Source organism: Anabrus simplex, chromosome 10 (genome assembly GCF_040414725.1).
Source record: "Anabrus simplex isolate iqAnaSimp1 chromosome 10, ASM4041472v1, whole genome shotgun sequence".
In the NCBI taxonomy this organism is placed as follows: domain Eukaryota; kingdom Metazoa; phylum Arthropoda; class Insecta; order Orthoptera; family Tettigoniidae; genus Anabrus; species Anabrus simplex.
The window spans coordinates 97,962,627-98,106,805 of NC_090274.1; the positions used below are offsets into that span (position 1 = coordinate 97,962,627).

Genomic DNA, 144,179 nt, shown 5'->3' on the forward strand with positions numbered 1-144,179 from the left:
TTGTTCAACTGCTAAGGACTTAAATATAGGCAGTGTATTTCTTATAGCACTAGCGTTATGTTTAATTTTACTTTCCCCTAAGGTACATGCTTGTAACCCATGCCAACAGATTGAAGCAATATGTTTCCGAACCGATATTGCATGTTACATGTTTATGCGATAACTTGTTCAACTGCTAAGGTCTTAAATATAAGCAGTGTATTTCTTATAGCACTAGCGTTATGTTTAATTTCACTTTCCATGTTTGCGATAAGGGAACAGGATTTGAATCTGTTTTTTGTATTGCAACTAAATCAGAGTTCGAAATCTATACCGATTTTTTCTGTTGCATGTGTTCGAATCCCGCAAAAAAAATCCTTAGGACAAAGGTATCTCCTGCAAAGTGGTAAAATAATTTTATCTGTAGTGAATAAGAAGAGGTATGTCGGGTGGAGATATACAACATTTGCAATTCTATGTGCGCGCGCTGATTGCATAAGAGTGCGATTGTATCAACAGAGAGATTAATATTGTAATGCTTTACGTTATAAGTTTTTCTGTTCTGAACACTGATAACCAACATGTTTCGTCTTGTTCTATAATCAATGCTAGTGTGTGCTAATCGTAACTTGTCTTGACAAATAGGAACATAGTACAGTAGCGATAAAAGTTTTCTGTTTAATAGTCAACATGTTTTGTCTTGTCGGATAAAGACATACAGCATGCCAGTTCTATATTTTTACAATTGCATTCTGTAACTAGATTGAACCTGTTTTGTCTTGTCGGATACAGTATTTGCTTATCCTACAATATTTTTGCATTCTGAAGAAAGTATTACCTTCTCCTTACCGGCTCCTCCTCCTACCGCTTTCTCCTCAAACGTAAAACTCATGCGACAAGGATAACGCTACATAACGTAAATATATTTGTTTGTAATAAAACGTTTAATTGAGGAAAGCATCTGTTTGTGAGAGGATGGATAGAGCTAACCCCAGTAGCTGTAAGGAGGAGTCCTTTTGCCAGGAGGAGGTGCAGCTTATTTGCCCTTTTGCTAGGAGGAGGGTCCCTTTTGCCCTTTTGTTACGAAGAGTAGCCCTTTTGCCCATTTGCCCTTTTTTTAGGTGAAGGCGCCCTTTTTCCAGGAGGACGAGAAGGAGGAGGTCATAACAGCCTATGGATAACCGCCATCGTATACAGTAGCCTCTAAGCTTGCTTTCTTCATAAGCACGTGGCTTTAAAGAGCACGTGGAATTTTAAATTGCCCGCCACCACGTCCCTAAGGTGGCATCAATGAGGATTTAGCCCCGTCACGTTGGCAGGAGTGTGCTCCCTTGTTTAAGCTTGTGCGAGGCTAAGACCCGCGAAGATCATTTTAAATTCTGTGCTATAAAGTTTACCTCCGTCAAGATAGTAGTAAGCCATGCGTATGTAGTTAATTGCCATTTTTGTAGGTTAAGGCGCCCTTTTTCCAGGAGGACGAGGAGGAGGAGGTCATAACAACCTATGGATAACCGCCATCGTATACAGTAGCCTCTAAGCTTGCTTTTTTCATAAGCACGTGGCTTTAAAGAGCACGTGGAATTTCAAATTGCCCGCCACCACGTCCCTAAGGTGGCATCAATGAGGATTTAGCCCCGTCACGTAGGCAGGAGTGTGCTCCCTTGTTTAAGCTTGTGGCGAGGCTAAGACCCGCGAAGATCATTTTAAATTCTGTGCTACAAAGTTTACCTCCGTCAAGATAGTAGTAAGCCATGCGTATGTAGTTAAAGATAGCGGCTGACAGCTGTCAAAAAGCACGTGGAATTTTTCAAATTGCCCGCCACTACATGCCTCAGGTTGCAGGCATGTGGATTTAGCGCCTGCCAGCACAGAAGTTTTGTTGTTTAAAGATGGTCGCTGACAGCTGTCAAAAAGCACGAGGAACTTCCAGTTGCCTGCCACCACGTGTCTTTCGTTGTAGCCGTGAGGTTGAGTGTCCTCAAGATGGCAGCACGGTGCACTATTTATTAAAGATGGCTGCTGTCAACTTATCAGATATCAAAAAGCACGTGGCTTTGTTTACGAACAAGAGCACGTGGAATTTCAAATTGCCCGCCACCACATGCCAAAGGTAGTAGCCGTCAGGTTTAGTGTTGTTAGAGATTGCAGCACGGTGCTCTGTTGATTAAGAATGGCTGCTGTTTGCTTGTCAGCTGTCAAAAAACATATGGCTTTGTTTACAAACAAGAGCACGTGGCATTTCAAATTGCCCGCCACCACATGCCAAAGGTAGTAGCCGTTAAGTTTAGTGCTGTGAAGATGGCAGCACGATTCTCTGAGCCTACGTACGGCAAACATCTTGTGCAATTAGATAGCCGCCATCTGGTGCAAGCGCCCTTAAGCCGTCTCATAAGGACCTTTGTATAGCCCCATCTTGTGGATTTAGATAGCCGCCATCTTGCGCAAGCGCCCCTAGGGAGTCTCCTAAGAGCAGCAGCCATCTTGCGCAAGCGCCCTTAAGCTGTCTCATAAGGAGCTGTGTATAGCCGCCATCTTGTGCAAATGGCGTCGGGAAGGCCACCCTGCCTAAAACTGAGGTTTGGCACCTCTCTCACGCGTAAAAAGTAAGGTTAAGCTTCTCCAAGATAGCGTCTGTGAGGTTAAGCTCGCTCTCTTAGTCGTCAGGAATGGCATCATGTCGTAAAACTGAGGTTAGGCCCCTCCATGAGGTTAGACTTGCTCTTTTACGCGTAAAAAAGTAAGGTTAAGCCCCTCCAAGATGGCGGATGTGAGGTTACGCATGCAGTCTTAGCCAGCGCGGTAATTGTGGAGGCGGCCTCTGCGGAGGGCCTGTGGAGGTCGAGGCGGCCTGACCCAAGGCGGTGAATGTGCAGGAGGCCTCTGCGGAGGTGGAGGCCGCCGAATCATCCATTTATACTACTCTGTACCTTAATTAAAGCCGCGGCCGCTTCCTTCCAAACCCTAACCTTCCCTATCCCATCGTCGCCATAAAACCTGTGTATTTGCGACGTAAGGCCACTAGCAAAGAAAGAAGATATCCCTTGTTTACCCCACAGTATGAATAAAAGATCAATCTCTTTGCTTAATGTGTTTATGTTTATTTAATATTATAAACTTCATATTTGGTCCTTATTGAAAGACACTAACATACAGTAAAGGAGAGTACAAGTAATCCACCTTATATTAATACAAAATATGTTGCTAATACAAGAACACTACATTGTTATTAGCGACCGGTTTCCATATGTTTGGACACCATCATCAGGCATAATAGGTCAAATGAACAAAGATATATATTATAACACAAAATATAAACCATTAGTAATAAAATGACAGTAAATGGATGAAATACACAAGGTGATGGTGCATAAAAGTCATTCTTACAAAATTTACAAGTTAGGGACTTGATGGTCGAGTGATAAGATAGAAGTGAAGAAATATTAACAAATGGTTTAAAAAGTCTTTGTCACTCTGTAATGCCTTAATAAACACTGAGTGAATGTTGACATCTAAAAGCTGTTCCTCTTGTAGTGGCCTGTATCATCAGTTTTCATAAGGTAAACAATAGATGTAGATCGTGTTAACGGCATTGACAGAAGTATTGTTGTGAAACCAGAAAGTTCTCGATCCAGTGCGTGACCTGAATTGTGAGAAAGAAAAAATTTGAATTAAAAAAGTTGATGGAAAAGACGGCATTAAATTAAAAATTTGATGGACCTGTTTGTACGGAGAAGTGAGAGGAACTGAAGGCTAGAGCTTACTGGGAGCATAGCACAGTGTTAAGGGAGCGTGAGGAGTGGATCAGGATTGAGGGAGAGGGGAGCGATGGAAGAGGCGGAGTCAGGCGGACGTGGTTGTGAAGGATAGCGCGATAATATGTTATGTAAAATCTGAAAGAACAATTTCTTTTGGGAAGTTTGACACTATTAAAGACTAAATGAGGACATAAAATAAGATTCTGGGCTTTACGGAAATATCCTTCAGGGTCATATTCGGGTTGAAATATTCATCCAAATGTGTATAGCAGAACTGCGTAGTGTCTAGCAAGGGCCCTGTGCTCAATGTATCCAATATTGTTAAGTCCTGATGTATCCCGTTGAATGTGTGTTTACAATCATGAATGTGCTGACCTACTGCGGAAAACCTGTTGTATTTGATAACATAAAGATGTTCTGCATATCTAATCTTAAAATTCCTACCAGTTTGTCTGACATGAGAGCTGCGGCAGTCATTGCACCTAAACCTGTAAACACCTGACTTCGTGAAAGGGATAGATTTGCTACTTAATTTGGAATTGTGAAGAACATGCATGTTACTGTTGCCAGTGCGGAAGGCAATATTAACGTTACGTTTCTTGAATATGTTGGTGACACTGTAAATGTTGTGATTAAAGGTGAAAGCCGAAAATAATTTAGGTTTGTGTTTATCTTTTAATTAAATTGGAATTTGAGCGATGCCACAATTTATTAATAATACGTTCGATGAAAGTTTCATTATAACCGTTAAACCTAGCTATCGCACGCATGATGTTGAGCTCTTTATTCAATTCTGCTTTCCATATTGGGACGTTGAACGCGCGATCAACTAAGCTATTGCAAGTAGCACACTTGTGGGGTTAGGGATGTATTGTACCTTGTTTTGATGTTGATGTTGTTGGGTGGGACTCCTGTAAATTTTGTATTTAAATGAAGAAGGGAGCCTAGTGATCGTTAAATCTAAGAAAGTTTATGGAACCGTTAATTTCGGATTCTACTGTGAATTTGATATGAGGGTCTACGTTGTTGATGTTTACAAGAGTGTTCGGTGTGTCAATAGAACGTTCGTCGATGATAACAAAACTATCGTCTACGAATCTGGCCCAGAACTTGATGTTGTTAAACTTTTCATTATTGTCAACAGCATTATGTTCTAGCAAATCTAAATATATTTCTACCAAGATACCAGAGGCCGGTGACCCCATAGCCAAGCCATTTTGTTTATAAACTACAATGTCAAATGTAAAATAATCATTATCTACAGTATTAACAGTTTCAAAACAGACATAAAATCAGAGATACCAAGTTTGCTCAAATGACTATTGGAATTTACATTATTTTCAATAAGAGAAAAAAGCTTGCTCGTTTTTATGCTCGGTTACATGTTAATAATATCGAAAGAGTGCAACGTATGGTATGGTTGCAGATCAAATCCGTCTAGTTTCTTGATTAGTTCAGAGGTATTCTTAATGGATTTATTAGAAACAAAAGTGAAATATGGTTTGAGGAATTGTTCAATAAACTGAGCAAGTTTGTACAAAGGGCCTGGCCTATAGTTTATTATAGGACTATGGGGACACCGACCTTATGATCTTTGGTAGTGCTTTCGCAGTTGGTAAGCTAGGGTTAATATTAATGAGTCTCGACTATTCCTTTTCGGTTAAAAGCAAATACGCTTTCTAAATTAAGGGTTTGTTTGAGTTTCTGCCGAATTAGTTGAGTTGGTTCCTTGTTGACGACCAAAAAACAGCTGTCTTTAATTTTTTTGTTTTTCGATATAATCTGTTCTTTCCGTAATGACTGTAGCGTTCTTCTTATCTGCCTTAGTGATAATAAGTTGATTATCCTTGATTTTTCTTTAGTTCAATGATGTTCGTTTTTTCTGGAAAATCTGTATTAGTTTTATTGAAACCAGGAGAGGTGAATTTAGGTGTCTCTTAACATCCAGTCTTAGTTCATCTTACGAATCATTCGGCATTTTATTAATAGCAACCTGTATCTTAATAACTAGTTTTGAAGCGATACTAGGTCTGTTGACTTTCGGCCAATTATGCTTCGGACTTTTGGAATAGTTGTACTTTCTATCTCATTTGCTACTGTATTCGATAAATTCACAAGCAGAGAGTGAAACTGTGAAATTAAATTCTCGGGATTACTGGCTTTATTAATATATTTTGAGAAAAAGTTAAGTGATTTTGATTTGCTCAAGAGCGCTTCAAAGTTATTCTCTAAGGTCGTCTCGTCTGCTTTCGAGATAACGCATTTAAAAGCCTATTATAAACTTGGTCTTGAAAAATGTTCCATTGGGCATTTGTGAGTCTATGAGAGACCTCAAGGTGAGTCCCGTACAAATGGTTATTTTAAAAGGCCTTTTCCTTGTGAAGAACTTTTAATTCGTTCTGTAACCACATCTTATTAATTTTCAATTGAACGTCCTGTCGGTGAGGAAAGGCGCGACGATTGTTAGCGCCTTTAAGGAAATTAAGGGGTTAAATTATGCGTGATACATTTTTAAATAAAATCTATATCTTTGCCCAATTTTCCTACTTTAATTTTTAAGCCCATGTATTGTTGCCCGGTGGACCGAATCATTTAATATTAAAAACTCCATATTTGGTCCGTACTGAAAGGAGACCAAAATACAATAAAGGACAGTACAAATGATCCACCTTATATCAATAGAAGATGGTGTCGGGAAGGGCAGCAAGCCTTGAAACTATAATCTTTTGAGGTTAGGTCCCCTTTAAGGTAATGTCGGGGAAGGGGGATGTCGCGAAGGGCACTTGTTCAAAATTTGCACCGAACAAATACACGTGTCATCTCGACAGCACTTTATATTACGCGCCCCACATAGTTAACATGGCAACAATGAGGTTAGGACCTGTCAAGAAGGCAGTAATGAGGTTAGCGACGTTCTCTTGCCCAAAATGTGGGGTTAGGGTCTGTCAAGATGATAGCTATCAAAAGCACCTGCCTTTGTTCACAAACAAGGCCACGTGCTCGTAAAGTCACGGTCACGTGATCATGACGTCAGAGGTTCAATGACCTCGGGTGGTGACCCATCAGAAAAAAATGCTGAGGCCATTGATTTATAACATACATTGGCCTACTACTACTGCATTCGTCAAGTGAAAGATGGTGATATTAATGATGCCATCACATCACTGGTCGCAGCACTGGACACGAATTGAGAAGTGTCACAAAAATGTAAGACAGAGGCTTCCGATAATCAACTGTGCGATACCGCTACCTATGGTTTGTAAGTCTGTTATCAGATGGAAGGAAGATAAGGTTCTTCAAAGAAATAAGTCTTTCAAAGACCATCAATTATAATATCGATTAGATATAGACTTTTGGGGTTATGCGGTTTCAAGAAAATAAGGCATAAGGCCAAAAGCCTATTTCATAACTATAAGTACGGGCCGTGAAAGCAACAATGGCAAAATCATAATATCAGTCATAATATACAATGTTGCAAAGTTTGGGCTGTGAAGAGTTGGGAGAAAGGAGACGACCTGCTCGATTATGTGGTATGTTCCGAGTTGTCAGCGGAGAAGTCGCGTGGAATGACATTAGTAGACGAATAACTTTGAGTGGTGTCTTTTAAAGTATGAAAGATAAAGTTGGAATTCAAGAGGACAAATGGGGGCAAATATTTGTTTATAGAAGGCGGAGTTAGGGATTGGAATAACTTGGAATAAATTTGTAATTTCTTCACAATCATTTAAGAAATGGCTAGGAAAGCAACAGGTAGGTAATCTGCCACGTGGACGACTGCCCTAACTGCAGGTCAGTAGTAATTGATTGATTAGCTGATTGACATCTACATATCGAAACTGCAAACACAAGTTTGACAACAATAAGTTAGTGTAACGGCCAACTTGTATTCTAGACAGCTAATGAGCATTAAGATTGTGTACGCTAGTGATGGGAATATCGAATGTTTTAAACTATCGGTAGACTACCGATTGTGAAGCGTGATTATCGAATGAAAACTTTCGATAGTTTTCATTCGGTTTGCAATTGGTTAGAAATTAGTAACTAGCAATAGTAACATTAACGTATGTTTTGTTCTGCTGTGCTTGACTGCTAGTAACTAGCAAGAAGTCATTTACTAGTAAATGCAAAGACCGAATGATGATATGTAGTTTACTTGTATGATATAATTATTCGTGATATAAGCGGAACTATAGAGATACAAACGTTACACAATGTTCGAGTGAAGTGATTGGAAACTGAAATACGTTGGTCGATACAAAAAGATGAAAAGTCGCGATTAAAGTAATTGTGGTCATTATGTTTCATTTTAAATAAACGGCATTTTCGTGTCACTTACCCCAAACTAATGAATGTATGATCGTCTGTTCATAAAATAAAACATATTAGGTTATTTCAGAGGAAAGTTAGGATTACACCTTTGTAATGACATCCCATATTACAATAATATGAATACAACAAACTAAACTAAATGAAAATACATTTTCCTAGGACCAAATGAGTAGTCCAGTTACAAACATGGCCACCTCCATTTCTTAAAATTTTTCAGGAGAGGCAAAAAACTGTTTAATACATTTCCTACTTACCTTCTGAGTTAATTTTTTTCATGCGGATTCTCAGCAACATCAGAATCATATTTACATAAATATTTTCATATGATATTCCATAGTTAAGTAGAAAATTACTGTTTAAATATGGAGTTGGCCATTTTTGTAAGTAAACAATGGAGCTGGCCACCTTTGTAACTGAACTCCACGCCTAATGCACTGATTTGACATAGTAAAATGGTCAGTAATTCTAAAATTTATGACAGATGCATTCAACAAACATGTAATATGTAAAATTGTCAATTTTAATTAAGAAAATGCGATTATTTTATAAATGAGACAAATATAAGAAAGTTGATCTTTCATACATTCTATGATAGTTTTCAGTTTTTTGAAACTACACAATCACTTCAACAACTTCAAAATCATCCTCAGTATTCTGAATGAGACATTCACAACAATCAGCCTCTGCAGGTACCTCTGGCTTGGTGTCATTTTCGTCAATAATCTTTTGAAACCATTTCAGTTTCTCATGTTTGTTCCACTCCTCTCCATAGTGTTTCTGGAGCAAATTTCTCACATCTTGTATCTTCAATGGCTTTACTCTGATGCCAGGAACTAGTTCTGTAGGATTTATATCTTTCGGTCGTTTACCTTTTTTCGTAACCGACAAAGACTGCGCAATCTCAAAATTATAGTTGAGTTCCCCACTAACAGTAATCGAGTTTGACTTCCTTGTAAGCACAAGTCTTTTAATTTGTGAAATTTTAAAGTGAAGTGCTCCAGGATCTTTCACACATGTTTTAGCTTCAGCTTTCCAATCAAGATTATTCCAGTGGGTTTTCAGGAGCTTTACCATTCCATGTTTCCTAAAAACATCGTGGTAGTCTTCTAGTTGAACAATTGTCTCCACTTTCTTTAAATCTCTTTCAATAGTCCCAAAAACTCTATCGCTCGGCATGTAAGAATGGCCAGTGACAGGAAAAACAATTTCCATCTTCCGAATGTTTGGCAAGGTACGGGATAACCATGAAAGGCACATTGTCAAAATTGTAGTGTTTTTATTTTGTCCCGGGCAGCCATCCGCGACAAGACGGACAGTGTGTACGTCATTATTGAAAGTACCCGAATCTGCTTTACTCTGTAGTTCATTATACACTGCGGAAGCCACTTCATTAGATGACTTTCTCATTTCGTGCTCCGCCCACGAGTATATCGCAACATTCTCTTTACTTAACGCCCATTTTCCAGTAGAATGTCCAGAAACAACAGTCAAATTGTAACAGTATAACTGTCGGGAATAGTATGCAATTTGATCAGGCAACTTTGGTATGGGTAAATTCTTCTGCATGTCGAATGATATGATGTACACGCCAGGGGTTTCCTGTTTTAGAAGCTTGAAAAATCCTTTAGCCTGCATTGTGTGTAACGTCAAATCAGTCTGTAGTTTTTTCAATACTGCCTCATCTTTTTCATGCTTTATTTTTTCGGTTAGTTGTAGGCAAGTAGAACAAACATCTGTAGATGGTGCTTTAAAACTGACGTTAAAATTGGTAACAAAAATTTTTCGGAACAACGATTGTTTAACTTTTAAATCATCGGAGACTGTTTCTTGGTACATTTTCCACATTCTAGCTATGCTCAGATTAGAGTCCAAATAAATACGGGCACTTCTTGACCTACAGTAATGCGATTCATTTCCTTTAAACTGTTTAATGAAACTTTTCACTGATAGAATTTTGCTATTGTAAACGGCAGTCTTTCTGTAACCTCCACGGGTTTCAATAGGTATAAGGCATCCTTCTTTCTTAAAACGTTTGAAAACCCCTTCAACCCTATGTTTTGTAATGCCAAGTACTCCTAAAAAGGTTTTCCTGCAAACTTGAATTCTATTTCCTGCCATGTTTTCAATGGAATATTCAAAAGTGTAGCCTTTATCACCACGTTCCCCACTATCTGGTCGGTGTCTAGCTGGAGAATTTGACGAACAATACTTCGTTATGAACGCATCTTGACTCTGCTTTGTCACTACAGCATAAAATGCTCTGTGGAATTGCTTTATGTCAATCATTCTCAGGAGACTGCAGTTCTTCTTTCCTCTATGACCACAGCTTGGAAATACTGGTAATTTCTTTGGTCCATACCTACACAAAAACAATTAAATTAAACAGTAACACAAACTCGTGTTTCTACTAAACTATTACCATAATAAAAGTTAGGTGGAGCATTATTAATTTTCAAAGAAATGAAACTACTAACCTCACTTTCTTCTCTTTTGCACGTTTCCATTCTTCTGGTCTGGCGACTTTCTTCCTGCTTTTATCAGGAGGAGTCTCTTCTATATATTTCTCCATATCACAAAGTAAACTTTAGATGTATAATTACCTAATTCCTTTTACGGTACAATAAAACTATTAACAACAGCTAAAAGTTTCTAGTACAGCAATCGTTCATATCACACAATATCAACAACCACTGTTTATTCCCAGTTCCCACAAACATCTGTGCCAGTCACGTGATTAAATTGAAACTTATGATTGGTTGACGTGGAATTGGTCGATTTTGTTACCAATGCCTTAAGGAGTTGGACGTTTATGTAACTTAGGTTGATTTTATAATACTAATTTAACACGGTTATGGCCGATTTTGATACTAACTAATCTCGTAATTAGATTCCCCATATTCTTTACTGTATGAATCGGCAATAACCCCGATTTTAAAAAAAATGGAGTTGGCCATGTTTGCAACTAGGCTACTCAAATAATACTGCATATATTAATTTAAAACTCATTCCATTCAGATGAGGTTAATGTTCAATTAGTGGTACACAGAATGTATTTAACAAACTTTAACTTGATTATTCAGAAAGTGCACAATAATAAAATTTCATTGATCATTGTACAAATTTGATTGAGATATCTATTCATTGATAATAAATGAACCAACTTAACTAACAATTTATTGATGGGAATAAGGTGCCTAGTATTTTCAAGGAAGTTTATTTTATCTAAGACATTATTTTTAATCCATAACTGGAACACACATTCTTTGTCACACACTTGAAACTTCCAATATTCTGTATTGATAATTTAACATTTAAACTAAACCATTCTGTACAAAACAGTCTACAGCCATACCGCATGATGAATTTCAGTCATAAGAGATACATGAAAGAAGGAAAATATGAAAAGCCCATTTATATAATTAATCAAAACTAAATATCTGCATGTTTCTACCGTGTTCTTCAGGAAAATTATCTCCCTATTACCGAGACATGATTTAATCTTTCCTTATAACAGTTATAATTTTAAAGTTAGACATTAATTTCTGCAAGAGTTCATGCGGTGGAGAATTCATATATCGGGGTTTAAGTATACATAATTGCAGCCAAACAAAGAGTTATAGCAAACCGTCAATGGTTTCATTTGACCTACCACTGAGTCGTAGTTCATAAGAGAGTAGTAGAGTGGGCAACTGCTGCAGAGTAAATACCAAATAAATGAATCAGTGGGTCCTGTGGAACCAAGTGTTCGAGTTCCATGTTAATTGTGCACAATAATAAAATGGAGTAATACTTCAAAAGTACAGCAATTTAAACCCATTCCTTACAGGATATTTGTACTAGCCTAAATTATTCCTTATTACAACACATTTACATTAGAAACAAACAAGTAATGTAATGAAAAAATAGATGTCTAGATGATACATAAAAATACAACCTAACCTAATGCACACTAATAATCTTTCACTTGAAATCTGTTATAACCTGCATCCAAATAATCTATTGGTAATGTGTACAAAAATACAAGTTCATTGGGCATTATACACCTTTCAGTCTAATAGCAATTAATTTAAAAGAACTGAGTCAACTAAACTCAGAATTTAAAATGATGAAGTACAGTAATCAGCTTAACTTGGGCTAAGTTAATTGGTTAGTTTTAAGTAGGGCCTAGTTCAGTAATCACGATAAGTGAATAAATGCCGCCCCATTAACAGAAACAAAACAAATATGTAGGCCTATATTAATACTGACATACGGTATATACACAGACTCAGCATAGTCACAATCAATCAATCAACCAATCAATCAATCACCACTGATTTGCATGTAGGGCAGTCATCCAAGTGGCAGATTCACTATCTGCTGTTTACCTAGTTATTTCTTAAATCATCGCAAACAATTTGGAAATTTATTGAACATCTCCCTTAGTAAATTATTCCAATCCCTAACTCCTTTTCCTATAAACTAATATTTGCCCCAATTTGTCATCTTGAATTCTAACTTTGTGAACATAATTACTTTTGAAAACACCACTTAAACTTATTAGGCTACTAATGTCATACCACGCCAACTCTCCACTGACAGCTCGGAACATACCAATTATAACATACATACATACATACATTATCATTATAGACTCTTATGCCTTTCAACGTTCAGTCTGCAAGCCTCTCAGAATTTACTAAACGTCTCCACAATCCTCGATTTGCAACTAGTGTTGTGGCCTCAGTTAGTTCTATACCTCTTATCTTTAAATCGTTAGAAACCGAGTCTAACCATCGTCGTCTTGGTCTCCCTCTACTTCTCTTACCCTCCATAACAGAGTCCATCCTCCTCCATTCGCCTCACATGACCCCACCATCGAAGCCGGTTTATGCGTACAGCTTCATCCATCGAGTTCATTCCTAAATTAGCCTTTATCTCCTCATTCCGAGTACCATCCTGCCATTGTTCCCACCTGTTTGTACCAGCAATCATTCTTGCTACTTTCATGTCTGTTACTTCTAACTTATGAATAAGATATCCTGAGTCCACCCAGCTTTCGCTCCCGTAAAGCAAAGTTGGTCTGAAAACAGACCGATGTAAAGATAGTTTTGTCTGGGAGCTGACTTCCTTCTTACAGAATACTGCTGATCGCAACTGCGAGCTCACTGCATTAGCTTTACTACACCTTGATTCAATCTCACTTACTATATTACCATCCTGGGAGAACACACAACCTAAATACTTGAAATTATCGACCTGTTCTAGCTTTGTATCACCAATCTGACATTCAATTTTGTTGAATTTCTTACCTACTGACATCAATTTAGTCTTCGAGAGGCTAATTTTCATACCATACTCATTGCACCTATTTTCAAGTTCCAAGATATTAGACTGCAGGCATTCGGCACAGTCTGCCATTAAGACCAAGTCGTCAGCATAGGCCAAACTGCTTACTACATTTCCACCTAACTGAATCCCTCCCTGCCATTTTATACCTTTCAGCAGATGATCCATGCAAACTACGAACAGCAAAGGTGAGTGATTACAGCCTTGTCTAACTCCTGTAAGTACCCTGAACCAAGAACTCATTCTACCATCAATTCTCACTGAAGCCCAATTGTCAACATAAATGCCTTTGATTGATTTTAATAATCTACCTTTAATTCCATAGTCCCCCAGTATGGCGAACATCTTTTCCCTCGGTACCCTGTCATATGCTTTCTCTAGATCTACGAAACATAAACACAACTGCCTATTCCTCTCGTAGCATTTTTCAATTACCTGGCGCATACTGAAAATCTGATCCTGACAGCCTCTCTGTGGTCTGAAACCACACTGGTTTTCATCCAACTTCCTCTCAACGACTGATCGCACCCTCCCTTCCAAGATGCCAGTGAATACTTTGCCTGGTATGCTAATCAATGAGATACCTCGATAGTTGTTGCAATCCTTCCTGTTCCCTTGCTTATAGATAGGTGCAATTACTGCTTTTGTCCAATCTGAAGGTACCTTACCAACACTCCACGCTAATTTTACTAATCTATGAAGCCATTTCATCCCTGCCTTCCCACTATACTTCACCATTTCAGGTCTAATTTCATCTATTCCTGCTGCCTTATGACAATGGAGTTTATTTACTATCCTTTCCACTTCCTCAAGCATAATTTCACCAACATCATTTTCCTCCTCCCCATGAGCTTGGCTGTTTGCAACACCACCATGATGATTTTCTTTTACATTGAGAAGATTTTCAAAATATTCCCTCCACCTTTCCAGTGATTCCCTGGGATCTATTATGAGTTCACCTGAATTACTCAAAACACTGTTCATTTCCTTTTTCCCTCCCTTCCTAAGATTCTTTATTACTGTCCAGAAAGGTTTCCCTGCTGCTTGACCTAGCCTTTCCAGGTTATTACCAAAATCTTCCCTCGACTTCTTTTTGGATTCAACAACTATTTGTTTCGCTCTGTTTCTTTCATCTATGCACAAATCCCTGTCTGCCTCGGCCCTTGTTTGGAGCCATTTCTGATAAGCCTTCTTTTTACGTTTACAGGCTGCTCTCACTTCATCATTCCACCAAGATGTTCGCCTTTTCTCATCTTTACACACAGTTGTTCCTAGGCATTTCCTTGCTGTTTCTACTACAGCATCCCTGTATGCCACCCATTCACTTTCTATATCCTGAACCTGCTTACTGTCTACTGTTCGAAACTTCTCACTAATCATATCCATGTACTTCTCTCTAATTTCCTCGTCCTGGAGATTTTCTACCCTTATTCGTTTGCAGACAGATTTCACTTTCTCTACCCTAGGCCTAGAGATACTTAGTTCACTACAGATCAGATAGTGGTCTGTATCATCGAAAAATCCGCGCAAAACTCGTACATTCCTAACAGATTTCCTGAATTCAAAGTCTGTTAAGATATAGTCTATTATGGATCTGGTACCCCTAGCCTCCCATGTGTAGCGGTGAATAGCCTTATGCTTGAAGAATGTATTCGTAACAGCTAAACCCATACTAGCACAGAAGTCCAGCAAACGCTTCCCATTCCCATTAGCTTCCATATCTTCCCCACATTTACCAATCACCCATTCGTATCCTTCAGTTCTATTCCAAACTCTCGCATTGAAATCGCCCATTAGCACTATTCTATCCTTGCTGTTGACCCTGACCACGATGTCACTCAATGCTTCATAAAACTTGTCAACTTCATCCTCATCTGCACCCTCACATGGTGAATACACAGACACAATTCTTGTCCTAATTCCTCCCACTGACAAATCTACCCACATCATTCGCTCATTTACGTGCCTAACAGAAACTATGTTGCGTGCAATGGTATTCCTGATAAAGAGCCCTACCCCAGACTCTGCCCTTCCCTTTCTAACACCAGTCAAGTACACTTTATAATCTCCTATCTCTTCCTCATTATCTCCCCTTACCCGAATATCACTTACTCCTAGCACATCCAGATGCATCCTCTTTGCTGACCTGGCCAGTTCTACCTTCTTTCTTCCATAAGCCCTATTAATATTGATAGCTCCCCATCGAATTCCATTTCGTTCGCCAAGTTGTTTCCAAGGAGTCCCTCGCCTGTCAAATGGGAGTGGGACTCCATTACTCCCATAGGTCCGAGGCTTGCTTAAAGTGTTCTGAGCTCGGTAAATTCATGAAGCAGGATGCTGCCCTACTTGCACACAGTCCAAGTGAGGATCTCTCCTCTAACGGTTATGGACCACCGGTGAATTGTATAGTCCTAGCCGCCTGAGCACAAGGAGGGCCACGACTCATAATATGTCCGAGATGCCCACTCCCATTCCATAGCAACTGGTATCCCGACTCTCAGGACCACTTACTAGGCCACACAGCCGTTGCCCATGGTTCACGAACTAGGACGTGTCTACAGTAACTCACATGCATGAACAATTATTAGGACATTATAAATTTTCCAGCTAACTCATTTCTGGTTGCCAGCGTTTCGCCCCAGTGTGCTAAGTTGGGCTCATCAGTTGGTAAATAGGGCACCCTCCAAAATGCATGGCTAGTGCATACCGTGGAGGCCACTGTGTAGGCTACTTGGAGCAAGCAGCAGTGCCAATGCATTATGAGAGACTTAGTCTCATTACCAAAATTGATGCCTGCTTGGCCATCGGGTGATAAAGATGTTGATTCTCATAGGGATCCTGAAATATTTGTCCCGAACGAGTAAATTTATTATACCAATATAAATGGTCCGTTACTGGACATTATACATTTTCAAGCAAACACGCTCCTGGTTGCCAGCATTTTGCCCCAGTGTGCTAAGTTGGGCTCATTTGGTAAATAGCACACCCACCAGGACGCATGGCTAGTGCATACCGTGGAGGCCACTGCGTAGGTTTCATGGAGCCACCGGCAGTGCCAATGCACGTTATTTACATCAGAAATGTATAAACAATTGGAAAACTATACTAGCACATTTATCATACATTAAACAGGTTTTGTAAATGGCATTGTGATAACATAGGCCTGCTGAGGTGTTATTTTATATCCTGTTAGTATCAGGTTAAGTTAGGCTAAGTTTATTGGTCATTTTTAATTAATTTGGCAATCAGGATAAGTGAATTGCCATCCCTACCTTAAAGAGAAAAAATACAAGAAATATGGAGGCCTATATTAAAACTTATACATATGTACACACACTCAGCACTGTGTCACAAACAACTGGAAAACAATAGAGTTATTAGCACATTCTTCATACCGTACATTAAACAATTTAGATAAATGGTATTGTGGTACCTAGGCCTGGTGTAGTATAAACAATTTTACACTCTGTTAAAGTTTGTGTTTAAGAAAATTAACATATCAACATTTTTTGGTTTGATTCGGTTCCTTCTTTCAGTCATGATTAGTTCCCCTTTAGAAAATATTCTCTCCGCAAGAATTGATGCTGCAGGAACACAAAGATACTTTTGTGAAAGGCTGTACAACAGCTCCATACTTGATTTATGCTTCATCCAAAAGTGGGCTGGGTTCTCTCTCAATTTTATGAAACGCTGGTCAAGGTATTGCCTTAAAACAATATTTGCATTACTTAGGGGTTTTCTGTGCACTTGTAATGAGCCACCTTCTCATCTAAAACCCCCCAAATATTGTCACTGGTGGATGTAGGTGATTTGGTACTGGTAGAAGGGAGAGGAATTTCCTTTTCAGCAGTCTACTTTTGGTACAGTTCTGCAAGCTCAACATTAAGGAGTTTTTAAGGATTTTCTGCATTTTCAGCTCTCCCAAAGCCTGCTTTTTTGAACCGTGGGTCCAGAATTGTGGCTGATGCAGGAATGTATATTTTCTCCACCTGTCCAAATCTTCTGTCTATTTCTTGGATAAGATTATCTCTTAGACTGATTCCCAGCACAGTCTTTTAAACCTTGTTTCGGAGGGTGATCTGAACTCCTCTAATGAGAGGAACTGCTGTGGAGATTGTAGGGTACAACTCGGCAGATAATTCAGTTGTTAGAAGCTCTAGTGGTTTCAACACTGCCGCACAGTCTTTGATGGTTGTCCACTGATCGGCAGTAAGTGGTGACGGACTGTTCGGCAGTGATGTCAAGGCTGCTGAGAGAGCTTCTTTTACTTGTAGTAACCTTGGTTCTAACATGTAGTAAGTGGAATTCCACCGCGTCACCACATCTTTCTTCAATTTACATTGAACGATATTTAGCTGTGCCTGGATACTGCACAACTTGTCAGCTGCAACAACGCTGGACTTGAAGTATGTTACTTGAGTTCTGCAGTTAGGGAGTATTTTATCAATATTCTTGGTATTACTTAACCCACTCTGCACAGCTAAGTTCAGCATTTTGGCCAAGCAAGGTAGGTGACTGATAGAAAGGGTCCACACAGCAGCTTTAATGTTGGCTCCACCACCAGTTATAACAGCCACATACTTTTCCTTGATGCGCTATTCTTCTAGGGTTCTTCGTCTTAAGGGCATTGGATTTTAGGACAAATTCACTGTTGAAAAAGTGTGCAGCTACTGTAATAAATGAGGTTGTGTGAGAATTAGACCATATATCTGTTGTAATAGCTACATGAGATGTTGAATGTGGGTTCCTTTGTACTGCTGCCTTCGTTGTCAGGTAAAGTCCTGGTAATATAATGTCGGTGAGTAGGCGACGGCTAGGCAGTGTATACCTTGGTTCTAGCTCCTTTATGAGGTTTGTAAATACTCTATTCTCGACGCGCGATAGAAGCTGTAGGTCATCTGCCACCGTTTCAGCTACCGAACTAGAGTATCAAGTTTCCTTCCTTTTTCTTGAGGTCCCTGACCAAATTTGTAGCTGTTTCCCAGGGTGAGCTGATAAGATCGTTTAACTGCGTTTGAAGTTCAGGCTACAGATGGAGAAGTTGACGCAGAGAGAGACGTGATGGTTAGAGACATACAACTGGATGCAGCTGGAAGAATGGACACAGATGTCGGTGGCTGCTGATTGTCAGAAGGATCATCATTATCTTGCATCACTCCAGTATTGGCACTGGAGACACTGTAAACTGCTTCCGTTTCAAATGATCACTTAAATTAGAAGTGTTGTTTTTGCACTTGAATTCATTTTTATATATTAAACATTTAGCTGAAAATTCGTAAGTTTTTTCAAAATGCTCCGAAACCAAAGATCTATTCCTTCTATCCATTTTAAAATTAAGAAATGCACGCAAAATAGAATGTCCATGACACAAGCAATACTCAATACACAAGTCCCGATGGCGACAGCGAGAGAAAACACCCGCCAGACTAGATATAGTAATAGCATGGTTGACAATATTTTGAAATTAAGACAATATTTATTGCAGGGCGGCCACACGTTAAAATCGCTTGTTACACATTACTTTTATTCATTTCTTTTCGAAAAATTTGCGCAAGCTTGCAAGTTTTTTCACTTCAGCGAAGGTGGGGGGGTGCGGGATGAACCCGAACATATTATTAGTTTATGTTTACATCATAATTAGCGCCGGTCATGGGATTCATGCCAATGAGTATAGAGTCTAGTATCAACTCTGACTTTACTCCATGGCGAAAAAGGAGACTGATTTCAGCGCCGACAAGTGGAAACAATTGGAATTTGCGATCCGAATGAAAAATCACGGCCGACTTGATGCGTCGCTCTAGCTAGCTCCTCACCGGCCTTGACAATCAGGTCCACGCACTGTAATCGGAGTAGTTACACAGCTCGACACGTGGCGCTGGCGGCCGACTTATTTGCGGTAGAAATGCATACATCTTTATGGAAAATATACTGACTTGGATTGCAGATTCATCGCAATATAGAGTTATGGAGAATGTTACATAGGTCAATACTGTTAAAATGATTAATCCTAAAGGTTACTTTCGTTGATATTTGCCAAAATGATGTGAAATGAACTGCGGGGAGATGACTTAGTCCAGCTGACTTTCAGATATTGGGTGGTGTGAATAAAAATGTGTCTGAGCGAGTGAGCGTGTGCTCGCTGAGTGCCTGAGTGTCTTCCTGCCGATGAGCTTCCACTCAGACATTGCGGTGAATAAAAATGTAGGGCGGAAGCACAGTATACACTCGAGTGTCTGGAGCAGCAACTCAGTGTCACTGATCAAGGTCGTGCACGTGACATGTATATAACACTTCGATGACTTCCAGGTAGTTCAGTGCTTAACATGGCCGACGACAGTATGGAATTCCAGTCCGCTTTTATCTCCTTTTTAAAGATACATACAATCACGTTATTTTTTCTAGTGGCTTTACGTCTCATCGATACAGTTAGATCATATGGTGACGATGGAACAGGAAAGGGCTAGGACTGGGAAGGAAACGGCCGTGGCCTTAATTAAGGTACAGCTCCAGCATTTGCCTGGTGTGAAAATGGGAAACCACGGAAAACCATTTTCAGGGCCACCGACAGTGGGGTTCGAACCCACTACCTCTCGAATACTGGATACTGGCTGCACTTAAGCGACTGCAGCTATCGAGTCACAGTTACCGGATAAGAAGCACAAGAAAACAAGTGCAATAAATGAAGTTCAGTGTGAACTGCTTGGTAAATATAACTTAAATATGTCCGTCCAACAACTATCTGACTGGCTGAATGGTTAGCATCGAGGCCTTCGGTTCAGAGGGTCCTGGTAGGAAGGGGATTTTAATCGCCTCTGATTAATTCTTCTGGCCCGGGGACTGGGTGTTTGTGTTTGTCCCAACACTTTCCTCTTCATATTCACACAACACACTGCACTGCCAACCACCACAGAAACACGCTATAGTGCTTACATTCCTCCATGTACGGTTGGCGTCAGGAAGGGCATCCGGACGTTAAACAGGGCTAAATCCACATATGTGTCGCACAATTCTCAGCCACGATCCCAAAGAGGTGGGTAAAGCGGTAGAAGAAGAATTTCCGACCAACAACTATTCGTAAAAATCACAAAACATGAAAACAAGACTGAAATATAAAGTAGAATAAAAGCGTACGGGAAACAAATGCATATCGTTAAAATGATGGGAGAAGCGGCTGATGATTCTGATGGAGGGGGAGAATAACAATATCATCGGCCGTCTGAAAGGTAGGATATCATAGCCTGAATATTACGACATTAATAAATTGAGGAAAATGGTCTAACGTAAACAACAAAAATTAATTATGATGAAAATAATATATATTAACAATTGAATATAATTTTTAAGCAGCCAGATATGCAGGACCGGACGAGTTGACCGTGCGGTTAAGGGCGCGCAGCAGTGAGCTTGCATCAGGAAGATAATGGGTTCGATCCCCACTGTCGGCAGCCCTGAAGATGTTTCTCCGTGGTTTCCCCATTTGAACACTAGGCAAATGCTGGGCTTGTACCTTAATTAAGGCCGCGGCCGCTCCCTTCCTACTCCTACGCCATTCCTATCCCATCGTCGCCATAAGATCTATCTGTGTCGGTGCGACGTAAAGCAAGTTGTAGGATCTGCAGAAGTTGTCATCTCTTCGACTTCCAACAGAGGCGTCATAACTCTGCAAACATTGGAGTTCCTCCAAATTCTGGAGTCATAGACAGAGTCAGGCCGTGGTACATCGACACTGGTTGAATTCTTCCTTTCCATTGCAAGTGGCCTGTCCATTAATGCTAGGGACACCTTTTCTGTAAATGTAGTCATTCCCATAACATGTGGCTTGTAAATTTGTACGTGAGTACAGTCCACAGTTCCGACAGCTTAAGGGAAGCTAAAACGTTCTTGCCACTTAGCCTGTGCTTTTTGCATCTGAGCAACATTTGTTAGAATGTTATTTAATAATCTGCTTTCATTTCTGTTCATGTCAAAACCTGCGAAAATGTTTTTGACATAGTGCTCCGAGATGTCTTCAACTCCACTCTGAATCCCAGAGTCACCAACACAACGCAAGAAGATTTACATGTTTTCTTCATTTGTTAGTGTACAACCTCTTGTTTCTTTGGAGTTCACAAGGAAATGCTCCGCTAACCATTCCTTGAAAATCCACAACCTTTTTCCGGTCATCTGACCGGGTCACGAATGGAACTAATGAAGGATAGGAATCGTGCCGGCTGCCGAAGCCTGTCGCACTTCTTTGGCGTAGTGAGTAATGACTGACAGATGAAATGAAATGATATTGGAGTGTGTTGCTGGAATGAAAAATGACAGCAAAAACCGGAGTACGCGGAGAAAAACCTGTCCCGCCTCCGCTTTGTCCTGCATAAAGCTCACAGAGTGACCGAGATTTGAACCACGGAACCAAAGCTGAAAGGCCGGCGCGCTGCCGCTTGAGCCACGGAGGCTCTTCATCATGCTACTTACTGGACCTAAATAACTCTCCGTAATCATGTTGAGATTATTCTCTCTGAAGTTTACATAATTTTCTTTTCCATTGGCATTGATAAAGTTCGTGCACGTGCCATTTATATCACAGATTGGTGACTTCCGGATGTTTGAAACACAGTTCAGCGCTCACGATGGCAGAGGACAGTGTGGAATTCCAGTCCGCTTTTATCTCCATTTTAAAGGAATATCCAGTTCTGTTTTCTAAGTCTCAGTTACCGGATACGAAGCACAAGAAAGCAAGTGCAATAAATGCAGTTCAGTGTGAACTACTTGCTAAATGTAACTTAAAATTTTCGGCGCAACAGCTTTATAAAAAGCTGCAAAACATGAAGACAGGACTGAAATTTATAGTAGATTTCAAGCGCACAAACCCATATATTTAAAAGAATGGGAAAAAGCAGCTGATGAATCTGATGCAGGGGGAGGATAACCCAACCATCGGCCGCCTGAAAGGTAATAAATCATAACCTGAAACTTACAGCATTAATAAATTGAGAAAAATGGTATTATGTAAATAACGAATGTTCGTTAATATATTAACAATAGAATGTATCTTTTAAGGAGCAAGATCTGCAGGAGTTGTCATCACTTTGACTTCCAACAGAGCCGACGGTGAAAATCTCAATGGTAAGGAAATATGTAAATTACAACGCTAATAAATTGAGGAAGATAGATTTTATTTAAAATATAATGCAATGTGGTTTTAAATTGTGTACTAATTTTTACATAACTTATAATTTTTAAGGTGGAGCGGTCACCAATCCCATTACGGATGATTATGAAGAGATTTCATCACAGGAAGTTGCTGCAGGGCCTAGTACGGAAAACACACGAAGCATACCACCTTCAATGGCACCAATAGTCTGCGCATCACCAAGACCAACAGCGAGCGCAGCTAACAGAGACATGCTGGATGAAACCGAACAAACGAAACACTTAAGTAATAGTGAACTGCAAAGGTTGGTACTTTTGAAACAATTGAATGTTTTGGAACAGAAACGTAAAGTTTTGGTATTACAAGAAAAACAGCTAAAGGAGAAAGAAAGAGATAAGGAAAGAAAAAGGGAATGGGAAAGAGGGAAGGATAATAACCAGTAACGCAGTGTGAAGGTACTGATTATTGCCAGTTGTAAACATACAGTACTGTGTTATTTAAAATGGTAGCTCTTTATTTTTAATTAATTTATTATTAAAATAAAGTTAAGAACTAATACTGCTGTATTACATTGATATAACTAAACCTTGAAATTGTTCCTCCCTCTCTGTAGACTATAGGAAAATTATTGTTGTTCCGGCCTAGCTATGGCTAGACCACCTAGTTGCTCGCTACCACTTCCTAGGACAGATAGCAGCACCCTTCAGCACCCAGCCGGAAGTGGTGTGGATGGAAGGGGATGAGAGACTGTTATGCTTGGGTGCCTCGTGCGAGAGGAGACGAGAACATGTGACTGACTGTTATCGAGGGCATCTGCCCATCAATACTCAGTATTATGTATTTATAATGTGTTATATAAGTGTCTTAAATGTAATAAATGTTATTATTTAATCAAGTGAGTGAGTTACGTACAAAACATGGTCCAATTAACGGGCCGGATTATCTACACCACGAGGACCTCGTGAAAGCAGCGTGGCGTGTAGCATGGACGACTACTTTCTACAGTAACATGGAAATACTTGGAAGTTCACTTCAATGACATCATCTGGCAGTCCCAGGTTCGATGTTCCAGCACCAGAGGTAAACTAAACTGAAGGCAGGTCAATACTATTCATTTAAGGCTCTCCTTTTCTCCTTGTTATTGTCTTACTCCCTCCATCATGGAATCTTCAACAAGGCAAAAGCTTCTTAAGCAGAGGTCGCGATTTAAAGCGCAACTTACCCGCTCGGAAACATTCGTTGAAAATTTCATCGCTCAACAGCATTCGAATTCGCATGAAATTAAACTGCGATACGAAGACATGAGTGCATTAATGTCGAAGTTTGATGACGTGCAGTCAGAATTAGAATTAGGAGACGTTGAAAACGAGCAAGCTCATGATCAGGCGCGTGCCGAATTCGAAACCAAGTACTACAAGGTAAAGGGCGAAATGAGTAAAATAATAGCGAACCTTGAAGAGGCATCACGCGACACGGTAGATTCAGGAAGAACTCAGGTCAGCAGTGTCGCGAGTTTAAAGTTGCCTGCTATTAACATTCCACATTTCGATGGAAAATACGAAAACTGGCTCTCATTCGCAGACAGTTTTCAAGTTATGATTCATAACAACAATAATCTGCCAGGTGTCCAGAAATTTCACTACTTAGCATCTGTTCTCAAGGGCCCAGCCAGCCAATTAATTCAAAATTTACCCATCACAGAGGCAAATTATGAGGTAGCGTGGAAAATGTTGAAGGACAGATTTGAGAAGAAGAAATTAATAGCAGCTACTCATGTTAAGGCACTCTTAACTTTAAAATCAGTCTCCAGTGAAACAGCCACAGAACTGTTAAGGTACTCTAACACTTTTAATAGTAATTTGAATGCACTCAAGGCCCTAGAACTTAACATTCCATTGCATGAAGTTATTTTGATTCAACTGTATGCTCAAGGACTTGATGCTTGTACTAGACGAGACTGGGAATCACTTGATGACTTGCTGTCATTTGTTGAGCATAAACGGCAAGCTCTGGAGAACTTCCCTAGCTCACAGCACACTGCACCATCGCACAGACAACAAGCTGACAGAAATAAGCCTAAACCTCAAGGGGATACTCAACCACGTTACACTTACACTACTACCAGTCTCATAAAGTGTCCCTGCTGTCATGGTAATCTCCCGATATTTAAATGTGAAGAGTTTGCAGCTCTGAGTGTGGAAGATAGACAAAGAAGGGTTAAAGAAATGGACTTATGTTTTAACTGTTTGCGTACACAGCATTCTGCCAAACAGTGCAAATCACGTGGTTGTAAATTATGTAGTAGGAAGCATCACACCTCATTACATAATCCATCAGGTAGAGAGGGAGGTACAGCCCATCAAACTGCATCCAACTCCTCTCACACATACTGCAATACAAAAGACCCTGTAGGGGTTCTGCTGTCCACTTCCATGGTCAAGGTACTAGATTCTAGGGGGCAAATGCAGGTCTGCCGGGCACTTCTTGACAGTGGCAGCCAGGTTAATCTTTGCACTGAAAGTCTAGCACAGCGATTAGGCCTTAAGAAAGTGAAGAATCCCATACCAATCAGCGGCATAAATGATTCCATTTCTCAATCAAGGTACAGTGTTCAGTTAGAATTGCAATCCACTGTAAGTAACTTCACTGTGAGTATGACTTGCTCTGTCTTTCCACGTATCACAGGTAACATGCCCAGTAGTTATATTCAGCATGAGCATTGGAACTTGCCCACTGATTTGAAGCTCGCTGACCCCAAGTTCTTCCAGCCAGGTGACATTGAATTGTTAATAGGCGCAGAACATTTCTTTTCATTACTGAAACCTGGGCGCAGAACTCGATCACCAGATTATCCTATCCTTCAAGACACTGAACTAGGATGGATTATTGCTGGACACTACCATCGTAGGGAAGAGAAAAATCCTACTCTAACTACATGTTTCTTGAAGTCAGAGGACAGGTTAGACACCCAACTACAATGGTTCTGGGAAATAGAAGAGCTTACGTCACGAGTCATGACAAGAGAAGAGAGAGCTACTGAAAAACACTTTACAGAGAATACTACTAGGGATGCTACAGGTAGATTCATAGTTCGCTTACCCCTCAAGCAGAAACCTGAGGTTCTGGGAAACTCCTTCAATCATGCCATGTCAAGACTAACTCAATTAGAACGGCGTTTCAGCAGGCAGCCCTCACTTAAGCACGAGTACACTAACTTTCTTCACGAGTATGAGGCGATGGGGCATATGGTTAAGGTGGATACATCTACTCAGTCAGGGAATGAAGGTGGAAGCTATTATCTACCCCATCATCCAGTTTTTAAGCTTAGTAGCTCGACTACCAAAACTAGGGTAGTATTTGATGCATCTTCTAAAACTTCTAACAACATTTCATTGAATGACATATTAATGGTTGGAACGACAATACAACAGGATCTTTACTCTATCATTCTAAGATTCAGAATGCATACCTTTGCCTTCACCGCAGATATTGCTAAAATGTATCGGCAAGTCATGGTTCATGCAGATGATAGGAAACTTCAGCGGATTATCTGGAGGGAATCACCTAGGGACCCACCCTCTCACTATGAACTGACAACTGTAACATATGGTACAGCATCAGCACCCTTCCTAGCTACCAGATGCCTGCAGCAACTTGCTGAAGATGAAGAATTGAGGTTCCCCAGAGCAGCACAAGTAGTTCGCAGAGATTTTTATGTTGACGATTTATTAAGCGGCTGTGACGATATCCAGGATGCTCTTCAGTTGCAGTCTGAAATTATTAATTTACTAGAGAGTGGAGGATTTCACCTCAGGAAATGGTGTTCAAACCACCCAGCATTACTAGAAGCAGTTTCAGAAGAGGACAGGGAAACCCAGCTGCCTTTAAGTCTTGATGAAGGCACTAGCGTGAAATCTTTAGGCCTGTTATGGCATCCAGTTACTGATCATTTTCTCATTTGTGGCAATCTGTATTCAGACAGTCCCTATCATGCTGACTCTCATGTAACTAAACGAAAGGTCTTATCTGTTATTGCATCAATATTTGATCCACTTGGGTTGGTCAGCCCTTTGGTAATTTCTTACAAGGTTTTTATGCAGAAACTTTGGCTAGTCAATCTGAACTGGGATGACAGACTACCATCTCAACTAGCCAGAGAATGGGAAGAACTTCACTTTAAGCCACAGGCAGTAAGAGAATTTTATATTGAGCGGTTAGTCACATGTAAGGGACCCCCGGTTGATATACAAATTCATGGTTTTTCTGATGCTTCAGATCAAGCTTATGGAGCTTGTCTTTATGTACGGTCTGTCGACAAAGGGGGACAGACCTGTGTCAGGTTATTATGTTCTAAATCCAGAGTAGCACCGGTGAAGAAACTGACACTACCAAGACTTGAACTGTGTGGAGCGCTACTACTTGCCCGACTACTCCACAAGACCCTTCCAGCCTTGTCTCTGCCACTCAGCAAGCTGTACCTGTGGACAGACTCCACCATTGTATTAGCCTGGATCGCATCTCCTGCTACTCGCTGGAAAACATTTGTGGCCAACCGAGTCTCTTCAATTCAAGAATACACTCACAAGGCTGAATGGAGACATGTTCCTACCAGTTGTAATCCAGCAGATTTAATATCCAGAGGTGTTGCTCCAGAACAACTACGAGGTATGAACCTGTGGTGGCACGGACCATCCCGGTTAACTGAGCCCACTGAATCATGGCCAGACACAAGCTCAGCCCATGTAGAAGAGGAACTACCTGAGTCACGAAGCACACTTCCTGTAGTTATGTTGATAGGTACAAACTGGGATGAACTTATGCTGAAGTACTCGTCACTGTCCCGACTGACTCGAGTTACTGCATATTGTTGGCGATTTATTCACAATAGTGCCAATCCTCAAGACAAGAGGTTAGGGATATTAAGTACACAAGAGCTGCAGATGGCCTTGCACTCCTGTATCAAAATTGCACAGCAAGTGTGTTACGGTCAAGAGATAGCCAGTCTCAACTCTAAGTGTTGCATTTTAAGGAAAAGTAAAATTGCAGATTTATATCCTTTCTTAGATGATAAGGGAATACTAAGGGTAGGAGGAAGACTAGTAAATTCAAAACTACCTTATGACAATAAGCACCAGCTTATCCTTCCTCCCCAGCATGCTCTCACAAACCTTGTTGTGATGGCAGAACACATTAGGCCTTTACATGCAGGTGCTCAATTAGTAATTGCATCATTAAGAGAAAGATTCTGGATTCCCACGGCTAGGGCAGTTGTTCGAAGAGTCATCCACAAGTGCCTGACCTGTTTTAGATTCAAGGCGTCAACAGCTGAACAGCTGATGGGACAGCTCCCTGTTACCAGAGTGCAACAGAGTCGCCCATTTCTTAATGTAGGAACTGATTATGCTGGTCCTATCTTCGTCAAGAGGGGAAATGTGAGAAGCAAACAGACAACGAAGAGCTACATTGCATTGTTCATCTGTCTGGCTACCAAGGCTCTTCACCTGGAGGTGGTGAGTGACCTCTCTACTGATGCCTTTATGGCAGCCCTGAGGAGATTCATAGCTCGACGTGGGAAATGCTCCATCATCTATAGTGATAATGGGACTAACTTCATTGGTGCCAATAGAAGAATGCAGGATCTCCAAAAACTATTCCTTTCAACCAGCTTTTGTGAAGAGATAAGGAATTCATTAGCGATGGAAGGCATCACATGGCACTTTATACCTCCCAGCTCTCCACACTTTGGCGGACTGTGGGAAGCAGCTGTCAAGTCCATGAAGTACCACTTGAGAAGAGTTGCGGGTAATGCGCTACTGACATTTGAGGAGCTATGTACGCTTACTGCACAGATAGAAGCCTGTCTTAATTCTCGCCCCCTATCTGCATTATCTAATGACCCCAGTGACCTTAATTATTTATCACCTGCTCACTTCCTAATTGGTGCCCCCCTTACAACCATCCCTGAGCCTGACATTACTGACCTGCCCATCAACAGATTGTCTCGATGGCAGCGTATCCAGTCAATGCAGCAGCAGTTGTGGAAGAGGTGGTCTGCCGATTACCTGAACTCACTGCAGCAGAGGAAAAAATGGACCTGTCCCAAGGAGAACCTAGCTACTGGAACAGTTGTTCTTCTGAAGGAGGACAATCTTCCTCCTCTCTGTTGGAAGTTGGCTGTGGTGGAGACTGTTCACCCTGGGAAGGATGGACTTGCACGAGTGGCTACCATCAGAACAACCAGTGGTCTTTTTAACGACCTGTTAACAAGTTAATTCCATTACCTATTGAGAACTAAACAGTATTTTTGTGGCTAAAACATAATGTGTTTCATGTGAATATTTTTTCTTGTTCATTTCAGAGTGTAATTATGGTGTTGTGTGTGTGATTTGAACTGAGAACTTATAGTGTGCTTAATTCATACTGCATAATAATGGATGAGGACACAGTCAACCTACTTAGTACCTTCTGTTAACAGTGTGTAAATATTTTGTTGCTTGTGTTTCTGTTTTGCCTATGTTTATATGTATATTTTGTTGAATGATCAACTCATTTTGGTTACTTTACATGAACTCTGTATGTCAGTGCGTGTGTGATATTTGAACTGAACTCTCATGAGGGCATATCAAGCAATTTAATTCGGTTGAATCATGGTGATTCAACGGTGGGGAGCATGTTCCGGCCTAGCTATGGCTAGACCACCTAGTTGCTCGCTACCACTTCCTAGGACAGATAGCAGCACCCTTCAGCTACCAGCTGGAAGTGGTGTGGATGGAAGGGGATGAGAGACTGTTATGCTTGGGTGCCTCGTGCGAGAGGAGACGAGAACATGTGACTGACTGTTATCGAGGGCATCTGCCCATCAATAATCAGTATTATGTATTTATAATGTGTTATATAAGTGTCTTAAATGTAATAAATGTTATTATTTAATCAAGTGAGTGAGTTACGTACAAAACAATTGTATATGGAAAGTCATGGATAAATGAATCCTCTAGATTCAAAACACCCTAAAGACCATTTTTATAAAAATTGAGATAAGCATAGCAGTAGATTCCCAAGGATGAATTCGATCAGTTGGTGAACCTCTGAGTCTCAAAACTCGGTAAGTTACATAGAACGAGCTACTTGAAAATCACTGTTAAATTCAAAATCCTCTATATCCACCACCAGTTACGTTCAAAAGCCTCTATGTGTATCAACCAATGAGAAATTTCAGATATATTGAGGAATACGAATGACGTCACTTGTTTAGCAGTGCAGCCAACTCTTGCGATCTTCTCTTAACTAAAGATTTTCGTATACTAATGAACCCGAATGAAGAAAAAACAGTGTGATTGTCAGAGGATAATTTGAACGTATTCACAGGGATTTTGATTAAAGTAAAAGGCTTAATCACTGGAGAAAGGACAAGTTGTCCGTTCTTTCTTCCTCGGACAGGAGAATTCTAAAGCTGTATGTTGGCAATATGCGTTACTTTGATAGTAGGTGACTTCCTAGTGCATTAAGGAGAAAGCGATTTGTTGTCCGTTTTCTTGGCATCATTTATTGAAAAACGAGGGACGAAACTTTTCTTGTTGCTAAAGCAACTCCAGGAAGAGGGCGAAAAAGATTGCGGCAGGTGGACACTTGGAAAAGTTCTAGGGAAAAGCTAGAAAGGTGAATAATATTTAGCGATTAAAGTATTATTGAAGTGCTTATAATTACATTCTTGACTGTGATTTAGAAGTTTGTATTCATGATTAATAGGCCAAGAATGCAAAACAGTTGTATAAAATGTGATTCAGTGATCTTATATTGTTTAACATCATTTTCGTGACAAGAGCTGAATAAAGTGAGTTAGTTTCAAAGTGCTCCATATCCAGTAGTATTCATGATTATGAGTTTCAAAATCCCCTATGTTAGTATTTGAGATTCAAACCCCTCTACGTTCATATTTAACATTGATTTTACCGCGTGTTAATATCTCTTAATATATTATATATAACTTATAACTGCTTCTGGATCCTCTTTGCATGTTTAGATAACACAAATTGTTCAATACCATTTCAAGAATAACCTGTCAAAGAAAAATTCACTTCCTGAAAAATTTATAGAAGTGGATATAGAGGATTTTGAATCTAGAGGATTCAAATGTAATTTATAGAATAATTATTGCATGATAATACACTGAACACTCAAAGTCTCATGATTAATGAACAGAAGGTATGAAGTCGATTGATAGAAATTGCCACTTTTATTTTACTCACCTAATGTTGTAAGCCATGTATGTCTGCAGTCCCCGCTCTCTGTTACGAACACCATCATGTTCAACCGGCACATTATCGTCTTCTTCGTCATTAAAGTCTCTGATTTCAAAATCTTCATCTTGGATATGATTCGCGACGTTGTGGAGAATGAAACAGCATAAAATGACTGCTGGAACTTTCTCTGTAGCTAACCTAATTTTGCTCTGCAGAATACGAAAGCGCTGTTTTACCTGACCAAAGCATGTTTCTATCACGACTCGCTCTCTTGTAATGCCCTCAGTTCAGGAGTGTCAGTGTTTTGAAACGGTGTCATAAGCCATGGAGAGATTCCATAACCTACGTCACCAAGCAGGAGTGCATTTCCATGACGTCTGGTCATAACTCTGCAAACATCGGAGTTTCTCCAAATTCGCGAGTCGTGGACTGAGCCAGGCCACGATACATCTACCCTGGTGAACTCTTCTTTTCCATTGCAAGTGGCCTGTACATTAATGCTAGGGACGCCCCTTCTGTTAATGTACTCATCCCCATGAACATGTGGCTTTTTAATTTGTACATTAGTACAGTCCACAGCTCCGATAGCACAAGGAAACGAAAAACATTCTTGCCACTTAGCCTGTGCTTCCTGCATCTCAGCAACATTTGTTGGAAATTTTATCCAATAATCTGCTTTCATTTCCATTGAAGTCAAAACCTGCGAAAATATTTTTGACACGGTGCTCCGACTTACACCGACGTCTTCACCAACTCCACTCTGAAATCCTGGGTCACCAACATAACGCAAGAAGATTCTAATTTTTTCTTCGCTTGTTAGTGCACCACCTCTTGTTTCTTCGGAATGCCCAAGGAAATGCTCCGCTAACCATTTAACATGTTCCTTACTGGACCTATATAACACTTTGTAATCAAGTTGAGATGATTCTCTGCGAAGTTTATATAATTTCCTTTTCCGATTAACCACTGTCATAAACTCTGCCATGGTACTGAACTTGACACTATCGCTTTGAGTCACCTACTGAACTAGCTCAAGGAAACACGAGCAGGCGCTAACGGAAATGAGTTCCTGCTTTATCTTTATTCACCAGAAATCTAAAGCGCCCGCTTTGCTACTCGAGCGACTGGAGTGTGTGCTCAAGGTCGTAGGTCTGCTGTGAGTGATGGCTTCCGACAGGCGGTTTTTATTCACCTCATTGCGAGTGCCTGCTCTAAATTCGCGAGTAAAGAGTGCGTGCTCATTTTTATTCACACCACCCATTGACTGATTGCCGATGTATCTCAATTTAGGGAATAAAATAGTATGTTACATTGACTAATATTGTTAAAATGGTTAATCCTAAAGGCTACTTTCATTGATATGTGCCAAAATAACGTCGTGAAATGAAACTGCGGAGGATGGAGTAGTCCAACTGACGTTCCGTTCCTTAATTGTGAGGAATAAGAGTAATCGTTGTTATTATCATGGCATTTAGATACAAAGCAGAACTTACCACAATACTTTTGTCTTCTGATGTTAATATTGAGATTAAGAGTCATTGTTCAATTAGAGTTTTAAAATTATTCAAGCGCTGCTCTCAGGAAGGGGGCTGGACAGAATATAAAAGTCTTACTTTTTCCATATTCGTTGTATACATTTTGACTCAAACATGTTTAAATTTTAATTTCATTATATATAGTTCCAGATTACCGGTACCATTTCATACATACCCTACACTAGAATATTAAACACCGGGTAAGTTGGCTGTGCTAAATTCAGACAATAAATTTTACTTGAAATGCAGTAGGGTGGAACAAGTTGGCCGCGCGGCGTGCAGCTGTGAGCTTGCATCCGAGAGATAGTGGGTTCGAACCCCACTGCCGGCAGCCCTGGAGATGGTTTTCCGTGGTTTCCCATTTTCACATCAGGCTGTTCCTTAATTAAGGCCACGCCAGGTTCCTTCCCACTGCTAGCCCTCTTTCCTATTCCACCGGCATCATAAGACCAATCTGTGTCGGTGCGGCGTGAAACAAATAGCGAGAAAAGAAGAAGAATTTAAATAAAAATTCCGCGAGAGAAAAGTATTTTGAGTAAATAAATTGTAAAGTGTTCTCTGCTCGATGATGATGATGCTTGTTGTCTAAAGGGGCCTAACATCTAGGTCATCGGCCCCATTGTTCAGGTGATTCTTACTTGTCAATGTTTAAATGTTAAAGTTCAGATTATCTTGGATATAAATGTGTTGTGTTGCTGTCATATGGCAAATACGACACTGCCTAAAGGATTATTCTATGAAAGAAAATTAATGGGTAAAATACCTTATTAGCGTGAATAGCTGCCACTCCAGGAGGCCCGGGTTCGATTCCTGGCCCTGGCACGAAATTTCAAAAGTGGTACGAAGGCTGGAAGGGGTCCACTCAGCCTTGGGAGGTCAACTGTGTAGAGAGGGGTATCGATTCTCACCTCAGACATCCTCGAAGGGATTTTCCATAGTTTCTAACTTCCATAGTTTCTCACTTCTCCTCCAAGCAAATGTCGGGATGGTAACTATCTTAAAGCCACGGCTGCTTCCTTCCGTCTTCCTTGTCTATGCCTTCCAATCTTCCCATCCCCAACACAAGGCCCCTGTTCAGCATAGAAGTTGCGGCTGCCTGGGCGAGGTACTGGTCATCCTTCCCTGTTGTATCCCAGACCCACAGTCTCACGCTCCAGGACACTACCCTTGAGGTGGTAGAGGTGGGATCCCTCACTGAGTCCGAGAGAAAAGCCAACCCTGGAGGGGTAAACAGAGTAAGAAAGGAGGAAAGAAAGATAGAAAGAAAGAAAGCAGGTAAATACCCGAAATAGAAACGGAAAAGTAAGATGAGAGTGCTACCTGCTTTTAGCCACTCCGTAGTTTTGTCCTCGTCTACAGAGAATTCATGAAATGATAGTGCCCCTTTGCCTTTTTTTCCTGTTCGGAATACAAAAAAGGCACACAGCAATATATATTCGAAAATTTCCTAACACAGTTAAAGAAAAGCAAATCACCACAACATTAAAAACGAATTAGCGCATAAATTAAAATCCTTGCTCAGGACAAAGTTACAGCGAGAAATCACTTTGTTCTTGTTTCCATAAAATTTCTGCTCGAAGTACGAAAAGGTACACAAGAATATCACAAATTCCAAGATTTGTAAATACAATTTAAAAAATATTATCACCACACTATACAATAAAAAATTAACTCACTAGCGCATATATCAGATCCCAATACCAAGCCAACAAGCACCTCATTGCGAACACATTGCCAACGTTTACGACAGCAATACCATATAAATAAAACTGGAAATGCGGCAATTTGCGGTATACAGCTTCCTGTTAATGTGTAGTAGGCCAGCGCTCCAGCGGCATTACTTTCGAATTACAGGTTTATGCTGGGCTTCACAAGCGATTGTCAAGGCCGGTATAAGGAGCGCAGCGAGGGATCCAGTTGACCGTGGAAAAACCGAATGCAAACGGAAACAATCGGTTGTAACGGTACTTGGCGACTATCGAACAATACGGTAGTTTTCATTCGATAGTCCCGTCACTGAAAGTCAAGTCAAGAGCTTAGGAAAAGTATCCTTCCGCATGTGAGCACGTCACCTGTTCCCCCTTCCGTCACCGTTTTCCATCTCCGCCATAACCAGCTAATTATTTACGTCGTGCGTCTATCTGACAAGTACCGTGCTTCATTCTCAAATAGTGAAGCACCAAAAGAAATAACTTCCTTTCACATAGCTCTACTCTGATTACGTACCATACCTATTTATTCCTTTATTGACCATGTAAAAACCTACAGATTACTGACGATTACCGAGGCAAGAGAAGCAAGGTTTATTTTTATTTCATAAAGCAATTTGTGTGAGGCACATGGGGACTTACAACATAAGTGTACGATTGCGCTCTCGTGCTACGACTGTCAGTGGCAGTTCAACAAGCTGAAAAACCCACCTGTGAGTGGGATTGCAAAATACAATGTTTTCAGGAATGTTATTAATATTGTAGTCTCGTCATTCGGAAGGTAAAAACGAACTCATGATCCCCTCATGACATTTTTGCAGGTAGAGGGCGGTTACGAATAAAAAGTAAAGTACAAATTATTATTATTTTTATGATTATTATTATTATCGAATACGCCAAGGATCCTATTCCCATACCGTCTTAAGGCCCTTCCTGTTTTATTTACGGCGAGTGCATAATTCGAACTGAGCTGACGCATAGGCCTACTGACGAACAACCAAACGAGCAAACGTTTTTTTTATCACATAAATGTGGCATGCAGCTTAGTTGAGTGACATTTTCTTTATCACCTTGATTGCTTGTTTACATAATGAGACACTTTCTTAAAACTAAATATTCAGCGACTTTACAGAAACGTGTCATCACAAAGACTCACGACATATACAGACAGCCACAGGAGAGCATACGATATAGTACCACAAGAAAACATAAGAATTCCCTTTCGACCTTTCGCTGGAGACTTGTATTTTCCGTGGAGTTTAAATTCCACGCGAGCGGCGTAAGCACTGTACACATAAACGCCGGTCAGCTGCGCGGTCTTTTTCAAGTCTTCCACAGTCCACAGCAGATTCTAATCTCGTAGGCTACTGTAAACGTTTAAAACAATTTGGTTTAGATTTCCTAGGCTACTTAATTTTTCTCCACTTTTGTTAACTTTAAAGTATTTCACAGGGGACTCGAGCGTCACAGCATCACGCACGTGTTGCTCACAGCTGGCAGCCATTATGAATACTGAACATGCAGCCAGTATTGCCAATAGTTTTCTTGGATCCATCTTCAACGTCGCACATATTATGCGAACTTATCAGCAATGGAATGAACTCGAACAAAGCTTACTAAGTACACAGTGCAATAAGATATCAATCTCATATTAAATAATTATTTCTTTGCTACATGCAACACTGAGAACAATAACTATCCATAGCCATCTACGTATGAAATATAAGAGTTGGTAACGAACCCGCATAACATACAACCTGTGATATCTTTTCCATATTTATACAGGGCAAAATTTTTTAATTCGTCAAGTCAGTTCACGAGAATATCTAACCAAACGGAAGGAATCTCCTGACTTCAGGAACAAGTAACAAACCTAGGGAACTATTTAGCGCTGCGGAAGCCTTTTCACCGACCAGAAGTCTGACTAACATCAAAGGGACCACTAAGGTCTTGAGTTAACTCTCAGTATAGTGCGTATAGTGTACGCTTCTCGTCTCCCGTCTCTTGAAGAAGAAAATCCAAAGTAGAAGAAGAAGTCTCCCGTCTCTCGGTAGGTTCACACGCCATGTATATTCTGTCTTGTGGTCTGAGTGTAATGGTTGGTCTTTGTTATCCCAGATGACTTTTGACTTGTATCCATGTGTAGTAGTTAGCTGCAGATAAGTGAATTATACAGGGTGTGTATGCATATGGTCGAGGATCGACACACTGGTTATAAATTTGTGAGGAGCCATATTCACTATTTCCGGTTTACTTTCCAAGTGGTTGACTTGTTGTTATTTAATGTTCCAATTAATTTGTTTTGTGCTGTGGATTGTGCTGTTTCACTTAAGATTTTCTGATACAGGTAATTGCAGTTTCTTACGTTTTACACCGCGTCCAAAGGAGTCTCAGGCTTGTGCATCTCCATAAGGAACTCCAAATACGAACTTGACGTGATAGGAAGTATGGTACGTTGTATTGTTAAGTTCCATTCAAACTTTTCCCAACATGGTACCGAATTGATTCTCAATAGCCTGCTCATGCGCATTGCCACCAAAAAGTTTGGCACACCTACCATTATATACAAATTCCACACTAATAAAAGTGATTGAAATGTACAGAAGTAAATATAAGGTTCTTCGTGTATAATTGGTTTCTCACTCCAAAAATAAATGTTTACAAAACATAATTAGTTGCTCTACACATCGAACAAATATTGGTACACCTGTACACAAATGAAATTAAAGTCTCTGTAATTCACGCAACTCAAGTCTAGTAGCCTGTGTGCATACCGTTGGCACTGATGACAGTTTCTAGACATCTTGGCATGGAGGGCACCCTGTTGCGAGTTATCTCTCCTGAGATCTTCGACCATTCCAACTACACCACCATCTGAAGCTTGCGCTTCCCTGTAGAACGATATTTTCAAACTTTTGTCTCCATGTGATTTCAAAGATGCTCTATTGGGTATAAGATCAGGGCTCTCTGTGGAGTTAAAACTCTTCTTGGTGCATTATATAGTAACCACTCCCGCTTTCGCAGAGCCGTATGTTGCAGGTCATTGTCTTGTTCAAAGTAAAAGATGCCATCAAGACCCAGTTTCTGTACACTGCTACATAATTGGCCTTGCAACACATCGGTATATTTATGATAATCCATGACACCTTCAATAATTGCCATGTCACCAACACCAGTAGTTCCCATGCATTCCTAAACCACTATGCTTCCTCCCCCATGTTTTTCTGTAGGTAGGGCATGTTGTGATTAGAGCTCTGTATTTGGTTTGCACCACACTTTTACATTTCCATCAGATCCAAACAAGTTAAACTTGCATTCGTCAGAAAATACCACTCACTGAATTCCAAAATTCAATTGATTTATTGTCATAATCTTTGGTGAACTGGAAGTGTTTTCTTCAGTTAATTTCCAAAATAGATGTGTTTTTTTCTGAGAGATCACCCATGAATATCAGCTGCATTCCAAACATTCCTAATACTTTGAGGACTGACCGGTTTGTTGGACGTTGACTGAATGTCCGTTACAATCGACCCTGCGTTTTTACGAACTCCTTTAGTGCAAGACCAACTATGCTTCAACGCTCCCTACATGTAAGAAGACTTGGACGTCCAGATCTGTGTTTATTGTCTGTTGTACCAGTCTCTTGAAACTTCTGGATGATTGCCCGCACTGTTGAATAAGTAACAGAAAGTTCTTTACCAATTTCACGGTAACTTTTACCCTGCACATGCAAGAAAACCACCTAGGTGCGGAAGGACACGGAATGCCCCTTTACCTTCAGATTCATCATAACAAGTCAATGACCCATACACTGGCAACAGGCAAGTGACTAAACTGTTTGTCAACTCCGATTGCACAAATCTGTAAAGCACAATAACAAATGATGTACAGTGTGCCAATACTTGTTTGAGCTGGAGGAAACCGTAATTGAATAGAATACTGTGTTTAAGTTGTGTTTAGAAAATATTTTAATCTACAAATTATTTCCTTTGTTGAATAAGGGTTAATGGTATACATATAATGTTCATAGTATTTATACAGTTGTGTTATATGCGAATAGGTGTCTGTGCCAATACTTTTTGGTGCCAGTGTACATGCTGTTCCAACAGAAATTCAGAACTGCTTCTGAACTGTGAGTTCTGAATTCAAGCTGTTCTGACTTCGTTTAGAACCATTTCAGAGCCACTGTCAATAGCGCATTCAATAGCAGGGACTGCATGTTGTACACATGCACATTTGATTCAACCAGTGAGTGGTGTGACTACATGCAGTACTTCTCATTCAAATGGCGAGGTCTTCCATCATCCATTGTTAAATGTTTTGTGACAATTCATAAATGGCGTTGATACAGTTCAGAAATGCCGTTTACTAATTCCAACAAACAATTATTACCAATCAGTTCTGGAAGCATTCCGATTCATGTATGCTCATTAAAATAATTTTGAAGGAGTTCATAGCCAGTTCGGAACTGTTTGTTGTAACAGAGTGGTTTATAGCCAGTTCAGAACTGTTTGTTGTAACAAATTAGTGTATAGCCAGTTCGGAACTGTTATAACGAGGAGTTCATAACCAGTTTGGAACTGTTTGTTGTAACAAAGGAGTTCATAGCCAGTTCAGAACTGTTTGTTGTAATGGATATACAGGATACATTGTAGCATAATCAATAATTGTTGCAACTTTTTGGATAAAGTTGCCAATGAGTATCTGGCTATCCTCTTTCAAATAATTAGTTTGATCAGTATAGAATCTTGCTAAACTGCTACTGAATTCAACATATTATATATTAGCTTTTAAAGAGGCTGCTAGCCCAGGTGAGTACTGTGCATCAAGAGAACTATGGCTATATCTGTGTAAGAAACTGGCTTATTAAAATACATAAGGCACAGGGCTTCCCCGCAATTGTCAGTAACATCCAGGATGACTTACATAACTTGCAAGTGTTATGAATAAGACTGGGCTCACCACTTACTATCCGAAGGTTTGTGGATTCAAAACAAAACTGAATGTACTATATCAGAACATTCCTACTAGTGACTTTCTAATTAACTTATATATTGTATCTGAAACATTGCTGGTCTCTAGTGGAAAGAGTGTTTATATTGAGCAGTACAAAATGTACACGACCAGTAGGGCTAGCGGATGGACAGGGCATGGGTATTGTGTCTTCACAGTGACTAAAAGTGGATCATTTGCCCTCCAAGTTGGACAAGAAATTAATAGTTTTGAAGGCTTCATTGTAGAATTTCTTTTTTTTTTTCTCATTACAATTGGCTTTACATTGCACTGACACAGATAGGGATGGGATGGGTTAGGGAAAGGTTAGGAGTGGGAAGGAAGTCACAGACCTAGAGACAGTTTTCTGTATTTTCCCCATTTTCACACCAAAGAAATGCTGAGACTCTACCTTACTCAAGGCCAGAGTCACTTGCTTCCCACTTCTAGCCATAATGTCATAAGTTCTATTTGTGTCAGTGTGATGTAAACAAATTGTAAAAATAAAAGAGGTACGTAAACCTGTCATTACACCCCCAGTGTAGTGGGCGATATGAAAGTTGCATAGTCTTAGGCTTTTCACATGGGGTGTGCAAATTAATCCCATTCAGTTGGTGTGGGATGTTCTTTCATTGAAAATGTTTATCCCTGAGGTTCAGTTTCCAGGTAAAACTGGAGGTCCTGTGGCTATGGGCACAATATCAACAGTCGCCTAAAACTACAGACTTGACTACAAAACAGCAGTAATAGTGTTTGTTGTTCATGTTTCAGTGCAAGGTCTCTGGAAGTAATCTACATCCCAGAATCGTCTATAACTTCACATGCTATTTAAAATGGACTTAGAAGTAAAGATCAAAGAGGAACCAATCTGCTATGAGGAAACATCAAATACTCCATGCGTAAGTATAATTCCAGGTAACTTTATAGTGATTACAATTAAACCCATAGCAGTCATCTGATTTTTACTGGTTACATAACTCTACATTTATCTGATGTTCAGAAGATATATGAGTATCTTGCTGTCTATTCTTAAGGGACGTGAATATTTGTATACTAATCTGAAATTGACTAAGTATATTTTTTATGATTACACAAATGTCGAATTTACTGGCAGGCACCTCTTATTTGGCACAGCATGTCTGAAAGCTGAAGAATTATTGGGTTTCTTTTTATCTCTCTTTGCTTTGTAGCTCTTGTCAGGAAAAATGGCAGTGTGCGTAGCTCAGGTTGTGGAGGGCTTGCCATCTGGTTTCAAGTTGACATATTAAATCCTTTATCACCCTGATGGTATTAAAGGTGCTGAAATACATTAACCACTTGCGAAAACGATTTCCGTCATCTTAGTATTTCAAAACCTTTAAACCTAGTTTGCACGACATGGAATCAATAAGTGTTAGGCTGGTGAGCGGGTAGTCTTGCTCCGCTTCGATAATTTACAATAAGAAGAGCAAATAATAACCATGAATTCAAGGACATGACGGGAGCTTCAAAATTCCTGCCCAACACCAACATAGAAATATTCCATCTGACATGGTATAATGAATTGCATGTTTAGATCTTAAGGAGTCAAATAATTCAGTGGTCAAGTAGTTCATTCTAGAAAGTGTTCTAAGGATAACAAGGCAAAAATGTTAACTTTTGTAGTATGAGAGTTAATTTTTTAATAGGCCTATGCTTAAGTGGCTACAACAGAACAAACAGTACCAAGAAACATTTTATCACTGATCAGTTTTTCTAAGGAAACAATCTGATGTTTTAATACATGTTTTAAAGTGTTACTTAACATAGGAACAACTTTTCCATTACAACAAACATTATCAAGAAATGGTCATTATGTGTAATAATTGTGATGTCTTATGCATAGATGAATACAGTAAAACCTTGTTAATTCGAAGTCGTTGGGACTCAAAAATCAGACTTCGAATTACGTGATTTCGAATTAACCGCCAATTCGCAATTCAGAAGTACCAACCCTTGCCGCGTTACAAAATATTCTAAGGCTCGTTACTGCATGCATTTAATCTTGATTCACAGTTAATACCTTTCAAAAGCCATGAAAAAAGAACTATTTCCAAAATGTATCCAAGAAAGTGCATTTACAGTATTCAAATAATGCAATCGGATATCTCACTGGTAAACATAACCTCACCGAACGAAAGAAAGAAAAAAAAAGCACGATTCAAAGACGAGGAGAAATCTATGCTCGCTCCCATGTGCAAGTGCTTTATTAATTGGATTACTATACTGTATGCATTTTAGATGCCTTATATTTACACAGAAAGTACCCGATGCCCTTAAAATCAAACTTTCCTATGACCCTGTCCATGTACGATTTCCCGTTGTGACACCTGTCTCGTACTTGAGAAATGTAAACACTTGCCGCGTCACGAAGTATTCTAACACCCATTAATACATGCAATCACCTCGATTCACAGTTTAAACCTTTCAAATGCCATGGAAAAAACTATTTCCAAAATGTATCCAACAAGGTGCATTTACAGTGTTCAAATAATTCACTTGGATAAATCACTGATAAACATAACCTCACGCAACGAAAGAAAAAAATCGCACAATTCAAAGACAAGGAAAATTATGCTGGTTCCCCTGTGCAAATGCATTATTTTTTGGATTTCTTTACTGTTTGCATTTTCATTATAGATGCTTTGTACTGGCATGGAAAGTGCCCGAAGCTCATAAAACATTGTGGCTTATCGAAGTTTCCTATGACGAGGGGATAAAGTGTCTCGCTTCCATGTGCATTGCAACGCACTACTATGACCCCCATCCCTCACACTGTAGCCAATGGCCATAGCCGTGTTGAAACACCGGATCCCGTGAGATCTCCGAAGTTAAGCAACATTGGGCGTGGTCAGGAGTTGGATGGGTTGCCACGTGCTGTTGGTGTGGGGCAAGGGAATGGGGGAGCGGAAAGGAACTGGCCATGCTACCGCATGTAAACTCCGGCTCAGGAACACCTCTGCGGAAGTTCGGACCTGCCTTCGGGCAGAATAAACCCTTACCTTACCTCACACTGTACGATTTCCCGGCTGGCAATTCCTCCTTTAAAACCATAAGACTGTTTGGGCTCGCATTAAAATAAAGCAATGCAGTTTCACCGGCAATGTCAATATTTTTCGGTGCCTATGAATTTATTATGTTTGCCTCTTTTTTTGTCAACTGTCAGCATCGCCAGTGTTCGCAGATTCTGTTTTCCCGCACGCTGCATGTTGCGTGATATTACGGCATTCCTTAAAAGGTTGAGCACAAAAGAATTCCGATTTCATTCAACTTGCAATCATGAAGCGCACTGTAGACCCACCGAAGTGGAAGTGCGGAAAGCTACCCCTCTACGTTCCAGAACGTGTGTTCTGTGATGCGGAGCAGGTAAATTTCGAGTTGAAATTACTCTGTAACATACTATTGTTTTAAAATGTAAAGGCAGTTTCAAATTAAAAGTCTGAATTTCGGTAATGGGGCCGACATTGTACTTCGAATTACAAATTATCCGTATTTCGAATTCAACAATTGAAATAACATGCAAAACTGTATCTCATGTTTCTGGGAACGAGAGCTTCTTCGAATTAGGCGGGATTTTGAATTAACCGATTTCGAATTACCGAGGTTCTACTGTAGTATTAGACCTTATCGTATGGGGAATATTGATGTATGATGTATACATCACTGATGAAGTGAGTTGGAACTCCCAAAACATGTACGAGTGAAATAATTTTTGAAAATTAGAAACTGATATATATTTACAGGGCTGACCAAAGCAACACCCGTAGTATATAATTTGCTGAATGTCATTCATTGTTAATGGAAATAGTGGATAGTTGTTGGCAATGGAACCTTGTATTCATTATTTTTCCCCATGGATAGTTGCATGGTGGTTACATAACACTAATTGTTTTCAGTGTGAATTAAACTGAGCAGGCCCTATTCTTTAAAGAATGAGCACCTTTATCTTATCTATAAGGCCCCAGTAATATTTCCAGTGAATTTTAGATATCAGTACCTGAAACTTAGTGCTGATTCTATCAGTGCTATGGACTTCTTTCATTAGGTAAAACTACTGCAGTGTTATTATGGTCACTGTTCATGATAAAAATACTGATTGTGACTGGTAGCTTCCTTTTTGTATAAAATCGTGAGGGGATTGAGTCCATTAATGCAGTATTGATAATTCTATACTATTCTCTTTGGCACAAACAGATTTAAATTAACGTTTATATGGAGAGCTTGCTCATTATTGATTTTTACTCATCTTTTCTTCTGATTGAAATGGTTTTATAACATTGATGGTCATCTTTGACAATTGGATCATCCACTGTCACAATACTCTTAAAGGCTTCCTAAAGTGTTGCTTTTGAGTCTGCACAGAGGGATAAATCTAGGAGTACTACACTTATTCACTATTAGGGTGAAGAATTTATAGGGTCATATGGATAATGAGATGGTTAAGTACCCCAGTGAAATGAAAAGTCATCTTATACATTATTTAAAAACCAGTTAATGGCAAAATAGTTGATCATCTCTTTTTCCACCATGATATTACAGCACTGGTATCACCTGACCTGATTGTGTGGCTGTAGGCACTGCCTCAGCTTTATTTTTTTTATGATGTTTGTTTCGGGGCATCGAGTTATAGAGATCTTTTGCCCCTACTTGCACCATGTAATATGAACGTGCGTGTAATTGTAATGGAGGAATTGTAGAGTGTTGAATGTCAGGAAATGAAAATTAAGGATGACACAAACACCCAGTCCCCAGGCCAGGGACATTAATAATTTACAATTAAAAACATCTGACCCAGCCGGGAATCGAACCCGGGGATGCTAGGTGACAGGAGTGCCCCCTACACCATGGGGCCAGTTTTATTAATGTTCTATGAAATCAACCACAACTGAAGGAAGGTTATAACAACCTTATTATTGTTATCTTTTTTAAACAAATTCCTATAGGATTTCACTAATTTAGTTCAGGAGCAAGCCTGGAGGTTTAGAGTGATAGGGCAGGCCATGATGTTAATGCGACGAAAGAATTGTGGTAAATATTAGCTTCCACACTTGTGGACAACTAGCACAACAGTTCCAATCGGGAAGGGAAAAGAAGATGTGAGTGATTGCTCGACCTACTGCCCTATACGACTCCTCTGTCATACTTTCAAGATCTTTGAACGTGTACTTGACAGCAGACTCAGATGTATTGTCTCTGTAACACCAAACCAGTGTGGATTTGTTAAGGGATGCAGTACCATCGATGCTATCCATGCCACACGCCTCTTGATGGAAAAGCACAGAGAGAGACAGAAGAGTGTACACATGGCATTTCTAGACCTAGAAAAGGCATTTGACCATATCCCACACGAACTTATTTGGCGAGCTCTTCGCTGTCATGGCGTCCCTGAAGAGTATGTAAGATGGGTGCAACTTCTGTATCGCAATTCCACTAGTGTCATCCGGAGTCCTGCTGGAATCTCTCCGCCTTTCAATATCACTGTGGGTGTTAATCAAGGTTCTGCCCTTTCACCATTGCTATTCATCCTCTGAATGGATACGGCAACAGCTGACATACAGACTTCACATCCCTGGACCCTTCTTTATGCTGATGATGTGGTACTTGCACAAGAAACCCGTCCTGAACTCCAGCATCAGGTTCAAACGTGGAAAGACAGACTGGCTGAAAATGGACTGCACCTCAATATCCAGAAGACAGAATACCTGGAATGTGGCCCCCAAACCAGAGGTATCATAAGTATCAGCGAAGAAGACCTGCAGAAGACCATGCAGTTTTAGTACTTGGGATCCGTCGTCACCTCAAACTGTGACACCACTCCTGATACTCGGATGAGGGTAAATGCAGCTTGGCTCAGGTCACTGGAGTCCTCTGTGATAAAAAGATGCCTCAATATCTAAAGGCAAAAGTTTATAAGAGTGTGGTACGGCCAGCAGCGATCTATGGGACTGCATGTCGCCCCATGACGAAACAACAGGAGCAAATGTTGACAACCATGGAGATGAAGATGCTTCGATGGTCCATGGGTCTGACCCGATGAGACCACATAAGGAACACGGACGTCCGGCAAAGGTTTGGTGTCGCGCCCATCATAGACAAAGTGAGGGAAGCCCGTCTCTGCTGGTACGGCCACGTCATGAGAAAACAGGACGACTCAGTTGCCAAAACAGCGCTCCACATCAACCCAGAGGGAACAAGACCACGAGGAAGACCGGCAAAGAGATGGACTGACAACATCAGGGCAGACATGCACAGTGTCGGCTTAGTCAACGACAGACTGAAATGGAGGAGATGTAGCAAAGCAGCAGACCCTGCAAGTTGGGATTAATGCTAAGAAAGAGAGATTAGTTCAACTACAGTGCTATCCCTAAGATCCCTTTAATGGGTGAAGTGCCTTGCCATGGTTACAGACCGCCCAGCTAACATAACCTAGATATGTGCTAATTACATACTGTAAAACTGTTTAGTTAAATCATTATTTTCAACATAATTATATCAGAGTTTAAATGTTTAGCAGATTTCAATGATGTCACAAACCCGTGTGGCACTCCACAGCATGAATGATTATGAATGAGCAATAGAACACTAGAAGTTAAAAATTCTCTGTTTTGTTCTGAGTAAAGATACTAAAATAGTTCACTTTTGCAGTTACTGTTACCCATCTGTTAATACAAATGCCATGAGGGGAATAAATTAAATTTCTTCATATCCGTTTTAGTACGTAGTATTCCCCACCCATACACTCAATCCTGATACTCTGCTAACAAAATTTATGGGGAAAACACTGCACTAGTTACAGAAGAAGCTGGTAGGACAGGATAATTTGACATGGAAAGCTACATCATTCTAGTCCATGGACTGGTAAGACATGCATATTTGTAATGAATGTATTCTATATTAAAAACATTGTAACAACTGTGTATCTATATATTGATTATCTTGGCAGCATTTTGTTATAATTACCCATTTCAGGTGTAATAATGATACCTACATATTTTTTAGCTTATTGGTCTTTCCTTTCTTTTCGTTGTTGTTTGAGTTCTTGTAACTGAAAAACTACTGGATGTATTTGAACCCACATTTAGAATCATCTTATGCATGGATAGTTTTTAGGTTCAAGTAATATTTCAACGTCCATGAATTGACTGGGGATTTATGTGGGGACTGAAACAGTGATTTTACTCTCCCAAAAAACATATACATAGCCAACCTTATTTAAAACCTACGAACCTTACTGGAAATCTATTTGTAAAACTTTCTGCTCATGTGTACCATTGTGATAGGAGGATTAATGAGGGAGATATCTTTTCAGAATGCCTTACAATCTTAATTCCTAAAGCACATAGCCTGTGAGAAACTTTCTTTCTTCCTGAAAGGAACTTCCACATTTATTGTAAATCACGTAGATTTAATCAGTTTTTATATTCACATGAAGCTGTAGACGTGCTGTCATAATACCACTTTGAAGAGTGACGAGGCAGACTGTTCATGAGAGTGAAGCTACTGGGACAGTCGTCAGCATCCTCCTTCGCAGTCTCATACGTTGCTGATGTGGACTATTCACCTCACCTGACAATGTTTTCAACCTTACAAATCTTCCAAATCTTTCCCACGATACACTTCCAGCACCCGTGTTAATGGCCATTTGATCCAGATCTTCCCATCAGCTGCAACCAACACCGCATCCCCTTCTCCAGTGTTTATAGACATCTTATTATGCTTCTGGATCAACTGACTTAGGTACTCTTCTCAAACCCAGTTGCATTTGCAGTAGAAATCAAAGTCTCCTTGATAAGTTCACAGAATCCAGTTGATCTAAATCTAGTATTCACATGCAGACATCGTCTTGCAATATGCTTGAAGGTGAAAGTTGGTTGAGATCTGCAGGCTTCTCAGGCAAGTAGGTAAGAGGACGGGAATTAACAACAGCTTCATACTCACACAGTAGCGTCGTCATCTCTTCGCAACACAGTGAAGCTCTGTCGAGGATGCATCTCAAAATTTCTCTTTACTATCTGAATCAGACTTTGCCACCAACAACCCCACCTGCCTGCTGTGGGAGGGTTAATCCTCTACTCTATTCGCTGCATTGTGGACTCTCTTTCTGTGTAGTTTTAGTTGACAGTTCAAAACAAATTATCTGTACCAGTGAAATTTGTTCCATTGTTGTTGTAGACACTTTTGGTCTTTCTCATCAAGTGATGAACCGTTGAAAACTCAGTAAAAATCTATTCGTTATAAAATTGCTGACCAGTTCCAAGTGCACTGCCCTATACACAGCAGATGTAAAGAGCATATACCACTCCCTCCTTTTTACCTTCATTATCAAGAGTCCAGCAAAGTCTGCACCTGTCACCTCAAATACCACAGCATCTTTAATTCTGTTTTCCGATAGAGTTCCAGAATCAGCATCCGCCTTCTTAGCTTTGTGCCGTTTTTCATCTCACACATCTTGACAGCATGGTCTACCTTTCCCTTCGTCCTTGTATAGCTGAAAATCTTTCATGCAAGTGCAACAGTAACATGTGAGTGCCAACGTGTAATATTCTAACACTCACTGGCCTCTCTCTAAACCTGAACAGAGCAGAGGGAATAAGTTCAATTAAGTTTGGATTTTTGTCATACAGTCATTCAGTGACAACTCCCTCTTCCTTTTACTGGATGTGTCGAATATTGGCCTAATTCACATCATTGCACTGTCCTTAAATACACCCCGCCGATGAGGTAGAATGTAACCTTTACCTCTATCCCCTTTGTAATATTTCTCTTCAGCAATACCATCTTTAGTCCATTCTTGCAGTATAGCATCATACTTATCAAATTAATTCTCACGTGTAATTTTCTCAGTCAAGGATCACAGTCTTTTTTCTGCAACATTGCTGTGTCTTGTATTACATGCAGTCCCTATTGCTTCTCAACTCTTGTGACAAGAGGGCAATGATGTTCGTGAAATTATTCTTAAGGTTTGGAAAGGATGGTAGATGAACTCCATTGTCATTAAGCAGCAGGAATAAATGAAATTAGGCCTGAAATGGTGAAGTGTATTGGGAAGGAAGGGTTGAAATGGCTTCACAAAATAGGATTATCAAGGAGTGTTAGTAAGTTACCTTCAGGTTGGATGAAATCTGTGTTTGCACCTACTTATAAGCAAGCAAAGAGGAAGGATTGCAAAATTATCAAGGTATCTTAATAATCAGTATACCAGGCAAGATGTTCACTGGCATCGTGGAAGCTAGGTGAGGCAGTGATTCAGAGGTAGTAGAATGTAAGGCAGTTTGGTTTCAGACCATAAAGGGATTGTCAGGATTGGATTTTCTGTATTCGCCAGAATTTTGAAACACCTTTGTTGTTTGTAGTTTATATAGGTCATCTGCTAAAAGGTATAAAGTGACTGGAAGGAATTCAGTAATGTGAAAGCAATCTGGCACATTCTGACAACTTTATCTTAACAGCAGATTTTGCCTAAAGCCTGCAGTCTACTTGAAAGTATGTACAATGAATATGGCATGAAAATAGTCTTTCTAAGACTAAATTGTTGTCAGTGGGTAAGACATCCAAGATAAATGAATGTCAGATTGGTGATACGAAGTTGGAAAAGGTAGATAATTTCAAATGTTTAGGATGTGTGCACTCCCGGGCAGTAAGTGAACTTGAATCAAGCTCATGCAGTCTCTTCACAGTTGCAGTCAACAGTATTCCGGAAGAATGAAGTCAGCTCATGGACGAAACTATCTTTACATAGGTGTGTTTTCAGACCAACTTTGCTATACAGGAGTGAAAGCTCGGTGGGCACAGGATAACTTACTCCCAACTCAGAAGTAACAGATGTGAAAGTAACAAGAATGATTGATGGTAAAACACGTGGGAACAATGGCAGGAGCATACTTGTTATGAAGACATAAAGACTAAGTTAGGATTGAACTCAATGGATGGAGCTGCAGTAATGAAAGGAATCATGGTGGGGTCATGTGAGGCGAACGGAGCAGGATAGGTTACCTAGGAGAATGATGGAGTTGGTCATTGAGGGTATGAGGAATACAGGGGAGACCAAGGCGACGATGATTAGATTTAGTTGCTAATGATTTAAAGATAAGAGTAATAGAACTAGCTAGAAATAGAGGAATGTTGTGGTGATTAGTGCATTCACAGAGGCTTTCAGACTGAACACCAAAAGGAATAACAGTCTATAATAAATATGTATGTATGTATCTATTCCTTTAACAGGACATTTCATAATGTGCTCATGGATAACATTTGCATTAGCACAGTGTACGTATTTGCCACTATTGCCAATATGGTCTGAAATTACCTGGCAGATTCCTCTGTTCCTTATGCAGTACAAAATACTAAATGCATTCTTACATAAAATCATCAGTTTATTGCCTTATTACATGATATACAAAAATGCTACCTGATTTGAGTGTTGGTTCACTTTTAGTTCACCACCTTGATGGTGATTTTTGATCAGTCAGCCCCATTAAGGAAGAGTCTTGCTATCAGAATAAGAATGGAAATAAATTTTCAAGGAATGGTCTTTCTTATCTTAATGTAGCCATTCAGGATATGGATGGTAATAATAATAATAATAATAATAATAATAATAATTGTGGCCTGTTGCAGATTTTTTGAACTGACACCTATAGAAAAACATGAATGTCTAAGCACTGAGGCAAAGAACAATAAATGTGTCATATCTTCCATACTGTGCATCTCAACCATGATGATAAGAAAAGGATGTGTTTCATGTAGACTCATTACACTGCACCAATCCACATGTGTCAGTGCTTGTGCACTACAAAGGAATTATACCTTTATAGGTCTCTATTGGATCCTCAAATTCAGCACAAGATATGAATCGCATTAGTGCAGTGTCAGTGTTTTCACCTATTGGTTGCATGACCTGAAGTTATCAGTGAGGTTCCATGGAAGTTTGTGTTGATTAAGAGGATATAATAAAGTCTTGTAGGTGTATAATTCAGTACTGCCAGTACAGATATGAGGCTGATATTATGTAACATTGCAAAAGACACAAATACTGTACACTAGCGAATGTACCCGTGCTTCGCTACGGTATTCTACATTATATTCGAATATCGAAGTAAATAGTGTGCATGCAGTAAATAAGATTGTTTGAAAATTGCATTGCGTTATCCGAGAAAGAGCATGGGGAGGTCCCCGTACGTTGTTTCCAATGTAAAGTGTTTGTTATGGATTTGTGATATAACGGCACGCTCACTTGCCTACTGCCATTCACAATCGAGTTGGGGAGTTCACATTACAATTGCAGGCCCCATTGCCTACTATGCGGACAGAATCGATTTGGGGAGTTTTCGTTAAAATGGCAGCCCCCCTTTCCTACTTCCAGACAGATTACAGTTGAGGAGTTTCTATTATAATGGCAGGCAATTACCCTACTATCACTCGAAATTGAGTTGTGCAGTTATCATTATAATGCCAGGCCCATTTTCCTACTTCCAGCCAGCTTACTGCCAGTCGCACCAAGTTGGTGAGTTTCCATCAAAATAGCAGGCCACTATGCCTAATGCCAGTCACATTTTAGATGACGACATTTCTTTATAATGGCGGGCACCCTTGCCTACTGCCAAACACAATCGGGTAGGGGAGTTTTAAACAAAACTGCATGCTCACTTGCCTTCTGCAAGTCAAATCGAGAAGTGAACTATTCATTACAATTGTAGACCTTCCTTACTAATGACAGTTACACAGGAGTTGGAGAAGGAACCCTTTCATACTGCCAGTCAAAGTCGGTGTGGGGAGTACTGATTACAATAGCAGACCCACCCTTTCTCGATCACTACAAATCGACATCAGTGAATATATATAGATCGACATACGAAAGTATATACGTGTTTACAATATTGAAGACCTTCATTTACAGATTAACTGCTACTAAACGTACGTCATATCGACAAAGGATTATACCATAAGACACGCCGGATTTAGTGGCCTAAATGGCTGGTCCTATGATATGTCATCTATTCTTTGGTCAGATTGAGTTAGAAACGTGGAACAGGGTAACGTTCTTGTAAGATTATCTCACATTACATTACTTTTCGGATAATTATGTGACAGCTACATACATAGCATTTGGCTCATATATGGCTACTGGGTGGGCCAATTTTCGTGAAGAGTTTGATGATTCTGTATTTCATATAAGTAATCGAAGGTGTGAATTATGCATGTGAAAAATCAAAATTGACTTAACATCCATTAATAGAGAAAAATCAAACGTAAAAGGGATACAGATACGGCAAAAAGTCATAAGACCCAGGTTGTAGATCATTCCAAATTGAACGGAGATTGTGCATTCTGTTATGTGATAGGAATTTCCGAAGGGCTGCACCATCATTAAAATTGCCTGCATATTTCGATATTGTTCGGGGATAAAAAGTGAAAAATGTAATGATCTTGGATGTTTTCCGTTCGTTACAGGCTAAAACGTATAATTTTGTCAAATTTCAATTATCTTCTTTTTCTTCTGGCAGATTATGCCGAAATCTGGATTTTGGGCGAGGCGGGTAAAAATTAGGACTTTCAGGAAACTAAAGCAAAAATTATGCAGATGGTCATTATTACCCCTTAAACGGAAAGCTGTACGAAAACTTCGCCAAAATAGTCAGTGTAGAGGCACACAGTCGTTACGATTTGATTTATATAGATAAGGAATCTGCTCCATGTAAAACACCTTTTGGGCTATGTCCGCTGGACTTAACCTGCAAAACTGACCATTCATGATATCTCCCTTAGTAATCCTCCTGACGAAAGAATGCACATGAAAAAAAAAAAAGGTTTAGAGGTGGAATTCCATCACGTTTGGTCGATTTCCAGTCAGGTTGGTCTTGTTCTGTATATATTGTGGAAGAGTAAAATCACCATTTCGGTTCCCTATAAACCGCCAGTCCATTCCGGGACATGAAATGTTATTTACGTTTAAAACCTACCTTTGGACAGGTGGATGCTAAATATGAATTTTGGTTCGAATGTCTTCAGTAGTTTTCAAGTTGTAAGGAATACGCTTTACACGCACCCGCTCGTGAGTTAAGTCCGATGGGACTTGTACAAAAAAACGGTCCGTTAATGATATCTCCCTTATTAAGCCTCGTATCGAAATGATGCACATGAGAAAAAAGGTTTAGAAATTAATTTCTACCAAGGCAGGTACATTTAAATTAACGTTGGTTGTGTATATTTTGTGGAAGCGCAAAATCACTGTTTCGGTTTCGTATAAACCCCCAGTCAGTTCAGGGATTTAGAAACAATATTTGCCCTAATACCTATCAAGGACAGGTGTATTCTAAATATGAGTATTGGTGGAAATACATCCAGTAGTTTGTAGCACTCGCGTACATACGGCGTAATTAAGGAAGAAAATAATACAGTTAAGAGAGTTGAAAGTAATAGAAAATGGATTATAACTGAGGACAGCCGGATAACGACAAATATGTAAATGCCAAGTTAATGTATTGGAAAATCAAATGCCCCTCAATAAATTATGCTAGTGTGAGTTATGGATATAATAAAGCGGTAACAGAGGAGAAATTTAGGTCTATTGATTCCTAGGTAAACAAATAATAAGAAGATGACTAATGGTGTTATTACTTAATCTATTCGAAGGCGGTTATAACATCCAACGAAATTCCGCCAATATCCCGCAGATAGGCCGATTGACGCCTCTCTTGCCTTCTACCTAAGGAACAACCACGAATTTAAAAGCATGATGAGGAAAATGGCAATACGTTACTTCCCTGCTGGCATGCAGTCAGAGACGTTGCCATGGTAACCTGTAGGTTCGTTGTCGGTCTGTCGGTCACTCAATGCAGAGCATGGTACCAGCAGAAAATTGTAAATTTCTCCGTCATGTAAAGAGTAAGGTATATTATGAACATAACGAAAGTTGTTTATGATGAAGAGACGTTTCACGTACGGTAAACGAAGCTTACAGAAAATCAATAGTATAAGAGAAAATGGAGGAAAACCATTCTGGTTTTCCTATAAACCCCCCGTCTGTTCAAAGATTTTAAAATGATATGCATATTGAAACCTTCCCCGGGATGAGTACAGTCTAAATATGAAATTTGGTTGAGATCTATCGAGCCGTTTCGACGTGATGGTGGAAAAACCATTCTGGTTTTCCTATAAACCCCGTCTATTCAAATATTTTAAAATGCTATGCATATCGACACCTTCCCCGGGATGAGTACAGTCTAAATATGAAATTTGGTTGAGATCTATCCAGCCGTTTCGACGTGATGGTGGAAAAACCATTCTAGTTTTCCTATAAACCCCCCGTGTATTCAAAGATTTTAAAATGATATGCATATCGAAACCTTCCCCGGGATGAGTATACTCTAAATATGAAATTTGGTTGAGATCTATCCAGCCGTTTCGACGTGATGGTGGAAAAACCATTCTGGTTTTTTATAAACCCCCGTGTATTCAAAGATTTTAAAATGATATGCATATCGAAACCTTCCCCGGGATGAGTATACTCTAAATATGAAATTTGGTTGAGATCTATCCAGCCGTTTCGACGTGATGGTGGAAAAACCATTCTGGTTTTCCTATAAACTCCCCGTGTATTCAAAGATTTTAAAATGATATGCATATCGAAATCTTCCCTGGAAGGAGTATACTCTAAATATGAAGTTTAGTTGAGATCTATCGAGCCGTTTCGACGTGATGGTGGAAAAACCATTCTGGTTTTCCCATAAACCCCCGTCTAATCAAAGATTTTAAAATGATATGCATATCGAAACCTTCCACGGGATGAGTATACTCTAAATATGAAATTTGGTTGAGATCTTTACAGCCGTTTCGACGTGATGGTGGAAAAACCATTCTGGTTTTCCTATAAACCCCCGTGTATTCAAAGATTTTAAAATGATATGCATATCGAAACCTTCCCCGGGAGGAGTATACTCTAAATATGAAGTTTGGTTGAGATCTATCCAGCCGTTTCGACGTGATGGTGGAAAAACCATTCTGGTTTTCCTATAAACCCCCCGTGTATTCAAAGATTTTAAAATGATATGCATATCGAAACCATCCCCGGGAGGAGTATACTCTAAATATGAAGTTTGGTTGAGATCTATCCAGCCGTTTCGACGTGATGGTGGAAAAACCATTCTGGTTTTCCTATAAACCCCCCGTGTATTCAAAGATTCTAAAATGATATGCATATCGAAACCTTCCCCTTGAGGAGTATACTCTAAATATGAAGTTTGGTTGAGATCTATCCAGCCGTTTCGACGTGATGGTGGAACAGACAAACAGACAGACAAACAGAAACAATTTTATTTATATAGGTATATCATTGATTTAGAGGTATATTTTACACACTGTTAAGTTAAAAGAAGATGTATGATGGTTCAAACTTTCAGTACTAGTTACATAAGAATTGTATTTTTTTACATTCCTACTTAATCATAATTGGTACCGGTTTCGACCGTTATTCTTGGTTGTCGTCAGCCAATCACAAATAAGTATAAAAGACAATGCACAGTTAAGTAAAATTTGAAGTTAAAATAATTCCGTCAGTTGCTGTTTGTGAACCACTAAAACACTTTAGGTAGCACTGTTTGTTGAAATTTCAGCCAATCGCAAATAAGTGTAAAAGGCAATGCACAGGTAAACAACATGTGATGCTGTCTAAGAAGCACTATTACACTTCAGGGAACACTGTGTGTTGGAAATTCAATGATATGATCCGCACATGTCTCGGTACTCTTCAAGGACTTGCTCCGTACTACATTCACATATTTGATCAACGACTTCTTCATGATTCTGGAACTATCAGCACTCAGTGCTGATCCCTAAAATTATATAGTTCCTCACGAACTACAACTAAAAATACATATTGAGCCTAAGACTTCTTCATAACATTGAATTTCCAACACACAGTGCTCCCTAAAGTGTTTAGTGCTTCAGAAACAGCAACTGAATAAATTATTTAAATTTCACATTTTATTTACTTGTGCATTGTCTTCTATACTTATTTGTGATCAGCTGTTGATGAGCAAGAATAATGGTTGAAACCGGTACCAATCATAATTGAGTAGGAATGTAAAATTTACGTTTCTTATTTTAATAGTATTGAAATGTTAAACCATCCTATACCTTCTTTGAACTTAATAGTGAACCCACCTCAATACAGAACACTATGAAATTCTTAGCTCTTAATATTTTACACACTGCTTGCAGTATATTCAACATATTCACTATATAAAGAAACGACTACATAATTGGTTACTTAATCTGGATCAAGTCTCAGAAAATCAATTTCTTGTTGAATTTTCTGTACTGGACCAGGGTTCAGTAAAACAGTGCCTTTTAAAAACACTATTAGAGTTACCTCCTGGGCCTATCTGACCTGTAAAAAAATGAAATGGCATATGGCTTTTAGTGATGGGAGTGTTCGAGGAGATGTTCTGCTCGCCAGATGCAGGTCTTTTGATTTGACACCCGTAGGCAATCTGCGCATCTTGATAGGGTTGAAATGATGATGAAGACGACACATACACCCAGCCCCTGTGTCAGTGAAATTAGCCCGTTATGACCAAAGTTCCTGACCCTTCTGGGAATTGAACCCATGGCCCCTGTGACCAAAGGCCAGCATGCTAACCATTTAGCCACGGAGCCAGACAATCTGATCATTGAGACACTTCCTGTATGCAGCTTAGAGTTGTCCAGAATTTTATATCCATCTCTGTTCCTCACATGAGAGGATGAATTCCAGGTGATCCTGGATTAAACTCCATGTGTGGAGGTATCTTAGTACAGAATCCTCTCTCCAGACGTATGTTTCTGCAAGACCTTGCACACTTAACAAATCAGAAATGATACCATCCATTGCAGTTATTTTCTTAAAGTTACAGAGGATCGAACCATCAGTTAACATAATATTATTAGGATACCTTATGCGTTTTTCAATATCAGTACTGATTTTGCACCGACAGAATATCTGTTTGCAGCCTTGGTTTGCTTACACGTAAGATGGCATGAATTTATTAAATCAAATGCAAGATTTAGGAACATTGCAAACTGAATGGTACTTTCTTAACCAGTAAACACTTCATGAACTAGATCACTTCAAAATTTAATTGTATTAGCCACTGAATTACTGAAAGTTCATGCACCAAAGGAAATATTTATCTTCTGTCTCACCCACTCTAAATTCTTTCTCCATAATCTATAACCAGTGTGCAAGCCTTTTACTTCCTGTAATAGTACCAAGTTCTTCCAGGTATTTCACTTCAGTAATATTTTCTTGGTCTGGAGCACTACCATCTATAAGAACCTGCTTTTCTGCTAGGGAATTCATTGCAAGTTTTATATTGTGGGTAGCATCAAGGATAGTTAATGCCTTTTGCTCAAACTGTGCTGGATGTGGAAAAGAACACAGGGAGTCAGTCCAACAGACTTCATTCTTAAGGCTATTAGTCGCAATCCCATCACAGCTGCTGACTATATGATATTTTCGTATGTGCCCTCCACTCATTGGTATTTTTGAGCTCCTATTGAGTGCTGCCACCATAAAGTCTAATGCTTCCATGGCCACTTCATACTCGCGAGTTCCTAAATATCCCCGACCTAAGTCATCATAGACACAAAATGTGTTATTGTCCTGCACCAAGTTCTTCTTAACATGTAACTTCCGAGGATTGATTGTGAAATAGCCCTAACTTTTTCTTTCAAAAACTCTCCTCTGTAAAACCTGGACTGCCATCAATAGATGTTCCGCAGTGACAAAGATTTTGAAGATGTGGTGGTGTAAATATTTCCTGAGGTACCGGTAAGAATAGGGATACAATGCATGGTTGGGTAGGCCTGAAGCCAGACAAGGTCTTGGATCATCTCTTGGAAATAGCTACCCAGAACATTGAGACCTGAACCATTATGTTTCTTGTGAAGAACTTCAATGATTTCTTGCTGATGGAAGACTTTCCTCCTGTTCCTCTTTGTTTGCTTTGCTATGATTTCAGTTATTTATTTTCTTGGTAGCCTGCACCAATTGCTGCTTTAATTTCTTAGGGATGGGACAAAAGCTGCAGTTTTGGTAATATATAAAATAAAATTAAAACAATGTCACCCCGATCACTACAGTTTTAAATTGCATAAAAAATTAGAGCAGCAAATGGTTACGGAAATATAATTTAAAACTATTTAATAGTCCCCACTTTATATAGAGTAATTGTAACAGGTTGCCTCTCGTGTGTTTTCTTGGTTATATTTTACTGGCAGTGAGCACTCCGTTTTCTTTGTTTGTAAATGTGAGGGAAATTAAAATGCTTAGAACCACGTCATATTTGGCAGTAACAGCCACTGGTCATTTGATACATGTACTTAACTTCAAAGTGTGCAGAGCATAAATTACTGTATTGGGTGAGATACAATTTGTCTCTTTTCATCCTCACAACCCATTGTTGAGTTAATTCCTTGGTCTTTAAAAAGAAAATCAGAAACATGATCAAATTAATAATAACTCTGTCCCACAGTACTTCCTCTGTTTAAACATCAAAATGGCTTTACTATCAAACAGGAATTGCAAAAACAATGTCAGTTATAATTCAGTAACACTTAGTTAAAACTAAATGTATCCTTGGATTAGTTACACTGATTACTGCAGCCAAATGCTGAACATAGGGCTGGCATTCTTGAGACAATGATCTGACCTTTTGCTTCTCAATACGTATGAAGTCCTGTCACAATGCACAATAAATCTATATTGAGCAAGTGGCCATGCAGTTCGGGTCATACAGCTGTGAGCATGTATTCAGGAAATAGTGGGTTGAACCCACTGTTGGCAGCACTGAATATGGTTTTCCAGGGTTTCCTGTTTTCATGCCAGGCAAATGCTGGGGTTGTACCTTAATTAGTGCCAGGGTCACTTCCTTTCTACTCCTTGCCCTTTCCTATCCCGTCATCGCTGAAAGACCTGTCTGTGTCGGCGCAACGTAAGCAAGTTTCAGTATCCCAGTCAGCTGACCATATGGAGCACTGATGTCAGGCATATGATATTGTAGATAACCTATAGGTCATGGTTCATGTTGTTGTTTAGGACTTGTGACTTCCTGCCCTAATCCATCTCTTGTGAGCTACTGTGTGCTCAAAGCCTGTTGTCTTCTGGATTGGCTCAGACCAAGTTTGTCACTTGTATTTTGGGTCTCAGTCTCATCCTTGGCTCTTACGATATGAAAGTGACTGAGATATGAGCAGTATGGGTAACAGCATTCCTAATACAGCCAAATCCTATAAGAAAATTGGTGAAATAGCTGGTATGTGTATACGGTAGAGTGAGCATGAGAGACTGGTATGTAACAGCACTGTCTGGCTGGAAGAGGAAAGCAATGAAAAACTATCTTACTCTTCATTTCCTTAGTTTGCCTCCTCAGTGACACCTAGCTCTGTATGGTAGCTGATGGTAGAACTGTTGAGGATCCTCCCTGCCTTCAGGCTGAGCACTTCATATACAAGATAAAATGTGGAAGATACATTTTTCTGCTGAGATGTGTTTGTTGGTACAGGGTCAGAGATAATAGTGATAAATTTTGAAGTTCTTAATATTTCAGAATTGGTTTGTTTATAAATAGCAGATTATTTGTAAGTATGTCTGTACATTTTCTTTATCATTTGGTGTTATTTTGGAAGGTTAAATGTTATATAATTGTTCTATTCTTCAAAAATAATTCTATGCATTCAAACAGGACATTCCTCCACTCCTAAAGGTCTCTTAGTTGTCATGCTTTTATGGATACTCAACATGGAGATTTTCTGACAAATAGTAATGACGATTTGAAACTGTCTCATTTAATAGGAAATGATGAATTGTTAACCCCACTTGTATATAAATACATTTCCAGATGTCTGAAAAATTTGTCTAATATATTTACTTTCCCACAGGACAATTACAAAATTATGTCAGAAGAGATGCATTTGAAAGAAGAACCAAAATCAGAGTTGGCAGTGCCAAAAGAAACACAGGTGAACACATTTGAAGTACGGTAATCCAATACTTTGATGACATTTTGCTGATAATGGACATTGTAACAAACTGCTGAATAGACTTTACTGAGCATCTTCTCATTTTAATTCAGACATTTTTAAGATCCTTACATAGATATATAGTTAGATTTCCAACATTTTGAAGCAATTTTCTTCATGTAGTTTGAAATTTTGTGCTAGGTAATATATAGCAGTTATTATTGATCGAAGTCTCTTATATGCTTGGCATACGGTGGCTTGTTTCTTCACTGTTACTGCTAACTTATCCTAACCAGATTTAGGCTACGATCATGGCTATCTTCCTTTTGTCATTTGCCAAAGAGCTCCAACCCATTTCTTCAAAATATTGATCAGAGATGTCCGGCTTCTTCTAAGTCCTCTTTTGCCTAAATTTTTTCCTAACAGTATTACTTGTGACAGACTGTCCTTTTTAGGAGTCCTCATTATGTGATACATGTATTTCAGTCACATGAGTTAAATTGTCTTGACAAACTGAGCTTGACAGCTCATTGTGTGGGTTACCCCACTGTCGGCAACCCTGAAGCTCGTTTTTATGGTTTCCCATTTTCATATCATTAATATGGTGGGGCTGTACCTTAATTAAGGCTACAGCTGCTTCCTTTCTACTCCTTTCCTATCCTTTTGTTGGCATAAGACCTATTTCCTTTGGTGCGACATGAAAATAACCCACAGGAATTGCACAGTTGAAATTTTAATTCTCTTTTTCGTGGGTAATAAAATATATAGGGCTCTACAGTATTTAGTAGGGTGGAGAGGACACAGCACTTTGTTATTCTCTTTTCGAGTTTTATTCTGAGATCGTTTCAGAATAGGAGTTGCCACATGCTAATGAAAATGGACTCTGCTGTCTCTGTCCAGCATTCAATTTCAGCAAAATTATCCAGTCTGTACCATAATTTTTTACCCTGTCTGCCTGTATGTTGTACACCAGAAATATTTCTGACAGTGTAGGTTTCTTTTTTACATTGCTTCTGTTGTGTTGAGGACAAAGTCACTATCTTTTTGTACAGCTTTTGCAAATTGTGGAGAACACACTTTTTAGTGCAAAACAGGAAGTGCGCTGTAGTGGAAGGTGACAAGGACTAGTTTCGAGCATACATAGGAGAGTATAAGTGAGGATATTGTACAGTGCATGCCTTGTGATACATACAGTCTCACCCTAAATTATAGCGTTCCTGTTAAGAAGCCTTTCACAAATACTTACAATAATTACACACATATAACTGCACATTACACATAACTCAATATGGTAATCACTTGGTAGAAGACTGTCACTATATCTAGGCATACTAAATCTCCTCACACTGTTTCATCATACTCTGTATCCATGCCTATTCCACTTCTGCTGGTGATGTCTGTGGTTTCATTACCACTTTCTCTTGTGTTTCAGTATTGCTTCCATTACTGTCACTATTTCTGTCCATTTCACTTCCCATGTGGTGGTCCAGTAAACCTTCACATGAAATTACTGATTTTCAAATTTATTTACGTGCTCACAAGTTTTACTTCCAGTTCTCATTTGCAATTGTAGCAATTTGTTCACCATAAATTATAGTAATGCTTCTATTCCGAACATTACATTTTGTCAAAAATGCCTTTCTTGACACTTGCACATATCAGTTTAATGGAATTCAATTCTGGGTGATCTGGAGAAAGGTGTAATACAGTATGACTATGTTTGGCTTAATACAGTCTATTTAATTAGTGCTTGCTCATCTTGCTTAATGAATGTAACCGGGTTCTCAGCATGTCCTCTTGGAAACAAATTGCAGTCTCTGTTAAACAGGACACAATATCTTACTTGTTATTGTTTTAGAGTCATCAGTCCAAATACTGGTTTGATGCAGCTCTTCATGTGCCCTTATCATGTGGTATCCTTTTCATCTCTAGATAACTACTACATCCTTCATCTGCTCTGATCAGCTTGTCATATTCATATCTTGTTCTACCCCTACTGTTCTTACTGACCGCACCTCCTCAAAAACGAACTGAACAAGTCCTGGGTGTCTTAAGATATGTCCTATCATTCTATCTGTTCTTGTCAAATTTATCCAAATCTATCTCTCACCAATTTAATTCCGTATTTCTCTGTTCGTGATTCGATCTAACCAACTCATCTTCAGCATTCATCCTTAACACTATATTTCAGGAGCTTCTACCCTTTTTTTTTCCTGAGCTAGTTATCGTCCATGTTTTTCTTCCATACAGCACCATGCTCCAGACAAATGTGTTCAAGAACATCTAAGTAATCCATTTATCACTGTTTGAGAGGTGAAAATTTGTTTTCTAAGAAGGCTTTCCTTGCTTGCGCTAGCCTGCAGTCTGCATTTTATGTCCTCATTACTTCTGCTCTCCTTAGTTTATTTACTACCCAAGTAACTATATTCATCTACTACCTTTAGAAGTTCATTTCCTAATGTAATTTTTCCTGTGTCAGCTGACTTCGTTCTACTGCACTCCATTACTTTCATTTTGGATTTATTTATTTTGTTCTTGTACTCCTTCCCCAAGACTCTGTCTGTACCATTCAATAATTTCTCCAGATCTTCTGCAGACTGGGATAAAATAACAATATCATGAGCAAGCTTCATAGATTCGATTTCCCCTTCTTCTATTGTGATACCCTCTCCAAATTCCTCTTTGATTTTATTTACTGCCTCTTTCTTGTATGTGGACATTGTAAAGGAGGGGGAACCTCCAGTCCTGCCACACTCCCGTATGGAATACTGCTGCTTTCTCAAAGTCTTCGATTCTTATCACAGCAGACTGATTTGTAAATTATTTTTCTTTCTCGGTATCTGATAATGAATGCCTTTTTTGTTCTACGGACACTATGTATGAGTGTTTGTCCTCCTTAATTCAGTCCTCTAAGATTAGATGTAAAGTCAGGATTGCTTCATGTGTTCTTACGTTTCTTCTGTAGCTAAATTGATGTCCTCCAACTCACTGTCAAATTGTCTTTCCAAACTAAACTAATGGTGTGATAGTTTTCACACTTGTCAGCACCGGCTTCCATGGTAATAGATATGACATAATTCGTCCAAAAATCATATGGCAATTCTCCTTTTCCATGCATCTTGCTCACTAAGGGGAATAAACTCACCATGCTTGTTTCTCTTAAGGCAGTCAGTAATTCTGAGGGTATGTCGTCAATTTCTGGTGCCTTGTTTATACTTAGGTCTTTCAGAACTTCTTGAATTCTGACCTCAAATTTGGGACTCCGATTTCATCAGCGACAACAGCCTGTTATTTTTCCAGAATCCTATCGTCTACCTTTTTACCTTGATACTGGTGTTGGATATATTCCTGCCATATTTTTTCTTTGTCTTTTTCACTAGAAGTTTCTTCCATTTGAGCTCTTGTTGAGGGGATTTGTTTGGATGCAGTGGGAAAGTTGCACATATGAAATGAGCCCAATGGTTGGACTGCAGTTTCATAGGATTATCAGCAAACTGTTGACTATGTTCCTCCATATCCAATCCATTGGCACTGTTGTATCACGCATCACTACTCTGTCTCACCTAGTTTCCCTTCCTCCAAAGGCTTCCTTTATTTTCCTGCATGCAGCCTTTACCTTTCCTAGGACCATAAAACCTTGAACGTCCTTGCACTTCTCTTTCAGCCATTCTTCCAAAGAGGGTTTCCTGTTATTTCCCATTTTTAAACCAGGCAAATTCTGAAACTATGCTTTAAATAACCCATAGGAACCTCACTAATAGTCTAACCAGCGGGGACAGAAAATTATTTTCGAAAATTATGTTTTAATTTTGTATATTGAGGATTAATCAAAAAGTGGCATATTTTTCAAAGCCACATACATCACAGATCAATGTCTAACAGTTCATTAACTCTTTTATGACCCTTGCATACTTTTCAGGGCCTAGAAGGAAGTTTCTTCCTTTCTGTTGGAGGAATAGGCCTTGGAAAATTTCCCCAAATATTTGCCTGAAGCCGCAGTTGGCTGTGTTGACTGGACGTTCTTCGTTTTGTTGTCCTAGGCAGGAGAGCAACACTCTGCAACAATTCCCTGGCTAACACTGTGAGAAATTCTGTATCATGCAGCCACCTCCCAGTAACCTTCATGAACACAATGTATGAATTGAAGATAGCCATATCCAATAGATACAGCATTATCTTTTTATAACCCTTCATAGTCCATCGCATTATGGGGAAACATGCAAGGCCTTGGTCTTGATGATATACTGCGTTCATTATCCGGTTGTATCTTCCAATACCCTTGGGGTTTTTCACTACTTCTCCTCCAACTCATTTTCTTTGAATTTCAGATCAAATTCCAAGTCCGTATCAACATTTGAAAGTAAAAAAACATCCTTTCAGTCTTTCCACTTTATGGCCTCATCTTTCATCACTTTTACTGTGTGGAACTCTGGAGGCACATTCTTCCTGTTACAGCATACGGTACCCCCAGCATGAGTTCCATTGTCCAACAAGGTGTGAAAAAGTTCAGGAGAAACATACTAGTTATCAAGATATAATGCATGACCTTGGTTCAAGTTTGCTTCCATTAGTTCCAACACTGCTGCTTTTGTTGCTGGATTAACACCCTGTTTGCCTTGTCTGGTATAAATTTTGAACTGGGAACAGTGTCCAGAAGCACTTTCTCAGAGTTTATAAATTTTAATAACAAACCTGGCTTTTTTTTGAAAGAATTGTATTGCACAAATGGGAGTCTACCTAGAAATTTCATGACACTGTAATCAATACCTATATCTCTGTCAAGATTGTAGAATTTCTCAAATTTTGTTTGCAAATATGGTCTGATTTTTCTTAGATGGTCATTTGGATCTGAAAACTTGTCATCAGAGAAGCGCGAAATCGTGAAATATGACAGAATAGTTCAAATGTCATAGTTTCTGAAAACATTTTACTTTCTGAACCTTCCTGTTAGACCGGCACAACTTGAGTTTAGGTTTTCTTACCCGACTCTTGAGAATCATTAGCAAAATATACACTTTTATCTCATCAACCATGCAAGGATACCATTTACTGTCACATGTCAGATTTTTTTGTCATCAAATTATAGCTTAGTCATTGGTTCCTATTGCAATCATTTCCCAGAACTCTTCCCCAAGAAATTCTGAATGCACAACAAATACAGTCTTCTCAAAACCATAGCACTGCGACCAGAAACACTTGTTTTTGGTGTATTGGAAATGTTTGACGAATTCCATGTGGAAGATCCACCTCGTAAAGCAGTCTCACCACCTCGGTCTTCGTTTACATCGTCCATGCTGTTTCCATCACTAGAATCATTTTCTGTAACACTATCATTATTAGTGTATGTAATAGCACAGTCTTCGGGAGAAAATTCATTCTCGTTATCATTTTGTAACCACTTGAAGGTATCTACAGAGTCATCAGCCATGTTTGTTTACTAACAAGCACAAGCAGATAGCATTTTGTTTCTTATACAGTATTCTGTGGTCTGGGAAGGGTAGATTCCATTTACACTAGTGTCCAAAAGTGTAGCGTAAGTTACGAGTAAACAGGGCAACAGGAAATAGGCCTCAAATCACATGACATATGCACCTATTCAAAGATGTAAACTTCATTTTTGTTTCCGTATTGAACTGGGATCACAGAGATAAAGTTTTTAAGGTTCAACCTTTTCAATATGAATTACGAGTTGTATAAGGTATTATTTACAACATTTGTTTAATAATGGTACCGGTTTCAACATTGAAATGCATTAATCATACAATTGAAAAAGGACTTGGTAATTAAAATTGATGTTATATACATAGTTTTTTAACAGTAAAAGAATATAAAGTGTTGACATTTTATCGGCGAATAAAAGTCTTTTGAAATGCTTATTTACACTGTGCGCTGAATAAAATAGTACGAAACTTATAGCAATCAATTGATACAGTTTTTGTTGATTTGTTTATGTGCTAATACTCAAATCATCACGTCATATTTACGGTTGCATTTGAATCTTTGGCGATAATATGTCCATCTTTTAAGACACTTGTTATTCAAATGTTGTCAAAGTGAAAACATAATTTTAGTTGATAACACCTTGTTCATGTTAAGAACTGGTAGAAATATGCGTTGGTATATCTCATTACACCTGTCTCAAAAGGTTTGTTGTGTTCGTTAAATATATACAATGATGTACAGTAAAACCTCGTTAATTCGAAGTTGTTGGGACTCAAAAATCAGACTTTGAATTACGTGATTTCGAATTAACCGCCAATTCGCAATTCAGAAGTACCAATCCTTGCCGCATTACAAAATATTCTAAGGCCCGTTAAAGCATGCAGTTAACCGTGATTCACAGTTTATACCTTTCAAATGCCATGAAAAAAGAACTATTTCCTAAATGTATCCAAGAAGGTGCAATTACAGTATTCAAATAATGCACTCGGATATCTCACTGGTAAACATAACCTCACGCATCGAAAGAAAAAAAACTATTCAAAGAGGAGAAATTTATGCTGGCTCCCCTGTGCAAGTGCTTTATTAATTGGATTACTATACTGTATGCATTTTAGATGCCTTGTATTTACACAGAAAGTAACCGATGCCATTAAAATCGAACTTTCCTATGACCCTATCCATGTACGATTCCCCTCATGACACTTGTCTCGTACTTCAGAAATGTAAACACTTGCCGTGTCACAAAGTATTCTAACACCCATTAATACATGCAATCACCTCGATTCACAGTTTAAACCTTTCAAATGCCATGGAAAAAACTATTTCTGAAATGTATCCAACAAGGTGCATTTACAGTATTCAAATAATTCACTGGGATAAATCACTGACAAACATAACCTCACGCAACGAAAGAAAAAAAATCGCACAATTCAAAGACGAGGATAAATTATGCCGGTTCCTATGTGCAAATGCATTATTTTTCGGATTTCTTTACTGTTTGCATTTTTATTATACATGCTTTGTACTGGCATGGAAAGTGCCGGACACTCTTAAAACATTGTGTCTTACCGAAGTTTCCTATGACGAGGGGATAAAGTACCTCACTTCCATGTGCATTGCAACGCACTACTATGACCCCCATCCCTCACACTGTACGATTTCCAGGCTGGCAATTTCTCCTTTAAAACCATAAGACCATTTGGGCTCGCATTAAAATAAAGCAATGCAGTTTCACCGGCATGTCAGTGTTGTTCGGTGCCTATGAATTTATTATATTTGCCACGTTTTTTCGTCAACTGTCGGCATCGCCAGTGTTCGCGGATTCTGTTTTCCCGCACACTGCCTGTTGCGTGATATTACGGCGTTCCTTAAAAGGTTGAATACAAAAGAATTCCGATTTCATTCAATTTAGCAGTCATGAAGCGCACTGTAGACCCACCGAAGTGAGTGTAAATGCGGAAAGCTACCCCTCCACGTTCCGGTACGCGCGTTCTATTATGACGTGCAGCGGATAAATTTTGAGTTGAAATTACTCTGTAACGTACTATTGTTTTAAAATGTAAAGGCAGTTTCGAATTAAAAGTCTGAATGTCGGTATTGGGGCCGACATTGTACTTCGAATTACGAATTATCCCTATTTCGAATTAAACAATTGAAATAACATGCAAAATTGTATCTCATGTTTCCGGGAACGAGAGCTTCTTCGAATTAGGCGGGATTTTGAATTAACCGATTTTGAATTATCGAGGTTCTACTGTATTAATAAAATTATAAAGTAAGAAACGGTTAATGGTTGGTAATTGGTTGTCCTTCCATCTACTCTTCTATTGTAATAGAGGTGAACTAAAATATCTCAATTTACTCAAAAGGATTTGGATCAGCCTGAAGCGAAATCAAGACAAATGAGTTTTAAGTATTAAAATATAATGGGTCTGGACAAGCTAAGTGTGTGTAATATATGGTATATGTGGCTCACCTTGGTCAGCATGTTGACAAGCTACAGTTTGTGAAAAAGTACAGGCTAATACTGGTAAGTAGACTGTAATGAGGTAGGATTATATCTGGAGAGGGAGGGGGAGGAGCAGGTTGGAAGAGGACAGGATAGGAGGAGGGGTTTTAGGCAGGTCATGTGAACAGTGTGGTAGGGGTTTGTAACGTGATAGGGTATTGTGTGTCGTGTTAGATCTTGGGCGTTCATTTGGAAGATCAACACATCTAAAGACTTTAATAAAAAAATCAGAGAGAATGTTATTTCTTTCTGACATTTCATTCAGGTTCGAAATGGAGTTAAAGAACTGATCCATGTGAATGAGGCATTCCTCAGTGACGTCAAGAACAGCGTTTTTGTCTATGTTGATAAGAACCACTGAATCCTGTTTTATGGTACTGAAGTTATGCTTGAAATCTTGAATATGTTGTGAAACTACAGAGCATCTACTATGTTTCATGGCATTTACATGCTCCATGTATCTGATTTTTAAGCTCTTCCCAGTCTGTCTGATATACAAGGACTCAAAGTTTTGACATTGAAATCTGTAGACACCTGTTTTTTGATAAATGTCGGTTTTATTATTTGAGCTGTTGTTATATATTGTGTCCATATTTCTATTATCAGTTCAATATGCGATTTTAGTGTTATGTTTCTTCAAAATATTTGTAATGCTATGAATATCTTCATTGAAAGTAGGTAGGTAAGGGTTATTCTGCCCGAAGGCAGGTCCGAACCTCTGCAGAGGTGTGCCTGAGCCGGAGTTTACGTGCGGTAGGGTGGCCAGTTCCTTTCCGCTCCTCCATTCCGTTACCCTGACCAACAGCGCATGGCAACCCATCCAACTACTGACCACGCCCAATGTTGCTTAACTTCGGAGATCTCACGGGATGCGGTGTTTCAACACGGCTACGGCCGTTGGCTCATTGAAAGTAAAGGTTGAATAATGATCAGGTTTAGTTTTCTCTATACTTAAAGTTGAATTTATGCGATATCTGCGTTTATTGATAATGCACTCTATGAATGCATTATCATACCCATTATATTTAGCTACGGAGCAAATTGTTTTTAATTCTTTGTTTAAATTTTCTTTATTTAGCGGTATACTCTTTGTCCGGTCTACCATACTGCTGTAGGTAGCATATTTGTGTGCTTTGGGATGGAAAGAATCTTTCTGGATGGTAGTAGCTGTCTGTGTCACTTTGCTGTAGGCTAAATATTGTATTCTGGAGAAGAAGGAAGTCTGTTTAATGTGAGCTCTAGAAAATTTGTGCTTTTATTTGACTCAGATTCCAGATTTAACTTTATCTGTGGATCATTATTTTTTAAATTGTTAAGGGTGGAGCCTGCATCACTAATTCCTTCGGCAAGGATAACGAGAGTGTCATCTATAAACCTGGCCCAAAATGTTATGTTCACAAAGTCACTACTATTGTTATTAATTGCTGTATGCTCTAAATAGTCAATGTATATATCCGCTAATATCCCTGAGGTCGGCAACCCCCTAGCCAAACCATCCTTGCTGATATATGCAATTATTTAAGTGGAAGAAATTATTTTTAACTACTAGTTTCAAAATTTCCATGAAATCTTGGATCTCGAATTTACTGAGGTTATTATATGTATTTAAATGATTCTCGATAATAGGAAAAATTCCTTAGTATTGATACTCGGATATATATTTGTTATGTTGAAAGAATGCAATGAGTGGAAGGGCTGTTTTTCAAAGCTATCCAGTTTTTTATGGTATTTTTCACAGATTTATTTGACAGAAAATTACAATTCTTTCTTAGAAATTTCTGGATAAATTGTGTTAATTTTTACAATGGGTTTGGCCTATAATTGATGATGTGGTGTATGGGGACGCCAGACTTATGGATCGTAGGCAAAGCATTTGCTGTGGTAGTTTGGGGTTCATAGTTACTAGGTTTTTCTTCTCTTGTTCTGTAAATAAAAATGACGTATTTTTTAGTGTTAATTTTAGGAGATGTTGTATCTGTAGGGTTGGATCTTTTTTAGTCACCGTAAAAGAGCTCTTCTTGGAAAATTCTTAGTTTCTTTTGGTGTAATCTGTTTTTTCCATTATTGTTGTAATGTTCCCTTTATCTGCCCTAGTGATGATGGGGTTATTATCTTCTAATTTTCTTTTTGATTTTGATAACCTGTTCCCATTCTACAAAATGTTCTTGGTTTCTACTTTTACAGTAGGTAATATTCTTTTTTTGATGGATGGAGTTTGTTCAGTTTTATCCAAATATTGAATCTGACCTCATCTTGTATTTCCGGGGGCATTTTATCAACAGCTACCGAGCTCGATAGCTGCAGTCGCTTAAGTGCGGCCAGTGTCCAGTCTTCGGGAGATAGTAGGTTCGAATCCCACTGTGGGCAGTCCTGAAGATGGTTTTCCGTGGCTTCCCATTTTCACACTAGGCAAATGCTGGGGCTGTACCTTAATTAAGGCCACGGCCGCTTCCTTCCCAGTCCTAGTCCTTCCCTGTCCCATCGTCACCATAAGACATATCTGTGTCGGTGCGACGTAAAGCCAATAGCAAAGAAAAAAAATATTAACAGCTACTTCCGACTCTGTAATATTAGCCCCAAAACAGCTGATATTAGACAAAGTGCTTAATACAGTTATGGCTATGCGACAAAAAACAGGAGTACAAAAAGGGAAACAGAAAATCATAACATTTAATCTACTTGATTGGGAAATTTCACCCTGCCATTATAAATTTGTGGAAATAAAATGAAATGGCATTTGGCTTTCAGTGCCAGGAGTGTCCGGGGACATGTTTGACTTGCCAGGTGCAGGACTTTTCTTTGACTCCCGTAGGCGACCTGCACGTCGTGATAATGAAATGATGAAGGCGACACATACACCCAGCCCCAGTAACAGCGATACCAATGATGGTTAAAATTCCCGACACCACCGGGAATCAAACCCAGGATCCTTGTGACCAAAGGTCAGCATGCTAACCATTTAGCTATGGAGCTGGACATTAATTTGTCAAAAACACTACTAACTGATCAGGAAAGCAAGATACTAGAAAGAGGTCCTATACACAATTGGCCAAACACGAATGTAATCAATGCCACTACCAAAATGATTATAGAGTCGGTGGTAGCTGTTAATAAAATGCCCCCAGAAATTAAAGATTTGATATTAGGAGGAAACTGAACAAAATCCATGTGTCAAAAGGAAGAATGTTACATACTAGAACCAATAGTAACCAAGAACATTTTGTAGAACGGGAACAGGTAATAAACCTCAAAAAGAAAGTTACAGATGAGAAGCTCATTTTCACTAGGGCAGATAAAGGGAACACGACAGTTACAATGGAATAAACAGATTACACCAAAAAAAGATTTTTTTTTTTAAGAAGTGCTCTTTTACTGTGAATAAAGAAGATCCGACCCAACAGATACAACGTCCCCTAAAATTAACCCTAAAAGATACGTCATTTTTGTTTACAGAACAAGAGAAGACAAAACTAATACTTATGAAGCCCAGACTGCCAGTAGCTAAAGCTTTACCTAAGATCCATAAGGTCGGCGTCCCCATAAGCTTCATCATAAATTACATGGTGAGTTCGCTGTGCGGTTAGGAGTGCGCAGCTGTGAACTCACATCCGGGAGATAGTAGGTTTGAACCCCACTGTCGGCAGCCCTGAAGATGATTTTCCATTTTTACCCATTTTCGCACCAGGCAAGTGCTGGGGCTGACCCTTAATTAAAGCCACAGCTGCTTCCTTCCCATTCCTAGGCCTTTCCTTTCCCATCATCGCGATAAGACCTATCTGTGTCAGTGCGACGTAAAACAAATGGCCATCATCATATATAGGCCAAGGCCATTGTACAAATTAACACAATTTATCCAGAAATTTCTAAGAAAGAACTATAATTTTCTGTCAAATAAGTCTGTGAAAAATACCATTGAGTTTATTAAAAAAATAGATAGCTTTGAAATACAGCCTTTCCACTCACTGCATTCTTTCGACATAAGAAATATGTATCCGAGTATCAACACTAAGGAACTTTTTCCTGTTATCCAAAGTAAAACAAATGGCCATCATCAATTATAGGCCAAGGTCATTGTACAAATTAACACAATTTATCCAGAAATTTCTAAGAAAGAATTATAATTTTCGAATAAGTCTGTTAAGGATTCCTTGGACAGCTCATCGCACAAACGCATCAATCCTGTACCATCTTCAGATAAAAATTCATCTGTCATGTAAGGTCTCTCAGCAGATTGTACGCTACTTTGGACATATAATGCGCCAAGATGGTAGTCTTCAGAAGCTAATCGTTGAGGGCAAAGTCCAGGGAACCAGACAAAGAGGACAAGTACCAACGTGATCGATTGACATGGTGAATGGCCCCTACAGAGTTCTCTCAGAGCAACCACATTGAAAGCTTTAGATAGGGAAGAATGGCGGAGTATGGTTCATCGGCTAGAGGGCTGAATATTAAGATAGTCACGACACCTCAGTCATGAGGCAAAATGAAGAAGAAAAGTAATTTAACAAGTTTAGTGCCATACGACCCCATATGGGTACGTGAGAGTAGCCAAGTTTTTGAACTTCACGTCCCCATATGGGGTCGTACGTTTGTTCTAAATCGAGAAATGTGCGAACCCATTTGGGTGCGCAGTAAGTATGTGTTTCGAAGACGGATAAAGTCTCTTCCTGCCATCTGCTGGTCGTCTATTTAAAGTATGTGCATAGTCCACTTTCCATTTCTCAATTCCTGTTTTGGCGCGACCCCATATGGGTACGTCAAGAGTGCTTTGTAGGTTGACAAAGTCATTGTCTATCTCACGCACGGGTTGTTTATGTAAGTGTGCAGTGCTGTGAGTTTCCTTTTGTTTTTTAAGTCGTTACGAGTAAATCGAGCAGTAAAAGACTTAGTGCAGACTGTCTGGACGATATATTGAACAAGTCGGACAACGATGATGTAGACGAAGTATACAGTTACATTGATTTTGAACCCAGTATACAGCAAATATCGATCTCGCACGTTCAACCACATTCATGAATTACAGTCTTCAGCACACACTTCCCCACTGTACTCCAGGTTTCCAAGCCAGCTGTTGCAACAATTATGACCGTCTTCAACGATATAGTCACTGGTTTCCCATGTGTACAACCAGCGCTGCCAGCTTCTCTTACTCAAATTGAATGTTATACAAAAAAATTGTATACTTATTCAATATTCCATAACTACTAATTCTTCTTATAATATTATTCTGTTACATCCTAATTTACCAAATGCACACAATTTTCACTACTTTATATAACTATATTCTATACGAAAATTTCCTAACCTAAAATCGGAAGATCATCATTTACAAACATTTCCTGACCTTAAATCGGAGATCGTACATTTTAACGGCTCCAGTATGAACAAGATAACATATCTATCATAATCAACAGCATATAACGCGTCCCCGCAAAGGAAAATGTAAGTATGACTGAGCGTTGGGACAGTAACTACTGTGTAAGTACGACCCCATATGGGGTCACGTGTACGTGTACAGTTCGTAATGACCAACACGACCCCATATGGGGTCGCAATATTTTACCTAATATACATAATAAGTTAACCTAATATATCATAAATACATCCTCATATCAGCGATCATTTGCTTGGTTAAGCCTGTGAATGTTTTGGCACCAGGGAGTAACTCGATGTTATTAGCTCACGGCACTAGACGACAAGCCTATGAAAATCGGTCTGGCACTCAACGTGTTAAATAAATATAGTAACCTCAGTAATTCCTGATACAAGTTTTCATGGAAGCTTTGAAAATAGTAGTTAAAAATAATTTCTTCCAATTTAATAATTGTATGTATCGGAAGGATGGTTTGGCTATGGGGTCGCCGACCTCAGGGATATTAGCGGAAATATACATAGACTAGAGCATATGGCAATTAATAACAATAGTGACTTTGCAAACATAAAGTTTTGTGGCAGGTTTATAGGGTACATTCTCGTTATCCTTGACAAAAGAATTACAGATGCAGGCTCCACCCTTAACAGTTTAAAAAATATCAATCCGCAGATAAATTTCACTCTGGAATCTGAGTCAAATGGAAGCACAAATTTTCTAGATCTCACATTAAGCAGACTTCCATCTTCTATATAATACAATGTTTAGCATACAGTAAACTGACAGAGACAGCTACTACCATCTAGAAAGATTCTTTCCATCCCAAAGCACACAAATGTGCTACCTACACCAGTATGGTAGACCGAGCAAACAGTATACCACCAAATAAAGAAAATTTAAACAAAGAATTAAATACAGCTTGCTCCATACCTAAATATAACGGGTATGATAATGCATTTATAGACTGCATTATGAATAAACGCAGATATCGCTTAAATTCAACTTTAACTATAGAGACACTAAACCTGATCATTATTCAACCTTTACTTTCAATGTAGATATTTGCAGCATTACCAATATTTTGAAGAAACATAACACAAAAATCGCATATTGAACTGATAATAAAATTATGGACATCATATATAATACCAGCTCAATTAATAAAACTGACATTTTTCAAAAATCAGATGTCTACAGATTCCAATGTCAAAACTGTGAGTCCTTGTATATCGGACAGACCGGGATGAGCTTCAAAATCAGACACATGGAGCATGTAATTGCCATAAAACATAATAGATACTCGGCAGTCGGACAACAGATTCAAGATTTCAAGCATAACTTCAGTAACATAAATCAGGATTTAGAGGTTCTTATGAATGTAAACAAGGGCCCTGTTCTCAACGTCACAGCGGAGTGCTTCATTCACATGGATCAGTTCTTTAACTCCAATTCGACCTGAATGAAATCTCAGAAAAAATTAACATTCTGTTTTATTTTTTATTGAAGGTTTTTAGATGTGTCGATCTTCCAAATGGACGGTCTTATATTTAGCATAATACACAATACCCTATCACGTTGCAAACCCCTACCACACTGTTCGCAGGACCCGCCTTAAGCCTTCCTCCTATCCTCTCCTCAGCCAACCGGCTCCTTCCCCTCTCCCCACCATATATAACCTACCTCACTACCCTCCACCACCCATCAGCATTAGTCCGTACCTTCTCACAAGCTGTAGCTTCTCAACACACTGTCCAAGGTGAGCCACATATACCATATATTACGCACACTTTATTAAGTCCATGCCCATTATATTTTAATACTTATAATTCCTTGTTTTGATTTCGCTTCAGGCTAATGCAAATCCTTCGGATTGAACTGGAAAATTATAGTTCACCTGTATTACATCAGTAGAGAAGATAGGACAACCAATTACCAATAACCGTTTCTTACTTCATAATTTTATTAATACATCATTGTATAATTTCAACGAACACAACAAGCCTTTTGAGACAACGATTGTAATGAGGTATACTACCACATATTTCTAGAAGTTCCTTACATGAACAAGGTGTTATCAACTAAAGTTACATTTTCACTCTGACAACATTTGAATAACAATTGTCTTAAAGGATGGACAAATTATCACCAAAGATTCAAATGCAACCGAAAATATGACGTGATGATTTGATTATTAGCTCATAAACAGATCAACAAAAACAGTGTATAAAGTGATTGCTATAAGTTTTTTAATATTTCACTCAGCTCACAGTGTAAAAAACCATTTCAAAAGACTTATACGTCGATGACATGTCAAAACTTCTTAATCATTTATTGTTAAAAAGCTATGTATATATTTATGTATCATAACATCAATTTTATTTATCATGTCCATTCTCAGTTGTGTGATTAATGTCTTTTATGGCTGATAATGACATTTCAATGTCAAAACCGGTACCATTATTAAATAAATGTTGTAAATAATATTTTACACAATTCATAACTTGTATTGAAGAGATTGAACCTTAAAAAAACTTATCTCTGTGTTATGCACCCATCAACCTTGCGTGTTTGCTCTGTATAGGTAAGGAGTGCTCCCAGCTTTGCTTAGCGGCGTAAATGCAAGGTAAGCACAGCTGGTGCCTGCGCCCCATATTTCCTGTCGTGTTTGCCCTGTTATAGTCTGTGGAGTGTAGCCTCATTGTGAACGTGACAACATAATGGCACAGCAACACCATTTGTACCCTGTTTTGCAGGATAGAATACTCGGCCGCCTGAAAGCAGGCCAGACACAGACTGAAGTTGCCGTATCCTTGAATGTGCCACCAAGTGTAATTTCCAGGCTTTGGAGACATTTTTGAGACACAGGAGATGTTAGCCGTAGGCCAGTGCCAGGTCAACCAAGGATAACCACTCCATAGCAGAACCAAAATCTGGCCTTTACTGCCTGACTAAATCGGAATGCATCTGCAAGACAATTGTCAGCGTAGCTTTCAGCTGTCTCAGGAGTTGCCGTTTCCTGGTAAACTGTGTACTGGAGCCTCAGAACAGCAGGACTGTTTGCCCAACATCCAACGGTGTGCGTCCCGCTCATTCCAGCACAGGGACGTGCCCGTTTACTGTGGAGCTGTCAACATTGAAACTGGGCCATAAATGAATGGAGGCATTGTGCTCTTCACAGATGAATCCCACTTCAGTTTGTAGAATGATTCCCATCACACATTAATCTGGAGGGAACCGGGTAGCCGAAACAACCACAGGAACATCGTGGAACACGACCAGTATGGTGGTGGTGGCGTTATGGTGTGGGGCGGCGTCATGTTAAATGGCCGTATGGACCTGCACATCTTCCAGGGTTGTCCGAGGAATACTGTTAATGCTCGGAGAGATAGGGATGAGATACTGGGACCACGTGCGACTCTTCAGAGGTGTGGTTGGTTCAGACTTCCTCTTAATTGACGATAATGCCAGACCCCACCGCGCTGCTCTGGTGGATGAATTTCTTGCTGGGAAAGTCATTCATCACATGGAATGGCCAGTGAGGTCTGTGGATCTGAATGCCTGGTGGGATGCATTGGGTAGGTGAATTGTGATCTGTAAGCCTCCAACAAGGACCCTCCAAGACCCTTGCATGTGCCCTTTCGGAGGAATGGGATCGACTTCCACAAGAGCTCTTGGGCCTTCTGATAGAGGGCATGCTTCGTCGCTGTGAAGTATGTGTGGCTGTCATGGGTAACCATACACCCTATTAACAGCATGTTTTGTTGTAGTAGACATTGGCAAGTTTTGTTAGTTGTTGGCAAATGTGTACCTTAGCTATCAGAACCATTCTGAATCTGTTTTCTGGACAAGTTGTTTGACATATAGTGTTTGATTCAGCTTCTGTTTGTTCAGCAATCCATCTGACATTCCTTATAGGCAGTATGGCCTAGTTTCGTGATTATGCTTAACTTTTGGACACTAGTGGAGTAATCTACATGTGGCGCAACTTGCTCGTAACTAAAACTACAAACGTTTATAGGTTGGTACGGAACAGTTCCGTATGTCGGTGTTCAGTCCAAAATGGCGGTGTAAGGAACGGTTCAATGCCAAGGCTGCTTCCTTCCCACTCCTAGCCCTTTCCTATCCCATCATTGCCACAAGACCTATCTGTGACCATGAAGCAAGTTTGAAAATAGAAACTTATTGGACACATACGAGGGTTGGAACTTTAATAGTAGCAAATATTCAATTACAACTCATACAGAAGGTTTGAATGTTATACCATATTTTACTGTCCTTCAGAGTAGTCACCAGCATTGTGTACATCCTGCTACCAACGATGTGGACATCATAGGATATGTACTGCAGCACCTGTTATTTTGATAGTTCAAATGGAGCAGTTTACTGCCTGAACAATCTCTTAAACAGTTCTGGAGCAAAGGCCCCGAAGTGGTTCCTTCATCTTTTGAATCAAATCAAAGTCAAAATGGCTTAAATCTGCGGATTGTAGTATATGGTATAGCAATTCCCAGCCCCATCAACCGAACAAATCAGCCACGTTTTGCACTGTATGCATTGTAGTGGAAAATTATGGCTAATACACATTGACGGCATGCTGTGGAGGAACATAGTGCATTAGGATAAAACCATCACAGTCATGCATGAGTATAACAATAACTTTCACGTGGCTGGGGTTCTCACGAACTCTCAATCTTTGTGGTTTCCCGTAACGATGCCATTATTTCGATCAGCATTTCAACTGTGGCTCATACAATTTAGCCCATGTCTCATCCAGCATAACGATATTGCATAAGAAAGCCCCTTCTTCATAATCACGGTACTCCAAATAGTTACAAGCGGCATCGTATTTTATTTCTGCATTTCCGTTGATTCATGTTGAACCCATTTATATGAAAGTTTTCTCATGCCCAGGTGTTCCTTCTAATATGAAGCACAGTCATATTCCCTAACCCGGTGTCTCACATATCATATGACATCGACCCGTGTCCATTAACACAGGAAGAGAATGCACATCTCCTTCACTGACACTACGATGACCTGGCTGACACGCGTCTGCCACTTATTGGCGTTCCTCATTAAAGGCTTTTACCCACCGTGCCACTGTCCTTTAAGGCTATGCAGTTTCACTGCAAGCTTCTTGAAGACCTTGAGGACACTGTCGTGCTGTACGACCTCTGGCACAATCAATTCCATTGTTCCTGTTTCAAAAACATCGTGACAGTACTGACTTAGATTGCCAGCTAATCCGAGGCTGTGTTCATTAAGCCAGTTTGCATGCTTGTGATGTGAGAAGGTATGCTGTAAGGTAAGGCAGGTATACAAGTAACGTGTGTTGTCAGTGACATTATTAGATTCCGTTGCATGGCGTTTCATTAGCAGTGTTGTCACTCTTAAAGTTCCAATCACCTTATCTCCTGTACTTCAATTTGCCTTCATTTTCTACAGCTAATTAAATATCATTTCTGTTTTCATCCACCTGTGGCCTATTTAATCTTTATATGACCAGTCCATTGAAAATATTTTATGGGTATATCTGGAGAATTGCCTGTTTCAAGCATGTTTCTTCTCATGGAGTTAATATAGATTGTTGTTTCACATGTGCTTTGGATCCTTGATTGTTTATTTTTTTTTGCAGCATTTGCTACACAGGACAATGGGAGTTTTTTTTATCTTTTGCTGGTTGTTAGTTTTTTAAAATATACAACATTAGTTATGATCCTTCAACTGTCATTACTAAGGTTTAGATTGATGAATTCATTTGAATATTGCACTATTGATAAAATAATCAATGTCATTTTACTAAATTGAATCCTTTCAACTTTGTTAGAACAGTGGAAGGTTCACTTGTGTGGAAGCAAAGTGTAAGGCTTCTCTCTTTCAAAAAAACCCTAGAGATAACATTAATCTAACGTTGCATACAAAGTCAAGTGTAGACTTCTTCAGTTGAATGATAATTTGTTAATAATGTTAGGCTGTTCTGGTCTTGTATAGGAAACATACTAGGTAGGTAAATCTCTCTCAACAGAGTCCTTTTAAGACCAAACCCAAACGTGTGGCTCTAGAGCTCTGATAAGCATTACCCTGTCAAGCGACCCCTGCTCAACCTGATGGCCTGCAGTTTAAAAGTCATGTGTGGTGAATGAAACAAATTTTCTGGGCCATTAGTCTTGGCTTTTTAGAATATGGACTCTACCTCTCTAGCAGTTAACAACTACTTTTTCCATATACAGCCTGAGTGGACCAGCATCTAGCCGTCAGAGTCTGATAATAATCTTGAACTTGTCCGAGAATCAATTTTGGGAATGCGGTGTACTTACTGTGCATAGAGAACACAGCCAGCATTGTCCTTTAAAATCTGAATGGAAATGTTGCAAATCTATATTAATAAAGCCTTCAGATTGCCTAGAGGCAATGAAAAGTCCAACAACTGACTATTTGTTTTACGAACTTGAACATGGTAGGCAAGAGTTTGACCTTTCTCAGGTTAAGATCCAATTTATATCTGTCTGACAATCAGAGTCATCTGTGGGAACACAAGAAACAAACAAGTGTCCAGTGATTTAAGAACACATAATAGGATGAATACGATGACAGGAAGTTGTAGGAAGAGAAGAAAATATTGCAGAGATTATTGTTGTCCTTCAAGTTTTTCTTCTTCTTTTGCTCACTCTTCCAGTGCTGTCCTCTTGATCTTGTCATGAGTTCCTTTTCATGTTCCTGTTCTTCATATAATTTTGACTTGACACTTGTCTACTTGTTTCCTTTTTTACATTGCAAGAATAAATTGATATATTTATTCTGCAACTATGTAGTTTATTTTGTCATCTATGTCATGTCTATTTTTGTAAACTTTTACTCTATTTATCTGTTTACTCTACATTTCTTACTTTGTTTTGCATATTTGTTCCTTACAGCCTTCCAGCGATATTAAGAATGAAATAAGTGTAGATGAACACACAGTAGGTCAGTTGGTCGCTTCTTTCAAAGAAGAAGAGGAGTAAGTACCATTTATTTTACTTAGATTTTACACCCTAACCCTCGATAATATGGAATTTGCTATTTAAAGTTGAGTAGTTCCCTCTGCAGACAAGAGGTCGAGTGAAGTCCTTGATATCCCAATATCTTGGGTTCAAGGTGAGCACAGGTCCATCCAGATCATTTTCAAATTCTGTCTCCTATACTTCACTCATTGTCCGAACTTGATGGTTTGATCATTACTCATGAGAAATTTCCACAAAATTGAAATAAGTCAGCCTGTAGTATCTAGTGATTAGCAGGCCGTCTAGTTGGCACCACTCAGTATCCGAGCCAGTACAATGATTATTAATATTACCATACCAGTTCTTTTCTCCATTTTGTAATAGGTGTTCTTGTGGTATCTGGTTGACCATGAGTTTGCTGTTGGCCATTCATGCAAAATGACCCGTTCAGAGAATCAATCTGCTGTGTATTAGGCATATGATTCTGTCTTCTTTCATACCTCTGTACATCTTTATGATTCTTATTTCAAAACCCCTATTTCTTTCATTAGTGAAACTTTGCAAATACCTTCTTTCTGTGATATTGATATTTTTACGGTGGCCATCAGTGGCTTGTTAAGTTTCAAAGCCATTAAATATAATGGCTCTTATGATGGCATAGTAGATTCTTATCTTGGTGTTATTAGGTACATATTTTTTAATGTTGTTTCTGGTGGAAGAATATCATCAAAAACCTGTCTGGAATCTTTCTTATATTTCCAGGCCTGATTATTTGCAGTTGGATGACCATGTTCTGATGTACTCAATTTACTTTCCATACTCAGAATTTATTCTGACCTTTGAAAATTTGATCTTGGGATCCAGTGGCTAAAAATCCAGCAATGATCCAAGGTGGCTGGTGTGTTATATTCCATCTGTATTTTGTTTATTCTTCTTCACCTCTATCACCTCATTATAAACACTGCTCCATGCAGTTTGGAGATATGTATGTGTCTAAATGTCAATTCTTTATTGTTCTCCAACATATAACTTGGCCTCCTGTTGCTCTTTCACAATCTTTGTTCTTACATCTGACTGTGTAAGTAGTAGCTGATTTCTGCACAATCACAGGCAATGTATGGTAGAAATGCAAAACACAACTCACTCACTCATCACAATATTCCAAGAACTATCAAATCAATAAAACTGAAATATGGTCATGAGTAACAGGCAAGCAACCTATTTGAGAAATGCATCCTGGTACAGTTAAATTAAGTGAGTAAACAAAAGAAAAAGTGGGGTTGATTCAGTGCGAGATGATGGCCTCTGCATCCTCATTGTTCAGGCAGGTGGAAAGTGTATTCTGCCACCTGTCTGGCTGTGTTGGATGAAAGTGAAGGATTCGAATGTTTAGTTTTGCAAGAATGCTATTCTTGAATATTTAAATCTGCAGCTCATCACAACAAAATAACCAGAAAATAGTTCAAAAAGGTGGCAGGTAACTTCGTAGTGATACGAGTTCTCCGAGTTTGTGTCATATTTTTAATGGTATAAAGTATAATAACATATGCAAAAGTAGAATCAAAATACTCCTTGACAAACAGAGAATTGTATACAGATTTAGAAATTAATAACCGCTTATTAGTAGTACCTAAATGTGAGATTAATTCTTGGACATGGTGTAGACATGAAGGTCTACAGTCCACCTTAGAAATGGGTATCGGACGTCTTGGGTTTTGGAGGGTTGCCAGAGGAAACAAAGTTGCCAAACACTCCGTATTATTTCCCCACATTGTGATGTGTTCAATTGCTCTTAGTGGACATGTGGAATTGATCCCAAGACCAAACTCAGAAGTCTCATTCAAATGCCTGTGTAACATGTGTAATTCTAAACGTAATGTGAATCAGCTATTTGTGACATGTACATTTTTTTACTCACCAGTTCAGAGAACTTGTGCAATGACTAATACATCTCTACTGTAGAGAATTAACTCAGGGGTGCAGACATGGTCATGTTGGAAGTTTAGTTCTCCTCAAACTCAGAATCATTTTGTAACATGACATCAAGCAGTGTAAATGATGATGTTAGCAACTGAGAATATTGCACTGCACATAACAGGACAGTTACTGTGTGTGTTGTGATTTAGTACATGCAGCCTGAAATATGTTAAGTGTAAACAGACAGTTCTGGCCACTCTTGCTGCTTAAGAACCACCAATTGTGTGCGTTAGTGAATCCTGGCTGAATTCTTCAATCTGTGACATAGAAGTGGTATCTCAGTCATACACAGTATGTAGGAAACCTCAGTGGGAGGATCGCTTATTGTCATGAAACCCGAGTTTATCCGTGTGCACTTCGAGCTGCTGGAAACAAATGCAGAATTTATTTTGGTGGAATTCATGTGCGCTGCAAGCAAGTTCATTTTGTGTTCCATGTACCGAGCTCCAAACTCGACCGGTGACATCAATGAGGAATTACTACTGTCTCTAAGTCATGTACGAAATATTCAGCATTGATGCAAAAGTATCTAGAAGGCTAGTGATTTTATCTTGGGAATGTTCTGGCAGCAGTCCATTAGCGGCAAATGATAGAATTTTGCAACATGTTCCTTGAATAATTAATTACTGAACCAACCTGTATAATGAAAACTCTTGTCCTTACTAACCCTCCATCCTCAGTACTGGAAACAGCAGTAATCCCCCGCTCCTTTGAACACCTAGCAGTTACCACAAAATAAAAGAAACCACCAGTAAAGAAATGTAATAGAGAAGTCTATTACTACAAAAAAGCTGGCTGGGAACTGCTATCATAACCTCGAAGAAGCCTTCTACCCATCATTACCGAGAAAAACTCTTCATAGATCACAAATTAAATAGACAAAATTATACGCAAAAGCAATATGCTTTACAGGAAATGGAAGCAGGATACAAGCCATCTTATGTGGGACAATTATAAATGTGTGAGGTCTACCACCAAGAAACTTGTCCACGAAGCATACAAAAACTGCACAGAAAAGAGATAAGTAACAACAGCAAAGACATGTGTTAATACCTTAATAGTAAACATGGGAAATGGGCACAAATTGCATTCTACTCTAATGACAATAGTTGCCTCCCCTGAGCCCATTGCCTCAATGTTCAGTGAGAAATTTAATTTGGCTATAATGAGGCAACGAAAAGTACAAATTTGCACCCAAACACAGCTAAACCTTTACCACTCCTTCTCTCCATCCTGAACTTCATGGAGATCGAGGTAATTAACAGCCTTCAATATGCTGCTTCCGAACTTGACAACATACCTTCAATTATCATTTGTGCAATATGCAGAAGCATTAGCTCCCTCGGAGCAGACCTTGGAACAAAATTTTGGCTACACATTGTACTAATAAAACTAGGGACATGGTGTAAGGCTTAATACGTATGCTTTACTCATACAGGGGAAAGATTGGAGGGTGATCTTTGGGACTCAGAGCTGGACTTGCAACAAGATGTTGGCTGCACATTTTGCTAATGGGACTAGGAAGATTGTGTAACGTTTAATAATGATAGGGGCATAATGGAAGGCAACCTGAGGGAATCGGAGTTGAACTTGTAGTTCTGTACAAAGTAGCGAGTATATATGGATGTGGTGTAAGGCCTAACAAATTTGAATTGCTTACATGGACGTACTGGAGGTTGATCATGGGGTCACTCACTTGTAGATTTTAACTTTTTGATCTCATAGATTTGTACTTTAGAAACTTGTAATTGCATACCATAATGTTTGCATCACTTAGAGATTAAAGCTTTGGCTTCAGAATTTGAAAAATGTGTTGAAAGATAGCTGTCAAGTCTGTGTAGACTAACTGAGGAGGTGAGTGCTCCATTGTCATCAGACTAAAGGGCTGATCTAAGGATCACTGGACAGAGGTAAGGAAAGTAATCTTGTGATGTTAAAACATTGCGGACTGACTTAGGCTGAGTAGTTCAGGTGGCAGAGCACTAGCTTCTTGAGTCTTGAAATACTGCATGGCCTAAGAAAGATAGTCAGAAGTGAACTTAGCATTATATTTATTTATTTACTAGCAAATGTACCTGTGCTTCACTACGGTATTCTACAATGCATACGGATATTGAAGTAAATTGCTGTACATGTTGTGAATAAAAAATTTTCAATTGCATGTCTCTTGGCGTTATCCGAGAAAAAGCATAGGGAGGTCCGCAGACGTTTCCAATATGAAGTGCAAGTTGTAGAGATGTGATGATAACGACAGGTCCACTTGTCTGCCGCAATTCACTATGCGTAACGTCAGTCGCATTTTGATGGGTAAATTTGTTTATAATCAGGGTCACCAATACCTAATGATAAAGAGAATCAGCTTCAAACATTAGAATTTGGCTGGGTGGGCCAATATTCGTGTAGAATTTGATGATCCCATCTTTCCTATAAGTGAATCAAACCATCAATTATAAGTACAAAGTGCAAAATTTAGATAAATACAGAAATAGAGCCAAATTTAACATAGGGGGTAGAGATACGACAAAAAGTCATAGGACCAAAGTTGTAGATTACTGCAAATTGAACGGAGATTGTGCCATCTGTTTTGTGATACGACTTACCATTTACTCACCAAATACCTCGAAAGGAAGGTCTGCACCTTCATTAAAATTGCCTCCATATGTGATACTTTTGGGGGTAAAAAAATAATTTTTTTTAAACATTTAGTAAATTTTCCATCGGTTACAGACAAAAAGGTATAATTTTTCCAAATTTCTATTTTCTAACTCGTCTGGGAGATTGTGCTGCCATCTTGATATGGGGGAGGGGTTTGAAAATTAGGACTTTCAGGAAACTTTTAAGCCCATGAAACCTATAGGTTATCGTTCAGGATAAATATCACCGACTCTGTTCTTATGCAGTTTTGAAACTCCCAACGTGTCCCTCTCAGAGAATTTTGAGAATTTTAATGTTTTCTATGGATCCTGACGTCATCAGGTTGTCTGGTACCAAGTTTTAAGTTTCTAGGATGCATAGAATGGTCTCATTCATTCACGTCTGTTTTCATTTTTAAGCCTTAATTTATATATATATATAGTACAGTATATATAGATCGCGCCAAACTGACTTCTATTTATTAATATGGATTATATATTTCACCCGCTTCCGAAGTAGTTCTAGGGGCGTCTTACTCCCACAGTATGTTTTCCAGGTAGTAAGTCATACTTGAAAGTCATACTGGAACATGCACACGTCTATTACCTTGAGCATTCTTGACAATTTATTTTTTCACCCTTTCTCATCCTCTAAGCCAAAGGGGGCTGAAGCTGTACTTTAAAAATCCGGAATGTTACTATTCATCTCAGCGATCCGGAAAACTATGGATTAGGCAGTATATTCGATTATTATTATATATCACTCCCCCTCCCCCCTAAAGGGGCTTAAACTTTGAGTTTTAAAATATTTGGAGTGTTACTATTCATCTCAGCGACCCCGAAAACTATGGCTTCGACACTGTTTTCGATTATTTTAAAATCCGAATCCCCCTCACCCCCTACCAGAAAGGGGGATGAACTTGGACTTGTAAAATATCCGGGGTCCCACCAATCATCTCAGCAACCCCGACAACTATGGATTCAACATTATTTTCGTTTATTTTTATATATCACTCTCCAATTGCCACCCACCACGAAGGGGGCTGAACTTTAAAAAATTCCGTAGTGCCATTATTCATCTCAGCGACGCCTAAAAGTATGGATTCGACACTAATTTCAATGATTTTTATATCTCAGCCCCCTCGCCCCCCGCCCCTAAGGGTTCCTGAGGTGTCCTACCTCCATGTGGTTTGTCTCTTGACACTAATATTTTGAAGTGTACGTTTCACCTCGGCGAAATCGAAAACAATGTAAGTTATTCGACACTATGTTCGATTAATTTTATATATCCCTTCCCCGTCACTCCCGGTCCCAAAGGGGGATGAACTTGGACTTATAAAATAACCGGAGTATCACTATTCATCTCGGCGACCCCGACAACTATGGATTCGGCACTATTTTCGATTATTTTTATATATCATTCTCCGATCTCCCCCACTACGATGGGGGCTGAAATTCGACTTTAAAGAATTCCGAAGTGTCACTATTCATCTCAGCGACCCCAAAAAATATGGATTCGACACTGTATTCGATGATTTTTATATATATCACTCCCCCATCCCCCAACGAAGAGGGCTGAACTTGGACATTAAAAAAATACGTAGTGTTGCTGTTCATTTCAGCGAGCCCGAAAAGTATTCATTCGACACTACTTTCGATGATACATGTGTCTCACCCCTCGCCCCCCGCCCTTGAGCGTTCGTGGGGTGTCCTACCCCCACGTGGTTTGTCTCCTGATACTAAAAATCCGAAGCATACAATTCACCTCGGCGAACCCGAAAACTATGTATTCGACACTATTTTCGATTAATTTTATATATCACTCTCCCTCGCCTCTCACCCCAAAGGGCTGAACTTGGACATTAAAAAATATCCGGAGTCTCACTATTCATCTCAGCGACCCCGACAACTATGGATTCGGCACTCTTTTAGATTATTTTCATATATCACTCTCCCATCGCCCCCTACCACAAAGGGGGCTGAACTTGGACTTTAAAAAATTCCGGAGTGTGACTATTCATCTCAGCGACCACGAAAAGCATGGATTCAACACTACTTTTGATGATTTTTGTATCTGTGCCCCCTGCCCCCCTGCCCTAAGGTTTCTTGGGGTGTATTACCCCCACATGGTTTGTCTCCTGTTACTAAAAATCCCGAGTGTCACTATTCACCCCAGCGACCCCGAAAAGTATAGATTTGACACTATTTTCATTAATTTCTAAATCTGACCCCCTCACCCCCCCCCTAAGGGTTCCTGTGCAGTCTTACCACCACATGGTTTATCTCCTGATACTGAAAACCCGAAGTGTACAATTCACCTCGGCGACCCCGAAAACTATGTATTTGACAAAATTTTAGTTTATTTTTATATATCACTCCCCCCTGATCCCCCAAGGGGGCTGAACTTTGGCTTTAAAATACCCGGAGTGTCACTATTCATCTCGGTGACCCCGAAAAGTATGGATTCGACACTATTTTCGTTAATTTGTATATCTGATCTCTTTGTTTCCCCCCTGCCCCTAAGGTCTCCTGGGCTGTCTTATCCCCACGTGGTTTGTCTCCTGAGTTTAGTGCAGGTTGTAACTAAGTCTCAGTTACACATACGAGGATCAGTCAATGGATGACCCCAAAAGAGGAACTCCCTCCTGGACATGTCAGAGATTGGGTGAATTGGAGAGCACTGAATAGGCTGCGCTCTGGTGTTACGCGGTGCAGGGAAAATCAGAAGAAATGGGGTTTCGAAGTGAACAGTACCTCGTGTGTATCTGGAGAAGAGCAGAACACAGCCCATTTGCTGCAATGTAGTTCATGCCCATTCAGCTGCACAACAGAAGACTTGGTTAAAGTGAAGCCAAATGCACTTGATGTTGCAAGATTTTGGGCTCACGTAGTTTAACGTGGGTCTCCGTCATTGAAGTATTTATATTGTTTTATATTTTTCCCTTATATTTAATTTTAAACTTGTGTGTGCTTCTGACACGATATAAATAAAGTTACACATTTGCAGTGCAAGGTATTACTATCATGAAAGAGGGATTGTATTTCGTCAATTGAACCATTAACGATTGTGCGTTAATGTGACAACACTGTAGGGCTCGCCGATATCTTGAAAGACGCGCCCTGAGAGTGTTTCCCGCTGACGCTGTTAAAGGGTAGGGTGAGAGGGGCGACTGGGGAGGGGGGGGAGAGGCTCAGTGACATGAAGGTCACCACAATCGATAGAAATAACACTTCTATTGTGACTAGCCATTATCTAGAAAACACTTCTGCTTACTCACTTTGTTTTCTCCACAAGTACTTCCAGGGGCACAATCACATTCACTCACACACATACACGCACATTTACTTAAAACTACAACATTACGCGTTAATGGCATCTCAGTAATGGGTCAGTATCAATGCTCACTCGTGTTTTACAATAAACAAACAAGTTGTACCATTGTAGTAATTAACACCTTTCGTCCATTGTCACATAGCAAAACAATGCGACCGTCCTGGCTCAAGACACGGTTTAAACCAAAGTGATCTCGTGCACGGTTTAACATGTTTTTCCTGGTACCCGTGAGCGATTCCGTCAGGAGAAGGTGCGTGCCGTTTAGCCCTCCAGGTGCGGTCACGATCCTGGTACCGCAGGAACTTAATAATCAAAGGGCGTTTACCCGTGCCAACCACACCAGCCGTTGTTCGCTTCGGACCATCTAGGCGATGGCAACGGTCAATGTCCGACATATTAAGCTCGATATCCAGTTTGTCTTTAATAGTTGATAATACTTTAGGGTACATGTTTTCACCTGGTGCTTCCGGGACGCCATGCAAAATTAGGCAGTTTCGGCCGCTATATTGTTCCGCTTCGTTCATCCGTTCACTTTGCTCGTTCAGCCTTTCCTCTATTTTTAAAATATTGTTTTTATGTCCTTCAGTTCACCAGACACTTTCTCTTGAAACGCGCAGAACTCCTCCTCCAGCCGCTGTAGTTTCTCCTCCCGGCTGGCGCTACTGGTCGCCTCCTTGAGTTGAGCGCGGAAATGCTGCATTGCATCTTCAACTGCCGATACCTTTTGAACTACATCCCGTAGCGTCATGAATGTTGTCAGTCTTGGACGGTGATTACGAAAACTATGGAGATTAGGTCGCGAATGGCAATTAGCTGCTGTTTATCTTGCAGATTTACGAGTTTGCCTTGACACACACTTTACACTATGACTGAGGTCTCCGCCATCTTGGTATTGTAGTCTAAATTCCTTATCTGATTTATTTTCTGGTAATCTCTTGCATTCCTCTAATGTCCTTCCTCGCAATTTCCTGTATTCTTTCCTGTGATTCGTGCATCTCGTTCCTCGTCATTTCTTGCATTCCTTCTTGTGATTCAGGGATTTCTGTCCTCGTATTTTATTGTAATTCACGGATTTCTGCCTTTGTATTTTCTCGTGATTCACAGATTTCTTGCATTCTCCTTTCTGTGTTTTCTTGTGACTGACGTATTTCCTGCATTCCATTTTCTGTATTTTCTTGTGATCCCTGCATATTTGTAATTTTTCCCGTTAGTTCCTCTAGCAACACCTTAACCTGCGCTAATGATGACATTTTATTTCTCTTATTCATTGCTTACTCTTGCTATAACTCATTTTTAATGTCTAAAGGACCTCTCACCTATACCAAAATTGTATCCGCACACGGTACCTCCTACAACTACCTAGCATGACCTGTTCAACAAGCTATATTATTCAATAACCTGAACATATGGGTCCCTCCGGATCTGGATTATGCTGAGATGAATGACTAAATGACAAGTGCCAATGAAAAATCTCTTCGTATCATTTCCGAGTTAATAAATTAACCTATTTCTCACCAACAGAAGTCTCAGTTTGCGGAATATCCTTCCAACATCTTATCAAACTTAAATTAAATAAATATTCCAAGCTTCCTTCGTAAATAAGTATGCCAATGCCTCAACATCAGATGTCATAAATTTTAGTGCCTATTCTCGCGGTGAATATTATCTCAGATTCCTTTCTTTATAAAGCCATTTCATGAGTGATACTTGTCTTTCAGGCTTTGACTATCATGTATGTTTATCTTCTGGACTCAAGCCTCTATTTATACTTTGGACTCGAGCCTTCATGTTGGTCGCCAAATAACCTTCTTTTACTTCTGTGACCTTTCATGCATCTCTACTCTCCTCTACATCTCAGACACACAGATGAAGTTTGTTCGATAATATCAATCTGTAACATGCATATTATGTGTATTACTGAAACCTGGTTATCCGATAAAATTAGCTCTACCCTTGTAAATCTCTATTGGCATGATCGCACTGCCAGACGCGGTGGTGGTGTAGCAGTATATTGTAGAGATGATACTGACCGTAGAATAATTATCAAATCATCATCTGGCATCACTCCACACACGGAATATATGTTTGCGGAGACCATAATTAACCGTCATAAAGTATCGATAGGAGTTGCCTATAAACTACCGAATGTTACAAATATCTCAGACCTGGAATCTGACCTTCTCAAACTAGTACAAACCTACGAGCATATACTACTTCTTGGTGACTTTAACTCAAATATCTTAGCCCCGACTGGCAAATCAGAACGAATCAGCAGCCTACTTACATCCGTCGACATGACGATCTTACCGCTAGGTGCAACTAATCATGTTCATACACTTAGATATACAAGCCATACTGGAATTGACCTCCTGGTTACAAATAACCCACATCAAGTTCTTAAGTACGGTAAATTTCCTGTACCTGGCATCTCAACTCATGACTTAATTTACCTGTGTTACTCTCTACGTGTACCAAAATACAAAGCCAAATACATTAGTTATAGGGATCTTAAAAATATCTATCTACAACAACTTTGTGAAGATATAAAGGACACAGACATGAAAGTGAGGGGATTTAACTCCCTACTCATAGAACTATACGACAAGCATGCTCCAGTTAGGCAAGCTAGAGTCACTCGCTCGCCTGCACCTTGGTTAACAAGCGATATAAAGGCAACAATGGCTCGCCGTGACGCAATGTTCCGCCGATACAAGGAAACTAATAATGAACTAGATTTTGAACAGTATCGTCTTTTACGTAACAGAACAAAGCAATTAATTCGCAATAGCAAATGTAATCACATTAAAAACGTAACAAGGAACTTAAATGCACGTGAAACCTGGAACGAACCCTACAGAAAACGAAAATTATTTCTCCTTTTACCCTGTCAGTGTAAGTGATGTAAAGCGTACTTTAGATTCAGTTAAGTCATAAGCTAAAGGAGCAGATAACATCCCAATAGGCTTTTAGAAAAACATTATTGGCGAGGTCCTACCAATTATTATCCACATTGTAAATCACTGTCTCACTACAGGGACGTTTCCAACTGCATGGAAGGATGCTCTAGTAACCCCAATATTAAAGCATACCGGTACCAAAGCAAATGCGTCATCTGATTACCGGCCTATTTCGATTCTTCCCCCTCTCTCGAAAGTTTTTGAACGAGTTGTACACTAGCAGCTAGTAGAATTCTTAACCAGACATTCTCTTTTTGACCCACAGCAATCTGGCTTCAGAAAGGGACACAGTACTACGACTGCACTTCTTCGGGTAACAGATGACATAAGACTAGCAACGGACAAACGGCAGGTGACGATACTGACACTCCTTGAATTTAGTAGTGCGTTCGGCACGGTAAATATAGACATACTATTATCCAAGCTACGCTCTCTGCATATCGGCGCGATAACCCTTAATTTTTTTTAAGGCGTACCTTACAAATCGTCGTCAGTGCGTAGTGGTAAACAATCAAAGATCCCAATGGGCTATAAAATCATCCGGTGTCCCTCAAGGCTCTGTTCTAGAGCCCTTACTGTTCGCCTTGCATATTAATGCCATATCTTCCACACTTCAGTATTGCAACTACCACATATATGCTGATGATATGCAGATATACAAACACACCACTACAAACAATTTACATGAAACAGTTCAGCACATTAATTCGGATATTGAAAAGCTTACCGCCTATGCTAAAAACAACCACTTACTCCTAAATCCTCGTAAAACACAAAGTATTATCATAGGAAACTCTAAATTATTACATGTAATAAGCAATATTAATCCTCCTCCAATCATAATCAATGACATTGCTGTACCGTACCTTAAAAATGTAACCATCAATGAGAATCTGACCTGGAATGAACACGTAACAAATGTATGTGGAAAGGTTCATGCAGCACTATATCCCCGGAAACGTCACAAGAATTCTTTTCCTCAAAAACTTAAATTAAAATTAATCCAAGCACTATTATTCCCAATTTTAGACTACTGTGATACGGTACTAGTCAATCTAAATTTTGAACAAGCTTTGAGACTTCAGCGAGCACAAAACTCATGCATACGATATGCCTTCCAACTGCGACATGACACTCATGTTACACTATATTTCAAAATATTGGGATGGTTACGCATAAATGAACGAAGGAATTTTCACCTAATGACACTTGTTTACCAAGTGCTCTCGACGAACACTCCTACTTACCTCTCTTCTACTTTTCGTTTCCTTTCCTCATTCCATGAAGTTAGTACCCGTTCTGGTTCCCTACTTAAAATTCCACTAAGTCGAACGAATTCCTACAATCATTCCTTTTTAGTCACTGCATCGAGACTCTGGAATACACTCCCAATGGACATTCGGCACCTTACTTCGTCTCATAAATTCAAATCTGCCTGCCGAAAGTTTTTCCTGGGAACATAAAACTGAGTTGTGTGAGTCATTATGTGTATGTTGTGTGAATGGGTTTTCTTTATTTATTATTATTATTATTATTATTATTATTATTATTATTATTATTATTATTATTATTATTAATGTCACATTAATTGCTGTACTGATATGTAGGCCTAACTTAGTCTTAGAATTATCTGTCTGTAGTATTATTTATTTTTAGAATGTCTATGTCTTACTTTTATGTTTAAATTTTTTAAAATTTTATTGTTTATAGCTGTTAAGTGTAAGAGAGGGCCGTGAGCCCTAACATCGCACAAATGTAAGTCAGGAATAAATAAATAAGATTAAAATATGATTCGGCTTGTGTCACGCGAAGATGCAAGAGATTCCACTCAAGGGACGTGAAAGTTCATAGAGCCTGGCCACAGTATCGCACCATTTATTCCTCTAAGATCTGACTGACATATGGAGATGAACATGAACTACTTACTTAATGTAAACCATTATGATATAAACTTACCCTATTAATGAAAGAATCGAGAAAAATTATTTTATGAAAGGATGTTCCGTTTAATAACTATCAAATTCGGAATATAAATCACAAAAAAATTAATTGGAAAAGCAACACAAATGGATGTTTAGTAGTAATTGAAAGTCAAGTTAATCAAAATTATTCCAAATCCGTAAATTTTGTGGTTATGATCTTTACAACATCAAGCTCTTATCATAATCAAACATGTTGGTTGCATTATTAATCTTTAAATTTCAACAAATCAAAAAGAAAACCAACATTCGTGTTGCTGGAGGCTTAACTCAAAATATAAGTCCATCATTTACTTAATCTATTTGCTGGTCAATAAATAAAATTAACGAAATCTTGTTCTCCTGGGACTCATATTCACTGACCTGAAAATATAACTCTCAATATCCCATTATTCTCTTAAAATCATCATCTGATTCATTAAAATCTAGTGAAACAACTTGAACACACCAATAACCTGTTCGTACTGCTACTGCTCATATCAACAAGTAATCAATGAAACACAGGACAACGTTATGATCGTTCCAAACACTATGGTTGCATAATAAAGAAGAAATCAGCCTCCTCTGAAATCCGGCAGCAGCTGCACCTAAACAACAAATCCCTCACGGCGAGCCATTGTTGCCTTTATATCGCTTGTTAACCAAGGTGCAGGCGAGCGAGTGACTCTAGCTTGCCTAACTGGAGCATGCTTGTCGTATAGTCCTATGAGTCACTAGATAGACTAGATAGACAGGCCACAAGGCTCGGACCGTGACGTCACGCTAGTGGCTGGCGTTCAGCATGGCAGTGTAGGGCCCGCTCTCACTTTCACCATGATATTGTTCATTTATTCAACCTTAACGATAAAATTTAACACTCCTTCAATTGTGGCTTTACTTAGGCTTGTATACTACAGGAGTTTTATGCGGGGAGAAAACTGGAAGGGCAGTACATGTACATTTCTTTACGTAAAATTATGATGACATCTGTCACTTGTAACTCAACACGGTATCTTTAAAAGATTAGAACGCATAATACGTATACAAAAAGTTTTAATGTTACTAGGAAAATGCATGATGGCAATTCACAACAAAAGTCTGAAACCTTTCTTAGAAATTAAGCTGCAATTTAAAACTTACCTAAGAATTCCTAAGGTCTCAGTTTATACATTTTTATTTTCCTGAGGATTTGTTCTTCTCAGCGATGAGTTTATCTACGGTAACTTTTCTATTGTTATTCAATAATATATTACAAAAGATGTATATACATCTGTCAACGAAATGTTTAAAACTATTTATTTAATCACAGCATGTTTAAACATTTTCGTTTTCCAGAACATTGTTGACAAGCGAAGTCAGAATTTTTCTCTGAGAATCCTCATGTAAAAACATTAGTATACAGGTTTACATTTTGTAGCTCTAAAAGAGTCTGGTACAACACCTTTTGGTACAGGGCAGGAGCAAGCCAAGGCCGCACTAGATAGACTCAGACATTTTTTTGTCTGACTCAGAGTTGTCAAAGTCAGGATAAGTTGTCAGCTTGATTAAGCCAGTTATTTATTAAGATTTTAAATAAATGACCAGTATCAAACAATTTTGTGTGTGTGTGTGTGTTTCGTCAAATGGATTTTGAAAAGTGGTTTGTAAATTGCTTTTGCACAGCTTTTCAAACATTTTCCTGCTATTATTAGAAATTATGCATTCTACCTTATAAGCTATAGGACTATCTGTTAATACTTTAAAGACTTGCAAAGTTAGTTCTTCTAAGAAATGTCATATTAGGTTCTTACATGGAAACAAATCAACAACGTCTTTATTTTTTTCAAGACTGGATGACAACATAAAAGTTTGTGCAGTTGTAGCTAATGTAGTGTTATTTTCTCCGCTTTTACTACTAAAAGCAACTCCCTCTACCTTTCCTCCTAGCGGGCGATCTGGCCGTGCGGTTAGGGGCGTGCGGCTGTGAACCTGCATCGGGAGATAGTGGGTTCGAATCCCACTGTCGGCAGCCCTGAAGAAGGTTTTCCGTAGTTTCCCCATTTTCACACCAGGCAAATGCTGGGGCTGTACCTTAATTAAGGCCACGGCCGCTTTCCTCCAGCTGTTATGCCTCTCCTATCCCATCGTCGCCATAAGACCTATCTGTGTCGGTACGACGTAAAGCCACTGGCAAAAACAAAAATAAAACCTTTCCTCCTTTATAGTTCAGCTCACGTTTTATGTAGACTCCATTCAACAAGTTACAAAATATTTCATGCTCCTTTAACAATTTTAGTTTCTTTTTTCAAGTAATTCCAATGTGAATCATCAATACCCGAATTTCCCGTGCCTAGTTTTGCAGTAAAAGACTGTGAATAACCAAGTGGGGCATTGTAAGAAACGTTGACTGTCTTATCTTCTTTTACGCCCCAGGAAATGCGAAAAATATTGAAGTGAACCATGTTATTAGAATACAGGAGTAAGATACTTTCTTTGCAAAGGCTATATTTAACTGTTCCTTAAAAAAATATAATTTATCAGTAATGATACACTCATTAACTTCACTTTCAATTTCATCGATTATTTTGTGTACAGATTCTATTTTGTCGTGGACAGTCACTTTTGAGTTAAGAGCAGGTCTAAACAGGAAGTTATAAATACTTTTCTAATTTGACCATTTTAATATCTTGCCCCCATCACCTAATGCACGTATATCAGGGTTATAACTCATGAAAATATCATGTTTAATGGATTTAAAATCAAGAGCCTCGGTTAATGTTAAGGAAGTACCAATTTTCGGAATATTTTCCTCAGTCACATACATTTTGAAAATACAGACTTTGGCTGTTAAAGTTGACGGAAACTTTGTCCAAATCTAATTTGCGTTTAATACTGAAATTACCCTGAACGTCGTCGAAGTCCTTGATCCTGTCATATTCTTCCTCAGCTTTCTTTCTTTCCTTCCTCTTCCCGTTTTTCAATTTCTTCTTGTCTTTGAATAGGATTTTTGCTCGTTGTTGGAAGATTTTTTATACAGATAGGCAGGCACATTTTAAAACTTAGGAATAGCATCGTTTGAGAGTTTTAAATGGTTAGGTTTTACAGTTAAAAGAGACTCATCAGGTCTTTTAACGGAATCGTCCCTAATTACGAAACTTCGTCGAAGTGTATTATGCACACAACTGAGCTTGCTGAAGGGATGAATTCGGTTCGATGGATAGCTATGATCCACTTTTGTTTCCGAAACACGCCAGTAGGAAATTTAAACACTGAAATATTAGGCTGTTTTGAACTGTAGTTTATTCTACAACCAGGTATACAACACGACGTGGCCATAATTCACAATGTTCACACACGTTTAAATCATTCAACACCATCGATAGCCTCACTGCTGCGAAGTTCAGATCAGCTTATAAGTCACTGGCGAGAAATGAAGCGGCTGGCGACTAGTGTGACGTAGCGCCCGAAGTGGAGGGGATAGCCTTATGGCCTGTATATCTAGTTGGCCTTGTATGAGTAGGGAGTTAAATCTCCTCACTTTCATGTCTGTGTCCTTTATATCTTCACAAAGTAAACTGTACGCATCATTTTGGAGTTGTTGTAGATAGATATTTTTAAGATCCCTATAACTAATGTATTTGGCTTTGTATTTTGGTACACGTAGAGAGTAACACAGGTAAATTAAGTCATGAGTTGAGATGCCAGGTACAGGAAATTTACCGTACTTAAGAACTTGATGTGGGTTATTTGTAACCAGGAGGTCAATTCCAGTATGGCTTGTATATCTAAGTGTATGAACATGATTAGTTGTACCAAGCGGTAAGATCGTCATGTCGACGGATGTAAGTAGGCTGCTGATTCGTTCTGATTTGCCAGTCGGGGCTAAGATATTTGAGTTAAAGTCACCAAGAAGTAGTATATGCTCGTAGGTTTGTACTAGTTTGAGAAGGTCAGATTCCAGGTCTGAGATATTTGTAACATTCGGTAGTTTATAGGCAACTCCTATCGATACTTTATGACGGTTAATTATGGTCTCAGCAAACATATATTCCGTGTGTGGAGTGATGCCAGATGATGATTTGATAATTATTCTACGGTCAGTATCATCTCTACAATATACTGCTACACCACCACCGCGTCTGGCAGTGCGATCATGCCAATAGAGATTTACAAGGGTAGAGCTAATTTTATCGGATAACCAGGTTTCAGTAATACACATAATATGCATGTTACAGATTGATATTATCGAACAAACTTCATCTGTGTGTCTGAGATGTAGAGGAGAGTAGAGATGCATGAAAGGTCACAGAAGTAAAAGAAGGTTATTTGGCGACCAACATGAAGGCTCGAGTCCAAAGTATAAATAGAGGCTTGAGTCCAGAAGATAAACATACATGATAGTCAAAGCCTGAAAGACAAGTATCACTCATGAAATGGCTTTATAAAGAAAGGAATCTGAGATAATATTCACCGCGAGAATAGGCACTAAAATTTATGACATCTGATGTTGAGGCATTGGCATACTTATTTACGAAGGAAGCTTGGAATATTTATTTAATTTAAGTTTGATAAGATGTTGGAAGGATATTCCGCAAACTGAGACTTCTGTTGGTGAGAAATAGGTTAATTTATTAACTCGGAAATGATACGAAGAGATTTTTCATTGGCACTTGTCATTTAGTCATTCATCTCAGCATAATCCAGATCCGGAGGGACCCATATGTTCAGGTTATTGAATAATATAGTTTGTTGAACAGGTCATGCTAGGTAGTTTGTGATAGTACATATATCACACCCCCGAATTATATGTAGAAGTTAGAGGTATTATTGTCAGTATTCGATTTATTATTATTATTATTATTATTATTATCAGTATTATTATTATTATTATCAGTATTTCATTTGTATGTTTTGTCATTTATATTGGTAAGCTGGAAGATATCCACATATGTAGGTATGAGTAATTTGTTTTGCACGAGTGGGAAAACATTGCTGTAATAACTCTGGTAATTTGAATGAGTCATCTGGCTACCCCAGTGTCTGTTGTGATGTACTTGTGTCAGGAAATTCCATTACTCGTGTATATATCCCAGCCTGATAAGATAAGCTTGTTGTTGTACCAGGAAAGTTTGGTGATTCATGAAAACTCCCCAGAGTTTGTTATTGTCTTGGGAGGAAGAAGTAGTTCAGGGCTTGGTCTTAATTTGAGATCACTCATGATTGGCTGGCAAGCACCAATCCAGACGTCTCATCTGAGAGGAGGGGGATGTTGATGTCTATAAAGGTTGGTAATACGGCGGCAACCAGAGGATTGTATGAGACATTATGAGAAACATTGTAAGGGTGATTGTAGAGGTGATTGTAAAGGAACGAGAAGGAAGATAACTACAACTACAACTGAGGCACTGTATGGGAAGGAAGTGGTGCTGATACACTGTACTGGAGTGACATGGCTGCAATGGACTGGACTTCAAACGTTCGTGGAGCGTAGTATTGTTATATTTGTGGAAAGTGGCTGATTGTGGAGAGTGCTTGCGTATTAAGTATTGTAGCACTTGTGGCGGCCTAGCATTATATGTTGGTGAAAGCTATCTCAGACTTTCCATAAATTTATATGTTGAGGATCGACAGACGTGTGTATATATCTTTACAACAAGTGTTAAAATATGTGAACACAGTAGTACAAGGTACAGTATCTGTGTGATGTGATAACTGCCGATTATGAGAATCGGTAAGTCGAATTGATATAGAGACAGTGAAGGGTATTTATCTTCATACATGTACATTGTTCATCGGACTATCTACAAATGGTAACTTAGTTCTCGCTTTCGTTTTCCCACGATTTTCATTATTATTGTTGTTGTTGTAAATATGGAGTCTTCCAGCAATATTTTATGTGTGTGTTATATGTATAATGTTGTATGTTGATGAGGTGCTCATGCACGGAATTTGTTCAGAATATAGTTAGCTATTTTAGAATCAGTGTTATTGATGAACCTAGGTGCAGTTCCTACCTAATTAGTCGTTTTCAGGAGGTTAGGTAAGGCCTGCAGCAGATGTACCAGTACGCAGCATTATGTACACGCCCTGGAATATAAAGTCTATCATGCTCTTATCTAAATTCGAGGGATCCATTCTGGTGAACTCTGGCGCCCATACTACGGACATTTCGGTTAATTATGCTCATTAATTTTATTAAGTTTTTGAGTAATTTATTTATATATTTTATTCATGATTTTATTTATTATTATCATCAACTTATTACAATTGGCTTCCCAACGTGTGGCCGAATGATTGGTACATCTGTTAGGCTTATAAGTGTAGGTGCACTTGTCAGGTGTGGTTGGAATTCTGCAAACTATGTCAGTGAAGTGTTTTATATATTTCATGTGTATTTTGGAGTATGAAGAAATGTTGTAGCGAGTCCAGTATTATAAAATTGAGAAGTAGAGAGGTTTTTAAAGTTGCTGGTACTAAGAATCAGGAGAAGAGAAGGCAAAAGAATTCCACCACATTGATTTTATCTAATTTAAGTAAGAGTAGCAAAATGGCTGATAGTGGGAAGGATCTATTGGCAACGATGGGTGAGGAACCGAATAACCCGTCTCAAACTCAGCACGTAGGGGTTGTTAAGGAAACGGTTCAAGGGGAGGCTTTAACTTTTAGTATGATTAAATCGCTATTTAATGAATTGTCTAGTAAAATCGATAATCAGAGTGTTGAATTAAACAGTAAGAGTGATGAATTGTCCAGTAAGATTGATAGCAAGAATGAAGAGTTGAAGAGTGAATTGAGTTTTTTAAGTAATGAAATATACAGTATTAATAGTGAATTAAATTCAGTTAGTACGGAATTGTCCAGTAAGATTGAGAATCAAAGTAAGGAGTTAAATTTAGTGAGTGTTGAATTGTCTAGTAAAATTGATAGTTTAAGTAGTGCTGTGAATGGTAGAATAGATGAATTGAACCAGAAGTTTGACCATCAAAGCAGGGAAATTCAGGAAGTCAGTAATAAGGTAGAAGCTCAAAGCTTGGAATTGACTGAGAAAATTGAATGCCGATTTAATGTAGTTAGGAAAGAATTTGTTGAAAACAGCAAGGAATGTGATAAGAGAATAAAAATAGTGGAAGATAAAGTAGAAGAAATAGATAGAATTAAATCCAATCAGAACGTTTTAGCGAAGCGTATAGATGAGAAGAATGAGAAATTGGAGAAAGACCTTAAGTCGGTAAAAGATGACCTCAAGTCAGTAGAAGGAAATGCCAGAATGGTAGTGGAAGAAGGAATTAAATCATGTCATGTGAAATTAAGGCAGGAGATCAGTCAAATCCAATTAGGTAGCAGCATATGTAATAGGTACGTATCTTGTACGAAGGACTCTGAATTACCCAAGTTTAATGGTCGGCAGTTTAATCCGATGGAATTCTTGAAAACGGTGGAGAAACGGTTTTCTAAGAATCTTGACGATGGTTTGATTGATTGGAGTATGGTTGATGAGCTGTTGGATGTTGCATTTGTTGGAGAAGCTAGATCTTGGTTTCAAGTTTATAGACAGGGTATTTCGAGTTTAGAGGAATTTAGGGAGAAATTTAGTTCTAAATTTTGGAGTGAAGCTATTCAGGGAAGGGAAAGAGATCGCGTGCTATTTGGCAAGTATAAACCTCAGGAAGGTGTATCTATGACGGAGTATTTCTTAGCGCATGTTCTGATCAGCCAGAATATTGAAGGTCTAGCATCGGAGAGAGATACAGTCCGCCAGATGTTGAGGCATTTTCCTGAGAAGGTCGGATTAGCTGCATGTATGCAGAATATTGTTACGATTAAAGAATTAGAGCAGCTGTTAGAGAGGTTTGATGCTTTGGAAGGGCAGGGGAGGACCAGGCAAAGTGAAGGTAGGAATTACGGGGATAATGGCAGACAAGGTAATCAGCTAGGGGGAGATAGGAATAATCAGAATTTCAGTCATTCTAGGCAAGGGAATCAGGGTGGTAATTCCGGAAGGGGAAATAGACAGTCTAATCAGGGAGTTAATCACCAGGAATATTATGGCAGAAGACCTAATCAAGGGGAATCAGAAAGTAGGGGGCGTACGGATCAGAGACCTCCAGATCAAGTGCAGAGACATGATAATAGTGAACAGTCCATGTCAAGTAATTTAAACCGGAATCGGACTTCTTAGTTGGGTCAGATAGGCAGTCCGATACCGAAATTCCTATTCACGTGATGAAACAGGTAAGTTATGATTTAGACGTGAAAGAGGAATTATTGAATGACCCTGTGTTTTGTGTTCAGGGAGATTTTGAGAATAGGGGGCGTGATGAAAGTAAGAAAGATGTGTCGGATGTCTTACTTTGTGCTAGTGGTGATGGTAATAGCGGTGTTGCGATCGATAATCTTGTGGAAGTTTCTGAAATTGAAAGTGAAGTTTTTTGTGAAGTTGATGAAGGTTGTTTTGTGAGTGAAGAGTGTTTACGGAATATACATCATGAGGATGTTTGTGTTAATTTAAGTGTACGTGAGGAGAGTAAAGTTAGGTCCATTATGTGTGAAAATGGTGACTTTGAGATTAATGAAACTTCTGATAAGAGAGTCGAAAGTAGCAGTGTTGTTGGCATGAAGGTGGTGCAAGTAGGAGCTGATATGGAAGGTGGTGAAGATGGATTAATTGTTGGGTCATTAAGTAGTAATGACAGCAATTTCAAAGTGTATTATGGTTTTGTGGAAGAGTAAACGTAGTGAGATTCCCGCGCATTTCAGAAATAGGGATTTCTTTGTTATTAATGTTCCGAATGAAAGTTTGTATGATTCTTGTGTGACTGGATGGGATGAATCTTTGTGTGTGAGATAGAATGTATTCTAGAGTAGTTAGATTTTATTGCGGTACGCATTCCTCGCTTATCGATGCCAATGTTAAGTTTATGTATAGTTTTTTCATTAATATCAGGGTCCGTATACTGTGGACAGTAGAATAGGCAAGTGTGCTTATAGGCTCCTAACCGCTGGAAATAAGGTTCTTGGGACACTTTATATCTATAGCCTTCGCAGATATAAGAGATAGGATCTGCACCTTGGATGTATATATTATTAATTATGAGTTATGTGTACAGTAGCAAGAAGGGATTGTGTTCAATGGTATATGAAACAATCGGAGTTGTGTGTATATATCATTATTACAGTAAATTATGTGTTAAGTTATGCCATTATAAGGTTATGTATGAAGTTCTGTTTTATGGTGAATCATAATATATGATATCATCGATTCACCAAGGGGGCGTTATGTGATAGTACATATATCACACCCCCGAATTATATGTAGAAGTTAGAGATATTATTGTCAGTATTCGATTTATTATTATTATTATTATTATTATTATCAGTATTATTATTATCAGTATTTCATTTGTATGTTTTGTCATTTATATTGGTAAGCTGGAAGATATCCACATATGTAGGTATGAGTAATTTGTTTTGCACGAGTGGGAAAACATTGCTGTAATAACTCTGGTAATTTGAATGAGTCATCTGGCTACCCCAGTGTCTGTTGTGATGTACTTGTGTCAGGAAATTCCATTACTCGTGTATATATCCCAGCCTGATAAGATAAGCTTGTTGTTGTACCAGGAAAGTTTGGTGATTCATGAAAACTCCCCAGAGTTTGTTATTGTCTTGGGAGGAAGAAGTAGTTCAGGGCTTGGTCTTAATTTGAGATCACTCATGATTGGCTGGCAAGCACCAATCCAGACGTCTCATCTGAGAGGAGGGGGATGTTGATGTCTATAAAGGTTGGTAATACGGCGGCAACCAGAGGATTGTATGAGACATTATGAGAAACATTGTAAGGGTGATTGTAGAGGTGATTGTAAAGGAACGAGAAGGAAGATAACTACAACTACAACTGAGGCACTGTATGGGAAGGAAGTGGTGCTGATACACTGTACTGGAGTGACATGGCTGCAATGGACTGGACTTCAAACGTTCGTGGAGCGTAGTATTGTTATATTTGTGGAAAGTGGCTGATTGTGGAGAGTGCTTGCGTATTAAGTATTGTAGCACTTGTGGCGGCCTAGCATTATATGTTGGTGAAAGCTATCTCAGACTTTCCATAAATTTATATGTTGAGGATCGACAGACGTGTGTATATATCTCTACAACAAGTGTTAAAATATGTGAACACAGTAGTACAAGGTACAGTATCTGTGTGATGTGATAACTGCCGATTATGAGAATCGGTAAGTCGAATTGATATAGAGACAGTGAAGGGTATTTATCTTCATACATGTACATTGTTCATCGGACTATCTACAAATGGTAACTTAGTTCTCGCTTTCGTTTTCCCACGATTTTCATTATTATTGTTGTTGTTGTAAATATGGAGTCTTCCAGCAATATTTTATGTGTGTGTTATATGTATAATGTTGTATGTTGATGAGGTGCTCATGCACGGAATTTGTTCAGAATATAGTTAGCTATTTTAGAATCAGTGTTATTGATGAACCTAGGTGCAGTTCCTACCTAATTAGTCGTTTTCAGGAGGTTAGGTAAGGCCTGCAGCAGATGTACCAGTACGCAGCATTATGTACACGCCCTGGGATATAAAGTCTATCATGCTCTTATCTAAATTCGAGGGATCCATTCTGGTGAACTCTGGCGCCCATACTACGGACATTTCGGTTAATTATGCTCATTAATTTTATTAAGTTTTTGAGTAATTTATTTATATATTTTATTCATGATTTTATTTATTATTATCATCAACTTATTACAAGTTGTAGGAGGTACCGTGTGCGGATACAATTTTGGTATAGGTGAGAGGTCCTTTAGACATTAAAAATGAGTTATAGCAAGAGTAAGCAATGAATAAGAGAAATAAAATGTCATCATTAGCGCAGGTTAAGGTGTTGCTAGAGGAACTAACGGGAAAAATTACAAATATGCAGGGATCACAAGAAAATACAGAAAATGGAATGCAGGAAATACGTCAGTCACAAGAAAACACAGAAAGGAGAATGCAAGAAATCTGTGAATCACGAGAAAATACAAAGGCAGAAATCCGTGAATTACAATAAAATACGAGGACAGAAATCCCTGAATCACAAGAAGGAATGCAAGAAATGACGAGGAACGAGATGCACGAATCACAGGAAAGAATACAGGAAATTGCGAGGAAGGACATTAGAGGAATGCAAGAGATTACCAGAAAATAAATCAGATAAGGAATTTAGACTACAATACCAAGATGGCGGAGACCTCAGTCATAGTGTAAAGTGTGTGTCAAGGCAAACTCGTAAATCTGCAAGATAAACAGCAGCTAATTGCCATTCGCGACCTAATCTCCATAGTTTTCGTAATCACCGTCCAAGACTGACAACATTCATGACGCTACGGGATGTAGTTCAAAAGGTATCGGCAGTTGAAGATGCAATGCAGCATTTCCGCGCTCAACTCAAGGAGGCGACCAGTAGCGCCAGCCGGGAGGAGAAACTACAGCGGCTGGAGGAGGAGTTCTGCGCGTTTCAAGAGAAAGTGTCTGGTGAACTGAAGGACATAAAAACAATATTTTAAAAATAGAGGAAAGGCTGAACGAGCAAAGTGAACGGATGAACGAAGCGGAACAATATAGCGGCCGAAACTGCCTAATTTTGCATGGCGTCCCGGAAGCACCAGGTGAAAACATGTACCCTAAAGTATTATCAACTATTAAAGACAAACTGGATATCGAGCTTAATATGTCGGACATTGACCGTTGCCATCGCCTAGATGGTCCGAAGCGAACAACGGCTGGTGTGGTTGGCACGGGTAAACGCCCTTTGATTATTAAGTTCCTGCGGTACCAGGATCGTGACCGCACCTGGAGGGCTAAACGGCACGCACCTTCTCCTGACGGAATCGCTCACGGGTACCAGGAAAAACATGTTAAACCGTGCACGAGATCACTTTGGCTTAAACCGTGTCTGGAGCCAGGACGGTCGCATTGTTTTGCTATGTGACAATGGACGAAAGGTGTTAATTACTACAATGGTACAACTTGTTTGTTTATTGTAAAACACGAGTGAGCATTGATACGGGCTCGTTACTGAGATGCCATTAACGCGTAATGTTGTAGTTTTAAGTAAATGTGCGTGTATGTGTGTGAGTGAATGTGATGGTGCCCCTGGAAGTACTTGTGGAGAAAACAAAGTGAGTAAGCAGAAGTGTTTTCTAGATAATGGCTAGTCACAATAGAAGTGTTATTTCTATCGATTGTGGTGACCTTCATGTCACTGAGCCTCTCCCCCCCCTCCCCAGTCGCCCCTCTCACCCTACCCTTTAACAGCGTCAGCGGGAAACACTCTCAGGGCGCGTCTTTCAAGATATCGGCGAGCCCTACAGTGTTGTCACATTAACGCACAATCGTTAATGGTTCAATTGACGAAATACAATCCCTCTTTCATGATAGTAATACCTTGCACTGCAAATGTGTAACTTTATTTATATCGTGTCAGAAGCACACACAAGTTTAAAATTAAATATAAGGGAAAAATATAAAACAATATAAATACTTCAATGACGGAGACCCACGTTAAACTACGTGAGCCCAAAATCTTGCAACATCAAGTGCATTTGGCTTCACTTTAACCAAGTCTTCTGTTGTGCAGCTGAATGGGCATGAACTACATTGCAGCAAATGGGCTGTGTTCTGCTCTTCTCCAGATACACACAAGGTACTGTTCACTTCGAAACCCCATTTCTTCTGATTTTCCCTGCACCGCGTAACACCAGAGCGCAGCCTATTCAGTGCTCTCCAATTCACCCAATCTCTGACATGGCCAGGAGGGAGTTCCTCTTTTGGGGTCATCCATTGACTGATCCTCGTATGTGTAACTGAGACTTAGTTACAACCTGCACTAAACTCAGGCCTTGTTGAATTAAATAACATGGCTTTACATCGTCTAGTCCGAAGAAAACCTATAGGGGGAGGGTGTGCTATATACTGTCGTAATGTTCTCATAAGTAAAATAGTGGCTTCTTCAGACCAGACAATTCCCAATCGACCAGAGTTTATGCTTTTAGAAGTTTCGGCTAACAATCAAAAAGTACTGATCGGAGTAGTTTATAAACCCCCAGACGTAAGACATATATCGGACCTTGAACTTTGCTTAGCCAAGTTAATTCCACTGTACGAAATTATAATTATATTTAGAGATTTTAATACAAATCTGCTGACTGCGACAAACGACTCATTACATTTACAAAATATGTTCTTTAGCTTAGACCTGAACATCCTACCTCTAAATGCTACTAATCATCTACATACAGTAAACCGGATGACTCATACTTTGATTGACTTGATCATAACTAACAATCCTCAGAAAGTTTTAAATCACGGACAGCTTGCAGTGCCAGGTATTTCTACCCATGATCTAATATATGTCTGCTATTCATTAGAGATGCCAAAATATGAAACTAAATATATAACACGCAGGGATATAAGAAATCTGGACAAGGAAATAATACGACACGAAGCATATTATCTGCCGTGGAACGATATTATACACATGGATGATATTGACGTAAAAATAAATAAACTATCTGATCTGGTGTTAGAACTCTATGACAGATTTGCTCCCACGAAAGAGATCCGGGTAACTCGACCACCTTCTCCGTCGCTGACTTGTGAGATTAAATCAGAAATGGCAAACCGTGACTCATGGTACAGACGGTTTAAACGAACGGGTAATGCTAATGACTTTGAAAATTATCGCGTTCTCCGCAGCAGTGTTAAACAGTTAATCAGAAACAGTAAATATAAACACATATGTCAAGTATCGAAATGCAAGAACTCGACAGAAATATGGAAACAATTACGAACGATGGGTATAGGTCGAAAGTCATTAAAGCAGGCGCCGAATGTATCCCTTGATGACTTAAATTTACACTTCACATCGGCTGAATCCGCTGTAACAGCAAATAATGATAATAATAATAATAATGTTTACTCTATGCCAATTCAAGATACATTTGTGTTTAAAGAGGTTGGTATAAATGACGTAAAACGAGTTATGTATTCTCTCAGATCAAATGCTGCTGGACACGATGGCATACCTCTGTCTTTCTATAAATATATTCTGCCGATCGCAACACACATTATTAACTACTGTTTAACCCAAGGAATTTTCCCTACGGCGTGGAAGGATGCCCTCGTCATCCCAATCCCGAAAAGGGATGGACCCAATATTCGTTCAGATTACCGACCAGTTTCTATTCTACCACCCCTGTCGAAAGTGCTGCAACGCCTGGTACATGAGCAAATCCTTACGTACTTGCATAAATATCCTTTACTCGACTCTTACCAATCAGGCTTTAAGAAAAAACATAGTACCATGACAGCTCTGCTGAAAGTGACAGAGGACATTAGATATGCAATGGACAACAAACGAGTGACAATACTTACTCTTGTGGATTTCAGTAGCGCATTTGATACTGTCGATCCTAGGTTGCTTCTTACTAAATTACAGTCCTTAAACTTTAGCCAGAAAGTGCTGGAATTTTTCTATTCTTACCTCACAAACCGCCGGCAGTGTGTGGTTGCAAATAATAACAAATCGGCGTGGCGAACAAAAATTATTGGTGTCCCACAAGGGTCAGTCCTGGGCCCTCTCCTATTCACTTTATATATAAATGATATCACCAGATCAGTTAAGCACTACAAGTACCATTTTTATGCTGATGATCTGCAAATTTATTACCACACTAGAACCAATAATGTACAACAAGCAATATGTAATGTAAACGCTGACCTTGAGCAAATTAGTCGCTACGCAATTAAAAACCACCTTAAAATAAACCCTCATAAAACGCAAGCCCTTATCATCGTCACATCAAAGAATCTTCACATTTTATAACAAAATTGCATTCCTCCCATAACTTTAAATAATACTGTTATACCTTATTGTGAATCAGTTATTATAACGGAAAGTTCAGAATATCTGCAGAAAGGTTTATTGTGGCTTGCACCCCGTAAAACGGTTTAGAAATGTGTTCCCTCCATCATTAAAAATTCAACTTGTCCAGTCATTATTATTTCCCATTTCTGACTACTGTGATATAATTTTTACGGATATAACAAATGAATTAAGCTTGAAACTACAACGCACTCAAAATGCTTGTCTTAGATACGCTATGGATTTACGGTATGACGCTCGAGTTTCTCCCTACTATAAACAATTATCTTGGTTACGACTAGACGACAGGCGTAAACTACATTCAAATACTCTTGTGTACCAGGTACTGTCTGAAGACATCCCTGCTTATCTCTCCAGCAGTTTTCGTCACCTTGGTTCTTTACATCTCCATGATACTCGTTCAGTGTCCCTCCTAGAAATACCTGTCCACCGAACAACCACATACCATCGACCATTTACTATCACCGCTTCGGGGTGGTGGAACGCTCTTCGCAAAGACATCAAGGATGCTGCATCAAAAAATATATTTAAAACCTCTTACCAGCAGCTCCTCGTTAAGTGCTTCCAGCAAGGTACCTATATGAGTGGAACGAGTTATTGTGTGTGAAAAGTATATGAGATTATTGCACAATAAAAAATTGGGTCAATGTGATTATTTAAATTAAATTAAAAACATCCATGTTGTATTTACGAAGTAGAAGTAGCCTAAAAATAGCTAGTAGTAACTACAGTATTTAACTTAGTTCTAGTATTGTAAGCATACAGTTAGTTAAGTTTCATTTAATATTTTTATTAAGCTTACTAGTATTTTTACGTTTGCATTTCCTTCGTTGTGTATTGAATTTTCTTCAAACCTGTATTATGTAGGCAGTTCTTTTTTCTTTCTTTCTTTCTTCTTTCTTTCTTTGCGTGTATATATATTCATACGTTTGTCTTAAAAATTAATGTTATTTCTAGTTCTTAGCATTTTAAGTTAATGTCATTGTATGGAATAATAATAAGTGTGTGGTTAAGTGGAAGAAACGGCCAATCTTCGCCACAGAAAATAAAGGCTTTATCTATCTATCTTAGACTGACATGCAAGGGAACTTGTGCAAAATCACAGATATGGTGCCACAAAATCTGAACGTAATGCAAGAAATCGTGTCGCTAGGATCTAGGATATCCGAAGTACAAGGGGATGTGCAAAATTTAAAAGAAGAAGTGAATGCAGCGATGAATGAGAATAAAATGAGCGTTCAAGAAAAATTTGAGGAATTGGAGGCCGAATTTAAATTGAACGTTTATGAATCACAAGTTCAAGTCGATGAGGACCTTAATTAACTCAAAGAAGAGGTTGATGTGATGCAAGGAAAGGTGAGGGAATCAGACATTAGTTGGGAGGAGAAATTCAAGAGTGACGGATGAAGTGAATAGTACCAACCCAGATATACAGGAGACAACGCAGGGTACAGAACTGATTAACGACATATTTAATCTAGTAATTGAAGAGTAGGGTGAAAGTAAAGCCTCAGCGAATCAGCAAATAAAAGGGCTGAAGGATAACTTAAATGCAATTCAAAAAGATATGCATAACTTCAGAATTTTAAATGAGTAAAAATTTGATGTCGTCTTTGGTCGACCGCCGTACATCAACTGAGGACAGAAGAAAAACTGAAATAAGTAGCCAGTTTGAGATACCACAATTTAGCATCGATGTAAGCGATAATGGAGTAGCTCACACGGTAAATGGAACACAGATTATCAACGTAATACAGACGCACGAAGACGGGCCGAAGGAATTTAATGGAAGCATAAGATCCAGCATCAATCCTCGCGGATTTCTTATGGAAATAGGGCAATATTTCCAAGTGGCTAAGATATCTCTAGAACGTCAATTGAAGACAGATGAACGTTATTTAGAGCGAGCACCACTAATCTGGTACTAAGCTTTTAGATATATTTTTGAGGATTACGCTGGTTTCAAACAAGCTTTCCTGGATAAATTTTGGGGAGTTGGCGTACAGCAAGAAATTAGACTCGAGTTGTATTCTGAGAAATATTCCCTGACAGGACCGAATGGATTCGCTCATTATTTTACAGTGCAGTTCCACCAGTTAAAAGAACTCGATTTGCTACAAATGGAAATGGTTCGGTCGATTGTTAAGCAATTTCCCCCAGACATACAGCGATTGCTCACTACATCGAACGTTGTCCTCATGGTGGTGATGATGGTGTAGAATTTCCAGACACCATCGAAGGTTTCCCCGCAGGTAGTATATTTCTTACTGATGTGCTCTCTGTTGGTTTCTGTTGAAGTTGTTATGTCGCAGCTCATAGTTGCTTTGCAATACTACTCAATATCATAGGATATAAAATGCATGGTTTTGGTCCGTATTGAATTGTGATCACAATAGTAATTAAACGTATGTTTTAATGGTCCACCTTTCCAATGCTATACAGTCTATACACATTGCATAATATAGGATTGAAAAGGTATACCATTAAAACATAAGTTTATTTATAATAGTGATACTACTCAATAGTCGAATCTCATGATGAACCGATTCTCTGTAAAAAGACTATCAATACCAGTTTGCTAAGTGAATACGAGTGTAGGTTTGGTTGTAGTTTTTTGGTGTTCAAATCTCTGTCTCAGAACTCAGAGATTCAGCGTTTGTTTCTTAATTGTGGTGGTGAGGAAGGCATTTACTTTAATCTGAATGGATGAAGTATAAATTTTAACGGCAAGTCATTTAGGTATACAGTAAAACCTCCCTATAACGGACACCTTCGGGACCGAAACAATGTCCGTTATGAAGGGGTGTCCGCCCGCGAGAGGTTATGAAACCGGTACCATTAAACATAAGTTGGAACACAATAACCCATGTATAGTATGTGTTAACAATTCTCGCAAATGTACCTTTAATTGTATACTGTATACAGTATTGTACAATATACTGCTCTGTACTCACATGGAAAGTTGTAGATGGGATTCTGCAGCTGCGATGCACTGTATTAAAGAGACAAAAACACTTCTATGGAAACCTCTATTGAGCACACTGTACACTATTACCGTTCACCATGTTAAAATTAAAAAGAACGTATGAGTTTTTGAAACGTCAAATCAGTATGTAGATGTAGCAATATCTAGCACAGTACAGTAAAACATTAGCACTTGAAAAAATCCTTAATGTTCGTTTGTTTTGTCCATTTCGGTTTAGCAATGATGTTTTCACTATGTGCAATTAAATCCTGGGTCAAATTTACACCTTTTTCATCGTTTTGTTTACAATAAAATTCTTTCAGTCGCTTAACAATGCCGAGAGCCTCACTGTACGAGGTTATTGGCAGCACATTCATTTCCGTATTTTCTTCAAAGTCGTCATTAGCATCATCTTCACTCCCGCTTTCGTCAGAATCTTCATTTTTGTCCCTCTTCCCTTGGATTGACTGAAGAATCGTTTTCGTGTTTCCACTCTCACACTCTGTTGTAATATCTGAATCAATTTCGATATAGGTGTTCACTTGTACACTGTAACCTGCTGCATTAATCAACTCTTGTGTTGTTTCTATGCTGTCAGGAAGGGCATCCGATTCTATTTCGGGATGTCGACCACTAGCGGGAAACCCAGCTTTCAGAAAGCAGTTACGAATTGTTGAGGCCGTGACGTTTTTCCATGCATTGGTTATCCATGAAATTGCTTGGAGAACATTCAGCCCCTTTGTCAGTGTTTGAAGGGTTACTTCATTCCCGTTAAGTTCTGATACTGTGTGCTTCATCACTAACTGTCTGTACATAACCTTGAAGTTCTGGTTCACTCCTTGGTCAAGCGGCTGAGAAACTGATGTTACATTTGGTGGGAGAAAGACGATCTTCACATTTTGCATTTTAATTGTATCCGGATGCATTGCTGCATTATCGAGGAATAATAAAACATTTCGCCCCTGGCGTCTCATTTTTCTGTCCAATTGTCCTAGCCAATCTGTCATTATTTCTCTGGTCATCCATGCTTTCCTATTCGCTTTCCATTCAATGCCAAACTTCGTAACGTCCATATTTTTAAAACACCTTGCTTTTGCAGCTTTTCCTATCACAAGGGGCTCCTCCCGTTCTCCACTCATACTTGCACATAACAAGACAGTAAGACGTTCTTTCGCAACTTTTCCACCAGTACCACGATTTCCTTTGAAACACAAAGTTTAGTCGGGTAAAGCACGGAAAATAATCCAGTTTCATCGGCATTCAAAATATTTTCCGGAGCATACCCGTCTTGCCAGTTGTCTCCGCAAATCACTCTGAAGTTGATACCATGTCGCTTTCTGAATATTTCTAGCCAGCCATTCGAGGCTTTGAAATCTCCAATACCTAATTCTGTCGCGAATTCTAACGCTTTTGCTTTATCATTGGTCCTGAGACAGGGACATTCTGACTTCTTATTTTAGTGAACCACTCTAGCGTTGCCTTGTCAATGAGAGCTCCACTACCACTTTGAAACAGTTTAATGCGCTGTTCGTTGCCATTCAAATGCCATTCTTTCACTAGTTCCTCTTGCTTTTTCACAATTTCAGCTGCCTGTGTCTTTCCAGTCTTAAACACTTCTGACAGTTTACGCACTCCACACTTCTCACGTTTATGATAGTCTATTATGCCTACCTTTTCTTTTAAAGTTAAAAACTTCCTCGGAGCCATGTTTACACACACTTACTAACGTAAAATTGAACACATCAAAAGCCCACGAGTCAATGAAAAGTAACCTGACAGTGAATGTACGAATTCTAGGGCTGTCGAGCATGTCAGATCACACAACTTCCGGAAGTGATAACGTAGCATAGTATTGCCTTCCAAGAATGTGTACAGCCAGGATCAAAAGTTACAGTGTCTGTGATTCTTGGAAGTACCGGCTGTGCAAAAAGTAAGCGAATACATACTGTACAGGACTCAAATACAGAATTTTTTGAAAAAGAAAGTGTCCGTTAGGAGAGGTTTAATTGGAGTTTCTCGTGGCTATGGTGTGTCCGTGTCCGTAATAAAGGGTGTCCGTATAAGAGGGGTAAATTACTCATACACAACATGGCATTTAATTACGGACCTAGAAAATCGTCCGCCAATGAGGGGTGTCCGCCGATGAGAGGTGTCCGTTAAGACAGGTTTTACTGTATTCGATAAAGCTGTTTGAATGTTTGTTAAGAGATCAGAGAGATAAATCTGAGGTTTATTCAATTTTGTAACAGGAATGAGTACTGAGTAGGAAGAGCTCATACAGTACTCTGTCCATAAGGAGGAGGTCAAGTGGTACTACGTCTTTGAGGAGAAGTTTCACACTACAGTGACGTTATGTCAACCAGCTTGGTATGAAAATATGAAGCCACTTTAAAACAGTCTTCTTAACTGCGGATTCGAACTTACCATCCCTCGGGTGGATGTTCTTGGCTATAGGACCTAAAAACATGTAGCAAACTTGCTCTATGGAGCGGAAAGCACGCCGACTCCGGGATGCAAACGGGCTGATGCACCATTGTGCGTTGGGATTCCAAGCTAAGTTGTATGTTTTATCCTAAATGTCTTTCTAATCCTACCCCCCATAGAACAGTCATTAAAACGTTGTCGATCGGATCCACTGATTGTTTTGAATTCATGCTAATTTTTCATCTTCATTTACTCTAGATTCTTGTCGATGAATACATGTTGAATTTTTAATTATCGTTTCATTTTGTTGCACCTCGTACCAATAGGTTCTGGTTACCCGGGGGTTACCTAGCCGGTTGTCCGACTCGCTGGATGAGCGGTCAGCGTATTGGCGTTCGGTTCAGAGGATCCCGGGTTCGATTCTCGGCCGGGTCGGTTATTTTAGCTTTAATTGGTCAATTCCAATGGCTCTGCGGCTGGGTGTGGCGTATTCAGCATTAGAAGTCATCCTCGGTAGGGCTCTCATCTTCACAGATGTGCAAGTCGACCATTGGTCTGTGTTACCTGTGAGTGGTGCCATTATGTATGACATGCCATGTGTGTATATTACCTGTGATTAGTACCACCATGAGAGGAGAGCCATGAGTACAATACATGTGCCACTACAGGAGGTAGGCCATGGTTCTGCTTTACCAGTAATTAATATTATTGCATGGTTCAGTGACATGGATTTTGGACCCTTTTCGACAACTGGGTTTGTCTCTGAAAATAAGGCATTGTTAATTGGATCCACTGATTGTCTTTGAATCGTGGCCATTTTGTCATTGTCATCTGTTTTAGATTTTATTTCACTATACCAACAAGAGCACTTTTTTAATTGTAGGTGTTGAAAAATTTATAATGAAAGCAATTCTGATTGTAGAAAGTTCAAACCAACATTGATTATCACCGCAAGTTTGAGGGAAAATAACCTTTGGTATATATGTTTTTTGCTTCTCACTTATCTAAACAGTGTAAGCTACACAAGTGCCCCCAGTACAATGGACCCCACACCTTATTGGTTTGCAAAGAACAATTAATTCCCAATAATATTATGAATGTTAGAAGCTCTGCAATTTTCCCACCCACTGAAATATTCAGTTAAGCACTTGTGTGGCAGTGAAGAACAGTTCAGGAGAGGTTGTACCTGGACCTGGGGAGTCATTTATACTTTGTCTCTTGTAGTCTTGTCACGAAGCTTGAGATTTGTGAATACAACCACAAGCCAACTTCCTGCACGGCAAATTGATTGTTCCAGTTGGTATATTACTCGTGACGTCATTTTATGTGTTAGTATATTTGAGCAGTGTTCTGCTATGGATATCTTGCTAAGAGCTGAAGTCTACTATGATATTTTGTCTTCTAATATCTTGCATGAGAAAAGTTATCTCACCTTGCTGGATGACCAGATTTGATTGGGTATTGTCAGACACCATCCCGGAGTTTTCTTAAGAATAACACCAAGGTTCGGTGTGCCATGCTTATTAATTTTGATTCTGTTTGCACAAAATTGCAAAGGTTTTGGAGGCTTGAAGAACTCCATCAACCATTTCTTACTCCTGAAGAAAGGGCATATGAAGAACATTTTCTTGCATAATGATCAAAAGGATGATTCTGGCAGGTTTAATTGCAAATTTCCTATTCGTCCCCAAGTACCACCTGTAGCTCAGTCTATGCATAATGCTGTTAAAATGCTCGAACTCATTGAAAATAAGTTTGCTATATTTCCAGATTTGAAACAGCTATATATAATTTTCATGCATGAATACAGTAAAATGGGACAGATGGAAAAATTACCCCTTGTGACTTCTCACTCATTAAGATTTCATATGCCCCATCATTGATTCTAGCATGGCAACCAAGCCAGGAGTTGAGTTTGACAGATGTTGTGAATCTTGAAAAGGGATGGGTTTGAAACTTTGGTAATGGTTGACCCTGAAATGCAGCCTGACTTCATGTCTATTGTTTTAAGGTTCATAACTTACCTTGTTACTCATTCAGTTGCTATTTCTAATATATACAAATTTGTGTTCATACATCCCAACCACAGGAGAGTTCAAAATGTTGTGTGGCATGAATCCTCTGATGAAAAGGTCAAGGACTACAACCTTACTACTGATACAAGTTCTGCACCAATTCTTGCTCCGAGATTTCTAGTTCAACTTGCTGATGAACACACAGAATCACACCCTACTCCATGTCCTTGTTTTTATGTTGACCTCGTGTTGACAGGTACCAGATCATTTGAAGTTGCTGAGGAGCTTCAGTCATAAATTTCTTCCTGACTTTCTAGTACACATGTTTATCTCAGAAATTGGATGTCAAATTGTGCAGAAGCCCTTGCCAATGTCCCTGTAGATGATAGAAAAATCTAGTCAACATTTAACCTCACTCAGGCTGAAGTTATTAAAACATTAGGTATTATTTGTCATCCTAAACATGATGAATCTCAGTTAAAATAAAGTTGAAGAATAAGGAAATCACTAAGGGAAGTATTCTCACTATAATTGCTTCCATATCGGACCCTCGTCAATTGTTTGGATGTGCTGTGGTTATGTGCTAACTTGTCATACATTCTATTTGGCAATTGGAAATTATATGTGCTTAAGTGTTAGAGCCTTGAGCTGAAATTATTGAGATTTGGCATGCTATGTAATGTGATAAGAAGCAATCTTGTTACATATATTGTGTTTGCTTCTGGATTTTGTTTTTGATTTTTTTTATCTTAATTGTAAAATACAATAGCTTTTTTTCTCCTTTCTAGAGTTTGGAACGTTGCATTAATGACTGGAGGTCCAGTGGTTACATGTAGCAGTAGGTACAAGATATTGAAAGAAGGAAGTGAGGTTAAATGCATTTTGCCCAATCGTAATGAATGCAACCTACACATGTTCTGTGACTCTGATCAAAGGCCAATCCATCCCATTAATCATTCGGTTCTGTGTTTGAAAGACCGTGGTTCTAAGTTCTCTCAGAAGACTCAACTTCGGCAACAACCGGTAAAACATACTGGTGAGCGTCAATATTCTTGTTATCAGTGTGGTTCTAAGTTCGCAAAAAAGTCAACTCTTCGGAATCATGTTGTTATACATACCGGTGAGCGTCCACATTCCTGTAATGAGTGTGGAAAATCGTTTTCACAGAAGTATATTCTTAGGCAACACCTCGTTACACATACAGGGGAGCGTCCTTATTCCTGTGATCAGTGTAGTTCTAAGTTCGGTAAAAAGTCAACTCTTCAGAATCATCTTCTTATACATACCGGTGAGCGTCCACTTTCATGTAAAGTCTGTAGTCAGACGTTTGTACACAAGATTAATCTACTCCGCCACCATTCTACACATACCGGTGAACGTCCACTTTCTTGTAATGAATGTGGAAAATCGTTTTCACAGAAGTCTTGTCTTCGGGAACACCTCGTTACACATACAGGGGAGCGTCCTTATTCCTGTGATCAGTGTAGTTCTAAGTTCGCTCATAAGTCAACTCTTCGGAAACATCTTGTTACACATACCGGAGAGTGTCCACATCTTTGTAAGCAATGTGGTAAGAGGTTTTCATTGAAGTCGACACTTCAACAACACAATATTATCCATACAGGTGACCGTCCTCATCCCTGTAAACAATGTAATGCGAGGTTTGCTCGGGCCTCGCAACTTCGACAACATCTTGTTGTTCATGCAGGTGACCGTCATCATCCCTGTAAAAAATGTAATGCGACGTTTTCTCGGACCTCGCAACTACGGCAACATCTTGTTGTTCATACAGGTGTGCGTCCACCTTCATGTGAACACTTTGGTAAAAGGTTCTCTCAGAAGTCGTATCTTTGCCAGCACCTGGTTGTTGATACAGATGAGCGTCCACCTTCGACCACATCTGCCACCACATACAAGCCTGTTTCCTCATTCAGCTAAGCAATGTGGTAAGACGTTTTCTCACAGGTCACAACTTCGAACACACCTACTTTCGTAACTGATGAGCTGGCATTTCCTGTGATCAATGGGTGAAGACGTTTTCTCAGGAATCATATGTTCGAAATCGTCTGCTTATGCATACTAACCCGTCCACATTACCTACGTGCGCATACTGTTGAGCGTCCAGACAAGACAACTGTATAGCAACACATGCTTATGCATACTAGTGCGCGTCCACGTTCTGGTTATGACACTGCGGAAGAGTTTTCTGAAAGTGTAGTTCTTTGACAACATGCGCTGACCCATACACCGGAATGTCTACAGTCTTGTAATGAATGCGGTAATTAGTTATATTACAAAGTCCAGTCTCCTTAAAAACAAGATTTTTTGCAGCTCCCCCCACATCGTTCAGAAGGACGTAACAGTTTAGGTCACAATTGTGAGTTTGATATGCACTGGCTTATATATTAGATACATGGAAGTAAAGACAGCGGTTATCAGACATGACCACATCAATGTGGTAATATTTCAACGTATTCTAATGTTTGACAACGCATTTTCGATTAATGTGGATCGCCCACTGCTGGATGTAGTAAGTTCTTTTCTTGAAGAGTGCAAGCTCTATATACAATATCTTACACACACTGTAATGTATGTGTAGAATTATTAAAATCATTAATAACCATTGCCATATGACTAAAATAATGAGATCATATAAAATACTTAAGCACCTCACGCTTGGTGCCATTTGAAATATAATGTTCACAAATAACCAATGCAATATGGTTAAAATAAAATTAGATAAGAATAAAATACTTGTCTCATGCTTGGGCATAAAATGAAATCTTTCTGAATAAATTACTAACATAATTAACATAAAATAAAGTAGTAAAATAATATTTCGAAATGTTCGTTTTATAGGCGCCAGAGTTCACCAGAATGGATCCATTAAATTTTTTTTTTGTTATTGGCCTTACGTCGCACCGACACAGATAGGTCTTATGGCGACGATCCTTAAATTTTAATGGAGTGTGATAATTCTTTCTGTCGCAGGACGTGCACGTAAGGCTTTGTACGGGTACATCATCTTCAGGCCTTACCTAGCCTTCTGAAAACGACTTAACTTCTGCCAGATTCATCAATAACTCCACTGATTCTAAAATAATTAACTATATTCTGAAAAATATCCGTGTTCGGCACCACATACACACACCAAAATATACACAATGTACACTCACAACATATCGTTAGAAGACTCCATATTTACACAATAATCGACAAAAAATACAGTGGGAAACCAAAAGCGAGGTCTAAGCCACCACTTGCAGTCAACCCCTTGAACAAAGCACATATGTAGATAAGTACCCTTAACTGTTTGTATGTAACAACACAACTTGCATATTCTCATTATTAGCACTTATATCAAACAGATACTATACCTTTATAATACTGTGTTCACTGACTTTAACACTTGCTTTAAAGATGTATCACTCGAGCAACACACGCTTGTTCTGGAACATACAATGTGGAACGTTACAGCACCACATACCTCTCACCAACATATAATACAAAGCTGCCTTAAGTGGTACAATTCCAAGTGCCTAAGAACTCCACAGTTATAGGTTATTACCACACTTCACAAACATAATAAAGCCAGGTTCCTACGAATTACGTCTCTCCTCTGCCGGTAGAAGTCAAGTTTTCTCCACCATAGTTTAAAGTCCAGTCCAGTATGGAGCAGAGTCCAGTATGCTTCTCGGCGTTTGATCACATGCCTATATAGACCTCTTACATGATGTGCCCAGATTGATCCTTGCCATCCAATCACGTGTAGAAGATCTTATCATGAACACGCCCCGAACCTTTTCCGGATCCCCTGACATCAACAAGGCCACCTCATCAGATTCTGGGCTATTCACATTACTCAAAGGAACTTTCCATCTTAAACATCAGCACGGTTACCGGACTCGGGGATGTCCGCATGACTCATAAAAATTTTCACGCTGTAATTAGCAATGTTTCCCATCCGTTTGTACAAAGGAAATTACTTATATCACATATGGACACCTTCCAGTTTAAAATATTAGGAATAAATATACAAATGAAATATTGATAGTCAATTGAATACTGACAATATCTCCTACTTTTGAATATAGTGCGAGGATGTGATGTACTATCACAACACAGGATGGATATTGGTAACACTCTCATGTTGAATGTTGTAGTGCGTTTTCCGCCAATATATTTTTCGCAGACATCTGTCGCCCAAACTGTCGTAATTAATGTGGTAAAATAATTCGTGAAAGGACCACACCCAATGGGCATCTGCTAAAAGACATTTATAAGTCTCCTTACTCTAGTGATGAACGTTCCCCTGATATCCCGTCTTCAAACACACCTGCCCACGCATAGTGCTGGGCGCCTACAAATTTGTAAAGAATGTAGCAGTAAGTATTTCAGGAAATCTATGTTTCGAATGTACAAGGTCACTTGTACATGTGTGTAATGTAAGAGGGAAGAGGCAAATTGGAAAACATCCGGTGATTCAACCCAAGCTACGGTTACACTGTTCACGTCAATGTGATGGTAAATTTTCTGAAGTGTGGAATAAAACATCATATGCTGACTTGTAGTGTGGTCTGGCAGATTATGCTGCTATCTGGATTTTGGGTGAGGGTGTGAAAATTAAGACTTTCAGGAAATTAAACCAAAAAATATGCAGACGGTCATTATTACCCCTCAAACGGGTATCTGTACGAAAATTTCACCAAAATAGTCAATGTAGAGGCACACACAGTCGTTACGATTTTATTTATATAGATAGATAAGGAACCTGCTCCACGTACAACACATTTTGGCTACGTCCGCTGGACTTAACCTGCAAAACCAGCCTTTTATGATATCTCACTTATTAATCCTTCTGTCTAAAAATTCACATGTGAACAAAAGTTTTTAGAAATGGATTTCTATTAAGGATTGTAGATTTCGATTAATTTCGGATGTGCATATTTTGAGGAAGTGCAAAATCATGGTACCGGTTTCGGATAAACCCCCAGTGAATTTAGGTATTCAGAAATAATATTGGCCCTAAAACCTACACAAGGACAGGCGGATTCTAAATATCAAGTTTGGTAGAAATATATTCAGTAGTTTTCAAGTCATAAAAACTCATACAATCAAACCGACAGACACCAAATTTAGGAAATATGCAGATGGTCATTATTACAACTGAAACGGAAAACTGTACGGAAATTCCGCCAAAATAGCCAATGTATAGACAGACGCTCGCTGCGATTATATTTATATAGATGACAGATAAGCATGGGCACATTTGAAAGTGCAAACCTTCATTTCGAGATTTACTGCTCCTAAACGGTACATCATACAAACAAACCGTTTGCACCCTCAGACGTCCCTTTTATCGCTCTACATGTTTGGTGTTAAAACATTTTCTCGTATCCCACATATTTATGGGTTCGATTGAGTTACGATATTTCAATGGGGTGAAATTTTGGTACATTTTCATCATTTTACTTTATTTTTCACATACGGATGGCACAATGTAGTCCGAAATGTAGTCAGATGACGGAGGATAAAATGAGCGGTTTCGTGAGAATGGATACAATGAACACTCGTTTTTTATCTTGGATTTCAGGATAAAATTCTACCGCTGCATGTTTCATCCGGCCACTTTGCAGTTATGGTGTGACCAGCTTTTACACTGAGAAATAAATGTGCAGTTAGTGCTGTCTGGAAAGCAATTCCCAGCGTGATCTTTTCCTTGTGTGCTAGAACTTTAAGTTGTTTTCAATCTGTTAGTATTAGTTATTGTATTCCCTTTCCAGCAGTAACTGTAAATCAGTGCTCGGAAAAGAAGACCTGATAGTATCGCTGTCCACAGGAGCTTTCCTCAGATCAACCGATGTGGTCTTTTTGATCATAAATGTTAGTCTGCCCTGCAGCACCGATGATCATGTGCTGACACTATGTTGAAATCAGTGAGCTCAAATATATACTGGAGGTAGCACTGCATGATGGAAAACCGTGACGACAGAGTTAGCGGTCCGCGATGACAGTGAACGTATGTCTGTCTCTCTCTTACTCTTGTCCTGTACGTAGTCATGCAAACATTACTGGAATCATGGAAAAATATTGGCCTTCTTAAACCACTATTATGAACGAATATTTTCAAATTTAAACGACTTGATGTTTTTAATGTAAGTTGTGACGAAAATAATTTTATACCAAAGCGGTTTGTTAAAATTATTCGTTTAATCTGAATCTGGTGTGAATGTACCTTGAAGGTAAACGGTAGTAAGTAGTCGCATTTTAAAAAAAGCGGTAAATAGCTTTTCATTACAAACTTTGCGATACGGTATTACACTTTTCTTGGGCACTAATTATTTAATTATCTTGAGGATGTCTTAAGACTCTTTAGGACTGTACCTGTGTTAACTACTTGCAACCAACCTTATGTGATCGCCCAACTAGGCAGGTTCGATCCTGGCTGTCCGGTGATATATGAAGGTGTCGAAATACGTCAGCCTAGTGTCAGCAGATTTACTGGCACGTTAAGGAACTTCTGCGGGACTTAATTCCGACACCTCGGCGTCTCCGAAAACCGTAAAAGTATTTCGTGGGATGTAAAATCAATAACCTTACGTGATCAGCACATTTTTGGTAATGAGTATAAAATGTGGTTGTTTGTTCCATTATTATTTAAATTTCAATCTTCCAGTAAAAAAGGAGCATTTTAATCTTCATATGTTTTAATAATAACAAATTTATTGGCTTTACGTCCCATTAATTACTTTTACGGTTTTCGGAGACGTTGAGGTGCCGGAATTTAGTCCCGCAGGAATTCTTTTACATATCGACACGAGGCTGATTTATTTGTGCACCTTCAAATACCACCATACTGAGCAAGGATTGAACCTGTGAAGGAGGGGTCAGAGTCACTCAGTCCGGCAATCTTAATATGTAATGTTGCTTCACATTACATTACACTCCCAATGTTCGTGGCCCTTGATATTTCACCTCCCTACGGTTAAATGCCCTTGTCCTATATAAGCATGTCTCATATCTGAAAGAAATATATGAGAAAAATATTTTCCACAGTATGGGTCAGGGATTAAAAAAAATAGATAGATGTACGTACGTAGTTGTGGATATGTAGGATCTGGCTATGACAGCAGAGGAGAAGGTACAGAATTTGATTCCCTGAAATATATGTCCGAAATGAGTTAATTCATAATTCAAATATAAATGGTCCGTTATTGGAAATGATAAGTTTTCCAGCAAGGTCATTCTTGGTTGCCAGCATTTCACCCCAGTGTGCCAATTTGGGCTCATCAGTTGGTAAGTAGCACACCTACCAAGATTGCATGTAGTGGAGGCTATATATTCAAGCTTTAATTCCTCCCCTACAGGGTGAGACAGGCCACCTAGTACGGGGGGCGGGTTAAGGTGATGTGTTAGATGTGGGGGAGGGTAAATAGAGATGATAGGAGTGGGCGAATGGATTGTTTGCATCTTAGCTAGGGAGTCTTGTGGTATACACATTGTTCTGAACGATAGTCTTTCTATTTTTTCTCTCTGTTCTGGTTTGTTAATTTTTATTTATACTGAATTAGTTTTGTTGTCTTTTACCATCTACATGTGAACAGAAGATTTTGCTTGATTACACATATCAAGAAACAATAATACGATAATACAGGCTTATTTCTTTAACAGCAAAACCATAGAAACTCCACTATTTTCTGCAGTATTAATAATGAGAGTATTTAAATAAATGGGTCCAGTGAGCTTAGTGTTATTAGTTATGAAACGAATGAATAAAGTCTGCAATCTGCTAAGAAAATATTGAATGTTACAAAGTACTTAAACAGAACATTGATCTGTACAACTATATACAATACAATTTGGAACTTGTACAGCTTGCCACATTTTAGCAATATGCTACATCAGTTCTCTACCTGGAACACATTGTGGGTTCTAATTTTGAGTTCTTGACATCATAACCAATAGCAGCTTAGCTATTTTCGCCAACTAAATGAATACGCAATGTTCAATATATGTAAAGATTGTTGAAACGTATAATAACTGAAATTTAATCAACTATAAGCTACGAACGTAACGTCTGAGTAAATAAATTGGTGAGAAAACATTGATCTATATTAACTATATATAACACAATTTTAGGAATATATACATCCGTACAGATTCTGTCTGGCCATGCTTGCCATGCTACGGTAACCGAGTAGACCGTACAGCCATGGACTCGACGCCGAGTGTTGGACGGCGGAAAATAACCTGACTCCACAAGAGCCAACGGCTTCGGGCGGATCAGCTCTTGTGGGAGGATAATGGACCCTCAGCAGAGGAAATGCTGCTGAAATACCATTGAGCTGCAGCGTCTGTACCCCAGAGGGGCGGCTGCAAAAGGCGTCTGTTCTCCAGGTTAGGGGCGGCCTAATTATATGCTGGCAGCAGCTGTAAAATGCCCTCAACGAGAGACGAAGCGACCCGTCGGTTGAGGAATCATTTGTCGCATCTATGGCTACGTCTCTTCTAAATTCGGAACATACTAGGGCGTCCCCTTAAAGCGACGCGCGCCACTTACGCCCGAGTGACGTGATAAATGAGCAAGGGTTATCTACTCATGGACGGGGTAGGCTAAAGAAGCTAGTTCAACCCAAACAACTACTGAGATTTGCTACTCTCAATATTGGTTCGTTGACATGCCGACATCGTGAACTAGCAGAAATGCTTAAAAACAGACGTGTCAACATTGCCTGCATCCAGGAAACCAAGTGGAAAGGTTCAAAGGCAAAATAAATCGGATATGGCTACAAACTCATCTATCATGGTACCAGTACACGAAATGGTGTAGCAATAGTCGTCGACCAGAACTACCGCAACAATGTCACCAGTGTCAACAGGATGTCAGATAGGCTTATGTCTATCAAGATTGACTCAACTTCCATCACTGCCCACATTGTATCTTGCTATGCACCTCAAACTGGATGCACTGAGGATGAGAAGGATGAATTTTGGAACAGTCTGGATGCCCTTCTTCGAGCAATTCCCCAGGATGAGTCCATTATTCTTGGAGTAGATTTAACCCTTTGTTGCCTGACGGTACTTTAAAGTACCATCTCATATTTCATGGCTTTGGAATTATTCAGTAAATCCTACCCTTGTATCTTCCTCATGGTACTTTCAAGTAACTAATTCTTGAAACAGAGATATTTCATTTTTGAGGTTGGTATTGATGAAAAACGCGGGAGATCGTTTTATTCTTAGGAGTGTACTCATAGTGTTACCTTTGTAAACAAATGACATTTTGATTGATTATTTCTAAGCTCCTATTGTTTCATTCGACCTGCAAGTGATCTTAGTACATGTAAGTATGCTTCTGTAATGCAATAAAATACTAAAATTAATGAAATTTGCAATCGGTGTGGGTATATAGCTAGTAAATGGCGAGGTACTTAGAAGTACCGTCAGGCCATATGGAGGGTCTCATGTTAATCATATCCAAAACCGAAAGTAATGCTTTCCTTCGATGGACATCAGTGTTTTTCTATGGAAAGACAGTAAAGGTGCGTGCTTAGCATCTAATTTTCATGGAACAGAAGCCACAACTGTTTCTAGCAAACAGAATGATGGAAGTAATGTTACTGTTGATTGCCCGGTTGTTGTGCAAGACTACAATGTACATATGGGTGGAGTGGACCATGCTGACAGACTTCGAGGCGTATGTGGTTTAGACCGTCGATCCAAAAATGGTGGCATAGATTTTTTGGGGAATGATTGAGATAGCATTTGTCAATGCCTACATCATATACTGTAATCTGCATGAAAAAGTCCCTCTAATGGCATTCCGGCGTAATGTGGCCCCAGGACTGATGAACCAGAAAATAAATCCTCTTCCAGGAAAACTTTCACGTGATATGAGATCACCAAATTCACCAGAGCAAACTTGTCTACCAAAAAGGAGGAAAACAGAATATTCTATGCCCAGTGATGTCAGACTCAGTAATCGTGGAAATCATTTTGTTGTTTTTGTAAAAAACCGTGGTCGATGTGAGGTGTGTTCGAGGAAGAAGGTGCAGTCAAGACCACATTCAAAGTTTACTACATGTAGTGTTTTGCTTTGCTGCAATGAAAAAAAGAACTGCTTTGCAGAGTATCATAATGTGTCAGCTGTATAGGATGTATAAAAGATGTTCTACATATGAACAATAATATTAGGAAACTTCACTCTTATTACACACATTTGCTTTAAATTTTGCTTTTACATTTTTGTAATAGTTTTAGGTATGAAAAAAATGTTCTACTAATATTTTGAGACAATAAATGTGATATAATTCCAAAATGTGAACATTCTTATCTACCCAAATATGAAGCCTCCTATTTTCCTGACGGTACGTAAAAGTACCAGGCCCCAAAAACATACCAAAAATTAAAATTATGATTTGAAAGTATTAGCATTCCCTATTTGAACATATTCCATTAGAATAAGGTGAAAAAATAAAGTTTACCTATTATTTTTCACTATTCAAGCAACAAAGAGTTAAATGGACATGTCGGGGCTCACAAAGAAGGATATATGCGATGACATGGAGGACATGGGTTTGGTGTGCGAAACGATGACGGATGTCGGATACTCGATTGCGCAGAGGCTCATGATCTGATTGTTACCAACACATATTTTAATAAGAGGCCAACACATCCGGCTACTTATACAAGCGGTGGTCATGCTACTCAGATTGATTATTGGCTAATCCGTCAACTAGATTTTAAGCTGGTAACGGACACTAAAGTAATTCCGTATGACAGCATTGCCCCTCAACACCAATTGCTTGTTCTCGATATTCGTAGCAATGTTACACAACCCAAACCCAAACCTAAACCTAAGACTGGGCCTGACCGAATTAAATGGTGGCGGATGAATGCCCAACGAAACGAGTTGATGACAGCCTTAGCAAACTTCTCCGTGAAGTCTGATCAATCGGTTCAAGACATGTGGAAAGATACATCAGGCGGCGACAAAAACGTTGGGAAAAACCATACCCGGACGAAAATATATTGATAAACAAACCTGATGGTAGACAGACGAAGTCAGGCAAGCAATCAAGGAGAAAAAGATAGCCTACAAGACTTGGTGGAACTCACGTCTTGATACTGATCTTCAGCAATATCGCGACCTGAAATCTGCAGCAAAAAGAGCTGTAGCTGCAGCAAAGGACCATTATTACCAGTCACTATACGACCAGCTCGACACACCATCAGGAGAAAACAATATATATATCGTCTTGCTAAGTCTCGGCACCGTTCAACTCAGGACATTGGACACGTCATGCACATCAAGGGAGCCGACGCCAAACTGCTACGAGATCAACAATCCATTCTCCAGCGTTGGGCAGATTACTTTAATAACATCAGCAACAAAGAATTTACGCATCCACCAATTTCTAGTCCTGATCCTGTCGTAGGCCCTGTTCCCTCAATTACATCCGAGGAAGTAATGGTTGCCATTAGCAAAATGAAAAATTGAAAAGCAACTGGTCCAGATGACTTACCAGCGGAAATCTGGAAAATGCTCGGAAAGCCTGCTTCAGAGTTCCTTCCACCAACCTGCTACGCAGGCGTAGGAGGGGGAGAGGTGATACTCCCACGTGGCGCGTCCCAGGTGGCGGATAGGGGAGTCCTAACCGGCTTGCCGGCGGACTTGAGGGAAATAAAATACCTCCCGCGGACCAAACACACTACCCCTGTGGGTGGGGGACGCAGATGAAGAATACACCCACGGTATCCCCTGCCTGTCGTGAGAGGCGACCAAGGGATGATTAAAATGGAACCATGAAACTGCTTTTGATTCATGCCATCACGCGGGGAACGCCATGGGTTGCCTGTACTTGCGAGTTGTACCACTATATTCGGTACGAAATGGGTTTGTGATTAGTTGCAGCAGAGAGTTGGTTCCCCTGTGGGTTTTCCAGTACCTGTGCGTCGTACCCATGTGAGCAACACCGCGGGTCTGGGCGTGGCCTGTGAGTTGTACCACTATATGAGCGACACCGTGGGTCTGCGTTGCCTTTGATTAGTATCCACTCTGTGAGGAACACCACGGGGCCCGTGGGACCGGCAGCCGTGACTAGTACACCTAGGTGAGGAAACTCATTGCTTTGCGTGGGCTATGAGTGGCGCCATTGTGTGAGAAACACCATAGGTCTGCGTTACCTGCACGAAGTACAATACTTGTGAGTAGTACCGTCTTGTGCGGAACACCGTGGGTTTCGCTACTTTTGATTAGTACCGCAACATGCCAATACCATGGTTCTACTTTACTCGCGACATGTACCATTCTGTGGGGCCTTAGACGTGGATTTTGCACCCCTTTAAACATCAAGCATCATTGTGCTTTATGAGTGGTCCCTTGGTCAGTAATCAATTATGTATGATGTTTGTTTGAGTCTGATCCACTGTATTTTGGTTGTTTGTTTCCTCTTTTTTTGTTTTTTGTGCGGTTCATGTCCATCCATTCATTCTTCATGTCATTATAATTTTTTTGGTCAGTGGATGAATTTGACATTTTTGTTTTTTCATTTCGTACCATTAGGGGCCGATGACCTCGATGTTAGGCCCCTTTAAACAACAAACAACATCATCATCATCATCATCATCATCATCATCAGAGTTCCTGGTCTCACTCTTCAACCAAATCATCGCCTAGAAACAGCTTCCACACCCATGGACAACTAGCACAACAGTTCCAACCTGGAAGGGAAAAGGAGATGTGAGTGATTGCTCGACCTATCGCCCTATACGACTCCTCTGTCATACTTTCAAGATCTTTGAACGTGTACTTGACAGCAGACTCAGATGTATTGTCTCTGTAACACCAAACCAGTGTGGATTTGTTAAGGGATGCAGTACCACCGATGCTATGCATGTCACACGCCTCTTGATGGAAAAGCACAGAGAGAGAGACAGAAGAGCGCACACATGGCATTTCCAGACCTAGAAAAGGCTTTTGACCGTATCCCACACGAACTTATTTGGCGAGCTCTTCGCTGTCATGGCGTCCCTGAAGAGTATGTAAGCTGGGTGCAACTTCTGTATCGCAATTCCACTAGTGTCGTCCGGAGTCCTGCTGGAATCTCTCCGCCTTGCGATATCACTGTGGGTGTTCATCAAGGTTCTTCCCTTTCACCATTGCTATTCATCCTCTGCATGGATACGGCAACAGCTGACATACAGACTTCACATCCCTGGACCCTTCTTTATGCCGATGATGTGGTACTTGCACAAGAAACCCGCCCTGAACTCCAGCATCAGGTTCAAACGTGGAAGGACAGACTGGCTGAAAATGGACTGCACCTCAATATCCAGAAGACAGAATACCTGGAATGTGGCCCCCAAACCAGAGGTACCATAAGTATCAGTGAAGAAGACCTGCAGAAGACCATGCAATTTAAGTATTTGGGATCCATCGTCACCTCAAACTGTGACACCACTCCTGATACTCGGATGAGGGTAAATGCAGCTTGGCTAAAGTGGAGACAGGTCACTGGAGTCCTCTGTGATAAAAAGATGCCTCAATATCTAAAGGCAAAAGTTTATAAGAGTGTAGTACGGCCAGCAGCGATCTATGGGACTGAATGTCGCCCCATGACGAAACAACAGGAGCAAATGTTGACAACCATGGAGATGAAGATGCTTCGATGGTCCATGGGGCTGACCCGATGAGACCACATAAGGAACACGGACGTCCCGCAAAGGTTTAGTGTCGCGCCCATCATAAGGAAAGTGAGGGATGCCCGTCTCCGCTGGTACGGCCACGTCATGAGAAAACAGGACGACTCAGTTGCCAAAACAGCGCTCCACATCAACCCAGAGGGAACAAGACCACGAGGAAGACCGGCAAAGAGATGGACTGACAACATCAGGGCAGACATGCACAGTGTTGGCTTAACACCAGAAGATGTCAACGACAGACAGAAATGGAGGAGATGTAGCAAAGCAGCAGACCCTGCAACTCGGGATTAATGCTACGAAAGAGAGAGAGATACATCCGTACAGAATGTCACGTTGTAGCAAGAAGCTGGATTAGTCTCTATGGCGGGAACACATTGTAGGTTCGAATGCTTGTAAGTGTATCAAAAGGGGAGTGCTATTTCATGGTCAATGGGGTGGTGGTCGATGTAGTGTCTTAGGAACTGGAATATCGAAAAGTAATAGTGACCTATGAGATGGACTAGGGAGCTAATGATGTGTGGAGAGGGTGCGTGGGATACACAGTCGTCTCTACAGGGGTGGCCGGTCTGTGGGTTGGACGAGGATGTGGTAAAAGTGGAGCGTGGATGAGTTATGTCGAGGGGCCTTAAAGGGTAGTTACCAGGGTTGGGATGTGACGGGGTTGTTGGGGACGTGGGTGTTCAATTTGGGAATATGGTATATTGGTCTTTGGTGCAATTGAGGGGTGGGAGACGGAGAACAATGTAAACCAGGCGACGTTCCATGGATGGAAGAGGCTGGTAGAGGGTGGGATGGGTAGTGGAGGCCACTGCGTAAGTTACTTGGAGCCACAGGCAGTGCTAATGCACTACGAGAGACTTGGTCTCTTTTACGAAAATTGATGCCTGTTAGGCCATTAAATGATTATCTTGTTAGGGGCATTACGTCGCACCGACACAGGTAGGTCTTATGGCGACGATGGGATAGGAAAAGCTTAGGAGTTGGAAGGAAGCATTTGCCTGGTGTGAAAATGGGAAACCATGGAAAACCATCTTCAGGGCTGCTGACAGTGGGATTCGAACCCACTATCTCCCGGATGCAAACACAGAGCCACTTGGCCGTAAACGCACGGCCAACTCGCCCGGTGGCCACTAGATGATACAAACTTTGCTTCTCATAGGGAACTTGAAATATTTGTCCCAGATGAGTAGCCTAAATTCACAATTTCTCTATAAATGGTCCGTTATTGGAAAGAATGAATTTCCCAGTTAACTCATTCTTGGTTACCAGTGTTTCGCCCCAGTGTGTTAATTTGGGCTCATCTGTTGGTAACCAGCACACCATGGCTAGTGCATGTAATGAAGGCTGCCTGGAGCTACAAGAAGTGCCAATGCACTATGAGAGTCTTGATCTCTCTTACAAAAATTGATGCCAGCTAGGCCATCATATGATACAGGTTTTGATTACCATGTTAGTATATTGAGTATTCAGCCCAAAAGCTGGTGCGATCCCGAATAGCTCCGCCATCAGCTATCGTAGATGTTGTAGGAATCACTGAAGAGATATTCTATGGAAATGAGGAGTAAGGTCGTTTTCTGTTCTTTTTCTTGCCGGGCCAAAAGTTGCTATTACATATTAGCCTGCCAAGACAACTGAAATGCATGAAACAACCGACTATATGAGTAACATTTTCACACCATTCATAGCAGGGACTAGCTGCATAAGGAATGGCATTACCAGCATCACTCATACCTCAGTCACTTTCATATTGTCAAAACCAAGGATGGGATTGAGACAGACCAATGAAAGTAAAATCTGTTCTAGCCCATACCAGATGACAAAGTGCACTGTAAACACTATGTCTCACCAGCAAGAACATCAGTTCCCATCGGGAACCTGAAATCATTTGTCCTGAATGAGTAAATTCGTAATTCAAATATCAATGGTCAATTATAGCAAAATATAAATTTCCCAGCTAATTCATTCTTGTTGACATCATCTGATGGCCTATCAGGCATCAATTTTTGTAAGAGACAAATTCTCTCATAATCCATTGGCACTTCCAGTGCCTCAAAAAAGCGTAAGCAGTGGCCTCCACTAATTGCACTAGCCATGCGTCTTGGTAGGTGTGCTAGTTACCAACTAATGAGCCCAAATTGGCACACTGGACACAAAGGTTGGCAACCAAGAAAGCTGGAGAATTCATCATTTCTAATAATGGACCACTTATATTAAAAGCACAGGAGAAGTTAATGAAAACTGCATAAAAACAAGAGCAAAACAGTGGTGATGACAAGAGAAGGAAAGGTATCGTTCGTACCTGGGGACAAAACCTTGAGTTTTTGAATGCTTCAAATATTTGAGAAGTGAAATAATGCAAGATTGGATACAGCAGAAGGGTACAAGTGGGAAATATGTTCTACCAGAATGTAAGGAACTTGGTACGGAACATTCCTATGAAATGTAAAGAGATAATGTACAAGATGTATTAAACCCCTATATTAATGTATACATCAGAGACTTGGATACTGGCAGCAAGAAATTATAGTAAAATTCAGGCCGGTGAGATGAAGTTCCTGAGGAGTATGCTAGGAAAGACAAGGAGAGACAGAGTAACAAATGTTGAGGTCAGAAAGGAAATAGGTAGAAAAACAGAGAATGGAGAATAATAAATTGAGACATGTTGTGTGGATGGAGGAGGGATGAAATAATAATAATGTTATTGGCTTTACGTCCCACTAACTAATTTTATAGTTTTCAGAGATGCCAAGGTGCTGGAATTTCGTCCCACAGGAGTTCTTCTATGTGCCAGTAAATCTATCGACATGAGGCTGAGTTATCTGAGCACCTTCAAGTACCACCGAACTTAGCCAAGATCGAACCTGCCAAGTTGGGGCCAGAAGGCCGCGCCTCAACCGTCTGAGCCACTCAGCCCGGCTGGAGGAGGAGGGAAGGGTACCAAATCAAGCGTTGGCTGCTAAGATAGAGGGCAAGAGGGAGGCCCAAAGAAAGATGGATATACTCTGTCAAGAACAATATATCAAAATGTAGACTGGAATGGAATACAATTACTGAAGAGAAGTAGTGGAAGGAGAAGCAGCGGTGGAGAAGTACCATCAACATCCCGACCTGGCAGGAGCTGGACAAGGGAAAATGAAAATGATGAAGAATACTAGTTCACATTTTATACCATACCTATTGTACATTACTATAGCAAAAGTGAGAAATTTGACAAATATATAGAATTTCAGGAAGAAAAATAACATATTACAGGAGCAGCATACATTATTCAGCTGTAAACTACACACCGGAAAATAAGATGAGCTTTGTCAGCTGTCGTCGTGGAGTAGTATTTGTAGCACTGTTTGTTACTGCTCTTAATCTAACTGAAATATACTGTATGTAGAGACAATGTCTTTCAATACCTAGGTCTCATGTAAATCTTCAACATCAATAGCAGAATTAATTGTGTGGTTAATTTGAACAATGTTTGGGCAATGAAGATTAAAATAGTGAGACACAGAATGAACAAAGTGAGCATGCATATATGGCTTGCTCCAATCTGAAAACCCTCATAAGAGAGCGGAACCACTTCTCTGAGTACTGTACTATTTTAAACATTGCTTCTGAAGCAAATTTAAGACCACATCTGGAAATTTGCTGTGTAAAAGCAGTTGGATCTGATGTAGGAGTTTTAAAATAAGTATGATCTATGCTCTGGTTAATAGACACTATCAACATTGCAGCACATTCACAGCATTGTACGGTGTTTTTTTGCACTTTGCATCGACACAGACATGTCTTATGGCGACGATGGGATAGGAAAGGCTTGGGAGTGGGAAGGAAGCGGCTGTGGCCTTAATTAAGGTACAGCCCCAGTATTTGCCTGCTGTGAAAATGGGAAACAACGGAAAACCATCTTCATGGCTGCCGACAATGGGGTTCGAACCCAATATCACCCGGATGCAAGGTCACAGCTGCGCGCCCCTAACCGCACGGCCAACTCGCCCGGTACTATATGGTCTTCAACAATTTTTTAACAACAAAGCCAGCTATATAATAAACAATGTTGTTTACATAATCACACAGTTCTGCTGCATCCCGTGCATTGCAGTAAACTAAACATTCTGAATCCAAATAGTTATCATTATTTGATTCTGACTGCACCTTACGAGGCATGAACTGCGCAACAGAGGATTCACAGTTTGATTCTAAATTAATCACATTGGCATTTTAACTATCTCAACAGTGATTTGAGAGCTGACTGAAACTCAGTGGCGTATACTGAGTGTTACCAAGGCTATCGGTGAAGCCCACAACTTAAATGAGAACGATGGAAATCTAAAGCACATTATAATGTAAGCATATGACACATTGTTCCATTGACAAAATATCAAAGCAACTGGAAGAAAAAAGTCGCACGTATTTCTGAGAGCAAGGCATCGTAGGCAGATATTGCAGCCCAGGCTCTGCGTCCTTTTCCACTCGACCCTCCTCGCGCGGCTTGCTGATGTTTGCCAGTGGAGGGGGGGGGGCGAAATAGCTGTGCTAGGCTTCGGTCCATCAGATCGTCACTGCTTACTAACAGCCATGCTTTCTTAAAAAGAAATGTAATCCTTCAACTTTAGTGTCTCTTTTGTTGGTTGGAATCGAACCCGTGATCATGGGTTGGTCACCACCACTGATCTCCCGAGGAAGCTAATAAACCAATGAATGATGTGTGCGATCTCTGGTAATGCTGTAAGATTCAACCTTTGTATTTAATAATAACAATAATAATAATAATAACAATGGTCCATGGCATCTGTATAGGATTAGAGGTGACCTAATGAGGATGAAATGAATGGCGAAGACGTCATAAACACCCAGTGCCCAAGCCAGGGGAATTAACGGTACAAGGGGTTTGAATCTGAGAACTGATCCGGGGCCATTGGACTAAAGGCAATCATTCTATCCATTTAGCCACAAAGCCGGACTTTAATTTGCTAAACACTAGCCTACCATCTCCACTGATCAGGCGTTGAGTATTGACAGTAGCAGAGGCCAGGACAGTAGCTTGTGAAGGAGCCTAGACAACACAGTAAGTTACAGCTGAAAACTCTTAAATTCACTAAATCAACCATCGGAAAGGGGTAACGTAAGTAGGGAGTGGTAGCTCATGTCTCGGACTCAGCATATGCTACTGCTGAAAGTGTAGTGTGTTTGGATTATTATTCCAACGGCCTCTAGCTCGAATACAGCAAAAAAAACAAATTCAGTATGGTCTTGTGATACCATGTATGTCAAAAAATATTTGAATGGGTCACTTTCTCTGAAAAGAAATTTTGGTACCAACATGCCTATACATTTCATACAGAACAGGAAACCCAATGCGAATGTTTTACGGGGGTGTAACAGAACAGGAACATCATCAATAGTCACCGACTTCAAGAAACTTTCTATTTCATCAAAATAATTTTCTGACCATCCTACGTTGTTTGAATCCTTAACTGAAGACATTTCGAGAATTAAGGATGGATCTATTTTCTTCATGAAAGGAACTGTTGCATCTGCAACACTTGAACTCAAGGTCTGCACACATTCATTGTTTATAAGATTGAAAATGCTGTTTGATAATGAATAAGCAGTCACTCTCCTGTAATGAATGACGTTTGACAATATAGTCCCATTTCATATCTCCATCCACAGTTTTAGTTATTTTCTTATCTGCTAGAGTATTTCTTGCTAATTTCAGCATATGAAGCGAAGCGAAAACAAGTTATTTCATTCCCTCTCCTCAAACGAGGAGGGAAGGGCCATCAGCTCAATAAAGGAGCTCTTCGGCCGTATAGAGGAAAGTATTACTGAAGAATACAGAGTGTAGGGGGTGTGTGTCGTACACACCAGAGGGAGAAAATAGTTAATGAATCTGGCGTATGGGCACCATCACAAGAAGCCGGGACCCAGGGAAGACCCGCAAAGCACCCCGCGCAGCCAAACTCCCACAAACACCATGGGAAGAGGGACGAGAAATTTATTGACATATTGATGCATCTCAGGCGCGCAAGTCGGAATAGACACAATATTACATAGAGTTACAAAGTATTTCACATAAATTGAGTAGGGACAATGGGGGTGTTCGGCGGAAAGATGGAGTAAGGAGTTGGGTAGTATAGCGACATGAGGTAATAGAGGGTTGTGGTAATGTTGGTTATGGAAGTGGCTAGAAGGCGAAGGAAGTCCATGATGGGGAAGAACGGGAGAAAAACGGGCGGCTGTGGGGCAGGTTGGTAGATGGCTTGCGGAGGCGGGGAGGGTGGCGGGGCGGGTGGTGGGCTAGCAGAAGAGGCACGAGGAGGGGGGTGGTCGGTACGGGGTGGGGAACGAGAGTGTTCCACGCGGTAAGTCCGCGTACGAAAACGGACGCCAGTAGTGATGAGATGGTCGACGTCGGCAGCTGATGATAGTTGAACGTCGGGCCATTGGAGTTAAAGATGCGGTACGCCCGATCGGCTGGGACGCCTGTCCTTTGGAGATCTTGCAGGAGGTCTTGTTCGCTGATGGTGGGGTCAATGCCACGAACGACACAACTCCGGGATGGAGATGGCTGTTGGACGACAGTAGAAGAGGCTGCGTGTTCCGGGGAAAGTGACTGAGCTGCGACGGTGGCATCCGGGATGTTGGCAGGAGGCTGCTGGGGACAGCGTAAATTAGGAGAGAGGGAGATAACAGGTGTGGACATGATAGGGGAGGAGTGGCTAGTGGTAGGAGTAGGAGTAAAATAGGACGGGGTAGTAGTGGCAGAAGTGGTGATGGTAGTGGTGGTAGTGGTAGAAGTGACAAGCGTGGACGGGAACGTACGAGATGGGGGGGGGGGTTGAAACAGAGGGAGTTCGGGAAGCATTAAAGAAGAGTTGACTTATGATGGACTCAGTAGGGCGGACCACGTCATAGGGCCGGCCGGCGATGGTTACACCTCCGGCTTGACAGGCTACTTGGTCGGTGACATCCCGGAAGGTGATGAGGATCTGCGGTGCAGGCCCAGAGGTGCAGTAATCCCGGAGGCGGATGACGTCGGAGACGGGACAGCCGGACTTATGGAGTTTTATGAGAAGGTAGGAGTCCTCGAGCGAAATGTCCACATCCTGGATGAGGCTATAACAACCATGGTGGAGAGGGGAGGCGGCAGCCAACTAGGCGTCTGCCCGTTGAATTATTATTGGGCCGACTGTGTGACAGCAGAGAATAGCGCCACCCAGCCGAAAAAATCATGGACATGCGACGTACGAAGAGGGATGGAGCATATGACATGGATCCAGTACGGTACTGCATAAACATTACAATCAGTTGATAGGTGTTTAAAACGAGATATACAATACACTCACCTTCATAACAGCATCCCAAGTTTCTCAGAGCTTGAACATTAACAAAAGGACCTTCACACGAAACAATACGTATCACAGCACCAACTTCATACAATTTAATATGACAAGTTTTTATTAACTGTGTCAGTAGATCAGCAGGAAACTTATTTACAAGAAAAAATAGGCCAATGGTCACTTAAACTTGTTCCAGTGTGTCATAATTTGAAAAACTATAGCTTCCCTAGCCAAATCATCTACCTCTGCTGAAACCATCTGACCAAAATTAACATAAGCTCTTTTAACTTTATTACTATCATCACATAGTAACTGCTTTCTATTCAACATACTGTCAAACACTAAAGCACAATATTTTAAATGTGATAACTTATCACAGTTTTCTTTCAAAAATTCAAACACACCAGAAACAAATCCTGGTTCACAATTCACTGGTGAAATCCATGACCTAATGCGGTTAGGGTGTAGCAATGGAAACAGTGTTCTTGCATATTTATATGCTCTTGGGGAATGAAAGTGCAATGTTAAATCAAATTATTTCATGATATCGCCGTACATTCTTGCTGGTTTACCTACTTCAGAATTCTGAAACTGGTTCATTATGAAGTGCAATGGAAAGCCACTGAAATGGAATTTCAAAATGCTCTCTAAGTCAGTACTTAGATGCCCCTTCTTTTTCATAACTGAAATGAATTCCGCCATGTTATTTATCTTCTTATTCCTGCTATAAACAATCATCTGAAGCCTTTTGATCTTCTTTATCAATTCTGTTTTCACAGGAGATTGTGGGAGACTATCTGTCTGAGTCTGTTTGTCTATTTTCATATTATCCGGAAACTCTTGATCTTGTACAGAAACACCTGCCACTTCCTCTTATTTCTGCAATGACAAACATCAGACATTTACATGCATAAGAATAATACCTTTGCAAAATGTATTTTTCTATAAAAATGTATAGGTCTCATACTAACCAGATTAAAGACAGTTCCTTTGAGAACCAGCTGTCGTCTTGTAACAATATTTTTTTGAAGATTGCCTGGAAAAATTGAAGATTGGTGGCACAACATCTTCTTTCAGTAATTTTACAGGTGCGCAGGTCTTGACTGATAACTATTAGGTGTAAAATGTTTGCTACATAATCTACTGTATGCTATGGGTATTGCGTATTGCTTGAACCTACTTCTTCAGAATATCAGGCCGAGAAAATGGAAACCTGTATAAACAAGCAAATCATAAAAATAAATAAATAAATAAGTAAATACTGTAGTATTGGCCAAGTACCGCTTGAGGCTATGTCCGACATCAACTAGTTTCCTCCTTTGTTACGTACTAAAATAACTTACCTGTGAAACTGAACTCCACATCCTTTTCTCCGGAGCTCTTTACAATCATACGCCACGCAATATTTCATCATTTTATCATTCAAAAATGACGAAAACTCATGTAGAAATATATTTCCCAATAAGAATCACGAATGACAAATTCGCATTCAGTACGTTCACAGTTACCAACGGAACAAAAAACGAACGTCACGATTTTTGCCATTCCAAAGCATAGCTGTTGTGTATCCTGTTTATATATTGAGATCACTGGTTTGCACTACACTTTCACATTTCCATCAGATCCAAACAAGTAAAAACTTGGATTCGTCAGAAAATATCACAGAATTCTGAAATTCAATTAACATAATCTTTGGCGAACTGGAGGGGTTTCCTTTGGTTAACTTCCAAAATAAATGGTTTATTTCCAGGAGATCTCCCATGAATATCAGCTGCGTTCAAAACATTCCTAATAGTTTGAGGACGGACCTGTTTGTTGAACGTTGACTGGATATCAAATACAATTGACACTGCATTTTAAAGGACGCTTTTTTGCGAGACGAAGTATGCTTCGATGCTCCCTACATGTAAGAATACTTGGACATCAAGATCTGTGTTTATTGTCTGTTGTACCAGTCTCTTGGAACTTCTTGATGATTGCCCGCACTATTGAATAAGTAACAGAAAGTTCTTTACCAATTTCACAGTAACGTTTGACCTGCGAATGCAATAAAACCTTCGATCATATATCCAATAGATGGCTGATGACGTCACATTCTTGAAGCAAGGATCTCAATCAGCTGACTGGTGAGTAGTGCGAGAGTTTTGAACATTGTGTTATAGGCAAGAATAGTGATCAGCGTACGTAAACGTGACTTTTAGCTACTGTTAATGAAGCGATGGTGTACTATTGCGTAGCGTATGGATGCAAGGAGACCTTCAAAAAAGGATCTGGCATTTCCTTTCACGGGTAAGTAAATATTTACCTAAATATGATAATGATGTAAGGGGGTTCATACAGTTGTTGTCAAGCGTCTATAGAATACGTACAATTACATGTAATTTATTTTATTGGTTACAGTTCCAATTTCCCGGTTACAGCAATGTTGAATACTGTGCTTTTATTGATTTTAGTTTTCCTGCTGATGAGACAAGAAAAAAGCAATGGGTAGTTGCATTAAGAAGAGAGAATTTCTTGCCTGGAAAGCATTCAAGATTATGCTCTAAGCATTTTTCACCGCAATGTTTTGATAATGAAGCATTTGGTGTGGGAGTTAAACTGAAGCCAAATGCAGTACCAACAATTTTTAATTTTCCACCCCACCTTTTACCAGCTGAGAAGAGGAGAAAACCTCCTGTGAAGAGGAAACTTCAAGTGGATCCTGTTGCATCAACAAGTTGTGTGTGAGCAGATTTTCTTTTTTTTAAATTATTTTCCATAGATTTATGCAGGAATGTGGCCTGTCATCCTTATGTGAAATATTTGTGTTTAAGACATTTAGCATCCTATTCAACTGCAACATCTGTTGCAGCATATTAGGTTACTATATTACACATAGGTAAGACATTTTTGTTGTTGACCCTTATAATTTTCTTATTCTTTCAGTGTTCTTCAGGAAGAGGAGAATGAGTCTCTTCCTAAAACAAAGGTGTTCAGAAAATCTTATGTTGGTGATTACACTGAGGAAATGGTAAAGTCACCAAGGAAAGCCAAGACTTTCATGCAGGCTGCCAGGGAAGTTATTCATAAATCCCATAAGAAGCCAAAATTGAAAAGGCAGAAGTATCGGCGAGCTATTAATCAGTTGTAGAATGGGAAAGCGTTAGTAAAGCATCTGAAGGAGAAAATGATGATAACTGAAGATGCTGCTTGCACGCTTGAGGTAAGAAAACAAGAGCTTAAATAATTTTTTTCGGTTTCCCTATATCTGCTAGCCTTTGGTGGTGCTTTTTGAGGATCCAACCAGTCTCTGAATTGATGACCTAACAGACAGACATACATACATAAAATTTGGAGCCTTTAGAAGTCTGTAATTTTTTTTATTGTATCACAATCTCTGTTAAACAAATATTTCACAAATAATGTAATACCATAAATTAACTTGTGAATAAGCATAATGCACCTCTTAACTTCCATTGTTCCAGAAATGTCTTTGTCCTGCTGCTGCCCAACTTCTGATGTAACAAAGGAACAACGCTGCCTATATGAAGATTTCTATGCTTCCTGTGACTGGAATATTTATATAGACTCAAGTTGCTTATGTAAGAGGATGCTGGTGTAGTATGCTAGTTTCACTGATTTATATTAGTGTTCTACTTATAGGCATATTCCCTCTAATCATTCTGTCTATGCGTCAGGTTGATTTTTATAGAAATTCATTCTTAAATTACTTTTATATTGGCATGTCTTGTTCTGTACTTTGGGAACAATATTACTGAATTCTGCAGGATGTTTTCTTTTTTTCAGATGTGACCTATTTTTAGGCCTACTTCAAATGTGGCATGTACATTAGTTTATGTTGGGCCTTAAACTAAGCTTAATTTTGTAGGTGGCAGTGGAGTGAAATTTTACCTGTGTAGCATTTTATGTATCCCTTCTTTATTATTATTATTATTATTATTATTGTTATTATTATTATTATTATTATTATTATTATTATTATTATTATTATTATTATTATTGTTACCGAGTTTTTGTGGTAGTTCGAGGAGAAAGAAGGTGCGGGGTGGTGAATAGGTCTCAGGCTACGAAATTAAAGTGATTTTAAAATTTAACAAGGTTATATTTTCTTTTTCAAACTCAGAAATAACAAGAATGGCAGGTACAGAGTAGCAAGGCAACAAAAGAGCAACAACAGTATCTACAGGCTTTGGGCTTCGAGCCCCGAACTTCCCATTCTTGAGCGGTTGGCCCAAGTTTACATGTACGTAAGGTGTAACAAAGGGGCAGAAAACCCCAATCATGCCCAGGAGCACTTGCTCCGAATTACACAGTAATACCTCCAAGAGGCACGCAGAAACAAATTTCAAAAGAGCGATCGGCTCTCCAAGTTGTAAGCCTATCACAAGGCCACACCTAACTCTACCTTCAAGCTGTCCTCTAAGGACGTAAACACAGGGGTAAAATCCCCAACCTACTGAGGTCTATTAAGCGAGAAAAGGATAATTACATGACCTCCAAAATAACAATTTGAGAGGAGGCGATCTGCACTCCTAATACCTTTTGTTTAAAATCTAATTTGGCTCTAGGCCGCTAATGCAAGAGCTAATCCCATACTAAAGAGGTGACTTATAAAGAAACAGATTTACATTACGTTAAGGAAGAAACGGTTGAGAAAATAAGTTCACCTCGATGCAATATGAGAGGGAGCTCGAGAGGGTAGGCACTCTCTATCCCAATATGTAGCTTAAAAGAGAATAGATACAAGAGGTCTTTATATTTTAGGGAAAGTTACATGTTGAAAAAGCTTCGGACCCGCCCCGAGAGTTAAACTGCTGAGCTAGCAAGAAAAGAAGTTATTATGCGGCCATTACCTTATTGTTGACTGCTGCCGAAGAAAGAGGCGCTACCCGCCCCCTGCTATGTACTTTACACACTCGAAGATGGTACAGAAGTGGCCCAGAGACCCTAAAATCAGCAGTTTATATACTCTCGCGGAAAGTTCGAGGCGTTACCAGAATGAGAACACCCTCCCACCAAACCTTTATTGGCTAACCAAGAAAACCCCTACACAATATGAAGAAGAAACATATTATTGGTGGAAAATTAATTAAAGAAATTCGGGATTGGCTAAATTCAAAACAAGGGGAAAAAGGGTTAATATTGCCAACTTAAACAGTGACTGAAAAAATTTAGCAAAGAACAAACTTTTGAAATAAAAATTTCTCCAAAAAAACAGTTCTTTCACTTCGCACTAGGGTGCACCGTTGTAGTTCTTCAGTAGTGTCCTCTAGAAGAGAAAGTTCACACTTCTTACTACAAGCAAAACAAAAATACGTCGAAAACAACACAGTTCAGAAACTTCAAAATTTCCAAGTAGTGACATCTTCTGAGAAACTTGAAAATTAATACCGTAGATAAAGTTCAGACTTCCTCCAGTAGAGGAGTTTCAACTGGCGCAACTTTTAAATAAGCGGCGTGGAGGTGTACCGCCCGGTAAAGACCTCCCCCCCCAAAAGTTTCTCCAGGGGGTGACACAGAAATTTGTTTGAAAACAAGGTCCAAGTTATGATGTTGATATGGAGATTAATTGCAGAGGCATTTATCAAAATTGTTGAAATTTGAGTTGATCCCGTTTCAAAAATTCTTGTAGTAACAGCTGAAGTAATGTCTTTATGTTTGTAGAAGTTGAATTCAGAAGGAAAACTTTAGTTTTTAAAGTTGAGGAAATATTTTCTAAGTCCACCAGGTATTGCAGTAAAATCCAAGAAAAGGTAGCAATGTTGAACTGGAATGTCCATATAGCTGGATATGTACTTTAAACGATGATTGATTTTGGCGGCCAGACCAGCTACCGCAGCTTGAGTTCCGAGGAGGCCGCTCGGACCCCTCAAGTACCCTGAGATACCGCTCGCCCGCACTATGAGAGGAGCAGTGGTGTTGAAGCACGCCGCGCCCGCGGTGAACATGCAGGTCGCGGGCCAGTTACAGGTTGTGCGCCGCACATCAGCCTTGGCCGGGAGGAGGGCTCCGGCTCGCCGTGCACATATCGTCCTCGCTGGGGAAGAGGGGGCCCTTCCTCTATCCCAGTCGCGGCACAGCGCCGCGCGGCTGCGGGGGCACTGAAACATTAAAGCTCGGCGGCAGAATTTTGTTTGACCAGAATGATTTTTAGAGGGCACAGGCTTTGTGGAGAGAATGAGGGGCCAGCGGCGTGAAAATATTCTTTTTACGTACAAGCCACTGTGTGTTGTGGAGCAGGAGACGGGAGCGTGGTAATGGCCGTGGCAAGGAGAGGATGGCAGTTTAACTGTGCGGGGGAGGTTTACAAAAATAATTACACAAAAAGAAACAGATTCGAAGGGCAGAAGGCCTTAAAAGTGAAACCCCTCAGAAAAAAATATAACCTTCCTATTTCTTTCAAAAACATATGAAGCAAGTTAGCACAGAAATTACACCGGTTTCACCTGTGACAGGTGAACTCTAAATATCCTCTCGGTGGCTGGATTACTTAACAATAAGGTAACCGGCGTAAGGAAATCTAGAATGATATACGGCCCATGAAATCTGGGGGCAAGCTTGCCCGCGGGAACAAAATCCTTGACCATCACCTGGTCACCTACCTTCAAAGGGGTGGGTCTCCGTCCACGATCATACCTTTCCCTAACCTTTTCATGAGACACTTTAAGATTGGCTTTAGCCTTCTTCCAAAGATCTTTAATGTTGTCCGGATCTATTGTCTCAGGTAGAATATCACTCAGAGACCAGAGGTTAGAGAGCGGCGTGTTGGGAACGAACTTGAACATCAAAGAAGCTGGAGTAAACTTGTGAGATTCATGAACCGCCGAATTCAAAGCAAAAGCTAGCCAATGCAGCGAGGTGTCCCACCTAGAATGATCTTCATGATGATAGGCAATAAGCGCGGACCTGAGATTACGATTAACCCGTTCAGCCAGAGATGGTTGAGGGTAATAAGCCGAAGCCGTCACATGAGAGATGGACAAGTCAAAACAGAATTTACGGAATAAATTAGATGTGAAAGCCTTAGCATTGTCAGATACAATATATTGACACGGACCAAAAGAAGCAAAGATAGAATTTAGACAAGTAATGGTGGACTGAGCGGTAGCCAGCTTAGTCGGAAATAACCAGGAAAATCTTGTAAAACCATCTACGCATACAAAGATGAACTTGTTGGCGTTTCCTTTTGACTGGGGGAAGGGTCCTACATAATCAATATACAGGCGTTCCATGGGGCGCGACGCTTGATGAGAAGACAAAAGGCCTACCTTGGTGGTCATGGTGGGTTTACTAAGCAAACAAGATTTACAAGCCTTTACTAGTTCACGGATTTCACCGTCCATACCTTTCCAGATGAACCTTTCACGAATCATTTCGCGAGTTTTAAAGATTCCAAGATGCCCCCCCAATGGGGTCTCATGATAGTACTTGAAGATCATAGGCACAAGAAAAGCTGGAACGATAACTTTCATCATCTTGTCATGCCTCGAAGGGCAACATAAAACACCATTCCTCAGAACATAAGGGACGACATGTTCCCCAGAAGAAAGGGTTTCCATTATCGGAGCCAGCGTCGGATCTTCATGTTGGTATTTCTCGATATCCCTAAAGAGCATGGGAGCATCTGTTAAGATGGCATTAACATCAGATAGAATGGACTCGGGAGGAGATGAACTATCGACCGGTTCATGGGTCTCAACGTCGTTTGAAAACATATGGCTGAGTCCATCAGCAACAACATTTTCAGTACCTCTAATATGCCTAACATCGAATTGGAAGGCAGAAATACGGATGGCCCAACGGGCTATACGACCAGTACGACGCGGCCTACCTAAGACCCAGCTTAAGGCTTGATTATCTGTCTCCAGGTCGAATTTGACATGTTCCAGATAGAGACGGAACTTTTCTAAGGCAAATAAGACTGCCAAACCTTCGAGCTCATATATGGAATACTTTGCTTCTTGAGCCGACAAGGTCCTAGATGCGTATGCAATGGGTCGCCTCCCTAGTTCAGTCTCTTGAAGAAGGACTGCAGCCACCGCCGACGACGACGCGTCGGTTTGGACGATGAATTTCTTCGAGAAATCAGGCATAGCAAGTACAGGGGCATTACAGAGAGCTAATTTAAGATCTTCAAAAGCGGCTTGTTGAGAAGGTCCCCACTCAAATTTGATGCTTTTCCTACGAAGAAGGTTTAAGGGCGCCGCTCTATTAGCGAAGTTAGGAATGAACTTCCTGAAGAAATTCACCATACCAATGAACCTGACGATACCTTTGATGTCCTTGGGAGGCTTAAAATCACGGATGGCCTGTGTTCTAGAATGATCGACTGCAACACCATCAGGTGACACAATATGCCCTAGGAATGACATGGAGGGCTTAGCAAAGGCAACCTTGGACAACTTAACAGTTAACCCAGCTTTACGAAGGCGATTGAGAACTTCTCGCAGATGATCTAGATGTTCTTCAAAGGTCTCCGAAAATACTACGACATCATCCAAGTAGTGATACAAGTACTCAAATTTGATGTCAGAGAAGAACCTATCTAGCAGCCTAGTGAGTACGGCTGCTCCCGTGGGGAGCCCGAAAGGCACGCGGTTGTATTCGTATAAATTCCAGTCCGTGGCAAA

General features: G+C 39.7%; 1 protein-coding gene across 1 annotated transcript; it reads left to right on the forward strand.

The window, feature by feature from the left end:
* The first annotated feature begins 39,864 nt into the window (after positions 1–39,864).
* On the forward strand, positions 39,865–117,271 carry LOC137502392 (gastrula zinc finger protein XlCGF57.1-like). The gene is made up of 3 exons (XM_068229452.1): positions 39,865–39,905; positions 58,942–59,022; positions 115,297–117,271. Exon 3 carries the CDS (start codon positions 115,316–115,318, stop codon positions 116,444–116,446), a length of 1,131 nt encoding a protein of 376 aa, XP_068085553.1. The 5' UTR covers positions 39,865–39,905; positions 58,942–59,022; positions 115,297–115,315; the 3' UTR covers positions 116,447–117,271.
* Positions 117,272–144,179: the final 26,908 nt, after the last annotated feature.

What these genes read in the sequence shown, in the direction of transcription:
- LOC137502392 (XM_068229452.1), top strand. Translation starts at nt 115,316, where the DNA reads ATGACTGGAGGTCCAGTGGTTACATGTAGCAGTAGGTACAAGATATTG.